This window comes from Oryzias latipes, chromosome 14 (genome assembly GCF_053564925.1).
Source record: "Oryzias latipes strain Hd-rR chromosome 14, Olatipes_Hd-rR_3.1".
Lineage (NCBI taxonomy): Eukaryota > Metazoa > Chordata > Actinopteri > Beloniformes > Adrianichthyidae > Oryzias > Oryzias latipes.
The window spans coordinates 10,621,751-10,765,929 of NC_136250.1; the positions used below are offsets into that span (position 1 = coordinate 10,621,751).

At 38.0% G+C, this 144,179-nt stretch overlaps 2 protein-coding genes and 1 long non-coding RNA gene across 8 annotated transcripts in view; 2 read left to right on the forward strand and 1 right to left on the reverse strand.

Moving 5' to 3' along the window:
- Positions 1-23,514: 23,514 nt before the first annotated feature.
- Positions 23,515-24,127, reverse strand: LOC144983819 (uncharacterized). Its single transcript, XR_013647644.1, has 2 exons — positions 23,784-24,127; positions 23,515-23,704 (listed from the first exon to the last, which is right to left on the reverse strand). It is a non-coding gene; the product is annotated as an uncharacterized LOC144983819 (long non-coding RNA).
- Positions 24,128-37,067: 12,940 nt separating this feature from the next.
- On the forward strand, positions 37,068-99,762 carry rxfp2a (relaxin family peptide receptor 2a). The gene is made up of 20 exons (XM_011483290.4): positions 37,068-37,387; positions 47,324-47,467; positions 58,575-58,661; positions 59,525-59,630; positions 67,547-67,618; positions 69,156-69,227; positions 72,200-72,271; positions 72,906-72,977; positions 76,321-76,395; positions 80,131-80,202; positions 83,295-83,366; positions 85,506-85,580; positions 87,899-87,970; positions 89,041-89,112; positions 89,229-89,458; positions 93,474-93,619; positions 94,266-94,361; positions 96,309-96,477; positions 97,970-98,188; positions 98,299-99,762. The coding sequence occupies exons 1-20, from the start codon at positions 37,303-37,305 to the stop codon at positions 98,562-98,564; spliced, it is 2,274 nt and encodes a 757-aa protein (XP_011481592.1). The 5' UTR covers positions 37,068-37,302; the 3' UTR covers positions 98,565-99,762.
- Positions 99,763-113,665: 13,903 nt separating this feature from the next.
- The window catches only part of fryb (furry homolog b (Drosophila)), a 44,455-nt gene continuing 13,941 nt past the window's right edge, over positions 113,666-144,179 (forward strand). For 3 of the 6 annotated variants that reach the window (XM_078930748.1, XM_023962116.2, XM_023962121.2), the window contains exons 1-38: positions 113,666-114,342; positions 126,265-126,452; positions 127,106-127,159; positions 127,277-127,416; positions 127,693-127,783; positions 127,896-127,975; positions 128,086-128,166; positions 128,900-129,068; positions 129,245-129,337; positions 129,468-129,566; positions 131,943-132,044; positions 132,379-132,482; positions 132,675-132,783; positions 133,234-133,320; positions 133,604-133,775; positions 133,858-133,990; positions 134,110-134,217; positions 134,342-134,468; positions 134,805-134,918; positions 135,047-135,211; positions 135,445-135,531; positions 135,638-135,897; positions 135,982-136,171; positions 136,322-136,446; positions 137,233-137,290; positions 138,653-138,744; positions 138,876-139,048; positions 139,143-139,303; positions 139,405-139,515; positions 140,122-140,276; positions 140,426-140,525; positions 140,609-140,780; positions 141,148-141,398; positions 141,491-141,637; positions 142,569-142,737; positions 142,811-142,925; positions 142,994-143,064; positions 144,078-144,179. The exon at positions 144,078-144,179 is cut by the window's right edge and continues 49 nt beyond it. In XM_078930748.1, coding sequence (XP_078786874.1) covers positions 114,129-114,342; positions 126,265-126,452; positions 127,106-127,159; positions 127,277-127,416; positions 127,693-127,783; positions 127,896-127,975; positions 128,086-128,166; positions 128,900-129,068; positions 129,245-129,337; positions 129,468-129,566; positions 131,943-132,044; positions 132,379-132,482; positions 132,675-132,783; positions 133,234-133,320; positions 133,604-133,775; positions 133,858-133,990; positions 134,110-134,217; positions 134,342-134,468; positions 134,805-134,918; positions 135,047-135,211; positions 135,445-135,531; positions 135,638-135,897; positions 135,982-136,171; positions 136,322-136,446; positions 137,233-137,290; positions 138,653-138,744; positions 138,876-139,048; positions 139,143-139,303; positions 139,405-139,515; positions 140,122-140,276; positions 140,426-140,525; positions 140,609-140,780; positions 141,148-141,398; positions 141,491-141,637; positions 142,569-142,737; positions 142,811-142,925; positions 142,994-143,064; positions 144,078-144,179 — 4,969 coding nt within the window. In that variant the 5' untranslated portion in view covers positions 113,666-114,128. Of the gene's footprint in view, positions 114,343-120,071; positions 120,319-126,264; positions 126,453-127,105; positions 127,160-127,276; positions 127,417-127,692; positions 127,784-127,895; positions 127,976-128,085; positions 128,167-128,899; positions 129,069-129,244; positions 129,338-129,467; positions 129,567-131,942; positions 132,045-132,378; positions 132,483-132,674; positions 132,784-133,233; positions 133,321-133,603; positions 133,776-133,857; positions 133,991-134,109; positions 134,218-134,341; positions 134,469-134,804; positions 134,919-135,046; positions 135,212-135,444; positions 135,532-135,637; positions 135,898-135,981; positions 136,172-136,321; positions 136,447-137,232; positions 137,291-138,652; positions 138,745-138,875; positions 139,049-139,142; positions 139,304-139,404; positions 139,516-140,121; positions 140,277-140,425; positions 140,526-140,608; positions 140,781-141,147; positions 141,399-141,490; positions 141,638-142,568; positions 142,738-142,810; positions 142,926-142,993; positions 143,065-144,077 lie in introns of those variants that run through there. The other 3 variants (XM_078930750.1, XM_023962127.2, XM_078930749.1) reach the window with 2 other exon arrangements.

The window sequence follows — 144,179 nt, forward strand, 5'->3', positions numbered from 1 at the left end:
TATCGAGTAGACACAAAAAAGTACCATGTAAGTACCCAGTAAGTCCCTTAAAAAGTGCCATGTAAATACCCTGTAAGTACCTAGTAGTTACACAATAAGTACCATATAAATACCACTTAAGTACACTGTAAGTACTGTACTGTAAATGAAAGCGTTACCGAGAAATGCTAAAAAATGCAATTTTAAGTTTATTTTTTTTGTATATATCCTCCAACATGAGAAAAAATGCCTCAAGAACCTATTAACAAAACCAAAACTATGATTTTCATCTGAGAGGGTCTTTAAAATTTAACCGTCAGCTGACGTACTGTTCCTTTTACTTGATTTACTTGATGTTTAAAGCTGAAAATGGAAGAAAAAAGCACCAAAACTACAGTATTAAAACCACTATTCTTCATAGTAACACAACACCGGTGAGGTTACCCTGTTCCATGGTCTGATAACACCCCGTCATGGGTTCCAGATTTGAACTTTTTAATTAAAAACTCAAAGCTTTGAAGCTGCGTGCAAATTTGCAATAAAAATTTAAATATGTCACATCACCAGATAGTTTCTCTCTTTCTATTTTCATCCTTGATCCCGCAGCTCAGACCTGAGAAATGAGCTATGCTCTTTTGGAAGTTTGTTTTTTTTTTTTTTAAATTTGTGTTTGAGCCTCCCGTGTGAGAAGATGACGCACATTCAAGCTTGGCTTTTTATGAAGAGAGTTTCCCAGACACACATTTCTTGATCTACTTCTACCAAAACCAAGATGAAATGTTGCCTTTTTATAGTTTTGTTGGCTGGGATGTAAATATGTGCATTTTTTCTGATGTCTGAAGTTGTAAAAAAAAAATTGAAAAAAACTCCAGACTATGAGGAAATGGGCATACAATTCTTGTGTGTTAACAAGGTTGACAGTTTCGTAGCCGTAATATTACCAGTAGAAGCTGACAGTTTTAGATGCAGACAGGTGCTGTCAGAGAAAAACATCCACCCAGAGGAATGCCTTGGTTAATGGCTTACGTCTAGAAGCTTTTGTGACCCACTTTCCAAAAATATATGTGGCGTCTTTGTGGTTTACTTTTCTATGCCCTATTGGAATGATATTTTACAAAGTTGGAATGTACAAATGGGATTTTAGAGTGATTGATGAAAGGTTTAAATCAAGAGTAAACAACCTATAAAGTATCAATAGAAATAATATTCTACATTGTTTTTCTGTTCTACTTGAGCTCAAACAGCACCTGCCATACCCATCGTAGCATCACATCATGTGCCACAGCAGGGCTGTTTTGTAGAAGTCGGGCTTGACTTCACTCCGGCAGAGCCTAAGCGTGGAGACTCGTTATCACATTATCAGAGCAGCACGTCCTGCATTCCTTATTCGTGATCTACCCCCTCCCTGTTCTTCTTGTTTTGCACTGCCTCTGCACTGCAGATGAAATCCCAAATTATCATGCTCATGGAATGCAGAGAAATGCATTTCACATAAGAGTCTGCATTGTTATCAAGATTAATTTTTTGAAGTATTTTTAATTTTTTAATTTTTTGAAACTTTAAAGCAGTCTCAGTTTTGGTTCACACAAACACAGAAAATAGCCTGGTGTAAACCTATACCAACTAGCCTGGCGTCTGCTCATATGGCGGTTTTTCAGCATGTGGAATGAAGGCGATGAAAAGGGATTAAAATCCAAGTCGCCTGCAGCTGTAGCTGCGTGTGCACGAGAAAACACTCATAGAATATCCAAATCACAAGCGAAATAATTCATGTCAGTGAAGCAGCTGTGATGTGGCTGTGTTATCTCCTTTTCTCTGTTTAAACTCAGAACAAAGAAGTTGTGCTGTGTAGCACGGAAACCATGGGAAATGCCTTTCATGAATCAAAACTCAAAAAACCGAGCACGAGTAAGCCAGGGAACAGAAATGAGTCTCCCAGGAGGGAATAATGAGCTCATCCCAAAGCCACATGGCCTCTTCAGATATTCTGGTGGCATTCCCTTTGTCTTTGGGTTCAGCTTTTATCTTGGAAGGCCGCAGTGGTCCGTGTGACCCCAACACAATGATCATGACACACCAAAAGAACTTTTTAAATTGTAAAGTGATCATCCTCAATCCAGACAAACAATCCAGTGATAAACAGAACCGACTGTGTGTCATTTCAGATCGTTTTTTGTGATCTCCTTTCAAATTAAAAGTAATGTATTAAATTTAATCAATTTCTCCTTTTTTCCCACAATAATTTAGCGCCGACAGTCAGTTTTTATTTGTCTCAGCAGCTGTCACTTTTTATATTCAGCATGTCAGATATTTATCTGCATCAAGGCTACAACGTTTTTCATTTTTACACATATTCAAATATGAAAACAGCAAAGGTGAATGTAGTATGAGATATTTGCATTAGACCATGACGTTCCCATTTAATGGAATGTTAACACTTTAATGTATTTATGTGGGAGGCATGGAGTGGCTGGTGCCTCCAAGCCAAATCACGTGATGTAAAATTACTAAACATAAAACTACTAAATCCTGTTTCTTTATGATGTTTGTCAACTCTGCTTTTTCAAATATTTAAGACTTTTTTTATATTTTAGAGCAACACAAGATTTGGTGAGCAATAAATATGCCTCACCTTGTTCTTCAGAGGATTTAAGAATGCAAATAAAAAATATCAAAAGATTATCTTATCTTGCTTGTACAAAGCAAAATAAATAACTGTAGATTCTGTCAGAATAAAAATAAGATAAACTGTAAATCCATAATTTTGTGCAACATTGCAGATAACTTTTCCCCTGATCTTTGGAAAACTTTGCCTTGCAGAAACTCTAGTCAACACCTCTTTCAAGTTTTTTAACGGTTCTGGGTTTGTGCTGTGTTTGCAAAGCACAGGTTTGTGATATTGACCTCAAAAGTTTCTAAGTCAGACACAAAACAAAGTGAATTAAAAGACTCCATTAGGTTTCTTTGGTCCGAAAGTAATTCTCTTTCTTTCTCAATTTGGAGCATCAAAGTTGGCCTCTTCTCTTGATGTTAGATCGACAGGCAGTAAATTACCAATGACCCTTTCACCTTTATGAGCAGCAACCAAGCTGCCGTGTACTTGGAATGAGGCTTAAATGTACTTTCTACTCTTTCTGGAGTTCTATAGTTTGCCAATAAATGTGACTGTTGGTAGTTTGGCTTGGATAGGAAACTTCACATTTTTAATATCTATTTACACATCAAGGCCAACGGTGGCTTCTATAGAGTCCGGTTCATCTGATATGTTGTTTTTTTTACAATTTGTAAAAGTTTTTTTCTCTATAGGAGCCTAAATGTTTGCACAATTTAGAAGAATTACACTAAATATTCTTCACTGAGCAGTTATTAAAATAGGCTGTCAATGATGTGCATTTAAGACGAGCCCTGCTGGACCGTGTTGGATCAAAGAATTTTATTTTACTGGATTGGAATAAGTTTCTTGCATTGTTTAGGTCGTGTTTAGGTCGTGTCTTGTTGTTGAGATTTATCTTGTTATTAATAAACTGGAGTTAAATTAATATAATTTTTTATTCCATTGAATGATGCAACCAATGCACACTTTTACTTGTTGATTTGATGGATAATCAATAAAAAATGAAGGAAACAGCTAATTCTGTCAAAATACTCTATTCGAGCATAAAATGACATATTGACAAATTGTTTACCAATCACTGAGACCAAAGAATTCCAATATTTTGAGAATTAAAATGCTTTTTAAAACCCCTTTGATGAAAAATACAAAAAAATCTATTTTTTATGAGAAATACTATCAATCATAGCACGTCGGATGATTTTTTTAAGTTTTGTTCACAACAATGCTAATTTAAGATGCAAAAGAATTAACATGAGTGTTTAGGAAACAAAACACTTTATTTACCCTCAAATTTATTTACTTTTAACATAGTGTTCTTGTCTTATGAATAAGTAATTATCAATTTTGCATCCCTTCAATACAGCAAGTAGTTGTTTTTAAAAGGTTTTTCCCACCGAAAATATTTTTTAGACTTAGTGGCAGTGGCCATTTTGAAATGAGCAGGAAAAGCCCTTCTACTGCCCCTAGTGGAATTCTGATAAACTACAGGACAGAAAACATGGAGCAAGTTATACACAAAGGGTGTTTAAGAACATTTTTGATCATACTAATGAGATAAAGTTCTAAGAAATGCTTGTATCAAATATGATTAAAAAGACATTTAGTTTGTTTTAATCAATATATTCTTGTTGGGTTGGGCATGATTGGAAATGAAAAAAAGAAAACAAATGGAAGAAAAAACCTTCAAAACATGGAAAGCAACAGTTAGAGGAGGAAACGTTTTGTTTTCACATGTACCCTCACTCAGAACTTCTGTCCTCACATTTATCTGCAGGAATCTTAGGAAGACAGGGATACAAAGTCACCCTGAATCACATCAAAGTGGAGAAAGGAATGTAATCTTTTCCGTTCTGAATGGGTGGTCCTGGCTAAAAGCTTTAATAAAGGAAGCAGGGAAGCCCGACGTTTTAGAAAATGTAACCAGCTCCTGTCATTGCTGCCACTTCGACATCTTTGGTTCATTGCTCAAACTAAGACATCCTTCTGGGGAAAAAAAGACTGCTTTAGTAGTCTTAGATCACTAAATACAACCATGTAGTTGTTTCATTTTATTTATATTTAAGCAAAGCCACCTTCTTAATGGTTTTCCCAATCTGTTATTTTGGAGTTCATCCCACGTTAATAACAGTAATTTATCTTAAAACTTTAAATGTGGTGAGTGTGTGTGTAAGCTGTGTGTTAAGAAGGAGTGGGAGAGATTTTAAATCCTGAGCAATAAATAGCAAGAAGTATTAAGTTGTTTAAAGTGATAAAGTATCCTTACCTCCACATCCCACTCAAGAGTGTCCACCCACTGAAGAGAAATACTCCTTTTTCTTTGTGAGTTGTTGACTGTGAGTGGATGTGGGTACTGAAAGGATGAGCGATTGTGAAACTCCTTAACAAGGACCGTATCAGCAATGACTTTCTGTATTTGTGTTCCTTTTTGGCAGGGAAGTTTCAAAGTGCCTCTCCAACAGTCGTTATCTCCTGTTTCAGCAAAAGGGCAAGGAACACGGCACCCCTGCAACACACACCGAAAACAACTGCAGATAAAGTTGGCGAGTCAAAATGTTGAGCTGAATACTTTTCTATGTCTCATTACAGCTTTTATACTTGTTCACAGGAAAAGTTTGATTTTAAAGTAGTAAATGGACTCCTCCAGCAAGGAAATGAGTCAGTTTTCACGTCTATTACGTTAGCACTCCTGGACTGCATTGACCATGTTGTTTTCGCCTTCCTCCTTCCTTACAGCCCGTCTGAGCAAACCCCCCCCCCCCCCCCCCCCCGCCACATAATCAAAATCTCAAAAAGATTTGTATGCATCTAATACTAGGTCAAATTTAATGTAATTTTTTTAATTAACCATCAAGGTTTTCATCTTCAGAACTCAGTGGATTCATAAATGGTCGTCACAAAACGCTCATATCAAAAGGTTTTCACATCGTGAAATCGATGACATCATAGTCGCCGTGTAACCCTAGTGCTATCCTAGGCACTTTAACATTCGGAGTGGGGTCATCTAGACCCACTAGACAGTACCCTGAACCTTTTTTCTTCAATGATTTGTTATTTTACTGGTGGCCATGGATTACATGAAATCTTTCCATCTTTATCCACCTTTGTCATGGTAGGGAGAACACGTCAATGTGAGGGTGGGGTAATCTAAGATAGCACAAGGGTTAAAAAGAAAAAGCAGTGTGCATGGCATCTGAATTGCTTTTTAAAACCAGGGCACTACATAGTTCTACACTATATAGATTTTTAGTTGTTAGGGAGTAGGTTGGAAATTTGGACTGGCCCCAGTGATCGCCTCAAAACTTCTTGAGTATTTACGGGAAGCTACTTGGTAAAAAATGATGGTATGAATAAAGTTTGTCGATTTTGAACTCAAAGGCCTTAATTTGGTGAGCTTGCAAAAGTGGCTTTTTCCCTGTTGCTCATATATTTTTATTATTTAATACAAAAATCCTTGGCTTAAGTTGAACGAAACAATATAACAAACGACATGAACATATTAGGAATGTGGTCATGGTAAAGAAGAAACCTTTGTTGCCAAGTAAATTGAAAAGCACATTTTTGCAGATTCTTCTAAAAATTACATAAACATGTTCATCACCCCTAGGCGACCCAAAAACGAAACAGTTGTAATGGAGATAAATCCTAAAAAAAGCTGCCGTTTTGAAAAAAGTGTTTTTCCCATGAATTTGTCACGTGCAGCTCTGACCAGGATGGCGGAGAAGAGAGATGTGGGCATGTTAAAGCAGCTCACCCAGTGAGGGCAGGTCAAAAGGGGCTAGCAAGAGCAGGTGGTGGGGTAGCACTTGTGGGCCAAACAACACCGCTCATGGCTTTAATTTTTAATGCTTTCTCTTTTCCCCGGTAGCTACTTTTAATAGCATTGAAGAAAAAACCCAGATTGCAAATTCCTAAACCCCCGCTTGAAGAACAAAACAAAAGTTTTTGTCATGATTTCCTTAGGGTGGCAGACCCAAGTGCTGGAACCCAGAGAACGAGACAGGTAAGTGACAGGTAAGAAGGTTATTTATTATTTTCTCCCAGGAGGTCCGAAGGTCCGAGGTTGATCCAGAGGCGACTGTGGTTGGTGGCGTGGCTGGAGGTACAAACGCGGTCGGCGTGTTGGGATTTCTCCAGCGGTGCTCCGTGAAGCGGGTCCTGAGTTCCACTGACGTCACTCGTGGCAAAGGTTTCCATAACGATCTGGCGATGAACTGGTGGATGAGGTCTCCCTTTAACAGCAGGGTTTGATGAGGTTGAGTGACGACAACTGGTGGTGGTTAGGAGAGGAGCAGCTGGAGGAGGGGAGGGGAACTGATCCGGGCACCGTGACAGTTTTTTCTGCTAAAGATACCCGGCTGATCAAAAACGCTCTTCTGGAAGTAGCATTGACTGCAACAGATCTCAGCTTCATCCAGACAGAATCAGAAAAGACGTATCTTTCTTGCATTTAGTCCTGAGAGTTTTAGCTGACATTTTGTTATTAAAAGTAGTTAAAATTCAGAAAGGAATCAAAAAATATTTCGATTAAGCTGAAAATCCAAACTTGTTCTTTTAAAAGTAGTCAAGTATTGATCCTTTAATAAATCCTGGGATACCATTGTGTCACCTTCCTGGAACCATTGAATTGGGAAGCTGATCAGGTTTGATAATAAGGATTTATTTTTGGATGCGTCTCACAGATTCCCTGGAACTTTCCGCCTGACCAGCCAGGGAAAAGGGAGTATAAATCTGAGCTCTTATAAGCTCAGGTAATCATGTACGATGTTATATAAGCAAAGAAGAACCAGGAGTTCCTGATAAAAAGCCAGGTCTGTTACACACGTGTAATAAATCCTCATCATCTTCTTTGTTCTTCCCCTGTAAGCTGTTATATCACGCTGCATCCTGCTGCACGTGCACACCTTAGGTGGCAGTCATTGACCCCAGTTTACACATATATGGCCATAACCGTAGGTGGTACTCCTCTCAGGGACCACTTATTTATTGCCGGGACTTCTCCGGACCTTATTAAGTCTTATTAAAATCTCTGACTGCAAGTGGTGAGCCAAACCATAAAAGATGCTTTAAATCCTTTCTGAGAAAAACAAACAGCTGCTATCGCGGTGAGCCCAAAGGATGAGTGATTTATTCATCTGTTTATCCATTGTTTGTAACCAATGCATCCTATCCATGACTTCAGAAGGAGCCCGAACTCATCCCAGCACCGATAAGGCAAGAAGTGATGAATAGACAAGGTGAGGTCGATTTGAAAACTCGTCATTTATGTGTGTGTTGTTTCAAAGATAAGATTGTTTATAAAGTATCCCATTAAGGTGTTTCTGTCATAAAAAGGATTGTGGAGGACCTAAAAGTAGGGCAGATGGAGGCTGCAAATGTGGTGATTAAATTTAAAAATGACTAAAAATGGAAAAAACTACCGGTAAATGTAAACACAAGAAGCTCAAATGTTTTCAGGTTTCTGGCTACTAGATAAGAAACCTGTGGTAAAAGAATTGAAAACATCCAAAATCAATAGAAGTTAAAAACCTTCATCAGAACAAAAAAGTTTAAAAAAAAGGGACACGGCTTCTCACATTTGTAGTTTCACAAAGTAGTTTACTACATGGCTGTGCTTTTTAGCCCTTAAACATTTAGCAATGGAAATTTGGTGACAAAAAAATTATTTGACGAACCGAAATAATATATTTAAAAAAAAATCACATGAATGCCCTTTCCAAAAAATTAGAATATCATTTAAAAGTGTAGTCATTTCCATTTTTTCATTCCAAAAATTAAATAGATTATGGATTCAAGGCAGACTGTTTAACGAATTTGAATTGTTCATTTGTTTATTTTTGCATAAATTGGGGTTCCAGCTTATAGAACCCACACTTTTAATCAGATCAATCTGTAGAAAACAGTGGTTTTCCCTGCTTTGAGCCCATCTTGGAGTGTTCATGCTCCAAGTTTTATGTGACTCAAAAATATTTTTACAGCTTGCAAATTGTTTGCATATCCTAAGTAGCCAATGGTGAGTTGAAGCTCAAACTGTACACATTTATTTACCCCCATAACCTCAAATGACCTGTTTGGTCAAATGAGGTTATCAGTATACATTTCTTGGTATATTTTTTAATACTTGTTTTTTTTATATATATTCCAACACATCAAGGATTATCAGGGCAAGATCATTTAAATTTACTGATATTCTTCAGTGATTTAGTGTAATCTCTTGGTGTAAAACTGTCTCTTTCAAAATGACTTTGCAGGTTATTTTAGAGCCGTTTTACTCCTCTCTCCTTCACAAAACTTGCATTACTGAAGGTTTTAGGCAGTTGTTTATAGCCAGGACTCAAGTCTGTGCCAGCTTCTCTTTAAATCAGAGTGATGGAGTGCCTGCCCGCTGGCTTTCTGATGAATGCAAGATACAACCTGCAGGCTACTTGGTAAACACATTCTCACTCTCACCTCCTAAGGCAATTAAGAGTCTCTAATCAAACGATGACAGATGCTTTTGGACTATGGCAGCAGTGTAAACAAACATGGAAACCTCATGCACAGTCACACCACACAGAAATGCACTGGCCAGAATTTGAACCAGAGCATCCATGCAGGGTGATGATAGTGCCAAATCTGTTTTGGAAATAATCTTTCTTACTGCAGAGGGATGGACTCCAAACTGTTTGGAAATGGCCTTATAATCCTTCACAGATTGATGGGAGCAGTTTATTTCACAAATCCTTGGTTTCATGTGGAGTTTCACTTGTGCAGGGGTCCAAATGGAGCAAAGTCATTGCTGCTTCTCTAAGATGCACGGACTACAGCTATGATTTCTAATGCAACTGTTGTTTTTTAATTATTCAATTGTTAAATTGTATCCTATATAATAATTAATAATAATAATTTTAATAATAATTTTCCTTTTTTGATCTCCTTTTAGGGTTCACTTACAGTGGAACTCCACACTCTTACTTGATGATTGACAATGACCTCAAGGTAATGTGGGGAAAAAAGCCCTAAATGCACTTATGCAATTTCTGTAATTTCAGTTTCAGTCAATTTCAGAGAGTGAGTTTTAGACCTCTGACTGACAAGAAGAGGAAAACCCAAATGGATATGCTCCACTGTTGCAGTTTGTTGATTCTTTCCACTATTTTTACCATCCATCTTTTTATCAGGTGACCCATAAAGTGAAAATGTTTCCTTTTCAAACACTTTCTTTGTGCAAACAAGACAAAAAGTCAAATGCATGATTTTATTTTTTGAAACTCCAGGTTGGACTTGCTGAAGTGGGACCAAAGGAAGTGTGACGGCTTGTGTTGCACAGCAGACTGAGCTCACGCAGCACAGCTACAGCTGTTCTGGAAGAAATCATCTGTCATCCAAATGCCACAGAAGAGACAACCCAGTGACCCTCATGACCCCTGACTAGAAGAACTCACATCCCGCCTGATGATTCATCTGGACACTGTAGGAGAACAAGGTCTGGTTCATTAAAACTGACCATTTCTACAAAAGGTGCAGAACCACATCCTGTATGGAGGGAGGGAGGGAGGGAGGGAGGGAGGGGGGACACTTGGTAAAAATGGTCTCACCCCCACTGCATGGTGGGGTGAGAGGCTGCTCTGAATCGCCACACAGACAGCCAGGGAGACTTCTCATTTTATTAGTGAGAAGGAGATGTAGAGCTGCAGGAACTAATCTAATCTAATATTTGTTAATGGGTTTTGAGGCAGATCTTCCCGTTCTTATCGTTTTTTTTGTTATTTTGTGAGATGTTTATTTTTTTATGTTTTTTTAATGTTTATTTCTGTCATCCGTTTATGTGGTTTTGGTGTGAAACCAGAACAGTTGAAATTGGAATTCCCTTTTACATTAGAGCAGTCTCAATATGTCTATAAATATATTGATGTGGAACAGGCCTTTTTTCAGTGTCCTGTCATGTAAAGCAGTAGACTTGGAGTGATATGTGCCTTTTTTTTTTTAAATGATTTCTATAAGATGCCCTTGGGTGCTTTAACATATTGCAGATGTAAAAGCAGATTCACATTTCTTCCCAAAACACTGTGATTTGATGTCGTTTACGTAATTTTTTTTTTCCGTCTTGCTCCAGGAAACTATCAATGGAACTATCTGAAACCATTTGTCTTCCTTTTCATGCCTCACCAAGCAAACACCTTCCTGCATAGCTCGAGAACTACAATGGGGAAAAAAAAAAACACACTTAAAGTGAAACACGGCCAAATCTTGCAGATAATCTTTTGTGTACGTTTCTGGAATGCTGATTTCTTTTTTGAAAATGTCCTCATGTTTGTGCTGTTTCTCTAAATTTCATAATCTCATTCCAGCGGGGAGATTTTTCACTCCCCTCAAAACAGGGAACAACACCGTTGCCCAAACCAAGCGAGTGCTTCTTTACTTGTCATGTGATATCTTGATGTATTTCGGTTTCACACTAATTTCCTCAGATTAAATTAGTCAATATTAGCTGCAATTTTATCCCTTCAAAAAATCCTGTTAACCCCAGATAGTTTATTCTCATAATCCTTCAAGCTCAAAGACAACTCCTAAAGAACCACTCTGATAGAAATGGTGTTTTTAACATAGTATTTTTCTGTTGATTGAGGATTTATATTAAGAAATTTCAAGCCTAAATTTTCTTTTGGGTAATTTCTTTATTTAAATCATGGTGAATTAGAAGCAAACGATGAAATGCTTTTTAAAAAAGCTAGTTGTGACGTAGAAGTTACAGCGGTGGACCACAGGCTCCCTGCTCTGCTTCATTCTGATTCATCAGCTTGTGGACGAATAAACCTATGTACATCCTCGTTTTCCTCGTCCAAAATGTACTGCTGGATAGCTCCAATACTGCTCACCATTTTTGTTGCACCAGTCATGTTAGCTTGGGGGTGTGAGAGGCTGTAAACTAGAGGGATAAGGTATATACAAAGAGACGATGGGTAGTGAGGAAAGGCTCACTCCGCGCTAACAGTCCCACCCACAACTCAGAGATGAAAATATGTTCTAGAAAATGACAAGTTTTTTTGTTTTGGTATGAATAGGTATGATCATAATTAAAAGAACACTTTTACAATAGATCAAAATAATCAAATGTTCAATTACAAATGTTCAATTACAAATGTTTAATATTTTATTTTTAATGAGTTGTTTTAAATTAAAATACTAAATTAGTCAGGAACTAAGAGTGGTGAGCAATTCACTGCCAGATCACTCAAAATTGTTTTTGACAAAGCATCTTGTTATCCTTACTACCATTAGGCTTAAATCAATCTGATTTTAGATAACACAATATAATGAGGTATTAAAAACTGTCAAACAAAAAGAAACAAAAGAATACTATGATAAAGGGTAATATTGTATTAAAAAGAAATTTTATTCAGTGTAGAAACACATGTGTGTTTTGTTTTTGGCAGTTTTGTAATTCAGAGGGATTAAAATGTGTTTAAATTAAGAGGGGACAAACTATATCTATAACAAATGCAACAAAAGCAAAAGAAAAGTGAGGGCTCGTGTTAAACACACGTATTTCCTGCTGTAAATCAGACTTTCAGTCACAACTGTTTCTTTTATTTCATATAGTAGTCCTTCTAATTCAAATCCCTTTTAGTTTATACAGAACACAAAGGTTTTTTTTAAAAAACACAATTAACACCCAGATGGTGGCAAAAGTCCAAAGACAGGGTTGTTGAGGTTAATGAAAGATTGCAAAGATGGATTTATGACTCAGCCTAATTTCCTTGTAATTGTTTCCTTGAGTTTGACATTTGACACTGAGGTTTGTGTGCATGTTTAACCTCTGATTCATTAGCCAGTGAGGGGTGTCCATTTGAATTCCAGGACCTCAACGTGACCTTAGCCTCAAACTTGACCTACTTTAAAAAAACTTGGAAGAATTAGTCCATGTAGATTCTCGTTTATCCAAGTTAATCCTTTATGTGTAAAAAATTCAATAAAAGATAAACCAACTCCAGTTGATTACTTCTTTTTAACCAACAATTTTAATGGGATGAGAAGATAATAGCAGTTGGGTTGTTTTTCAGAATCAAGAATTATAAGGAAAAGAATTTTAAAAAATAGACACCAAGGAGAGAAAAAAGCTGGATGTATTAATCTGTGAAAAAAAAAAAAGTTTAAGAATTCCTTCAGTGTTTGACTTGTGGCTTTCCCTGTGGAGGAATTAGAGTGCATAGGAATTCCTGACCAGGACTAATTCAGTCAAGCAGTTTTCATTCAGAACAGCCCACTTTTGTTTGTTGCCAGGAAAACTAGATTTCAGGCATTAATTCAAGGAGAAACAACCATTGAACATTTGAGTATATATTTATATATAAATTTAATATTTTTAATAGAGAGGGGTTTGATGTGGAATGTCTCAGCTATTGTCTAGTCTTTGAGTTCTAGCAGGCAAAACTTACAGCCCCTTCTCTTGGGATGTGATGAAGATGACCACTAAAGCACTGAGCACCCGTCAACGTTTACTCCTAAAATTAAAAATGATTTTTTATGCAAGACACTTTTTTGGTAAAAAAAATAAATAAATAAAACTGGCAACACTCTTGAGTTTGACTCCATGTTCTTTCACTCCAACATTTTTCTGTTGTATAACTTATTAGCCTGTTTGAATCATAAAAGAGAGAAAATAATTCACAGAATCAAAATCCCAAGACATGTTGTTTTTCAGAACTTTGAATAGAGCATTTCCAAGAATGAAGAAAAAGAAAAAACAAAAATTAATTGGTTGTCACTGCAACAAGTACAGTATAAACAAAATGCTATGTCAGCCGACTCACTGGCGCCATTTGAATGCCAATATATTTAATTCTGCTTTATTTAACCTTTATTTTACCAGGAAGTCCCTTGAGATAAAATCTCTTTTTTGAGAGAGACTTGGCTGCGAGGCATTGGCACATACAAACACACACACACAAAAGAAAAACATAAAATCATCAAATCAAAACAAAGTTCAAATCAGGTCAAGATTAACATGAAGACTCTTTAATTACACACTCAAAATGTATTGTTTTAAAGTAACTCAGGGAAATGTGTTCCTGTTGTCACAGAGAGTTCTGAGCGCTATTCCGTGACATAGGAGCAGCAACGGAAAATTCAGTTTTCCCAAGCTCTGTGTGGATCCTGGGAATGAAGAGGGGAAGCCAGTGTGACTGACTGTTGTATGGATACAACTGTTGCATCCACTTGTTAAAAAAAAAAAACACTGTCAGAAGCAGTCAAAAATAGCAATAAGGACTGGATCAAAGTTTTTCTAATTTATTTGTAATATGAAGCTATATATGTTCACACCACACTTAGCAATGCGTGTTCAAGCATCCACTTCCAAGTCTAATAAAAGCATACATGATTTGGGCTTCTGTGTTCAAAACTCAAGAGATTTGGCGAGATTTCCACCATTTTGACATTTTGCACAAACCCTCTTGAACATTTAGGTGGTGGACATGGACTTGTAAACAATAGAAAAAGAAAAAGAAGGAGAAGCCCCTCCATGCTGGTCCAGTGTGAACACCATGAGCTAAACACACATTCAAGACCCCGCATTTAGTACATACTAAATGGTCTATACTTAGACACAGTGTTTCTACCTCAATTAAGCCCCAAAGTCTGTCACAATCATTTTTACCCTTGCATACATACACACACATTCGCACAAAGATGTTGGCTCTGGCGCCAATCTGTAACCACCAGAGCAATGTGGGATTCAGTGTCTTGCCCAAGGACACTTTGACTCATTGGCGGCCAAGGCGGGAACCAAATCTTAAATCATCCGACATCCAATCAGAAGTCAATCAGACTACCTATTCACCACACCCACCCAACAGTTGTTGTTACACAACAACCTGTCAGTCTGTTGATTTATATTCTCTGTATTTTCTGATTATTTTGTCAATGAAAACTACTCTCAATGCTGCAGTGAACAGCAGCAGGTTACGTTTTTCGCTCAGATTCAATAAAAAATGTCATTATTCTTTTGTTTTCTGCATTGGCTGTATTGCTTATGCGTTGTTTTTATTGTTTTGAAGCAGTTAAGAAACACTTTTTCTGTTTGTCGACTCTAATAATACTAGCACTTTAATCACTTGTTAGAAATTTATACATTTTGCTTAAGGCTGGTGTTTTCCATCATTTTTCATTTATTAATTATCCTCCGTCAGCCATTTTTCTCTTTTAAAGTTTTATAATCTTTTTTTATTCCCTTGACATGTGTTTAATAGTTAATGTGATGTGATCTTAACCTGCCTGTGCCACTTCCCCTTCACCTCTCAGGAGAACAGCTCCTCTGCAGATGACACGATCACTGCAGCCTGCTTCATCTCAAAGAGTAAACACAGACTGAAAACAGGCCTTCATCGTTTGAATGCTGTCTTAGGTCATAATAGAGGGGTACACATCACTGTTGTTGGCATGAACACCAGCTGAAAAGGGCAATTGGTCCTCTGGGATATATCCCTAAATTCCCGATAAGCCAATGTGGGCCGGGCTCCCACAACCTTCCTGACATTTGCGGGGCTCTGTAACACACAACTCACTCTAAAAATTGAAAGTTAACAGCAGACATTCATGTTGTCTTACTCCCTATTAAAATAAATTCTGTGCTTTTGTTTTGACATTCCTGTCAATCTCCCAACTATGTGAAAATGATCCCAGAAATCAGAACGACCCTTTTTTTAACTTAACTGTTTATTCAGAAAGACTGGGAAATACCTTTTACTTTCGTGTTGCTGTAAAAGTCGGGGAGCTAAAATGACAAAACATGCAGCCTCAGGGGAATGAACTTCCCTGACCTCAGACCTCATCATTTCTGCTTCAGGCATCCAAAGTTATTAACTTCAGATGCTTTCTATTATTATTGGTGACCCTGTAATATTGACACTTAAACCAAAACCCACTTCCACAGTCTTGATTTCCCAACCAATTTTTTTTTTTTTTTGTGCTCAACCTATTTCTGGTAACATGATACGAATAGTTAACTCATGTTCCAGGAATAAGTATTTTTCTCCTATCATTTTACAAAAGAAATACTCTAAAAACACAAAACTCCATAAAACTCAAATGTTATTTAATGTATTTTTCAGATTGCTGAGAAGAATTAAGCTGTTTTGAAGAGAATGACTTTAATTTTAGCTTATTAACTCATTAAATAATTCCCACATTTTTCTACTACGGTCAAGAAAACACACTTAAATTAATATTTCCTCTTTAAATGAGGAGTGTAAAAATAAGACATAGTAATGGTAGTTTTCTTGTTGGTTAGTGGAGAAATGAGCTTTTTCAGTGGGAGTTGGGAGGAAGTGAAGACAAAGGTTATTCTTGCAGCTGTCTTGCAGCTGTCTCTCAGTGGACCACTTAGAACAAGTTTTCAGTCGCTGTAGCCATGTTTTTTTTCTGCTTTTCTGTTGGCACAGTGCATCTAAAGGGACCCCCCCCAAAAAAAATCCCTTTCAAAATATCTGAAAACCATCCCTGAAACATCTGACACGTATCTGTTTTTTTCACCTTTCACAGAGTTTGTTTTCAGTTTTTTTTTATTTGGGCTAACGTGTTCATTCAAAAGTTTCTACTGCCAGTAGTAAATATGTCAACGAGCAGCCCTAACAAGTGTAGTTTCATGATTCCTGCTTGGCTCTCTGCATCAATGTAACTTCAGTATTCATGCGAGAGAGCAGTCACATGAAATTACTGTCTCCAAATCCCTGCGAGGTCCAAAGCTGAGTCATATGTTAAAATTCATGCGAGTCCTTCAGGAGGACACAAGCCTAGGTTGAGCCGGCACTTGGGGTAATGATCTTTAATTAATGTTATCAATCTTGGTTATTATAAACATTACAAATGCTGAGGCTGGCACAAAACAGTAATAACCTCTATGCTTTAAAACCAACTTGAAAACCTTTTTGTTTTTCCAGCTTTGACCATTAAATGGCTCCATGATTGAAGACAACAAAAACATGATGAGCTTAAGAAGTAAAATACCAACAGGTTTAAAAAAATCTTTATTGTTCTACAATAAAGTTTTTTATCATTTATCATTTTTACATCATGTTTTTATTCACGATTGCTTATGGCCCAACATTACAGCTACGATATTAATTTAAAGCAGCATCAAATACAACAGTAGAAGAAGAGGAGTGAATACATTTTGCCATCCCGCTACTGTCAGGAGTTGTACCTGTTCCCTTGTGTAAAACATTTTTAAAAATTAAATTTCAGGCTAATTTGGCCCTTATGATGCAGCTGACCTCACAGTAGTACAGTGATGTCATAAACAAAATTATGAGAAATCTTGTTAAAAAGGATAGGAAGCCAATGCAAAAGGAAATGTGTTGCACTGCATGAGGCAAATACTGGTCACACCATAGTCTGACCAGTTTTCTGGGTCCCCATCAATACAAAACCGTATGTTTTTTGACTTTTTTTTGTTTTCAGTCTAAGGCACACCTGTGCAATAATCATGCTGTCTGACTAAAGGCCCGTACACACCGGGACGAATATTCGCCAGGCGTTATTCGCCAGCGTTTTTCGTCACGTTTTTTGTGTTCACACCCAGGCGATTTTCGCTGACGATGAGTGGAGTGAACATGCAATTTCATTCCCTGACATTAGATGGCGCTTAATGTAAAACAGAAATACTCCTGTACACAAGGTGGCGCTGCGCAACTTTACGCTTCTTAAAGTCGCTTTTCACTCAGAAGAAGAGAGCAAGTATTTACGCGCTTGTCAGAATCAAACAAAGAAAACATGAATATTTCAAGCACCAGTTGCTCCAACTGGTGCTTGGTTCGGGGATATTTTAGAATGTCCGTCATTATTGCTTCGCGGCAGTGTAGACGCTACTTGGCGTCTATCTTCTTCGCTGGTATGTGTGCTCAGCAAGGCAGTTTTGTGTTTGAGCGCCCCCAAGTTGTGTTTTACTGTAACTTCAGAAGCTCCAGACACGTGAGCAAAAGCGCCGTTCTCATTGGTCGAGTAGATTTCGACGCGACGCGTCGAAAAAAAAAAACGAACCCGAGGCGTTTTTTTTTTCGACGCTTTAACGCCTGGCGTTTTTTCGCGTCGGTGTGCACACTCTCATTGGTGCCCTTTGTTTAGTCACGAGGCGTTAAACGTCGGCGAAAATCGCCGGCGAAATTCGTCCCGGTGTGAACAGGCCTTAACATCTCGATATGGCACACCTGTGAGGTGGGATGGAGTATCTCAGCAAAGGGGAAGTGATCACTATCGCAGATTTAGACTAATTTCTGAACAATATTTGAGAGAAATGTCTATTTTGTTTTTGTAGAATATGTTTCAGATCTTTGAAGTCATAAAATGGGAGCAAACACTAAAGTGTTGTGTTTATAAATTTGTTTTTTAAAATAAAATAATTTTGTTCAACTTGGCCTTACTGGCTGGGGTCTGTTTTACTGCATCTAATAATAAAAAAAACTGTTTCCTTTGATTTTTTTCTTAATCATTTTGAATATTTTGAAAAAAAGTCACAGCGGGAAAACATAAGAACTATATTTGCATATATTTTATACCTAACTTTAAAAGTTATCAGGAGTGGCTACGCATAAGGTGGTTTTTCAAGAACATTGAGAATGGGGGGGGGGGGGGGCGATTGTCAGAACCCAACACAGACAACATAGAGCTGAATATGGGAAAAACAAACCCACTGCTGTGGACGAGGAAAGAGCCACTCCCTAAATTTAAAAGTAAAACATTACATGGCCATAAAGTCTGACTAGTCTGCAATCACCCATTTATGACTGCATCGATTTATGCATTTATGGCACAAAGTTGCCCAAATGACATGACATTTATTGCCTCAATGAAGGTAAAGTTGTGCACAACTTAGAGTGTCCAACAAAGCGCCAAACCTGTGAGCAGAATTGGGTGTGTTTGCTCTCTATTAACAAGTTTTATGTCTAAGAAGTTTTTGTTTTTAACATTTGTTTGTGTGTTCAAGAAGAACTGGATTGAAACCAACAGATGTCCCTCCTGAAAAGAGGAAAGTTTCATTTCTTTAAAGATGAAGTGCAACAGTTGTTAAGAACACAGAGAAACAGCCAATGGGCTCATTCGCTGCTGATGGTTTGTGTGTTGAGACGTTTATTCATTAATTCAGTCATGCATTAATTTATCTACTAAAACCTCTTATTCCCGTTGAGGGTGATGGGGATTTTGCACACAAAAAACAACCAGCACTATTCAAAGATGTGACAGAAATTATAATAATTTTATTTTCAACTGATGGTAAAATGAGGACAGAAATAATCTATTTCCAGCTTTGACTAATGTTGATTCATGTATCATTTTTCAACTGCAGCGAAAAGAACTTTTTATTTTTATCTATAATTAAGACAAAATTCATTTTCTCCCCTGTACTATAGTGCTTCAGTCTGTCTGCATTTGTTCTCATTTACATAAAACTCCTTTTTAAATGTGTGTCAGTGCAAATGCCAAAGGCAGAAAGGCTGCTTCCAGCTGTGCAAAGTCGAGAACTGCCACACAAAAATGACACTTTTTGTGAAGCAGCCTTGGAAGCAAAACAAGATGTCTTGATTCATTGTGGAGAATGAATTGGTCCAACAGTTTGTTTTCAAATTAGCAGAAGAATTCACTTGATCTATTGATGTTTTGTGCTTCTGAGCCAAGTGATGCCTTTTGTGAGCCTGATGCCGACTCGTTACTTTTGTTTGCATGAGTGTGGATGATTTGGGATGGGAAATTATGCAGAAAAACCTTTAAAGTTGTGAAAGAAAATAATTAATAAAAAGGGGATTTTATTTGTGGTCACAGAAGCTAAACAAAAATATTAAAGAATGACAGTACAATTCAAATGCACTTTAACCTAATTTCATAAATGGGTTTTAAAACTGAACTGGGTTATCACAAATTAAAACCCCAGACAACAAATAGTGGTTGTTTTTCATGTTCTGGAAGTAGTTTAAATTAAAATATAGCAAAAGAAAATAGAGCCAGTGGAATGACTTTACACCATTATAAAGAAGGGACAATCTGAAAACTCTTAGAGAAGCAAATCAAGTTATAAAAAAGACTTTAAAGCCCTTTCAAAACAAGTTTGATGATAATGTTCTGTTTTTTAGCATGAGAGTCAGAGAATGGTGCTGAAAAATGATCATTTTATTTGAATTTTATACTGTTGCAACAACATCACACTAAAGTCAGAATAGGTAATTGTTGGAAAAAAACGTACATCTGGGAGTGTACAGCTCAAATTAACCATGATAAACTGTCATTTTCAATGTTTTTGTAGAAGAAAATGACAGGACACCATTGAAAATGACAGGAGACATCCTCATTTGTCTAACATAAAACATAAACATCTGACAGAGGTTCATAAAACTGTCTAAAAAGAAACCACAAAGTTCCTAAAACAAAGAAGCTATAGCTTCAAAACCTCCATCTCCCTTGGAGAAAAGTGGAAACTGGCTGATAATTTGAGCTTTCTTTGCAAGTATCAAAAGGTCCTGTAGTGATCTTCCTTTTTCTTCAGCCAGGTAGTATAGTGTGTCCTCATACGGTTTTTAAAAAAATGAATTAAACTTTGAGCTGCAAACGTTACAACCTGTACACATGAGCAATTATTTGTCTGAAGTTAAATTTTGTTGTTTCCAATCAAATTTATATTTCCATGGTTTTCCTTGTTTGATGTCGCTTTTAGATAAATAATATTAAGAGGTGCTGATGACATTAAAGATTTACTCAGACAAAAATGGTGTTTTTGATGTTTTTAGCTTGTTTTTGTAGCATTTTTCTCATGGTGGAGGAAATATATAAAGACAATTAGGATTAAAATTGCTTACCTCAGTATATCTTTATTCAAATCCTGAAAGCCAAAGCCATTGGAAAAGCTTGTAGATGTTACATTGGACCAACAACGGCAAACCACAAGCTCCCTGCTCTGCTCCATACTGATGCATCCACTTGGAGACGACAAGATCCATCTTTGTGTTCCTCGTCTAAACTTGCATCTGGCTGGATAGCTTCAATATTGCTTGCCATTTTTGTTGCATTGGTAATGTTAGCTTGGGGTTGAGAGGGGCTGTAAGCTGGCAGGAGAGATGTTAACAAAGAGATGATGGGAAATGGGTCAACAGTCCCGCTCACATCTTAGAGGTGAATTTCTAATGACCTACTGCCGCTCTGCAGAAACTATGCCCTGAGGAAACAACACAGTTTTTTTATTTTTTGTTTTGGCTAAAAACAGCATAATCGTAATTAAAAGACCGCTGAGAACGCTTTGAAAATGGATCAAAAGATTATCGGAGTGGGGCTTTGATGCCACTATACCCCCAAGCTCATTTTAGACAGTGCAGTTCTTAATTTACCTGAGTGTATTCGACTAAACATGTTTGATTTGACATATTAATATTTTTCATTGATCGTGTTGTTTCCACCCAAGTCTTTTGTGTTAATCTCTTTCATGAGAGGATTTCATTAAAGTGGGATTATTGAAAACTTTTTCAGTAAAGTTTGCCATTTGTTTCATTTTGTCCCCATTTTCTTGAAACTCTTTAGACTTTGTAAACAGATCAATGACGCCAGCACACAAAGAGACACCTTTTCCTTTGTTTCATTTATTTCATCATTTAATTAAAAAAAAAAAATCCAGATCAATGATGTTAGTGATCAAAGTCACAACAAAAAGCAGAGCTCTGACTAAGTTTGTTGAAGGTTTACCTGCTGGGTTTTAAAGCAGACCTAATTAGTTTACAATTGAATTACATTAGCGAAAGCAACAACTTGTGTACGGTACTATTTATAAGTAAAGAGAGAAAGTGGGTCCTAAGTTCAGGAACAAACTGAGTCTTTTTGTGCAGCTGCAGACAACTTCATTAAAGCAGAAGTGAAATGTTGGCTTCATTTCAGCAGAGTGAAACATAACTTCAGAAGGCTGCTACTGTCTTTTTAATGGAGAGTATTTCCTTGGACAAAAACCCTACATAAACCCTACAGAACATCTGTGAGTTAATGTTTTGTTGAAGGCTAAATCTTCTCCCACAAGTGAGGAAAAATCTTCTTTTAAATGGTACAACTGAGCGAAGTAGCATCCAAAAACCATTTGGAAAGATGTTCGTCTTTTATTTCCCAGAGATCCCTCATCATAAGGTACAATTCTTTCTCCAGGCTGCTCCGAGATGCTAAAGAAGTGAGCGGAAAGAAAAGGAGCAACAGTTGCTTCACTGTGTCATGCGACAAAGAACATTGTGGGGAATTTGTCCCCGCCGTTTTTCCTGCCTCCCAGAATCTCACACTCAGAGAGATGTCAGAAGTTCATTTAGTAAAAACAAAAAGGACTAAAAGAATGTTGTTTTTCCCTAAGACATGACATGTAATCTTTTTGGGCAAAAAGTTAACCCAATATGATTTTGGGACATCGAAGTTTTCACAATAAAATCCAGAAAAGCAACAGCATGGCCACAGAATTCCGACCTTGACCCATCTAAATGTAAAGACCCTTCTGATTAATTTTTGATCTATTTTTAAAGAATTCCCAGTGGTATTTTAATTATGATTATGCCGTTACAGCAAAAAAAAAACAACTTTGGCATTTTCTAGAAGAGTTTTTACAGAGTGGCAGTAGTTCATAGACCTGAACTATTCAATTTATAGCTGGACCCCAAACGTACATGGATCTATTTATCTGCAAGTGGATGCATCAGAGTGGATCAGGACGTCTGTGGCCCATTGAACTTAATCACAAATACGTTGTTTTTCAAACGCTATTTTTTCGTCTACTCATGATTTACAACAATTTAAAAAGAGACTCAGAATTGCAATTTTAAGGTTTTCTTTCTTTTTGTCCTCCATTATATCAAAAAAAATGCCACAAGAACATGTTAAAAACACCAAAAACGCTATTTTTATCAGAGTGCATGTTTAACCTTTGTGCTATCTTAGATGACCCCACCCTTACATTGACGTGTTCTCCCTACCATGACAAAGGTGGATAAAGGTGGAAAGATTTCATGTTATCCATAGACACCAGTGAAGATCACAAATCACTGAAGAAAGAAGGTTCACCGCACTGTCTAGTGGGTCTAGATGACCCAACTCCCAATGTTAAAGTGCCAAGGATAACGCAAAGGTTACAGTTCCAAACTTCAGCCATCCACCTTTAAGTCTTGAACTTTGAATTGTTTTTCTTTTCCTTCTTGATTTTCATTTGCAGGTGGAGAATCTCTCCTTTTCTCCCTCCACAGTCTTATTTCCCTGGGACTTTCCTTTGTTTACTTACACATCAAAAGACCGGCTGTAATTTAGGTAACTCAGTCGATAATCAGATTCACCGTCACCCTGTGAGCTTAAAGGAGAACAATTTGCAGCGGTATTTGACTAAACAGTGTAATGTATTCTGCAAATAGCTTCTTCTGATTATTTTCCTTTGCTCCACAGATTGCAGTTATCTTTGAGACACCTCATATGCCTTGTTAAAATCCAGAGATTCATGTTTTGCCCTGAAAAGGTCCTCACATTTTCAATAGACTTTCACTGTTTTTACGCCTTTGTCATACTTCTATTACAATATCGGGGGATGTGAGGGGGTAAAAGATATTTTGAAAGGGCGGCAAAACACCAGAGTGGATTGGCATCACAGATGAAAGGATTAAAAATCCGTATTTCACACAGTTTTATTATTGTTATTGTTTTTATTTTATGGGAGCCGGTTTGGCTCGTGCTGGATTATGGCACCTTCCATCTGTGAAACCTGGGTTCAAATCCAGGTTGCTCCCTATTTCCTTCTCTACTTCTGTGCCAGTCCCAAGCCCAGATAAATGGAGAGGGTTGCGTCAGGAAGGGCATCCGGCGTAAAACATTGCCAAAATGACCATGCGGATCATCCTGTCATGATTCTTCAGGCTAAGCGAACCCAGATGCTGGAACCCAGAGTAAAGACAGGTCAGTGGCAGGTGAGTAATGGTTTATTGCTTCTCCGTGAAAGGCTGAGGTTAAGTCCCGACGAGGTCTGAATGTGAAGATGGCTTGTGGCGTGGCTGGAGGTGCTAACGCGGTCGGTGTAAGGCGAGGAGTCTTCCGGCTCACAGGAACGGCTTAGCAGATGATCCACGCTGGCGTCACTCGTAAAGTGGTTTCCTGAGGCAGGAGAACAGGAATTAGGTTCGGAACGTGAGCAAGCAAAGCAAGTCAGAGCATAGCAAGACCAGCGAGTCACCGTTAGGGTTAACGATCTGGCGTCGGCTTGAGGTGTTGGAGCTCCTTAAGAGCAGGAGAGATGATGAGAAGAGTGACAGCAGCTGGTGGCAATCAGGAGCAGAGTGAAACAGAACTGGAGGGGGAGGAGTCTGACAGAGGCACCATGACACATCCACAATAAGGTTGTTTCACTGTGGCGACCCCTGATGGGAAAAACCGTAAGAGAAAGAAGGAGATTGTTTTTATTTTATCTAAAAATGCTACTTTTGTTATTTTTGCTATGCTTAAATAAGCTTGTATTGATGATTTCTTAATCTTTGTCAATAATTATACTATTATTGACTCAAAAATTGGGGAGGCAAGTGTGGGCAAAGTTTTTTGCTAGGGCGGGCAGCTGCACCCCTTGTTCCCTTAGTAGCCCCAACCCTGCTACAATGTATCTGATCTACATGATGAATACATTTTAGCACAACAGATCAAAAATACATTTGTGGAAGTCTTTTTGTTTTGTTTATCTTTTTATGTTGTGTGATCAACACAGAGCAATGAGGTAAAGATCCTAAAACATCACTGTATTTTGCTGTCTTCATGGAGTAAATCAACACTTTAAGCATTTGATGACATTAATAAATAAATATCTCAGATATGATACAAAACAGGACTCAAAAAGTAATCCAGAAGAAGGTCTTTGTGAATAATGACATTTAAGCAAATTGTTTTGATAAAATTCTTCTCCAGACAAGTTGCTTTAAGTAAAATGCTTCTGAGTAACAATTAGAATAGAACAGAATAACCCCCATCCTGAAAAAACTGCTCATCCTCCACAGCTCCTCTGTTGCAAGGTGTTCCACGTTCAGGTTCGGTGCTTGGTTCACTCCTGTTCATCCTCTACCTCATTCCCCTCTGCAACATTATCCACCAGCATGATCTGAAATTTCACTGTCACGCTGATGACATACATGACGTACAACTGTACATCTCCACCAAATCCATCAGCTCCAAAACTCACTACACTCACCCGCTGTCTGAGGAAAAACATGGCTTAAACACAACTTTATCAAAATCTAATGTGACAAGACAGACAGACTTAATTGGCCCCAAAACCATTGAAGAAATACATTCCAAATTTTCAGTTAAACTTCAACAACACCACACTTTTTCCGTCACAAGTCACCCGTAACCTTGGGATTCTCTTTGACACCAATCTCTCATTTGAACAACATGTCTACCAAATAACCCGGTCTGATGGTTTCCACCTGAAAAACATTGCCTGTCTCCACTCATCCCTCTCTTTTCTGCTGCTTTGTGCCTTTATTACGTCTCGGTTAGATTACTGCTACAGCATAGTTTATGGTACATCCTCCATAATAATAAATAAGCTGTAATACATTCAGAGCTCTGCTGTCCGTCTGCTCACACACCCCTGGTCCCGTGAACACATCACCCCCGTCCTCCAGAACCTCCAGTGTCTCCCCATCCCTCAGCGTATCAAATTTAAAGTTCTCCTCATTCCTTTCAAGCCCCTCATAACCTGGCCCCAACCTACCTCACCGATCTGCTCAGGCATCACACTCCATCCTGCTCTCTGCGCTCCTCCGATGCAAACCTTTTGTCCCTCCCCTGTCGGACCAAGCCTTCTCCATGGCTGCCCCGACCCTCTGGAACACTCTGCCTCAACATCACAGAGACTGCTGTGATCTTCCAATGTTTAAAAAACTCATCTTTTTAAAATTGCTTTTACTCTTTAATCTGTTCTTTTTGTGTTTATATTTTTATTGAATTAGCTCTTGGTTTTCTTGACTGTTTGTTGTTCACGTGTTGTGAGTGCAACACAATGAAAAGGGGCCATCGTGTCAAGGTGCAATAAAGAACAAATAACAGCAAAATAAAATACAAGCAATAAAAAAGCAGTATAAATATGTATATACTGTAAATAAATACATATAATATAGAAATGTCACAGCGAATGTCCAATGTTCCCCCTGAATATTCCATACACTAATCTGCTGTTTTGTTAGAAAACTAATTATTAAAGTTTCTATTTTAACCATCAAAGGACAAACTAGGCTACATTGCTTATTCTTTAGTTTCCACAGACCCTTTCAAGACAAGGCCAGAGCCTGAGTTGTCATTTGCAGTTCGCCAGCAGCTCAATCAATAGGAACCTGTAGCTAGAAGAGGAGTCTAATTATTTTTAATTACTATTCTGTTTATTCACTCATCTTCATTTCAATTTGTTTGGTTTTAATTTCTAATCTATTAAAACAATCAGACTGGCTTGTTAGAATAAAATAAAATGGGTAAAGAGTGGCTTCATAAATCAAAAGGGTGACATCAGCACTTCATCTCCCAAATTGTTTTGTGCGTTTTCCTCTTTGACTGCCTCTGTCCAATCCCATATGTAATCTGTGTATGTGTATAAACTAATTATCTATCACAATGATGTCTGCAGAATAAGTGTGCTTGGTGTTTTATCAGGTTTCAAAATGTCATGTGGTGTAATTCATTTTTTTTGTTTCTTTTTTAAAGCAGCTGAATTATATCTGGTGAGAAAACATCTTTTTCTGTCATTCTTGTTTGTTTGAGGTTATTGCTTATAGGAAATTGTGCTTACTTGTACAACAGTTCGTATCACTATGAAAATGAAAACTCATTGTTTGTCATTTTGTGTGGTTGGGGTAGTCTTATTTGAATCCTGAAACATGTCAGCTTTCTTTTGTCAAGTTTGCTTCTTTCCATTTCTTTCCATAAAAAAAAAATCTATTTTATACATAACCCTGAATTTGTAAAATAAAATATCTTCTGTAGTTTTTGTGTTTATGTCCACTTTTTATTTTTATTATTTAATTCATTATGGAAGTTTGAAAAGACTTTACCTTAGTGGTGCAGTCTTAAGAATGTATGTGGGTTTAATCGCCCCAAAGTTAGGGTTTGGATCATGGGTCCCCAAACAGCAGGGTTTAAGGATGTCGTCTAGAATTGGTTTTTAAAGTTGAAGACGTTTCATCTCTTACCCAAAAGGCTTTGTCAATTCTGAAATAAATGGTAAAAGAGCTGGTTTATATGCGCTCATGGGGGAGGAGTCAGACCTGAAACTGGATGGGATTGTTTCCGTAGAATACATTGGTTTCGGGTTGTTAGGAGTCCTTTGTCCTCAGCTGGAGTTGGGAGACAGTGGCTACCCTCCCCAACCTGGTCATCTCTTTCAGCTGTTCAGCTGGCCTAGGTGAAACTGGTCGGTTTGTTTGGGTTTCAGAACACTGCTGTAAATGCCGTTTCAGGTCTGACTTCTCCCCCATGAACACATATAAACCAGCTCTTTCAACAGTTATTTCAGAATTGACAAAGCCTTTTGGATAAGAGATGAAATGTCTTCAACTTTAAAAATCAAGTCTAGATGACAAACTTTATACCTACCACTATGATGGAATTAACCTGGATGAATGAGAGTCTTCATAGACACAGCATGTTTGAATTGAAATGTGAGGCAAGCTAAAAAAGGTTGTTACTCAACCTCACTTTGCCCCAGTCATAGAACTTGAACATGATACCGCCCCCATAAAAACACAGAAAATGACAAAAAAGTTTGGTATGGGAAACATTGATTCAGAATGCAGGGTATTTAACATAGGATCAGAGAGAACAAACAGTGGTACCAGGCTAGCCTCCTGAAAACCACCAAAACTCTATTATAAGGAAAGAACACAAAAACCTTAAGAGACTGCTCATATGAGATTCTGCTCTTACAACTGAAGTTGAACATTTACCCAAGATTAAGCATGGACAACAGAAGCTTTATTTCTGTAAACAACCCACAGAGATTTATTTGGTTATTATTGATTTTCTAAAATACTCTTTCTTTAAATTTCCTGACTTTTTATGTAAAGAACCCAGAGAGGGTTATTTGTTTTTTACTGATTTCATAAAGAGTCTTATTATGTATTTGCTGAGTATTATAATTTATGTATTTATTTAGTGAAGAACCCAGAGAGGATTATTTGATATCAGATAGGTTTATTAATATTTGGTTATGTGTGGTTTTCAGTTTACATTTAGGCACCCCTGCGATCCTCACACTTTCTCTTTTTCAAACTGACGCTGGCACCAATCAGAGAATGGAAACGTCAAGTGTCCCTCGCTGGAAAAAGTTTGGGGACCCCTGGTTTAGATAATCCAATTTTAACTAGTAGTTTTTTTTCTCCAAATCACGTGAGTGAGTTGAAATATGAATGTTACAAAAGGGTAACTAGAAAAGTGATGTAAAATAGGGGTGACTGGTTTTGTTTTCTTACAGAAAATTTACTTAAAATTAATTTAACACACTTCCTTTTTTCTAAACTCTTTCCACAGTGGAAATAGAGATATAATTTTTTAAAAAAGCGCTTTAGGATTATAGCAAAGCCAAATTCAGTGCCATATTAAGGGGTGCAAGAATCCTCCTTATGAGACTAAAGCAGACAATGAAATCCAAATTTTCTCAGGAGAATTATTGTAATAGTGTGCAAACTCACAAACTCTGAAAATCTCAAACATCGTCATGAAAACAAGTTAAAACCAAACTCGTCCTTGCAAATTAAGTTGGGTTCTTAAGAAACCCAAGTAGTTTACTGACTTTTTTGTATGTGGTTCCTTTGCTGAGTATCTCCTGACATGATAAAGGGCTTTACAGTGTTGATGTCCTCCTGCCCACTGAAATGATTGACCGCAGTGTCTGGATCCAATCTGGAAATGTTTCTGTGAGGAATCGGTCAAAGGATCCAAAGCCTGAAACACAACAGGTAATGTGTTAAAGGGTTTTATTTTTAAACGGATGCCTGAGCCGGCACATGGACACAGCCTTCCTCATGAGAAATACATGTAAACTCTTGATCTCAGGGTTGTGGGTGAACAGCAGCTGTCACTGGAAGATGAATCCAACCCAGAGAGCAGATGAGTGCATGAAGGATGACTGAGTTTCCCTTAATATATCTTGTTTATTAGTTTGTGAAGCTATGAGTTAACCCATGGAGTCAATGAGAGTAAACTGCTCAACAAACACAGGTTAAATCCTAAACTTTTTTCTTGGATTACAGACATGTCTAATTTCCAGGAAATAAGAGCAGAGAGGAGCAAGACAAATTAGGGTAGAGGATTCCAAATAAAGACAACACAAGTGCTCTGGCACCATAAAACTGACTCTCAATTGATTTTTCCAATCTAAGCAGGGGAAGGGAAAAAAGGAAAGTTAAAAGTAAAGTCATAGATGAGACTTTTATGATCAAAGGCAATCATTTCCAAGAGATTCAACTGGATGAAAAATCTTTTTCAAGCTGCCTCTTCTAACTGAAGGAGGACAATTATTGACTCCTAGTGTGTTTTGCTCACTGACTCAGCATTATCTATTAAAGTAAAGTCAATAGAAAATGTCGTTTTCATGACTTGCAAGTTTTCTGCACAAAGAAGTCATACAGAACTGGACTATGAACACAGAACAGGGACAGTTTTACTTTAAATATTGACAGTTTTTGCATCCTTTAAAGACCCACTAAAAATAAAAAAATGTGTTTTTGATGTTTTTAACATGTTCTTATAGCATATTTCTCATGATGGAGAAAGCATATTCGAAAAATTCAGCTTAAAATCGCAGTTCTGAATATTTTTTATTCTAATCATTGTGAATCAGGAGTAGACTTAAACTGCTGTCGGAATTAACTTCTAACTGTGACGTAGAGGCTCTTAAGGCAGTCCACATGCTCCCTGCTTTACTTCAATCTGATGCATCAACTTGCGGACAAATAGATTCATGGACGTCTTTGTTTTTCTTGTCTGAGCTGGCATCTGGCTCAAAATTGTATGGCTAGACAGCTCCAATATCGCTCACCATATTTGTTGCTCCTGTAATTTTAGGTTAGGGTTGGAAACGGCTGTAAGCTAGCTGGAGAGCATGTAAACATAGACTTGAGAGGAAGCTCTGTCCTGCCCACAACTCAGAGGCATAATTCTAATCAACTCTGCAAAAACTATATCCTAGAAAGCAAAACAGGTTCTTTTGATTTTTTGCTGAAAACTGCATAATCATCATTAAAGGACCACTGGGAACACGTTTGAAATGGATCAAAAGAGGATTGGAATGGAACATTTTAGTATTTGACTTGCCTGCAGGAGAAAGACTGCTGTGATGATGTTTGTGCTACAAGTGTCGCAGCGGTCCCCCTGTCCTGCTCTCTTGTGATTTACACCTGCTGCTTCTGATGTTTAACTCTCTTTTATTTAACTTTTGTAGTACCGTGAGTAGGAACAGTCAGGAGGAGATGGAAAGAATACGGAGAAATGAGAGAAAACTGGGGGTTGCACGGGGATGAGGTGGTTAGCGCTGTTGCTGATCCTGGCTGGGATCTTGAGCTTGCATTCTCTGTTCGTGCATGCGTGGGTCTTTGCGGGGATTCCGGCTTCCTCCCACAGTTAAAAAACATGCTTCATAGGTTAATTGGTGAGTTTAAATTGCCTCTAGGTGTGCATGTAATAATTTGTGTGTGAGTGTGTGACCTGCAACAAACTGGCGACCATAGACTGTAAAAACAATGGACAGCTCAACCCCTCCCTTCCCATGTTCCCAAATACAAAGTACCGGCTGGTTTCATTTAATTTGTCAGAATAACCATTCTTGCTCTTATACCTTCTTCTTAAAATCTTCTTTCTACTCCTTTTTTTTTAAATATACATATTTTTTTATCGCACGTTATTCAAGTTATTGACTGACTAATCAGATGTCTCAAAAGCATGTGGGTCTGACGTCAAATGTCTGAGGTGTTTGATTGAAAGATTTTGGGTAGCCAATGGCAGCAGACTTCACCCATGTAAACAACAAAGATTTTTCCGTGTCTCTCAGGCTCAATGCAGGTGTAATAGGAGTGAAATACTATAAAAACAAGAATAATGGTTAAGAAATGCAAAATTAACTTTGGAGGTTCAAATTTTCAAATGGTTCTCTCTCAACATGTCATGGTGCCTCTGTCAGATATCCTCCCCCTCCCCTCTCTGCTCTGCTCCTGACTCCACCAGCTGTGGCCACTCACTTCATCAAGCCTCTACTTAAGGAGACCCAGCTCCAGCATTCATCGGCAGTTCGTTACCCCTTATGGTGACTGCGCCTGGTCTAGTCTGCTTTACGTCAAGCTTATTCTTGTTTTGTATCCTGGCTAATGTTATTCTCCTGCTTCAGGATTCTTTACCACGAGTGTCACCTGTGTGGAAGTCATCTCGAGTAGTTCCTGTGGAAGTACCTGTCAACCCTGACTGCACTACTACCTCCAGACACGCCAAGAGCCTCACTCAAGCCCGGACCTTCTTCACGCCAAGACTACAACCCACATCTGAAAATAAATTCATACTTACCTTCCAACTCACCTGTATGTTCCTTCCGGGTTCCAGCATCTGGGTCTGCCACGCCTACGAACTATGATACAACAGCTTGTACGATTCTCCTCAGCCGCGTTATTGACTGTAAAAACGAAAAGAGGCCCAGCAGGACAGGGTTCTGCAGGCACAGACCTCCGGGGTCGCATGAAGCTGTGACGCGGAACCGTTCGAGACCTGGTGGAAAATAAGATGATCTAATCCTGGAAAACTAAACAAAAAGCGGTATATCTTTTTCTCCCCCCCCCTTCTTTTTTATTTTTTATGAATAAACACACCGTCCCAGTGTTATTTTTCCTCAGGTTTACCAAAGGTAAACTCCGACCGTCCTGGAAAGCAGCGAGGAGGAGGACCTGAACAGCCTGACGCGCTACATCGACGAGAAGTACGAGCACTTGGTCATGGGGAAAACCCCTCAGTGAGGCAAGTCAGCCGCCCCCAGCTAGCGGAGCCGTCCCGAAGAATCACCGGGAGATTCTCCACCGAAGAATCACCGGGAGATTCTCCACCGAAGACGGAGTTTGAATCTAACGCGTGGGATATGCTTCTTAGCATTGATTGCTAAGCTATCCCGCTTCGACAGTCGTCTTTCCCTCCTGGAGGTTCTTCATCGGGAATTTCAAGAAATAAAGGACTCTCTGGAATTTTCCCAAAAGCTGGTGGAAACCCTGACCGTGGAGATCTCAGCGCTGAGAGAGTCGGTAATTTCTCTTTCTGATGGAATGAGCTGACTCCCTGAGGAAAATAAGAAGATCCATTCTGGATCTTCAATCAAGATCCATGAAAGATAACCTGGTGGCCATTGGAAAACCAGAAACGGCAGAAGAGAACGCCGAGGAAAAAAATAAAAACTTTATTCAAACCCAGCTAAATCTTCGAGAGGAAAAAGTTAAATCCATAAACTTTCACCGTGTGCATCATATGGGAGCAGCGAGACCTGGGCCAGACCCATCGTGGCCAAGTTTGTCCTTCACAAGGAGAAGGAAGAGGTGAGGTGCCGTGGCAGGGAGCTCCGGGGAACCGACTTCAGAATGGATGATCAGTTCCCCAAAGAAATCTTGGAGCGTTGAAGGATCCTGTTCCCCATCAGAAGGAAATTTCTGAGTGAAGGGGCCCGCGCTGTCATCTCTGTGGACCGGTTTTATGTGAACGGACAGCTCCACCGCGACCCAAACGTCACTCACTGGCTCTACTAAATCAGATATGTATCCACACTCTTTACACTCTCTGCACAGGTGTTAGTTTATGCTTATGTTTGACACACTGGGCATGACTTACGGGGCATAAAGGTTTTCCACTTTAGGCAATATCACCGCCAGTCTTTTCAGCAGTTGCAAACCTGTTTCTAATAGGTTTGTTCTGTTTTTACCCTCCCTGTTTTCTTAATTATCTCCTCTCCACTCCTTTCCCTTTTTTAATTTTTTCACATAATTTTCCCTTCCCCTCACCTAAGCTGCCACATAACTCACACTACAATAGTACTGATCTGCACAACACACTTAGACACTCAACATGTCCAGCATTACATCACATGCACTGTACAGCATACATAAAGCCGCATAGCAACATCAAGCACACCATTATGTGTACATATATACTCATTTTTGCATTAATCAATAACAAACAGTATCAACATTCACCTTCACAGCAGCATGTCCACCCTAAGGTTAGTTACTTGGAACGTGCACGGAGCTGGAACCAGAGAGAAGAGACTGAAAATAATGAGCAAATTAAAAGATCTCCAAACTGATTTTGCGTTTCTTTAAGAAACTCATATGTCTGGTTCAGCAGTGAATTTTCTCACCACAGCAGATTTTCAAAACGTATATTCAGCTTGTAATAATTCTAGACAGAGAGGAGTAGCAATTCTGATAAATAAGGAAGTTAAATTCACCGTAGCCAACAAAGTCATAGATCCAGAAGGAAGATTTATAATAGTCACTCTTTCCACTCAAAACATGCAGCTATGTTTAGCCAATGTGCACGCCCAAATGTAGATGACCCTAAATTCTTTCATTCCTTCTTCTCTGCGCTGTCTGAGCATAGACAAATCGCTAATTATTGGAGGTGTGTGTTTAGATCCAGAAATGGATAAGCTAAATAACACAGGAAATTGTAGAGCCTGGCAGTCCACAAACACAGTTAAACAGTACATGGAGGATTTTGGTCTTTGTGATATTTGGCGTTCATTCCACCCCACAAAGAGAGCTTATACCTTTTTTTCCACAGTTCATCCTCATACTCCAGGCTAGATTATTTCTTGGTTTACAGCTCCTTGTTTAGCATAGCTACGGAAGCACAGATCCACCCCATTACTATCAGTGACCACGCACCAGTTTCCCTGACTCTAAAAAACAGAACATTATCGTCTTCATTTAGGAGCTGGAGGTTCAATAAATCGTTGCTAAGAGACCCTAACTTTATCGACTTTTTTGCTAAAGAATGGTCCTAATATTTACAAAATAAAGACCACCCAGGTATTTCCTCATGCCTTTTATGGGAAGCCGGGAAAGCAGTCATGAGATGCAAAATAATCGCCTTCTCATCCCACAAAAAAAGAAAAGAAAACTCTAAACTAGTGGATTTAGAGCAAAAAATCAGACTGTTAAGGCCCGTACACACCGGGACGAATTTCGCGCGCGATTTTCGCCGACGTTTAATGCCTCATGACTAAACAAAGGGCACCAATGAGAGTGTGCACACCGACGCGAAAAACGCCACGCGTGGCCCCCATGGCTGCCGCCTGGTACGGCAAAGCGCTCCTGTCCTGTGGCCTGGGGGCCGGACGCCGGGTTCGTCTATGCCTCTGGGCGCCGGGGGGGGCCCTGTAGGGTGCCCTTCTCTGCGCCTGGCTGTGTGGGTGAGCAGTCCCCCCCCTTCCCCCTCCCGGGCTGCTTGGGTCCAGACGCTGGGGGCTCTCCTGGCCTGGGGATCCCCCCCCCCCTCTCTCCTGGTCTGGCTGGGGAGGATATGGTTACTCTTATGATCACACAGTTCACTTCGGCAGCATGCATGTAGCTCCACACCCACATGCACACTGCCACACTGCTCCCTGTCTGCTTCATCCCCCTCCTAACCCACAGTGTATTGATGGACAGATGTCTTCCGCTCATCTTCCTGTCAGAATTTCACCTTTGGATGTAATATTTGTCTTTCTAGCAGAATTGTTACAGCTTAAAATAAGTTATTCAAATCAGTCCTTGTATACCCCACTTTCTCACCTCTCTTCCCTTTACTCTCTTCCACCCCACCCCTCTCACATTCTTCCCCTCTCCCTCCCCACACACACTAAATGTAACTAATAAATAAAAAATAATACAACAAAAAGGGGTTTATACAAATTTACACTCTGGTTTCTCGAAGGTATGTAACCTCTTTTTGTGATAGTAAAACCTGTCCAACACAAATGGCCTTCAGTTCTAATCTGTTTGCTCAGCTGTTGGACAGAACAAGTAAAAAAAAAAAAAAAATTAAGGAAAAGCTACGTACAGTCTGTGTTTCTATTACACAAATGCACAAATGTTTATAAATTGATAAAATCTTATTTTGCTGTTTCTATTAAATCAAATTTAAATGATGCCTGTGCGAAAAAACACAAACCAACTCATGCGATAAATCATTCAAAAACAAACCTTGATTTACAGCAGATACATTCAAATATCTGTCTGTGTATATCTCATTACAATGGATGGAAGACACAGATCGGATTTATTTAATTTAAAAAGCTCTATAAAAGCATTGGTAATCACGCCTCCATGTCTGGGTTCATGAGATCATTCAGTCTCTTGCTGCAAAAACAGCTTTCTGCCGCTACTTCCGTGTCTCTGTGACCCACAACAGTTCAAGAGGAGAAAAACTTTTTATAATTGACTTGATGAAAATAAGAATAATATCATAAGATTTAGGAGGCCCGAGCAGGCTGCTTTACCAGCACGCAGCAGGGCTCTGTCTGCAGCCAGCCAGCTGAAGTTATGGCAGGGGAAACACACCTTGGCACAACATGGGGATCGGAGTGACTTCAGACTGGCAACCTGTCCAACAGTAGCCGAGATAGGCTCCGGCAACTCCAGCAGGTTGAGAAAATTGATACAAACTGCCTATCTGTGCATCCAATGCAGTTTTGCGAAATATGCCCAATTGAATACGCCTCAAAAACCACCTCCTCCCAGCACAAAATCTTTTATTAGATCAATGCAAGTTTTTTTTCTAAATTGATATATTTAAATTAGGCAGATTTATTATTGCAAATCCAATTTGCTCAATTTCCTAGTAAATGGTAATGCAGCATTCATGAGGTGGGGACTCACAATAAGCTCACTCCTGTTTGGCAACAGTAGTTTCCATAGATACGATGACTCAGAGCAACACAGACCAATCACCGTTGACTGGTTTCAACATGGTGGCGTCCGTATCAGGAAGCAATAGTGAGGGATTTTGCCTCATTTCGCGAGAATCGGAGGTAATAAATTTTCTATGGGTGACGTCACACCTCTGTTCTTCCATTTTTTTTACAGTCTATGCTGGCAACTTGTTCAGGGTGTACCCCGCCAACCACAAGCTGGGTTGGCTCCAGCATTAGTGACCCAAAAAGGGATTCAGGGGGTTATGAAAATGGATAGATGAATGGAGAGAAAACTGGCATTACTACGGAAAATGAATTTTAATTCCAAAGAACAGACAGACTAAACTAATTCCCTGACCTCTGACCTCTACCTCTGTTCAGATTATTGCAGAATATGTTTTGGAATAAGTTATACACCCAAGATAACTGACAAATCAAAACAAGTTTGTGTTGATATTAAATTCCCTGCAGAATACAAACCCCTTTTGGCCATGTGATTTTATTTACAGCTTAGAACAATTATAACACTTCTAATGTATACCGGCTGTCATGATTTCTAGGGCGAGGCGAACCCAGATGCTGGAACCCAGAATGAGGACAGGTAAGTGGTAGGTAAGAATGAATTTATTATTTTCTTTCCAGAGGTGTTGTGGCTTTGGCGAAACGAGGTCCGGAACAGGCAGTGGCTTGTGGCGTGGCTGGAGGGTTTAGCGCAGCTAGCGTCGGCCGAGAGGTCTTCAGGTTCTTCCGAGATGATAGGTAGGAGGTCCACACTGACGTCACACGTGGGTAGGTTTCCTGAGGTAGGAAAATAAGGTTAGAGCCAGAACTTGAGCAAGACGAGAATGGCAAGAGCATGACACGACCAGGCATGGTCACCATAAGGGGCAACGAACTGGCGTTGAATGATGGAGCTGGGTCTCCTTTTGAGCTGCAGAGGGTGATGAGATGAGTGACGACAGCTGGTGGAAGTTAGGAGAGGAGCAGCTGCTGGAGGTGGAGGAGTCTACCAGAGGCACCATGACACCGGCATGCCATTATTATTAGTGTATTTATTTTTAAATTAATCTTAACAAAATAACAATCCACCATCATTTTGACTTGGTAAAAAAATTTTTATTTGTTAATTTATTTATTTATTTGTTAATTTATTTATTTATATATTGTGGTAAAAAAAAGACACAAAACTTGCAGCCATTCACGTTTTCAGCATGACCTGTTATCAATCGCCATCTTAAATAAAGACAAAAATAATAAATAAAAGCCCCTTTTCAGATCGCAGACTGTCTCCCGCCTTGTCCTCCCCGTCTATTGAGATGTCAATGTGTGCATAAAAACACTTCAGATGAATAAGAATAAGCCGGTGGCTGCTTTTATGAATCATGTCATTCTGTTTTCTGAACAAACAAAACCTGAAATAGAAGTAAAAATCCCCAGAACCCTCAGGTGTTCTGCAAGAACAGATGTAAATCCCAGAGAGGCGTTTCAAACTCACATTCCGTTTGAAACCTTAAGAAGAACAAGGGGAAGAAAAAAGGAAGGGATGGGAAGGGAGGAGGTCCAGAGAGAGAAGGAGAGCAGGAGAGTGAGAGAAATCATGCGCCGCAGCGCTTCGTTTTCTTCCACTTTGGTTTCGCGCTCGGCTGGATGTCACTGCCTTTACGCGCGGAGCTCCTCTTCCTCTGAATTACTCTTCTACCTTCTTTCTGTCGTGGTGGTAATACCGGCTTCATTGGGACAAACCTGGATTAGTGGACCGACAGATTTCGGATTCTGACCGAGGCGGCGCAGTCCGAGGAAAATGACTGGGGACAAACTTCACAGAGTCAGAATGGACGTCCCTGCCATCATTTTGCTCATCCACCTGACACAAACTCACATCAAAGGTAAAGACATCTGCACGTTTTGGGTGGCGCATTTAAACTCTACAACATCGTACTTTTTGTAAATTAAGCCCAAAATCAGCCTGTCACATTCTGAGTGTTGTTAGGAACGATTCACAGGGCGCAGGGAGTGCGCTTGTCAGCCAAGCATAGACGCAAACATGAAGTGGGTAAACCCATGGGTCCTCACGTTTCAAGAAGCTCTTTTGCTGACCTCAGTTAGCCAGGAATCTTGTCTCTGTCAGGCAGCGCCTTTGCACAGATTGAAGTTGAGAGGGCATAAAATGAGATTGTCATTCCTGTCTGATCACAGTTTTGAACTGGTAATGAATGTGACAGGCTTAGTTAAGAAAGGCTTCTGATATTGACTTTACATCATGGTCTTATGCCCCTTGGCCAAACTGATCCATTTGTGCAGAAACGTCTGAGAGCTGCTGAGTAAATGAGAATTCTGTCTATAAAGGGTCTTCTCATTCCTGTCATTGAGTAAAGTCCAGTGTGACTCATCAGCTCTTTACTATAACACACCTCCACCGCAGTCAAAGTCACATTTATTGATAATGCCGCACTGAAGACAGCAAGGGACAATTTTAAAATCCATTCTGAAATTTAAGAGTTCTCCTATTGTTTCACATTTTTATTGCTTCCTGTAGAAATGTCTGAATTTTCCATAATGATGCTAATACAGTTAAGTTAAGATGACCAAAAGACTTGACAAAAAGATTCAGTAATGGCAAACTGCAATAAAAAAACTCTGGTGGCATCTATTTAAAAATATACATATGTATATATAATTTTTTATTAATAAAGTCTCAGGGATTTTTAGAGACTAATCAGCATCAGTTGCAGAGCTAAAAAACACACACATACACAATCTATAAATGAAAACACACTTGAAATTAGTCGATATTTGTAATGTTTGCCTGAAAACAGATGAAAAACATGTGATAATGACTCTGATTTATTTATATTTTTTAAGTTTTATGATTGAAGAAAAAAGCCGAATTTGGCTTCAGGACTCAATAGGTCACAAGCCCTGACAAAAAACAAGACAATTGACTAAACAGTCACTAAACTGTTGGAGGATGATGGAGTGCTCCAGCATAGACCCTCAAAGATGGGCCCAATATTTCACAAAGGAACCCTTTTTTACTGACAGGCACTAACCTGACTTTTCTAAATGAGACTCAGAGGTCAGTGTCAGGCCGTGAAATTAGAGTGGACCCCACAAATGCTCAGGAATGGTGCAACAGAATTTCATTTCAAAGAAGCTACAGGAACCACATACAAAGATGTCCAATATTCCTAAGCGTCCTGGACAGGTAACTCTACTAAGAGTCTCCAGATGGATGACTGTTGGAACAGAAAAACTCTAAAGGTATTAACCTTTGCAAGATTGTCTTTGTAACTAAATAAAAAAAAAGTCTAAAATATTTTAGAGTTGACAGAAAATTGAGTCTTAAACACAATGTGTTTCTCCCTGCAGGCAACAGGATGTTTTTCTGCACAGTATTGCTAATGAAAAGGAACAGAAAATGATTTCAAACAAAGAAAATATCAGCAGCAGCTGTTTGCACAGTCAGTTTTCCACACAATTAATTTATTTTTTTATTTGCGAGTCACTTTGATGTTTTAATATACAGTTTAACTTCACAATAGAATAAACAAAGACAAACATTGACTTTGTCTGTGTGTTAAAGTGTGTTAAAGGCCATCAAAAACCCAATGTCTAATCTGTGGAATGCTTTTTCCTCATGTCTCAGAGTGGTTGCATCATTCTGCAGCTTCAAGCTGTGCAAATGTGTTTTTTTGTTTTTCTTTTTCTTTTTTATGAGTCTGATTATTATGTGTTGAAATAAAACCTGTAAGGATTTCTTCTGTTTGGATCAGTCACACTGTTTGTTATCTCAGACCGTCAGAGGCGTCGTTTCATTCAGGCAGCTCTGTTGGCATTCCCTTTTTTTTGCCCTCATTTGGGTTTTTATTTTCAGTTGATTGTGTTCGGAGGAACGACTGTTTTCTTTTCTTTTCGGTTAATTTTTCTGTTCTGCGTGTTAACACTGCTCATAATTAAAAACACACCTGTAGAGATGCCGCCAGTGTTATTCATAAGATAACTCAGTGAAGGAGGTGAGTTTCAGATTTAGGAGCGTTCAAAACTTTGTTGTACAAACAGTGTTGCCAGTCAATCAAACTGACCGAAGCACATTGCAAATGCATCAAGGCAGATTGTTTTGGAGGCTCGTATGAAGACTGAGACTTCTATGAATTTCAATAAGACGCCTTCTCTCATCCATCTGCCATGTTTGTAGATGAAAGAACACTTTCCTAAATCAGTTTTATGCATGTTGCAGCTCTCAAACCTAACAAACCAGGGTCTCTTCCGCTGTTGTGCACGTCAAAGTAGAGCGAACAAGACAAAGGAAAACATGATGAACAATCTGTCGTTGAGGAAAAACTTTTTGAAGGTGATCTAGAAATCACAGGAAAGCTGGAGGTTTTCCAGAATTTCTGAGGGGCGCGCACAGAGAAAAGGCCCCGGTTAGAATCCTGGCTTTTCTGTGTGCATGTTTTCCTCGTGCATGTGTGGGTTGGCTTCAGGCATGTTGGTTCCTCCCACAGTCTAAAAAACATGTGTCATACATTAATTGGCATCTCTAATTTGCTTCTAGGTGTGCATGTGAGTGTGTGGCCCTGCAACAGAATGGCCCCCTGTCCAGGGTATCCCCCTCCTTCTCCCAACCTTTTCTAGGATAAGCTCCAGCAGCCCAATGACCCCAAGTGACGATAAATGGATAGATTTAATATGAGTGCACCAGCTCATAAAGTTCCACTTTAACTGCTCAGGAGTAACCTTTTGAAATGTCACATGAACTTAGGTTTGGCTCATTACAGCAAATTATTTAAGTAGAGCCACATTCACAAGGCTCAGAGATTCTATTTCTTCTATTTAGCTGGTTTATTTTGAAAGCTTGGTTAAGGTTTGAGCCCTAAATATCCAAACACTGACACAAAATACTTTATTCTAGCTTGTTGAAGCGTTTCAGTTCAGTTAATAATAATAATTACTTAACAATAATGATTGATGCTTTATTTATCCCACAATAGGGAAATTCTTCTTCACATTTTGACCCAACCCCTGGGGGGAGCGGTGAGCTGCAGACTAGCTGCGCTCAGGGGAGCGACAGCTGGCTGGGGAGGGCAGGGATCAATCCACCAACCCTTCGGTTGTTAGAGGACCTGTTCCACCGCCTGAGCTAAACTGCTGCAATTTAGAATAATTTGACTTCCTACAGTTTTTTGCTTCACTTGTTTACTGACCTGGCGGTACTTCTTAAATCTCAGATCAGTGAACCACAACACACTATCCCGCCATCAGGCTTTCTCTGTTTATTTTTGGCCTGGAGTTATCGCTAACATCAAGCACATTTTGTCTTCTTCTTATCAGAAATATCACATTCTTGTTCTCAGGTTGTGCTTGAAACTCTTGTCTCCTTCTTTTAAAAGCAAATTTGCTGATTCTGTTGATTACTCATCAGACGGTGCAACCTAGCAACCTCGCTCCTGGTTGGATTGTTCACACCTCATGTCCCCCACTCGGCTTGTTTGATTCTCAGATCTCAGTACTTTTATCCATCTCCGTTCTCCAGAGTCAGGGGAAAAGGATGATAAATCTTTCTGCCCATCTGTGTTGAATCATCATTTTGTATGGTTTCTGAAGGATTTATTGTTTTGACTTCCTGAAGTCAAACACTTCTTATAGACATTAAAAAAAAATTAGAGCAATTTGAATGCAGTTTGAATGCAGAAATACTCAGAAATGCAAGTTTAAGCTTAATTTTCTTCATATTCGTCCTCCATCATCAGAAAAATGCTTCAAGAACATGTTGAAAAACACAGAAAACACTATTTTCATCAGAGTACGGCTACGTTCAAACTGCAGGGCTTAATGCTCAATTCCGATTTTTATTTTTATCTGATTTTTTTGCAAGGCTGCTCACATTTCCAATTAAATGCGAATTTTTGTGATCCCCTGTGTGACCGTGAAATGACCCAGAAGTGACCCGCATGCGCAGAAGAGTACTCACCACTGAACGACGTCACTCCTTGGTTGCGGAAGTAGCTAACATTAACAATGGATGTCAACAACAGTGTTTTTGCATTACTGTATTAAATTTATTTTCACAAAGGAGCCAGCACAATTACAATCTTCTCATTTTAAGAAGGCATTGGAGCCGGGATCGTCTGTAACCACTGTTGTGGAACGGGGTTGTGAATGTGTTGAGGTTGCGCGCACGCGTGTGTGTGTGTAAGAGACAGGAGAGAGCGCGTGCAGGTAGAGTATGGGGGGGGGGGGGCAGTGTGGGCGCGCATTCATGTCGTGTGTTATGGAGGAAGGAGAATGGTAATAAAAGAAGGCTCCCCCCAGAATAAATGCTATTGACTCTTTATTAACCCGTTCTGGAGAATCCTGGAGAAGCTGAGGGTCCGAACGGAGAAGTGAACCCCGGAGGAGGATCCGCCTTGGGTCCCCCGCGCTCCTGACCACGGTCGGAAAGGCAGAAAAAAAAAGAAGGTTTAACACCACGCTCGGCCATTTCGCTGGAAAAAACGCCCGGTTGCGATACGAGCCCTCGAGTTTGGCCTGAATAGAGCTGTCACTCAAAATATGAATCAAATCGGTGACCTCGCTTTCCTTCCACTGACTGGTCTCAGCAGCATCGTCCGCCATGGTTGATGTTTCTCGTTCCCGCCTACTTTAACGCATGATGATGACTTTTGTAGCGCATCAATGACGTACGGGTCGGATTCATGTGGCCTGGCCATTCAGACGGAGGTCACATTTCAAAAGATCGGATACGTATCGGATTCAGGACCACATACCCAGGTGGCCTGGGTCGCATTTGAAAAGATCAGATCTGTCTCGTTCAGACTGTCACGAAAAGATCAGATACAGGTCGCATAGGGGGAAAAAAATTAGAATTGGGTCGTTTCAGCCTGCAGTGTAAACGTAGCCTTAGAGTAATAAAAATCCTCTCATCATGATCTTGTAAAAACATCAGACTTCAAGTGTTTTCTCGTCCCCACAGCTGTAAAAATGAGTTCCAGCTCAAACGTGACAGTTTTCCCCCCTTCTGTCTCTCTTTAACCACAGTTCAGAAACGTAGAAAACAAAGCAGCATGCAGCAGCTATTACAAACAAAGACCCACTTTTTTTTTTTTTTTTTTTTTGGTGCCCAGAAGACAAACAAAAACATTTAGCAGCCAAAGAGGACACATCACAGCGTTTAAGCAGCCGACAGAGCCGGACATTTTTCTCATTAGCAAGTGGAGATCAAAAACAAACAGGAAAGAATAGGGGATGTTAGAAATACAAACACTGCTAAACGATCAGGTTTTACTGGGTGTCATATGAGGCTGTGGTTTCTGTGTGTTCTCCAGCTGGAGACCAATGTTGAGTTTGAAAATGACATGCAGGTCTAGGCACTTCGGGTTATTGGCTGTCTCACGCACCTCTGTGGGTCGGGGGTTGAGCCGGTTCTCGGCCAGATCTCCTTAAAGTTTGGGAAAGCTGTGGTGATTCCACACTCTGGAAACTGGCAAGTGAAGGCCTCTCTGAGCAGGCTTGCATCTGTAAAGCAGCGGGGAAAAGGTCGTAATTTTTGTACATTCTCCTTTGATTGAACTTTTTGGATGACTGCATTCATTGAACGGCTTGGGCCTGCTTTAATGGCTCATTTGAAGAGGTGTTTTTACAAAGACGTAAAGAACACTTCTATTTTCAGATCCTACTTACGACTTTTTTCGGTACCAGTAAATAGCCTTGGCAACCTGAATCAAAACACACACCAGACTCCTTTTTTCTGAAGCCATTCTGCTGAATCATAACCTGGGGAATGAAACATAAAAGTAACTTACAACTGTTGTACCCACTGTTGTCTTAACTTTGGTATCCTTCGTGTTCCTCAATTACTTAAATATGTCTGTGAGTTATATTACAGAAGAATAAACATTATAGGTGTTCTGGTTTTTGGAGGTAAACATATAAAATAAGCGCTGAGCAGATCAAGTGAAGCAGGCTTCTAACTTAGTGGCTGTAGTTCACATAAAAAATGTGATGAAAAGCTGAAGAAAAGATGTTGTCTTAAGGTCACACGTAGTGAAGCTTGTAGTTGTGCTTGTCTGTCTTCACTATTGGTGAGGAACGGTAGAAGTCTTAGGGACTACAGCTAAAGAAGTTGGAGGTTTCTGGGGTCAGTAGTACATAATGTAAAAAGTGGGTGTTATTCAGTTGGTGAAGACAAGAGAGAGGCAGGACAAAAAGGAATGGAGGGAAAGGTTTAGATTTAGAAGATGTTAAGTTCAAAAAGCCTTTCGCCTTATTTTTGGCAATGCTCCGATTTAAAAATAATGATGGATTAGATTTATCTGCGCTTTTCCAGACGATCAAAGCACTTACAGTGTGTCCATTATTCACTCACTCCTCATTCATATTTGGTGATGGTGAGCTATTGATGTAGCCACAGCTGCCCTGCGGCGGACTGACAGTGCCGTGGTAAGTGTCCCTCTGTCCATCACCAGGACATTCAGACACATTCACACACCAGTGGAGCCACACTGGAGGCAGGGATGGTGAAGTGTCTTGCCCAAAGACCGAGTGACAGTTGACTGGGGATCGAGCCGCCAACCCTTTGATCCTTGGACGATCTCCTCAACCGCCTGTGCCACTGCCCTGAGTTAATGTCAGAGAATATTTTCACAGACTGGCCTGCATGAGGCTAAAGTAGTCCGATTTTATTTTCCTTTTTCTTTTAGCTTCAAGTTTCAAGTTTTAGCAACCAAATTTGCTAAAAAAAAACAAAAAAAAAAACCTGTATCCTAAACCTGTGTCCACCGTTTGAACAACTTTATTAGCAGCACCTTTGCAACATTAGACAGTTGGTTGCTGAATATTATGCATTATTATTATGGTGTGTGGGAACAACTGTTACAGTAAATCCTTAATTGGAGTAAATTCTGCTAGTTTTTGTCTCTGAAAATCCAGCTTTCTTTTAATTTGAAGTCAGAAGCTCTTCTTTTGTTTCCTCGCTGGCTCTTCTCTGCAAACATAAACATCCAAATATGTTTGTGTTTTTGTTTGCTAAGTTAGGGATTTTAGTGTAGAAGCCTGCGCAGCCACTGTAATAAAGTAGCGGCTGGATTTTCGATGCGTGACGGAGAGACTTGAAATGCATCTAGAATGAGTCAGATGAATCTGGTAGTCTCTCAAAATTAAGCTTCCTTCAGAATCGTATTATATAAATAAAGAAATTTTTTTTCTTTCTTTCTGCAGCCCGGTACCAACAGTCCCACAGACCGAGTCTGCAGCAACAGGGCATTTTGAAAAGACAGGAGGCTGAGCTGGATTTGTAGAGGTTTCTGGGAGTCACAGAGAATGGATCCTGTGGGATGGTTTTTTTTAGATGGAGCAATTGAAGGCAGATTAAGGTTTGAACATGTTCAGAAGAGGGATAGTAGATTTATCTGTAAATGGAGGATGAGGTTGGAGCTGCCTAATGGAAGACCAAAGAGCAGATATATGGATGTGGTGAAAGAGTTCTATTCTGTGTGAAGAAAGCATAAAGAGGATGCGGTCCTAGGTTCCTGTAAGCCTCAAGAAATTTACTCCAACTCTGCACATCTTAAACATAATGCCATTTTTAATTCAAAATTTCACTATATGATTTATCTTGTACTTTTAGTTAAATCTCTCATTGCTGAACAGTCGTTTCTCACGGAGAGCTTTGAGTATCGCAGATCACTTTCATCCTTCTGCTCCTTTGCGCACTAAACCTTCTCAAGCAAAATTGGTTTAATAGGTAGCTCAGGGAAAACTTTTAAAGTCCTTTTTTTAAATTGTCTTGTTGGAAAATGAGTTTCCATTTTAAACATTAAAATATTTACTTTCTAACCCTCTTGATAACCTTGAGAATGTTTCACTCTTTACTCCTCAAAGAACTTCACGTTTAATAGAATTTGCTTGAGGCCACATGATGATGAAAGTTTTCTCTTGACACTATCCTTTGGAGTGGAATAGAATTGATTGCTTTTCTTTCCTTTTCTGATCTGTTCTTGTTGCAAATACCCAGAAAAATGATTCTTCATGGAAATGATGAACTAAGTAACAAGTTAAGTTTATAGGACTGATTGAAATGTCTGCATGAAGCAAAAGTCATTTAGGATGCACTTGATCCTGCATTTACATTTTTTCAGTTTATATAAATGTCTTATTTTGCTGTTGTGCCTCAAAAGGGATTTTAGAAGCAAAGACCAACATTTGTTTTATGTTTGTTATCTTATTTAGACCATAACTACTCATATATAATATGATCTTGCCTAAATTTGCATTTAAAGAAGAAAGAAATAGGAAACAAATGAATTGGTTAGTTCAAAAGGGGTCCAAGTCCAAAATTTTTCAAAATAGAGATATTATATGTTCTATGGTCTTCAAGGGAAAAGCTATCTGATTATGTGCAAAAAAGTCCCAAGTCTGTTTTAATGTATTGACTATGCTTGACATTTAAAACGCATTAAGTGCAAAATTCCTGGACTTGGGCCTCTCTTGCATGGGTTTAACTTTATCCCAGAGATGGGAGCACTAGTTATCCAATATGGCAGCGCCCCTGTTTAATTCAAGAAGGGCCCAAGTGCAGAGACTTTAGTTTGCTAGTCCTATGAAATGATAAAAGTGAGGTGCTTCATATTATAGCATTTGTAAGCTATGAACTGGTGCTAAATCTGGGTAAAGTATTAATCATTTGGTGTAGCCTCCCTTTAAGCTGTGCAATTAAAATAATTTCCTGGAAAAACAAACTTCTTGGACTTGGGCCCCTTTTGAACTAACTGAGTCAATTGAGAATTACAGCATGCTGGAATAGCAAATAATAAAGGAAAAGTTGTGAATGGGCACATCTGCATGCAAATACATGTGGGTTTTTTTCTACTTTTGAATATTTAATATTTGGATTTTTAAACTTAAAGTTTGGAAGATTTATAGTTGTGAGTTCTATCTTTTTTTGTTTTAAACAATTAAAAATTTAGAAAATATGACTTTATTTTTAGTCCCTTGGTGGCCCAAATAACATATTGTATCTGAATTTAAAATGATTTCGAAATTCTTTTTTCTTTTCTAATTATTATTTTTGAACTTTTTTAAAAGTTAGCCCTGAAGCTTTCTCCAGGGTGCAACCACATAACGTTTTGTGCAGAATATAACTTCTTCCTGTCTTTGCACTGGCAGAAGATAAGATAATATGAGTTATTTCTTGGCAAGGAGACAGAGCAAGTCTGAGACAGTTTTACAATACAGTGCTTTATGCATATTAAAATAAAATATATCGTCAGCTTTAACAGAAACCATCCAAAATTCTACAAGGCACGCTCTCATTAGAGAGCTGACCTTTTTCAGAGAGGTCATGTCTCCAAACTAAAGTGTGTCTCCTGTAAGGCAGATATAAGCTTCTTTGTTGAGCTGACTCCATATATTTTTTTCTTCATTGAAAAGAGTTTTAATCAAAATAATAGCATATTGAATAAAAAGCAAATAAGCATCTTCAATTGAAAAGAGTGACCTCCAAAGAGGATCCGTCTTTGGGTTTGGCTGCAAAAACTCAGCTTCCAGGGTTTTACATTTGCTTTTGGTGTCAAACAAACGACAGCATCACATGCCTCCTCGCTGTGGGTGGGACAGTCACACTGCAGCACTTTGCTTTGTTGCTGCAGCCATTTTTGGGGGGGGGGACAGTGGGAACTCGTGTAGAAGCTGTCAACATATTTGCACAATCGCACTCTCGAGGACGATAAACAAAAAGAAGGGTCAAAAGAAAAATGATTGCAGCACAACTGCAGAAGGATAAGTGCAATCCATCCTGACCGTGGTTTTCCATCCTTTTCTTTCAGTGTCTGAGGCCAGCAAGGGGGGAGAAGAAGCTCCATGTCCACTGGGTCATTTCCCGTGTGGGAATATGAGCGTGTGTCTGCCTCAGGCTCTGCACTGCAACGGACACAACGACTGTCCCAACAAAGCTGACGAGTTACTCTGCGGTAAGCTTTAAAAACCTGAAGAGGAGCAAGTTTCAATGGAGCAAAATGCACCTTGAGCATGGAGATTAGGTTATTAATGAGAATAAAATCACCATACATTAATATTTTATCGGAAAAAAAATTTTTTTGAAGCAGTTATTCTCCACTTTTCTTGTCTAACTTACCCTCATTCAAAAATACATTTTTTACCTTCCAAATTTTTAAGTCCACTACCTTCAGAGTAAGGCTAAATTTTACAATAACAAAAAAAAAATCATCTTTGAAAATCCAATTCTGAGCTTTACACAGAATTGGTGGAAGTTGTGCTTTTCAGAAAGTCGGAATTAGAGTAATTCTTTATCATGGTTCACCTTTTGCAGTCTTGCTGTTTTGCAGATTTTCTTCAGTGCAATTTTTAATAGCGCAACAGTGTTCTACGTCCTGATTGGCTGTAGACTTTGTCAATCAATGTCCCCTGTACAGAATGCATTCAGGTTGCCATATTTACATAAATATTGCGATTGCAAGCAGATCAATGCTGCGACCCAGGTAGGATAAAGATGGAAGTTCCTGAAGAAAACAGTACATTTAAAGGCACCGGGGCAGATTTGTTTGTTTTCAACAACTTTACCAGTATGATTGATTGCTAATGAGGAATTGGCAAACAACAAAGTCTCAAATGTGGTGTGTCATTCCAGAATAAACACGTAGCTTTTGCCAAAAAAACATCCTGATCCAGATGAGGAAAAAACGTTGATTGTTGACAAAAATCTATTGGAGAAACAGATTAACTGCTAGTTAATTACAACATATCTGCTAGTTTTGTGGCCTCTATGGAAATAGTTCTTATTGGAACCCATTAAATGACAAAGGATCAAAAAAAAGTGAACATCCCTTCAGGAACTTTGAAATGATCCCATTCAATAGAAACACCCAAAGGGTGTTGCGGCTTCCTGTGTTTTCATTTCTGTGGGAAACTGGTTCAAATAGCTATTTAAGTGGTAAAGGTTGCTGATCCCTGGTTTAAACAAAAGAAAAAGTGTGAAAATATTCATGTCTATGTGAGAAGTGTGTATAAAGTGTGCAGTAAGGGGTTTTACAGCCTTAAAACACATTTAGAATCCTAATTTGCTCATTTTCACCAATCACAGGTTATTTTTAGAACGTGACCCCCACAATAAACAAGGGAACGCTGTATTCTATGTTCCTATAGTGAGACAGGTTGAAAGCTAAAATTTCTAAGTGATGCATACAACCTTCTGCTGATGTTGGACTCTAGCTTCAAAAAGGAAAACATCATTTTTCATCTGGACTGGCTTCTTACCTCAACCACAGCTGTTGAGGTGCCAAAGGACCCCATTGACTCCGTGGCATCTATTTAAACAAGTAGAAAAATTTATTCTATTCGTTTTGATTAAACCAAAGAGGTTATTTCAAAGTAGAATAATTTCAAAAGGATTAGGTGTTACAAGTTCTTGACTTTTATTTGATCTAAACTTAATGAAATCTTTTCAAATCTTTGAAGCTTTTCTCCCGTTGGGGTGTAACTTTTTGAGACAGATACCAGTCATGAAGGTGTAAAGTGGAGGGATTAATTCCCTTGGGCTTTGATTATTATTAGTGAGAAGCATCAAAGAAACAAGTTCTTGTGCAGCATTTTATGACTTGTGCCTTGAGCCACTCAACCAAGTCTGTAAGCTGATTAAGTTTAAAGTCTTAGAAAAGATTATATGCTTCAAAATAAGAAAAAAAAATCTAATCTCTTAATGACAGATTTGGGCCTGAATAAATCCTTGTTATACCCTGGTGTTGTTGAGCAGTTGTTTGCAGCACAGTTTCAAGGATTAGACTGATTTAGGATTAAATGGCTAATTTGGTTAAGTGGGATTTTATGTTGCATTTGAGACCATATCTGTATCACGGGGGTACTTAAGATGATGTAATAATCATCACGGTCAAACTTTCACTTTTACCTGTTAGCTGTGAGGAGTTTTTCTTTGTTTAATACCCATGCTGACCTTTGGTCAGCAGGGCAGCATATGGCTGACACGTGATGGTTCATATAAAAATGTGCATATAAAAAAAGAAAAGAAAAATGTGTAAAAGCTCCTTTTCAAGTTAGTTTGTTCAGAGCAGCATCTATTTGGCAGCTAGGCAGTTTGATTGACATATGGGGTGGTTTGGATTTTACTCTAGCTATTCATTTTCCTTCAACACTTCTGCACAGATTCAAAAGAACTGGAAGAAATTCCTAAGGAGAGTGGAGAAAGAGGTGATAGGCTTCAATACCACTTAGAAAATATTTGTTTTGCCACAAAAACCAGGTTTATAGCAGATTTTGAGACTATTTTAAGTCTAGAAAGGATTTAAGTCACAGCCAGAAAACTAGGTTGATTTAGAGAGCAAAACGTTTGGAGCAAATGTTTTTATCCATCTGCAGCAGATGAGCTCTTCAACATTTGCTGACCTTTTCCTGAGGTGAGTGTTTTCCAGAGCAACATGGCAAATAGAGCATATTAAAGTCATCTTATTCAATTAGACTGAAAACATTTCCTCATTATGAAGGCTTTCCATGGAGTCAGAGAGAAAAGGTTTGAACAATCAGGTCAATCGGCAATTTTTTAGACTGTCTGAGTCAGCAAGAGCTCAGCCTGAAAATAGGCTGATGGACTGAATCATAGACGTGCATTAAATTGAAAAGGTTGGTCACTTTAGCCTCTAGTGACCGATTTTGATGTAGCTGCTGGACAAAAATGACCCCCCCATTTGTTTTTTTAATTGGTGCAAACTAAATTAAAGCAGAGGAAGGAAGGACAAATATCATAACACAAACATGAAATTGCACATCATTCCGCCTTGTATAGGGGACCTTTTTGATACTTTCATTTAGAAGTAAGTCTCTTTTATAATTAGGTCGTTTTTTTCTTAGTGCTAACATTTCTTTCAAGCATTTAGCTATTATGATGAGTAAAAACAATTTTCTTTTTTATGTTGTTTTGCTCCTTTCAGTATTTTTTATGAGGGTATTGAGTTTTCTCTAACATCGGCTTCACTTAAACGCTCAAATTAACAGCCTTTAGTTTAAATGGTGGCACATTTCAAATTTCACAAAAGATTTACTGTACCTTCCTTAGTCCACAACAGATTAAAAACTTCCATGCCTTCAAAACTGTCTTTATAGGTACAAAATAACTAACTGCAGGAAGCAAACATGAATATTTGTGCGCAAACAAGAATTCCATTGTGGTTGTTTTGTATTTGCTGTTACACCTGTTAATGTATTTTAATTCAAAATCTATGTTTTACAAAGTTAGAAACTCAGATTTTTAAGGCTTAAATTGTTTGGCTATTAAATAATAAGATATCCTATATTTTAATTCTAAATATTGAGATAATTATTGTTTGTTTTGGATAGTGCATAGTAGGTAAATTATAGTTTGAATTGATTCTATTTTGTAAGGAAAGGATTTGATTTGTAACCCCACATTTAAATTGTGATTCTTAAAAGAAACAATAGGAAAAAAAAAATCAATGAAACAATAATAAAATCATTTGAAACAAAGTAAGGATGAACCAAAAGAAGACATCAAAAGTTTTCAAAGGCCTAAAGACACAGTCGAGCTGTACAGATGGTGCTGCTCAGCAAACAAAGACATCGGAAAACAACAAAGTTTTATGTTTGTACTCAAACGTTAGCAAAGTCAGGACATATTAGATGTTACCGAGAAGCTGGTCCATCTGTGCGCAGTACAATAAAACCAGCTTCACTCTTGCTCTGGTCTGATTCTTACCCTGTAGCTCACTTTATAGGTTATCCCTGTAAATGATTAATAAAAAATTAAAAGCTTCACTTCTTATTTTTTGTTAGATTTTCCTATATATGTAGATGGTTTCTCTTTCTCTTGTCAAAAATGTATGTATATGTATATATTGCTATTAACATTGTAGTTATGACCTACGATAGTAGAAAACCAGACTTTTTTAGCTGTATTTTTGTAAAGTAAAATTCTATCTGTTCTGAACAGAGTTGAAATGGATTAGACACCGCTGAGCATTGAATAAAAGCTAATTTTCTGTGATTGGATGTGAGATTTGTCTGGACTGGATGACACGATGATCCCTGCTTTCCCTCTGAATCACTGACAGTTCTGCTCCGTTCTGCAGCGCAGGCTGGCACATTCAGGCCTCATCCGTCTTTTCCGCTGCTCCTTTTCTTCTGCATCGCAGAATTACATCTTCTTTGATGATAGCACATACTAAAAAATGACCATTTGGTCTGTCAACTTCCAAATGACGGGCTTTAATTCTTGAAAAACACTGCCTGTCCTGCTTTGTTTTCTCCCCATCACAGAGGATAGCTCAACTCATGTTGTTTTGGGGCTGAAATGTTGTCAATATTTTTAAGCCAATGACATCACCAACCTTCTCAGTTTTCCATAAGTTTCAGCATTGAGATAGTACACTATAGCAAATCTTTTTATGAAATGTTTGAATTGTAGGACAGTGGCTGTAGCTTGGAAAATATTTTTGATGTTACTCTATAAAAAAGCATTTTCTCAGTGTTTCTTGGTGACACAAATTGATGTATTTTAGTTCAAACCCTCAAAAACATGTAATTCACAGTAGGGGGAAATAATTGGTACTTTCACAAGCCTAGATCGCTGTTGAATTCAATTTCCCTTTGTCTGAGGACCCCCGCCATGTCATCAAACAATATTTCTCAGGTAATACACTGTAGGAGCAACACAGCCCCCGCACCACAGGAGCACTCAGAACGGATATAACATCTGTGTGGAAAAGAAGAGATGTGTTAATAATTCTAAGAAGAACAAATGCTTTGTAAGGGTGCTGGTTAAAACTTTTATTAGATAGTCATTAAACCAGTTGAACCAGTTTTGTGCTCTGTCTGAACAAAAAACACCAGAAAAGGGCCAAAGTCATGAGCTTGGGTTAATGTTTTGTGATTTAACGTGAAAAAAAAGAATTTTATTTTTTTAGAGACAGACCTTGTTGTCTGAAAAACTGGCTTTTAAGCTGAGGAGCTGCTTTCAGTGCAGCAGCTGTTATCTCAAAAACTGCACCAGAAAATTTACTAAGATGTATTCATCAGCAGAAATAAAATATACTTTACAGTTCCACACTTATTATATTTTAATTTACTATAAAAGTGTTCCCAGTGGTCTTTTAATCATGATTGTACCATGGTCCGGGTGAATACTCGATTCTGATTGGCTGCTGGGTGTGGATTAAAAAGTGATGTACCACAGGATAACCGCACAGTGAAAAAAGAAGTTCCGGTAACCTAGTTAAATGTTTTGTATCACTCCGCCAGCTTCTTTAAAACAACCTTTTGCTTCATAATTAGGACAAAAACAAGCGGTAAGATTTGAACTTTCTCTCTGAACTGATGCTTTATTCAACCCATCGGAAAGATCAGCATATATACATCGCTTTTTATCACCGAGTCTTGACTGCAGCGGTGGTGCGGCGTGACGCGGACTATTTGTTACGTAAGAAATAGTCTGCTTTTTGTGAAAAAAGCGATCCAAATTGGAAATAAACAAGAATTAAGGACTAAAACGGGTTACTGTCTATTTCTTTTGTAAGTGACCATGGTATGAGCGGGTTAATGGCCTTCGAAGTATGCATTATCACTTTTTAACGCACTTCGCCGAAGCTTCAGGCTTCCACTACGTGCGTTAAAAAGTGATAATGCATACTTCGAAAGCCATTAACCCCTACTTATACCATTTTATAGACAAAATAAAAAAAACTCTCATCTTCTAGGACATAGTTTCTACAGGATGGCAGTTGTTCATCAGAACTTCGCTTTTGATTTGTGGGTGGAGAGTGAGTCTGTCCTTATTTCCCATCATCTCTTTTTTTCTCGCTAGCTTACAGTCCCTCACAAACCTCAGGCTGCATCCAAATTCTTCTGCTACTACTCCAGTGTCCATAATTTTGAAGGGGAAACCCTCGCAGCGGAGGGCTCTGTATCCCTCCACCGTGAGTGTAATGCGGATCGTGCTGTGCCGCGGAGGAGAAATGCATTTCTTGACGTGGGTGTGCTCTAAAGCCCCAAAGTTTACATGTAAAAGAAAGTAAAGACTCTTTGTTTTAGCAAGAATTTTAAACGTTATAATACTGATGTTGTTGAATTCATTTTCCGAGCGCTGGCAGCTACTCTCTAATGTGGATGACCAGTGACTTTTGATGACACAATTTAGTGGTAATGACGTCTGAATTAGACGACACTTTTTTCCATAACTCCCTGTTTGGAGGGCTAAATGTAGAGGTAGGGAGAAGCTGCAGGGGAAACATTTGGATAAGGCTTATCATTACCGGTAGGGTTGTGCCGATGGACGATATCATCGTCCATCGTGATGGGTGACTGACATCCCGATGGAGAGACCACCATCGTGATGCCACGCCCCCGCCACGTTGCGCGTCGACACCATAAGCCGCGGTTACATGTGCAAAATATCTTGATGGGATCAATGGTCGGATTAGAATCCAACCGTGTACATGGTTCCAGAAAAATGTTTTTAGAATATAAAAACGTTCACTAAGGTCACACTTTCCGTCGGAATAAATCATTCGCACATGCGCAGTAGGGTTTGAAAAACGGAAGGATCATCATTTGAATTTTAATCCGTGTGGTCAGTGCTTTTTCTGAACGAAGCCAGGATTAGCAGTATGCTAACACGGGCTAACAACATTAGCTTTGGGTGGTGCTGCTTGCTGGCTGCACGTAAACATGTAAGAATAACATCAGCCTTTATTTAGTCGGGACACGACTGGAAACACAAATCCGCGTGATTGTTTGAATGTTTTCTAAGGACTGAGCGACATTTCTGCTTTGAAGCTCAAACCGCTGTGTGTGCTGACGATCCGAGCTGTGCACAGACACACACTTTTAGACCCGGTTCTGAGTTCGGTTGCTTGTACCCCTAGAGCTGCGGGACGGATCGCAGTCTTAAATCTCCCATACATACCGCTCATGTACCCCCCCCCCCCCCCCCTTCCCATCAAACACAAAGCTGTAAGTCCGCACTCCCCCGGAAGTGCGGGAGCGGACTACTTCTCTTCTATTTTGTTTGTTACTTTTTTTGTTAAAGTCACTTCCCTCAGTTTATACTGGATCATCGCGGATTGGGAAATAAAATGAAAAAAGCAAAAAAACGAATAGCAGTTATATAAGAACGAAAAATGTAAAAATACCCCCCCCCCCCCCCCCGACGATGTCATCGTCCATCCCGATGGTTGACAGCAAACATCGTCAACGGCCAATTTAAGGGACATCGCCCAACCCTAATTACCGGTGCAACAAAAAATGGCGATCAATATCAGAGCTATCAAGCTGTGCTGATTCACAATGATTTGCATAAAGAAATACTCAGAAAAGGCAATTTTAAGCTAAATTTACTTTATAAATTTCCGCCATCATGAGAAAAATGCCACAAGAACATGTTAAAAACACCAAAAATACAATTTTCATTGGAATGGATCCTTAATTAAGTCCCATTTATGGTGCAATGTTTTTCAAGTTTTTCAAAGGTGGAAAAGTAATGGAACAATAAAAAGCATGATTTTTGCCTCAGTGAAACTTCAAAGGCAACTCTTAAAAGAGCGCCTGAGTAAGTAGGTCCTAAAACTTGACTGGGCTCTTTAAATTTTATCTGGATTTATGGGTCAAATTCCTGGAGCAAAATCGAAAACCCTTCTAGAAGAGCTATCTCATCAGTTCAAGTTTGAAAAACTCTCATTAAAATGAATTTTTACTACATTTTCAACAAGGAACTTAAAAAAACAACCTTTTCATCCATGCTTTAGTGCAGAAGAAGAAAGTATTTTGTGCTGACAACAAGGTAACCCGTGCACATGAGAATAACAACAGTCAATTTAAGGGTTGTGCTATCGGAACGCACCAGAACACTCCTCCACTTCTCACCTCGGCTAGACAACAAATCACCTGCCTCTAGTAAACAATGTTTCAATGCTTATTGAGCCTCTGGTTTCCCTTGTGGTGGTAGATCTACACAGAAGCAGAAAGCAAGACAAAGGAGAAGGAGAAGCCAGAGGTGTGTGTTAGTTCACAAAACTGCATGACGCAGCTTTGTATCGCACTCCTGAATCCGCAGGACCATGTGAGAACATAATTAGTGTGTCTTGGCACCTTTAAGGTGCTCTACAGTTTCTTGAACAACATGCACATGGATTGGAGCTTGCACACACACTTTAGTAATTGTTGTGAACTGTAGGAGAGTAGTGATTAAATCACAGCAGGTCCTTCAACACATTTAAAATATTATGTGTTTCTCTTGACTGTTTTCTAACTCTTTTCTTTTTTTAAAGCTTTAAAGTTCTTGACAGCTGTACATTTGTGGCATGGCGCTGAATGGTTTTATAGAAACGTTCCTTGGAAGGCGGAGCTGGAACATTTCATATTGGGGTGGCGGGTGGGGGGTTAGTGCTTGTTTTTTATTGTTTTTAATATAAAATAACAATTGAATTGGCTTAAGATTTCATAGAAAACTATTGTTTGTGTTATTTTTGCCATACTTAAAGATGCTTGCCTTGATAAATTCTTAACCTTTGTCATAATTATATTAATATTTACTCAAAAATTGGTGGGCGGTGGAGGGACAAAGCTTTTTGCAGGGGGGCAGTTTCCCCTCTTGCCTCCCTGTAGCTTTGCCCCTGCTTGGAAGACATATTTTTTAGAACCTTCCATTTTTTCTTTGCAGCTAAATACCCCTTTCTGCTCCACAATCATGCCTTTATAATTGTGCCAAACATGGTTTTAAAATATATATAAGGACAGCCACTAAAACTGAAACTCCATTTCTAAGCTTTTTTTTTGTTTTAGATCAATTTCTGACAAATTTACTCTTTTCTTAACATTTCTCTCATCCATAAGGTCATTTTTAGACATTGACAGTGCTTTATGCAGCACTGCCTCTGGGAGGCTTGAATCACAGCCGAGCAGCCTCACCTTTGACACCCAAATTCTTTGATTTGGGTCACACTCAGCAGAGGTGAAAATATGCAAATGCTTCCCAGTCTTTCTGTCTGGAATGGCTGTGAAGCAAAATTCTAATGGAGAAGACAGGTTAGAATTTAATATAATTAATTATTAGGACTAAGATTTGACAAAAATTGACCTAAAAATGACAAAAGAGAGGAGGTAAGATGATCTTTCAATGAGCAACTGTGATATAGTGATGGGTAAAATAGAAAAAGATAAGAAAATCAGAAAAATAAGCCAAAAAATAATATTTTTCCATAGATTCTGTCTGGAACTTAGTTTTTAATCAACTTATCACCCATTTTTCAAATACAGAGGATTTGTTTGAATCTTTCACTTCAAATTGTTACAGTCAGGATGTCATGTGTTCATGTGGTTGGTGAAATGTGACAATCCTGGTTAATTTGCTGTTTTTTTCTATGTGTGGCCCCATGACCGACTGCTTAAGACCTGCCAGAAGTGACAAGCGATAAAAATCCTAATTTCTCTGTAGCCAAACCAACATTTTCCCCGTATTGTGTTTTCGCAAAAAAGTCTCAATACCTACCAGTAGTTCAACAGTGACAGCCTGCTGCGGGCCTGCTCACCCAGGTTGAATCTTGACATTCAAGAGGAATTGTGGGATCCCTCCTCAGCTTGCTTAACACCACATTTTGAACAGAACTTTTCCAGCAGCATTGACACGTGAAACCCCACACTTTTCCACAAACAGGAAAACTATCTCCTTTTTGCAGGAGCGACTGCTTTAACTGAATAAAAACATTCAGTGAGCAATTGAAACATCTTCCAAGTTTCCAGTTTTTGAGCCTTTATTGGCAGGATGGTTCTCTGATATGGTCTCTTCAGAAAGAAAAGGTTTTGTATTTTAAACCAGTTTTGACAATAACTTTAAAGTTTCTAAATCACTGTTTTTTGTGCTAAAAGAAGAGATTTTTGTTGAACACCTGCAGGAACTGTCTGCTCAGTTTGGATTATCCTCACTATGGAATGACAAGTGTGCTAACACCATCCTTTTTTTTAACTAGTCACTGTTTTTAACCCTCATAAAAGAACTGCAAAGGACTTTTATTGGAAAAACATAAGATATAACATACAATGTAAAATATGTAATGCACGTTCAGAGAAAACATAAATACTTCTCAACAGGTTTGTGCAGAGAACGGCTGAAAAATTCAAATCTTACAAATCTGCAACTATCACGGAGGTCTAATAGTTACCTCCTAAGAAAAAGGAACCGTTGACAAGAGTCCTTGAATGACTGTCAGGCCCAGACTGAAATCAAACCAGGAAATACCTACTATTGCATTTCTTCCAAAGAACACTGGAGGCAGATAGGAGCAATTTTCCATTAACGACAACAAAAAAAAATCCAACTTTTTTACCTGAAACCCTATTTATTATTTATCATGTAGCTTTTTTTATGTTTATTGCTTTACTTATTATTCATGACATTACTAAAGAAGGTCAATTTTATCCTATTTATTTTTGTATCAGAGCTCAAATGTACTCATTTTTAGTAGTTTTTTTTTACTTTTTAGAGAATGGTGGATCTATTGCTGAACTTTATTCTACTTTTCCCCCACCAATTTCCATTTTTAGAAAGTTGTTGGATTAAGTGGGGGGGAAACACTCATGTTGCCAAAAAGAAGCACTACAGCGAGGAAACGTATGCAGATGTGTAGGGAAGGAGGTCACATCACAGCTGGCTCCAAGACAAACATCAATTCTGAGGAGTCCCAATTGCTAAGTTTTTTTTTTCTTCAATTTTAAGTTTAGATCACTTGCAGTTGAAAACCATAAAAGATTCAGCAAAAAATGAAAAAAAAAGTCAATTTCTGCTAGATGTCTGCAATGACTGACTTATAGTCACTCAGTGAAAATAAACAGGATCTGCTTTCTATGTTTTATTCGGTTGGAGTTCAATGCGGACACTGTAACGCTTTCATTTCAACCAAATTTCATAGAAGTACCAATAGAAACACTGCTTTCATGAGAATTACCTTTTTACTGGGCTAAGTCAAATTTTTTTAAGGTTAGATGAGCAACAACAGAGGGTTTTTTCGGCCTGGAATAACTGTAATTTCCTTATTTCTCTTCCAGGTGACAACATTGGACTTGCAGACTTAATCAGTGAAAAACTAAGAAACAGACCTGTTGTCTCTGAACCAGTCACCCAGAATGAATGTTGTAAGTATTTGCTTTTATTGTTTAGTTTTCTTACCTGAAACGGAGGGTCAGAAAAGCAATTATAAAAAGGTTAATTGTCCTCACAACTGTCATGCAATGCAGATGAGTTCAGGGACGTGGCTCATCTTCAAATCCCCGTCTCCTGATAATGACACACGCCATGAGGATTTAGGATTAATTTCCTTAATTGTTGTTGAAGTTAACAAGGTTTATTAACACGGACTTTGAATAGACTGTAATATGTTTTTGTTCTTTCTTTTCTATGGAATATTTTCTTTAGAATAACATTGCTTCAATGAAGGACCACCATTTTTTGATAGAACTACTCTGCTCCAATCATCTTTTAAGTAATTTTAGTGTTCCCAGTGGTCTTTTTATCATGATTATGTCGTTTTTGGTAAATCAAAAAATCTGTGTTGTTTTTTCGGACATAATTCCCCTTGTGCAGAGAGCTCTCTGTTTACACACTTTCCTACAAACTGAAAGCCCCTCACTCCCCCAATCTCACATTACTGGTGGAAGAAAGACGGCAACCAATATTGGAGCTATCCAGACGTATAGTTTGGAGACAGATGCCAGCTCAGATGAGGAAAATGAGGACGTACATGGATCTAGTCGTCCATCTTTTCCCTTATACACAGTGTTTTTAATAAAGTAATACTCACAAATGCAATTTTAATCTTAATTATCCTATAATATGTCCTTCATCAGAGAAAATGCCACAAAAACATGTTAAAAACACAAAAAACAAGATTTTTTTTTATCAGGATTGGTTCTTTAAATGAAAAAAAAACATCTTTATGAATTCTTCTGTATGCCACTGTAATTTGATTCTCTTTACAATGTGTGCATGTGTGTGTCAGTCCTACAGGAGTATCCAGAGAGATGTGACTGCACCCAGACAGACGTTGAATGTGTGAAGGTCGGCCTTCAGGAAGTGCCTGTGCTCTCCCCCAACGTTACGTGGCTGTAAGTGACTTCTGCTGTTACCGCTGTGTGAATCGGCTTACACGGTCACATGGCTTTCTTTTTAAGGAACCTGACTGGTGGGTGGATCTTTTTTAAGCGTTAACATTGAAGGAGCAACAGAATTTCTCTCAAGATGAAATCCCTCCACCTCCTTCAGTGAATGACAACCATTTTTATTTACTTGAATATATATTTATCTTTACAACACCATGTGAAAGAATTCCATTCTAAATAGTACAATCTCATCTGAAGCTCTTTCTCTGACTGTAGTGACCACTGTGGTAGATTTTTATTTGTCCTCCATCGTTTCAGGTCCCCTAAGACAATTATATTTAGGTGACATTTCGGTTCACTGAAAAATGTCCTTCTTTTTTCTTTTTTGTCATCTCAAGTGTAAAATAGACTTGCAGGCAAACGTGTATCACACACACAGCTGCAAGACAACAGAGACCTGGGCTTAACCAGAAAATCCCTCACCCCAAAAAGTGACTTCATCACCTTTTTCAGGCCTGATGCTGGTAGGCAGTAGTCTTCATAAAGATGAAGGGCTCAACCCACCAGGACCACACTGTTGAGCTTGTTGAATTCTACAAGGGTTTATTTTTGGATTATACCTGTGCAACAAAAAATAAAAAACGGAGCTCATTCACGGCCAGGAGAACCACATTAAGCATTTTAATTAGTACTCTTATGCTCTTATGCTACGTTCATACCGCCCTCAGCAACGGGTGTTTAAGGGACCACATCCAATGAAAAGACCATGGAAATGCACTTAAATGCTCGTTTCTGGCTTTTGCTTTTAAAGCTCTCTTAGTCTTGAATAGCCACAAAAGTTTTTACAACCGTTTTTGAGCTCCACCTATAATTGAACACATGCTGAACTTTGACCAATCAGGGACTCAGATTTGGTAGTGACATATGGATGGTGTCCCATTTAATTCACATGAATGCAAACAGTTTGAAAATGAATAGGGGAGGAGAAATTAATAATTGTTAGCTTTAGTTAAAGGCTCTTACCTGTTTACATAAATCTGAGTGGAAGCACTGCACAGTGGTGAATTGTTTAGCGGTAATTTCTCCAGGCAGCTCATCTTCAGTCCAGAAACAATGAGATGTGAATATTAAAACCTGTCCTTGTGTGCATGTGAAGTTCGTTTCTGTAATGTGCGGTGCAACCTGTGTAGGGCCTGTTCTGTTTTTGTTTGCCCTCTTACCCTGTTTGGGGAGTAATTGCATGGATGGATAATCAGATTAGCTTACAAGTACAACAGTCTAATAAAATAGCAAATTTGTTAAAAAGCTGGAATGTCATGCATCTTTATTTTAGACATCACAATTTGTTGTAGACCATATTGACAAAAAAGTGTTGTTTTTTGTTTTTGTTTTTAAATCCATAAAAGCTTCTATCTACTACCTGGTAACTGCTCGACCTTCATGAATGCTGCAGAACTTGGATCCCCCATAGTCGGAAGAAATTTGTGCAAGTGTCAAATTGTTTTCAGCAACCCTAAAACAGCAGATACCATATAGAGCACTCATAATGTAATCCAATTTTGTTCAGGGTCTATGTCTTTTTCTGGATTTGTGACAAAAGCGACTTTTGGTGGCAAAATCAATATCAGGGAAGCACATATTAGGACAAAGCTTAAGTGAAGATGTATTTTGCAAATTTAAAAACTATTAATTCTCGTATTTTCCATTAAAAAGTGAGATGAAATTGGGTTCTGGTAAACCCCAAACCCTTCATCAAACTAAAACTGAGACAAACAACTAAAGTACTGTGTGGAAAATTCAACCTCTCACAATTTTCCACAGCTTGATCAATTGCTTTAACGCCCATAACCCAACACTTCCGTTTTCTGTACAGCTTATTTTAACTTTGGCGCCATTATGAAGGAAATGACATAGTTCAGCATTTCATTTTTTAATAATGGTTGAACTTTCACCAGACTGCTGCAGCACCCATTGCTTTTCTTCTTTAGAGAAGACAAACCCTGTTTTTTAATGTATAACGAACTAAAGACAGAAGAAGTAATTATTAAAAAGCCCAATTGTTGGGTGCAAGAATTGTCTTAACCTAAAATAAAGAGCAGAAACCATCCACACTAAGAGGGCCTATGGAGAGTTTTAGCTGTGGTATTTAATTAGAGCAATTACTTAGAAATAAAATTGGTGGTGTGCTTGAATCTTTAAAAAAACACATATTTATCTATCTGTTGCACATTCATATGGGTAAATTAGAGAATTGGCCACAGTTGGGTTTAATGTGTAAACAGTTAAGCCAATTATTCCTTCACATTTTGAAATCTGACTTTAGCATTTCAAATTGTCAAAAGATTTCTAAGAACCAAGATTATTCAATCATTTAAGCCTCAACCTCATGAGGGCTACTGTCATTTGGTGCTGCTTCTACTATGCTGTAAGTACAAGAAATACATCACTATTATAAATATATAAATAAATAAAATGAAAAATAAGGTCAGGAGAAACCTGAGGCAGATCAAACCAGTACAGTTACTGGAGGATCAGTGTTGGAAACCATAAACCTATCAGACTTCTGTGGCCAAATTAGGACAACAGAATTCCTCTGAGGTAGAACAAAGAGGAGATAGTAATAGTACACTTGCATGTTGTTTCCAAAGTAATCAGTTGTGTGCTGTTTAATGGCTTTTACAAAGTGCCTGTGTGTGAAATTCTCTACACTCCAGGGAAGAGGTTGAGCAGATCAAAATGTTAGGAAAACACCTGCAGACATGGAATTTTTAGTAAAGATGAGCCAAGAACAATTCAAGTAAAAGAGGCTGAACTAATAAGACAAGCAGAGAGTGTCTGTTCAATCACCATTTCAGCAGATATGTTTGCAGCTGAATGTACTGTGGTCCAGTGACCCGCACAAGCCATCTTCACAGAATTAAAGCATTCCACGTATTTAACCAGACCCCCCAGGATGAAATAGAAATGCCAGGTTGAGCCTGAAAGACAGTTTTCCAAAGTTTTTCAAGACCAAACCCTTAAAGAGCCACTCAATGAAAATTGTGTTTTTAACAGAGGACATATATAAGGAAGGTTTAAGGTTAAAATTACAGTTCTAAGTCTTTATTCAAATGATTTTTAAAAAATAGCTGTTTTGAATAAGAATTTATTTGTTATGAAGTAAATACTCTGGCCAAAAGCTCCCTGCTCTGCTCCACTGCACGTCTTTGTTTTCCTCGTCCAAGCTGACATCTGGCTCCAAACTGTACGACTGGATAGCTCCAACGTTGCTTGCAATTTTTGTTGCACTGGTAATGTTAGGTTGGAGGTATGAGGAGAAGATGTTAGCTGGTGGGAGTGTAAGCAGATGGGTGATGGAAAAAGGTGGGCGAAGTTGTTCTGTGCCAACAGTAAGAGTCAGTCAACTACTCAGAGGCAAATTTCTAAAGAACTACTGCAGCTCTTCAGAAACTATGTCTTGCGATATGCGATATTAGTGATCAATATTGCGATAACGATAAATTTGCGGTAAATAAACAAATAGAAAAATAAACAAAAACATCATTCCCATTTCGTTGCAACAGTTTAAAAATTATACTCCAAATGACCCTCATCGACATGGGGGACAAACGTCAGGGTGGCTAACCCTGGTCCTGAAGAGCCTCAACCCTGTCTGTTTTCCAATTCTCCCTAGACTGCTCGATAATGATAACCAAAATCAGGTGTGTTCAGTCAATCAGGATGTGAAATCACTTGAGTCAGCCAATCAACAGCGAGCTGGTTAAGGAGAGCTGGAAAACAGGCATGGTTGAGGCTCTTCAGGACCAGGGTTAACATAATAGGCCTCCATCTGATTGGTCAACAATGGGAAGGCGTCCATCTGATTGGTCAAAGCATAAAGGGATTTATTTGATTCGTTAAATGCTTCAAGCTGCTAGAAGATTGTTTTAACACATTTTGGGTTTGCGATTTATTGCGATATTCGCCGTCTTTTGCGATATGCATATTGCAGAGCTGGATATTGCGATAACGATAAATTTATGTATATTGTGCAGGCCTAATCCACGCCATACTGATGCAAAAACTCGACAAAGAATTGGTACAGTTCAACAAAATATTTGAAAAGTTAGAGATGGATGAAGTAGTACGACGGAGTTTTGGGACCAGTTTATAAAAAACAAAAATTTTAATTACAACTTTTATCTCGTAAATTTATGAGATAAAACTCGTAAATTTATATCTCATAAATTTACGAGTTGAAATCTACTAAATTTACGAGAAAAAAGTCATGGATTAAAGAGGAAACACCAAAGTTTGCTGTTCCTCGGAGCCTAGCTAGAAGATGAAATGTGTGGAGCCTTTTATGAAGCTTTATTCCCGGATCTGTTTAAAAAACAAAGAGATTCTAAACCTTTTGGCGACTTCAAATCAGATTATTTTCAGTGGAGCCGGCTTTCTGGGGTTCGGTGTCGGTAAAGCAGAGTTTCATCTGCAAAATAAGGAGCTTAGAGACACGTTTGGGTGTAAAGGATCGCTGCAGCCTTAATTGTCCTTTTCATTCACATAACCTGAAGTTGATTTGTCAACTTACATCATCAACCTGTCATCAGAACATCAATGCGGAAGTAAACAGTGTTACATACGCCCCCTCCTCCAGATGAAACGTCCCGTTTCTACATAAAACAATAAAGAGGAATAAAAATATAATAGCATTAGAACGTTGAAAATGCCAAAAAGTGCTCCTCCTCAGACGTAGAGATCTGGTCTTTGGCGGACAAAAAGGATTGAAGTGGACAGCTGCAGGGATACCAACGGCTTCATTGGGCTGCAGAGATCCTGGAAACCACCCATAAATAAATAAAACATTAATAAATTGTAAATCAAACAAATGAGCTTTGGAACGTTATCAATAAACATTCAGCTCACTTGATCAACTAAGTTTAGTGGGTCTGCTTTGCTGCTGCGCGGCGTTCACCTGCTGCTGCTCTGTTACATGCTCACTATGACTTTAATCTCGTAAATTTACAAGTTTTTTTTCATAAATTTACGAATTAAAATCTCGTAATTTTACAAGTTTTTTTTTTTTTTTTTTTGGTGGCCCTAAAACTCCGTCGTAGTTTTAAGATAGTTCTAGAGAAGAAGAAAAAAATGTGAGAAGGTGTTTCTGAACTGAAGTTGTTTAGACACCAACATTAACAAGTAACTACAGGTTTTTACAGTTTCCTCTTATCTGATATCATAATGCTCCATCTGTCTCTGAGTCTTTCTCCCTCCAGCATGTCTGTGTTTGGAACAATTTTCTAAAAACCCTGACAAAGGGCCTTCATGCCGATGGACCCAAATACATTTGGGAGACTCCACGTCAAAATAGCACAAACAAACAAGTGTTGGAAGCAAACAAATCTAGGCTTGATGAAAGAGAGGAAGGCTGGTGGGCATTTTCAGATCATGCGCGATGCCTCATGCCTCATGCCAACGGAGCCAAAGAGAACTATAATAGGGTTGTGCGGAGTTGATTTTTTGCTAACAAGGATTAATAATTGCTCACATCTCTCTGCTAAAGCAAGGGGACATGCTGAAAGTGAGTGGCATTGGCTGCGCTTTCATGCTTTGATGGCTTTGTCATCATAGCTTGAATGTTGTTTACATGTCTGTGTTGTTTAGTTGACAAGGAAGTCAAAATTGCAACTGACTGGAAAAACGTAATTAACCGACAGCTGTCAAGACATTTTGTGAAGCTTAGGCGAGTATTTCTGTTCATTTCATGCACACAAAATAGCTGTAAAAATTCTTCCAACCTTATAAATGTCTTTATGTTAGGATAGGAAAAACACAGTTGGATTTCTTCTTAAAAAGATTTGATCGATTATTATCCATAATTTAAAATGGACACATAAAGGTTCAACTGGATTCTTTTTATTGGTGAGGGGCTCAATCAAGATTTTCTAATTGTCTTAGTCTCAAAGATGGGTTACAGTTGAAAAGAAAAAAAAAGACAGAATCAAATGAAGAAACACTTTCCAGAGCAAATGCACCAGAAGATCCAGTGAGAATCAAACGAGGAATTATCCAAATCCAGATATAAACTGTCATGACAAGGACTTAGTTTTCTTTGTGTTCCTATTGTCTAAAAAATGATGATTCAAGATCAGAGAAATACCAGCTGTGCAGAAAAAAAAGTACCTCAACAGGAACAGCATGACTTCTTTCTCATACTGATACAGAAGATAAAAGCAGTCTGTCTTTTATTTCTTACACAGATTTACACACACACCTACACAAACACACACACACACACACACACACACACACATACATATATATATATATATATATATATATATATATATAGTACATTTGCTTCAAAAATGACTTGAAATGGTTTTACTTGCTTTTTATTTAAAAAAAAGTAAGTGCCTGTTTCTTTCAAAACAGTGCATTTTATAATCTGCAGCAATTTTATGGTCTGGTTAATCCAAAAAAATGAATGTATTTTGAATTTTGGAGCAATAAATATTGAGGGTTATCATTTTCTGAAAATAATGTAAATTTATTCTTTTATTATTTTTGTAGCATTTTTACTATTTCTGACCTTCTTTTAAATTTGTTTTTTTATCTGTTTTTTTTCCTTCGTGGTTTCTCCAAAGAGAAACTATTTATGGTGTGAAAGCTGTAGATTTGTTCCAATTCTCATCTACCCCCACCAGTTTTTATCATTTCAATAGCTGCTGCTAACAGACGTAGGCTCTCCTTAATCTGTTTGTCTGTGCACAATTCTTCAGAGATTGAATTCATTTTGTTTCTTGGGGAAAAAAGTCTTTCATTTCAGCTTCATTTAGACACATTTTAGCTCTTTTGTGGGTGTCTTTGTGTCTGCTTTGTGATGGATGACGAATGTTTTTCCGTTTGTTTAGTAGAACGTTTATAAAATTATTAAAGTTCTATGTTTTAATATGGTATTTATAAATGCAGACCATGAGTGTATGTGATCTTAGCTTCACAAAAACCTGTTAAAGAAGCACAGTTTTTTATTCAATCCTAATATTTTTAGGGGTTAGAGAGCTTTAGGTTTTTTTGATGAAACATGTCTACCATGTTTGAAATCCATGAAGGTCTGATGGGGATTTGTTTTCATTTCTTTAACATGTCAAGGAAATCATTTCAAAAGTGTTAAACACCATGCAATCAGTTATTTATTATCCACTTTCCAAGTTTCAAGTGGATTTTCACACTTGTGATTTAAATAGACCAACAGTGGAGCTTGCATTAATACAAATAATAATTCAATTTCAATTTTATTTATATAGCCCAAATATTACAACAAAAGTCGCTTCAGTGGGCTTCGGTAATTGTATAATAAACATGAAATCATAATGAACATGAAGCTAAACGAAACTAAACAGACGAAGCTAAATTGGGCATCCCTGCCCTTTGACCCTCCTTCTCGGTAAGGAAAAACTCCCAAAAAAACAGATTCCGAAAAAAATGAAGGAGGGATCTTCTCCCAGGACGGACAGGCAAAGTACCGTCTTATGTTGTTATGTTTAGAAAAAAAATGAAAAACATTTTTGGCCTCAACATTTAAAATAATTGTTTTAATGTAAAAGGAATTTTTGGATATGATGACTATCAAATGTTTTGAATGTTTAGATTTAGATTATTTTTTTTATTTAAAGACCAATTCCATTCTGAACAGTTGATTTTCTTTTTTTAACCTCTTGACCCCTATTGCTGGAAATATATGCATCAATCCACTTTTGCTGCAAACGTACCATTTATTTAACATCTACTTGAAAGTAAAAACATGAGTGAATTGTTCATATCTGTAGGTGGAATTAAAGTCAGGTGTCAAGGGGTTAACCTGTAGCCTATATATTTTTTTAAATCCTGTACAAGCAAAATACTCAATTATATTTTCTGACTGATATCTTCATTTGTTTCAGGTCTCTTAAGAACAATAAAATCCAAAGACTGCCTGATTTTGTTTTTTCGGAGTACAACGCCCTCGAGAGATTGTAAGTATTGTCGTTCTTCTGTACTGGTAGGGGGGATATTTTATTCTGCAACACATATCCAAGACATTAAAACCAATTACTCATGTGAAATTCTGGGGTGACTTTTGCAAAGCACCACTTACAGTTATGTGCTCCAAAGCCCCCAACAAATCAATAGCCAAAATACAAACCGCCCTAGGTGCAAATGTTGATATTTTGAGTTTTTACATTAAATGGGGAGAACAATGCTAAATCCACATATTAAGTGAATCTGCAAGACAAATTCTGCCCTTTTTATGACAGAAAGGTCACAAGACAAAAACCTCTTATCAGAATTGCCTGAATATTTCAAACCCGATTTTCTAGCTTCCTGAAAAAGGATTTTTTTTAATTAGAAGGTTTTGTATTTTGGCCATCAAAATGTGTTCCAAATATGAATGTTAACCCTGAACATCAATACTTTCTTTTCTCCTCTTCTTTTTAAAATCCAATTCAAACAAGCATGACTAACCTTTCCTTGTATTGGAACTTGTTAGCAAACCAGTCAGATGAGGACAGATTGGCTAATATTGTATCTGCTGGGGAAAGAAAAACTTGTGTGTGGTATCTAGTTTGTTCATAAAACTCTTCCACATTAAACCTTTAGTCACAATAAAGTTACCGGTACTTTCGAATTAGAAATTTTCTGTGTGGCCTGTGAAATGTTTTAGATTTTGCAGATCCCAAATAAAAATTTATGTTCTTAATCGTGGCTGCCATTGTGAGTGACCCTAAATCTACTATCAAACCTTCAAAATAAGAGACCTCTAGCAACACTATATATGTTCAAAATAAAAACTACTACGGAGTACTTCCCACAAACTCCCTTAACACCTCTCTAAGTCCTGTTCAATCAATTAAAGAGAGCAACAGGAGCGCTGTTCTCCCCAGCTGGCTGGTAATCAGATTTTACAGGATGATGGTGGGACTTTCATAATCGCTGGTTAGAAATTGTTTAGCATATGTCTGCATTTCCCCAATTAGTCATAGAAAACGTGGCATTTGTACCAGACGTGTAAGAAGCAGGAATTGTCCTCGAGACTCTGGATCTCTTTGTTCATTGTGCTCCATTTTTATAGTGGAAACAACAGTTAAGACACATCACACGGCTGAAAATGCCATCAGTGCTTTTGCTCTAATGTCATTGGCACAACTCGTAAACACTTCCTGCTTTAAGACTCCAAAAATAAAGCCATCCGTTCTTTATCATTAAAATAAATCTTTTAATAAGTACCCAAAAAAACACGATTTTCTACTTGGTAAGTCAGTGGAAAACTGCTTTGTACTTGTAGTTTAAAATTTCATGTCAAAAAAAGAGGTGTACTGTTCCAAGGGATTTCCTCTCATTCCTACTGTGGTGTAAAAAAGAGGAAGGAAAAATTTCATGGCACTGTGACAGAAGTGCTATAATCATTTTCGGCATTCTGCTCTTGTCAAGGATAAATTGCCACAAGGGATCACTAACTTTAGGCCTGCAGTTTTGCAAGTAGGAACAACACTGTTGTTTTTCCATTCACAGATTTCTTCAAAACAACAGCCTCCAGTTTGTGTCTAAGCATGCATTCAGTGGCCTGCACAGTCTGAAGAAGCTGTAAGTATTTTTATACATTTAATAATACGAAACCTCATTGATTTTCCTTGTCTTTTATGTGGAGCGGGAGTTTTTTTTCATATGGACACGTAAGAGTTGTGAGCAGTAAACCTTAAGCTGCATTCTTCTGGGTTTTCAGTTCAACCTCTTTATTTTCAAATTAAAGTAGAGAACACAATAATAAAGATGTTAAATCTTAGGGTGTATTTAGACTGAACATATTGGGTTCGCTTTAAGTGAACCACAGTTTGTTTTCCCCGATAATCCGGAACTCATTTTCAGTCTGAATACACCCAAGCAGACCTGGAACCGCTCTCTGACCCATCTTTCGAGGTGGTCTCGGTTCGTTTCCAATCGGACTGAGCTTCGGTTCGCTCTGAGATTCTGAATGAAACAACAGAGAAGCTGTGGGAAAATGCTAAAGGTTTGTTGTGCTATCAAACTGAAAAAACAGACCAACAACTTATTTGTTAGAAAGTTTATTTTAACATATCTGAAAAACGCTTCGTACGTGCTTTTCTGTGTCTCTTTATGCACCATGCTAAAACGATAGTAGTTTCTTTAACAGAATTCTATTAAAACAATGCCATGACACCTCAATGATGAGACACAGCAACTCATTGAAATGTGGTCAGATGAATGCAGGCTCATTAAAACAAATTTTGACGCCACACACTTTGCTTCTTACACTGTTTTCCCGACAGTCTATATGTCATAAACACTTATCAGCCTAGCTTCGTACCTGACGTCTCCTCAGCACTGCAGTTGCTAGCATCCTCTGAGTTAAAGCACACACGGCACGTCTCCTTGACAGTAACCGCCTTGCAGCACGCCTCTGCCGTACCAAAGTAACACGTGAAAAGTGTTCACCACAATCAAAACTATTGAAATATAAAGTTTCAATAAGTTAACTGTCCTTATAAGAATAGTAAAGTGCAGCACGTCCATCCTTCTCTTGCTGTTTGGACCCGTCCTCATAGTTCCTGACCGGTGCGTTGTCTTAATTCACCCTATTACAATGTTTTATTGTTTATTGCCTTTATCATTATGTTTACTTTTTCATTCTCATTTTTATTTTCAGTTTTATTTCCGGTGCTTCCTCAGTTGGATCCTCTCCCTCTGGGTCGGCTGCTGTTCAGCCGCTGCAGCTCTAGATGGGGACCTGCACCCCCGCTTAAATGTGGTGGGGCGGTCCCCGCCTGTGATGCTGCATTTAGCTGGTTGTGCGGCTGTTCACAGAGAGGGAGGTTCCAATTATTAGCGTTTCCAACATCTTGTTTTCGTGCTCAGCCTATTTCTTATTTCATTATTTCTCATTGGCTGTGTGTAGGTACGGGGAGGGGGGCCCTATTATTTATTTATTTATTTATTATTATTTTAATTTTCCTGCTTGTTTTTATATTATTTTGTTTTGCTTTAATGTAAAGCACTTTGTGTGGTGCTTTTATATGAAAGATGCTTTATAAAAAAGTTTGAGTGATTGATTGATTGACTGAAGAGATCTTTAGTCAGGTGGTTTTGTTTATCATGCTTGATGGCAGTCTGAATACGGACCAAATGCAAGATTTGGGACTCGATTCTGAAAAAAATTAAGCAGACTCGATCGGGGAAAAAAGGATTTTCTCAGTCTGAATACACTATAAACTCTAGCTCCAAAAAGTGCTTTTTGGCCTAGATTTGGCAGTCCCTTAAAGTCCCACTCCGATCATCTTTTAATCTATTAAAAAAGGCGTTCCCTGTGGCCAGGTGTTTAGCCTATAACTATGCCGTTCTTCGCCAAATAGAAAAACCTGTAACGTTTCTCAAGCACAGTTTCTGCAGAGTGGCAGTAGTTCATTAGAAATATGCCTCTGAGTTGTGGCACAGAGAAGGCATTCTCACACTTCCCGTCATCTATCTGTTGACAGACGCTGCTGCAAGCTTACAGCCCATCACACACCCAGCCTAACAATACAGGAGCAACAAAAATGGCGAGCAATATTGGAGCAACCCAGCCGAACAGTTTAAAGCCAAAGACCAGCTCAGACGAAGAAAAGAAAGACGTACAATTGGATGCATCAGAGTGAAGAGGAGCAGAGAGCTTGTTGCCCGCCCAGCTTATTTTCTACGTCACTAATTAGCTTCAAACATCCTTTTTTTGTTGCTCCTGTTGCTCCTAAAGACATACGTGGAAATGCTATTTTAACCTAATTTTCTTTAGATTTCTCCTCTATCATCAGAAAAAAGCCATAAGAACGTGCTGAAAAAAACTAAAACACAATTTTCCTCGGAGTGGGTCTTTAAGAATCCTAACACATCAGAGTTAGAACTAATAATTCCAATTTTCTTCAGGGATTTTCTTTTTAAGTAAATTTTAGGATGAATATGTGCCTGAACAGTGTTGTAGATTTATTTATGTTTAATTAACCGGGGAAATAATAAAGTTAAAGGCTTATTTAATTAGTTTTTTGTTCTAGTGCCTGTCTAGGACTTCCACTGAACTTTGACTATTTCCTGCTTCACGTCAAAGCTGAGTGTAAACACATAATCTGGTCACTTGTACACCAAAAAATCTAAGTTTGTGGTATTTTTATTTTTAGACAAAGCAAGACGTGAATGTTTGATTCAGATGAACACACAGAGGTATGGAAAAAGATTCTCTGCATATTTTAAGAGTGAAGATCTTGTTTTTCTCAAACCCCCTTTTTATTGTCTGAATGTCAGATTTACTGGAGCAAGCAGGAACTGTTTGGTTCAGTGTGTTTTGCAGGAGGATGGGCTAAAAGCGTTTTTGTTTGGCCTTGTCTCTGAAAGGTTTATTGAAGGACTGCAAGTGGAAATTTTGTCTAAGTCTGTGTTTGCTGCTTTTATTGTCAACCGTCTGCTCTGTGAGATGTCTTTATTTTTCTCTGAGAAGGAAATAAAATGAACGAAATACGAGGACTGAACGCTTGCGATAACTCTTCTCTCTGTTTATTACTTTTGTCCGATAGGTTTCTCAGTGAGAACTTAATATCTTCGCTTAGCCCCGGTGTATTCAGGGATCTGAATCAGCTGGAGTGGCTGTGAGTACCACAAACAAAGTTGTGCACGACAGAAACACACACTCGCATATAGACGCATGCAGACAAACTGACTTCAAGGAACTAAGGGGGTTAATGCACGTATCCATGTGTGGTGGGAGAATCGCATTCATACTGGAAGTGGCTCATATGCAGTTGTGTGATGTATTATTCATCAAGTTTCAAAGTTTGGGAAACCAAAGCTATTTTTAAGAACACATCTGTAGTTCCCTCTTCCGGCATGTGTTAAAAAGCTCTTAAGAGCAACAACCTCCGACAGTATTAAACAGGAAAAACATAGAAGCGCTGAAATGTGAGTGCCAACTCCTAAATTATATACAGCTGTGCAGATGGAGTTGGATTTATGTATTTATTTATTTATTTTAAGAAAATGTAATATGAAGAAAAGTTTCCTAAAAAGTAAAAAAAAAAAAAAGGCCACAAATCTATTGGTTTGCATTAATTAATACTTGTTTTCTAATGTCTTTGCATAAAATCTGCTAAATTCATTCACTTCTGTTGTCCATTTATGAATTTACTTTTTACTCAAATACAAGATTTGATATTCCTATATCTGTATTCTATACAGCAATACCCATCACTGTATACTGAATAAATGTCTCTTTTCATGTGCTAGAATGTTGGATCATAATCCTTTGGGTGGCTTGTCCCCGGACACCTTTATTGGACTCCATTCTCTAATGTACCTGTAAGTTGTTAATTACTTCCTTTTTATTTTGCTACTAATGATTTATAGTTTTGGTTTTTAAGTAAAGCTAACTGTAAATATAGCTCAGCTTTTAAATACTGGGAAAAAAATGTGAAAACTTATTCCATAGATTTAAAAAAATATTTTTAACCCAGCAACGCACTGGAATAAAAGGGGAACATTTTACCCAATTTGATAAAAATTGCTGCATTTTTAACATTTTCCATAGCTGGAGTATAGGCAGATAAAAGCTAAGTGAAAAGCTAGTTTTCACAGGTTAACATTTGTCAGTCATCTTAATTTTGACCCTTTTAACTGTTCCATTAACCATGAAAAATCTTTTTTTTTTACTTTTACCAAAAGTTAAAAACAGAAGAAACATTAATGCTGTACTTTTTTGACTTATGAGTGAGTTTGACCGGTTTTGGTTTTAGTTTATCCTCAAACTATCAAAACTAAGTTTAATGCCACAAACATGAAAAAAATTAGGAATCTGGTTCTGTTCTCCTCAGATTAAAGAAAGTATAACATATAATATTAATAAAAGCAAACTAGATTTATAAAACTGTGTGATAGAATATGCAGAAAAGAGGATCCCCGCAGGCTGTGGTGTCAAGATCAAACATTAAATAAGGTTAAAGATATATAAAAAAAAAAGGATGTAATAAAAAAAGTCTCTGAGGTTGAAATCATTAAAACCTGCCACATCCTTTTCTAATCCTAGAGATACAGCAAATGTGAGGTGATTGTACATTAAAGTGGAACTGAGCTGGTAATTGGACTTTGATAGGAGTTAACTTTTCCGGTCAAGCGCCCTCAGATGACGTTTTGTTGAAAATTGGAACCATGTAATTAAAATAAGTGCTTATGCCACCCCAGTTTCAAAGACAACAAGGCTTTATCTTAGATTGGTTCAAGTTCAGGTCAAGGATTACTGAAGGGTGGATTTTTCTGTTACTCCCTGTTAACATTGAGGCATTAATGTCTTTCAGAGAAAATGAGGCACTCCAAAAAACTATACAGACGTTAGGTGCATCCACTTCTGAGGCCAGACTATCACACAAACTATGCAGATTGACTGCGACAGAATCTTTCTTTACTCTTGCTCCAATGCTTCTCCCCAGTTGAAGAAAATCAGCTTTTTGTGTAATTTTTAAACAGTCTGGCAAGGTCATTCAAGTGGAATTACATTGAGTTTGATCAAAGTGTTAAATTATAATTTTGTCCTATTCTTCTTAGTTTCCTGCCAGCAGCACTCGTTTGTCCTTTCAATCATCAGACCTTGCTGTTGCACTCTGTTCAGTCAGATACTGTTTTTCCCAGGGTTAGTTTATTATCGAATACTGTTATCTGCTTTGAACTGATGAGTCGCCCAAATGTCCCTCCTAAATTCTACTTTCAGCTGGAAATATTACTCTATTACTGTGTTTTTCCAACTATGCGTGGCGTTTCAAAGAGTCGCTTAACTTTCCAACCATTGCTGAGATCAGTCTCACCTCTAAGTGCCAGCAGGAACTTGAATCCCCTTTCAAAAGAAGCCATGAAAAACCTGCTATTTATTGAAAAAAAGAAGTTGACAGAACTTCAACTCTGCACCTCATTTCTTAATCGAAAAGTCTGCCTGAAGTGTCGAGGGCTTTTAAAGGATGTCTGCTTATTTGCTCCAAAGAAAAGCTAAAAGGGAACCACTGAGTTGATTTTAGTGCCGCCCATTGAGCTGTTTAGCGCAGGTGTTCCATTAGATCGGTTATAAAACTGTCCGCAAAAGCCATAAATATGTTTGTAAGCAAACAATACGATGTCAGTAAGTGATTACATTGTCCAGCATCTATAATTTACGATTATATATTTTAAATGTTGCAAATCAAAGATGCATGTCTGAGCAGAAGCAAATGCAAAAGCAAAAATAAATTTGATTTGATGAAACTGATTTATCACAAAAAGTTTTGAAAGGATTTTCAAATTAAAAGTCTGTGCAAAATACATATATTTAGAATTAATAAAAAAAACACACGTGGTGTATATACTGCAATAGTTAGTGGTCAACATGTCTCTGGATTAGATATGTACCCACAACAACTCGTAAGTCATCCCCCAGAAATATGGCAGCTTTTATTAAAGTGTGATCAGACTTTACAACATATGTGATTCGCTTGTAAATTGTGATGTGATGATGCTTGGTGTAAACAAATAACATAAACAAAATTCCTGGCTATAGCATGAATGATAGAAAAAACCTGGTTAAAGATGTAAATGTTTAAGAATGTGTTTTAAAAATTGTGAATGGTTTGTGGGGGACTCCAGAGTTGTTCTATCAATCAATTTGAAAAAAAAAAAAAAAAAAACAGAGGAAAAAGCAAGAAAAACAACAGCAAAATAAAAACAAAAATAAACATAATTTGAAAAGACCTCACAGAACTAACAAGGTACAAGATGTGACCAAATGCAGTTGAAACAGTGAAATTACTGAGGGGTGTGATGAACTAATAGGACGCAGCTGTGGTGACTGCAGGGTTTAAAGCAGGTGTTTGGAAGATCGGGAGCAGAGCTTCAAATCAAGTTTCTATTGTATTTAAATACGATTAACTCTCTCAGCAATGCAAACATTTAATTTTTCGTTTGCCTGCAAGAAAAAAAATACTGAATTTTGTTTGCAGAAACAAAGACAATGGCAATCAGTAAAGCTGAAAAATGTGTGGCCTGTTAGAAAAGTCTCACACGTCACTGTTCTCAAGATTTATTCATCTTTTCATATATTTAGGATTTTTTTTTCTTTGCTATTTGTGCATTTACTTTGTCACACAGTGGTTTACAAGTCCACACACATGTAGGATTTCAATGAGTTCATTATTTGGCTGTAAATGATACTGGTTTATGTCATTAATTCTACAGCATAGTCACATTTTGTCGATATTATGAAAATCTTTGTTCAGTGTTAAAGGTAAAACTGGAAAGACACTTGATAACTTATTAAAATAATCTTAATTATTATGTTTTGTAGATCAATATTAGAATATACTAGGGAATCAATTAAGAGTGAGCAAGAAACTAAAGTTAGATTTTAATTAAATTAATGAGAATACATTATTTATTTGATTTAGGCTTCAAATTTGCATTACAAAAAATACATGTTCTGCATCAGTGCAGGTCCAAGTTTCCAAGTGCTATTAAGCACATCCATGAGAGTTTCAATGGACAATTCTATGATCTGTGTCTTTTTTTTAAGCTTAGTATTTCTGCTGTTGCTTCTGCTCAAGCTGAACTTGTAAACTTGTTGGCATCTTTATGCTTTTCTAAGTTTCATCTGTATGTCTGCTATTAAATGTCCTTTGACTCCCCTCAGATCCATGGTGCACACTTCCCTGCAGCAGCTCCCTCATCCTAGCTTCTGTCAGCACATGCCAGCCTTGGATTATCTGTAAGTACATGCAATTTGTGTCAAAGCAAATAAACATGTTTGCCTTTTATGTTTTGTGAAAATAAAAACCACTTAAAAAACATAGGAGAGGTAGCCAAACATGGAAAATGGTTCTGCAGGGATTAGATTTCGAGTTCTGGTTCACCTGAGGAGAGTCTCCAGCCTGTGTCATCATTACCGGTGAGATCAGCTCGCTATTTTTAGATTCTGAGGAGCAGAGCCCACCTAAAAGATGACTTTCACACTTATAATGACCTCTTGCCTTCTAAAGCTTTGCGGTTTTTTGTCTGTTCAGTACTCACAACTTCATAAAATCCTGTCCTTTTAGCCAAACACCCAACATGAGTTACATTTTTAATTGTTTGTAATTAGTCTTTTCTTGAATAAATTTAAATGAATTTAAAAGAGGAAGTTTTAGGGTGTAAACATGTTTGCACCACTGAAATAAAACAGATAGGAAGTTTAATTATTTCTGATTTTTTTAAAGATAATTTTAAATGTAATTTATGTAAAATAAGATCCAGTGTAAGTTCGGTGAGCATGTTTGCAAAAAAAGGTGGAATTCCTATGAGAAAACAGAAAAGAAAGGAGGTGGAGATGTGGAAACATAATGTCGCACAAGATGTTAAAGGTTTAACCCCCTATGGGTCATAGGGCATAGTACAATCACCCATTCCCCCCTTTTAGAACTAAAGGGTGCTGAAAACATCTTAAAGGACCACAGGACAAACTCAAAGATTTGGATGTTTTTGACAATTTAAGGAGCATATTTTCAAGATAATTTGACTGCATTTTAACATTTTCCTAATCATGTAGTGAGATCCCATTACAAAAACTCAACTTGTGTAATCATAAGTCAAGAATACATTAAAGACTCACCCAGATCTTCTTTTGTGAAGTCTTTTCTAGTGGTCTTTTAATTATAATTATGCAAGTTTTTAGCCAAATTTAAAAAAAAAACCTGTGTTGTTTTCTAGGACATAGTTTCTGCTGAACTGCAGTTATTTATTCGAAATTGACCACTGAGTTGTGGACAGGACTGTTGGCGTGGAGTGAGCCAGTGATGTGCGGTGAGGTTGATGGCTGGTGAGGCACTGACTCCTCTGGAGTCAGATTTACAATGAAAGAACTGAATATTTCACCATTCATCCAACATCAGCTAACAGCTTATAAAATACACACAAGAAAATATTTGTCCTACAGAGAATATTTCTTATAGACATGGATAGAACGCTCTTCTTGTGTATAAATTATTAATATGTAGTGTAAACAAATTAAAGTATACAGATGTGTTCAACACACATTTTATTTTGACCCTCAGTAAGTATTTCTGGTATTTTTCCAACTTCCAATTCTAGTGCTTTAATCAGTTATCAAATGTTGTCTGTGAAAATTATCATAAAAATAAAAAAATAAATTATTTAACTTACATTTTTTCCCACTTACTCCCATGTCATTTTTAAAAAACAAACATTGAAAAACATGTTTGGCCTTACTTTTTGAGTCCATGTTTTGATCCTTCTCCACAAAAATCTCTATGATCTGTTTCAAAGTCTTCCTTATTTTCCTTTAGTTTATTTGAGTTTCTCCCTCTCAATGTGGACGTCTCCTCTTTCTGTTCTGTTTCTACGGCAGCAGTGTAGCTACAAAGCAGCTGTCACCTCACGTCTGCGCCCTGCTGGCGAGGCATTCCTCACCTAAAGCCTTTTCTGCAGGCCTGTAGCAGGGCTTCCACCGCACGTCTCTGTTCCTGCTGTCAGACATGAGGCACAGCGCTTCAGAGCCTCACCCGGAGTTTCCACTCCGTCTGTGATCGTGCAACACTCGAATTCAGCCATTTTAACCTCAGAAACTGTGGAAAACGTGTTGAGTTGACTGAAAATGTATATCTAACACAGAACAGCGGAAATAATATTCACTTAATTTACCTTTTTCTATTTTATCACGATTATGACAGGTAAGGCTGTGCCTCACTTGCCTCACGTCATTGGAGTGAGCCCACCTTTCCTTCCCGACATCCATCTGTTTACACTCCATCCTGCTGGCTTACAGCCCCTCACACCCACAACCTAACATTACCGCTGCAACAACAATAGTGAGCAACATCAGTTTTGAGTCAGATGTCCGCTCAGACGAGGAAAACAAAGACGTCCACGGATCTATTTGTCTGCAAGTGGATGCATCAGAGTAGAGCAGAGCAGGGAGCTTGTAGCCTGTCAAGCGTATTTTCAAAGTCACAAATGTTTTTCGAGCAACTTTTTTTTTGGGGGGGGGGGGTCCTGATTCACAATGACTTGAATAAAGAAATACTCTGAAATGCAATTTTAAGCTAAATTTTCTTTACATGTATCCTTCATCATGAGAAAAATGCCACAAGAACATGTTAAAAACACCAAAACACATTTGTCATTGGAGTGGGTTTTCGAAGAAAAACAATCACACATCCAAACCAAACAGACCAGACAGTCATAAGACTTTTGTCAGCCTGACACAGACAATGTCACATGTGTTCTTGTGGTTTCATGTGTAATTAAAGCAAATTTGTTCTACTTTCAATCTGAAAAGCAGTTTTATCAGAAAAAAGATTAATGATCGTTCAAGAAGACTCACTTTAACAGAGCCTACATTTCCCCTGTTAACACTCAAATCTTATTTCTATTTTTACGAATGTTACACGGCTCACAGTATTTTTGTTGAGGTTTTTTAGGAATTTTCCGTTTTTTTTATTTTTATTTCAAGGTCTTGGCTTGTTTCTGCACTTAACCTCTTGACACCTATGGATACAAATTTGCATTAAACCACTTTGGCTCCAAAATTACCTTAATTTAGCATCTACACGAAGGCAAAAACCTAAGTAAATGTTCTTAAAGCTAAAATTAACTCAGGCATCGAGCGATTAACTGATATTGGAAACAAGTCTCCCAAACCACAGCTGCTCATTTCTTTGCAAAGCCGATCAATAATGCTCAGCACATTCTCTAAACCTGCTCAGATGTGCAGAAAACCTCCAAATAGTGGGTCAGTTTCCTTTTTTTTTTTTTGGCTCATAAATATAAACTAATAAAGCTGGGATGAGTTTGTTTTTCCATATTTTGTAGGATATTTGTTTACACGGAAGGGGTTTGGTTTCATACACACAAAATCCCCAAAAGTATTTCTGTGTCCACAGGAGCGGCGTCTTCCCTCAAGGACGAGTGTCTCATCAACGTAGTATTCTGTGAGCTTATGAACAATTTGAAACTCTAATTAATGGTGTGCAGGTGGACTGATCCAAAATACGAGCCAAACAGAGCAAAGAATTTACTAATAAAGGAACAAAATTACAAACAGACCAAAACACTCACGGACTGAAACACTATGGGCCACACTGTCATAAAAGCTTTTATTTCGGCTCATAGCTTTGTCCTGTTAAGTGGGCGTGTTAATGTCTTTGCACAAAGTGAATTTAACTACCAAATATCCAATTTTTGGTCAACTTTAAAAAAATATATCTAATTTTAATTGGAGCAGATTTGGTGTTGTTTGTTCCTCTTGAATGTGTCAGGGTCTAAAGGGTTAAGTATCAGGGTATATTATGGTTTTTCTAGCACTTAGCTTCTAGCAAATTTAAATGTTTTAAGGATTTACAGCAAATGATCTACTAATCTGGTTCAAGGTAATCTGGTTCAGATCAATAGGACAAATTGTGTGTCAATGTCTCAGTACGCCTTTTTCTTTTTCTTTTTGGGCTGCCAGGGATCTGGAGGGAAATCACATTGAGACTCTTAACTATTCCATCCTAAAGACATGCAGCAAACTCGAAGTTTTGTGAGTATGCTCTTTTAAATAATGATTTATGCTAATATGAATTTACTTTCCTTCTGTTTCCTTACGTTCCCGCTGTAATTTTCTTTCCTTTACTCATGCGGTCACGTGTAACAAACAACTGTCCTATTTTCTTATACTTGTAGATGTATTTGCCCCTGAAATTCACCAGAGTGTTTTCCATGTCAAAACCACAGCCTGTGGAGCTCTGCTGCGAACGTTTTTGAAAAATAACAGACATCTTCATCCTAAGGGGCCTGTTAGAGAAACTCAAGCCCCAGAGCAACAATGACGGCGGATAATCAGACATAATCTGTCAAACTGGAGTGAAATCGTATTCAGAAGCAGAAAAGTGGATCATAAAACAGGGAGATTAGGATATTTTATTTTGATCTCACAGAGAAAGATTCATATTTCTATTGAATATGTGCTTCAATGGGGCTACATGTAAGAAAGATTCCTCCTTTTACAGATAGTAGATTAATTAATGGATAACATGAATATATTTGGGGTCAGATGTAAGAAATTTTAAGAAAATGAGCCTGCAAAAAGGTTTGTTTTATAGAATAGAATAAAATAGAATAGAACTTAATGGTAACACTTTATATTAAGATTGTAGTATGTTGAAATGTAGCATGGCTCCTGTAGGTTTATTGCCATCGGTCGTCAAAAATTACTGGCTTCTGCAACTTTCCAGTGGACTTAGAAGCAAGGCAACAGTGGTTGAAGGCAGTTGGCATTGAATCCAGCGAACTGTCTCCTGGTGAAGGGATTTGCAATGAATGTTTCACTCAGGATAGTTTGCTAATACTTTATTCTTATTAGCTATGATGCTAGCCTCGTCAGACACTGGTCCCTATGTTGTTGTTTTATTTTTTTAATTTGTCTGAATTAAATTATTATATATCTTTTACAGAACGATTTGTGTATGTTTAGTCTGTTTTAATGTTATAAAGTACTTTTTTACAAGCTTTATGCTTTGTGGTTGTTTGTGGTAAAAACCATTGTTACTTTAGTTGAGGTGCTGCAAAACAATTAATAAACTGTTAACAAAGTTCATTAATACATTTGTTAAGCTTATAAGCAGTTTAGTAATATGGACTTTGAAGACAATGGTCTGACTTTAGATGCTAATGAATCTTATTAACACTTTCAGGTATTTGCAAGACATCTATAATGCTAATAAACATCTTACTAGCATCTGACACATTAATAAAGCCTATTAATTTGTTAAGTTAGTTAATAAAACTTATTAAGCTTATTAACACTTAGTCTTGTGTGAGACATCTATAATGCTAATAAATGTCTTACTAGAACCCCAAACAATAATAATACTTCTTAATTTGTTAACAAAGGTTGTTAATAAATCTTATTAAGCTTATTAACACGGACACATCTGTTAGGCATCTATAATGCCTAACAGATGTGTCATTAGCATCTTAAAACATCCCAATAATCACGCGTGTAATTATGTTATCTAAGTAATTTAATTAACCTTATTAGACTTATTGTACTAATAAATGTCTTACTAACACCCTAAAAATTCTATTATGATGCTTGTTAATGCGTTAACAAAGCTTGTTAAGGAATCCTAATATAAAGTGTTACCAACTTCATTGATCCCTTAAAAAGGAGAAAATTACCAAATAACATTTTAAAAACAGAAAGTAGATCATAAATAACACTAAAAATCACTTGGAAAAAAAACAACTTATTCCATTTTCTTTGAATTTTTACTCAGATAGGTGCAAAATACTGTGACCCATAGCTTCTCAGCTGCTGTTTGAAAGGCCTCACGTTGAGTTTTGATCGGCGGTTTCTGGTGGTTTCAAATTTAGACACACAAAACCATGATGTCACTCACATCTGGTAGCCTGCTGTCATGTCGTGGTTACTTCATGCCTTTACGATCCAAACGACCTGTGTTAAAATATTTCATCCCTTTTACAGCAGTTCCAAAGAGAGGAATAAATTACAGAGACGCAGTTTTTATTGAACGCAGCCATATACATGTTTTATGACACTGTTAAGCTGTTTAACTCTGGGCTCTGTGTGGCTTTACTCAGCTTTGGGGGCTACACATAGCCAAAAAATTTTGGGCACTTATTATTTGGCTCCGGGTGAGTTTTTCAATGGTTTCTACTTGGAGTTCCCTTAGACTGTAAATTCCAAAAGAAGCTGTTTTTAATTTGACATTATTGATTCAAATTATAGGATCACCCATCTTTGAATTCTCAAGGCCTCGACTGCTATTCTCCAATGAAAATTTGTAGTAAAGATTTTCTAGTTTATTCAAAGCTACTGATAAAGTCACCATACATCAATAAACGTCAGTATATTAGAACCAAAATTGTGGAGGCAAATACAACCTCCTCTAAAAAAAGAAAAGAAAAACCCATAGAGGCCCAAAAAGTACTGACTAGCTAAATAAAAAACATTTAGGCCTAAACATAAACATTATTTTAAAAAAGCTGATTTACCTGGGGAAAATCTCATTTCCCTGATCCTGCTTTCTGATCATGAAAATCAAAGTTTTCAGTTTAGATATTAAATAAATAGGCTTGGTCACTTGAGAAAAGTGGCTGCAACTACCAGATAATGCCTAAACTTGCAATTGCCGCTTAAACCTGTTTGATCACCAACTTTCAAAACTAAAGCAGTTAATTAAATGTAAATATTCACCTGATCCCTGTTTTGTTTTTTTGTAGCTTTTCGGGGGATTAGGGAAATCTGGTTTCCTGCAGGTAGATCTCTGCCAGGGAAATCCACTATTGCATTTATGCAGAACCTGCTCAACACTCAACACTCATCCCCAACTCTCAACTCAAACCAGTTAACAGGTTTCTTTGTAGCCAAGGTCACCTCAGAAACCGGGTAATAGTTACAACTGCCAGTATGGGTGGATATTTGCTGTCTGTGGGCCAAAAATAGATGAACTTGTATACAGGTGACCCACATGAAATTTTGAGATCTTAAAGTGATGGCTGTTGACGGGAGGTTTATTGTTGTCCAGACTGAATCTTATCACATGACACAAAGAACTGACAGTTTGCAACATTTTACACAATGTCTGGTAACACTTTTGTCTTGAACAGATTACTGATGGACAACAAGATTAGAAGAGTTCCTGAAAACACATTTCAGTCTTTGTGGAAGCTGGCTGAACTGTAAGTTACTGAGTCTCTGTCTTTCTGGCATCATCACCCTTCTCTTATTAGATGAGATGTCCTTGGTCTAATTAATAGTATGTCTTGTCTTAGTGTCTTTTCCAGGAAACAAGTTTCTGTGAAAGAATTGCAAATCAGAATCACAGTTTGCTGGTCAAAGACGTGGACCAGCAATAATGTGCTTTTAACATATTTGTCCAAATTCTACTTCATAGTAGGTTTAGGGGCTTTCATCTGGACCTACTTTTTTTAAGTTGAAGACGTTTCACCTCTTATCCAAAAGGTTTTGTCAATTCTGCCTTTTGGATAAGAGGTGAAACGTCTTCAACTTTAAAAAACTAAGTCCAGATGACAAACTTTAAACCTACTACTATGATGGAATCAACCTGGATGAATGAGAGTCTTCATTGACAATTTCTACTTGTTTTATTTTATATGAGATACAACAGCTTAGGATCGAATATCAAATATATATCCCTGATGTAGATTGATTTGAGAAATATTTCAGAAATACTTCACAAACAGAATATTTTTTACTTGAAACAACCAAAACATTTGGTGCAACTGTAAAAAGACTAAAAATCAGTCTTTTACTATTGAAAATGTTCATGTTTAGAATGTATTTTCTTTAAAAAATAAGCAAATAAATAAACCAAGTCAAATTCATCTCAATAAAAGGTTGCCTTTTTAGTAATCGCGTCTTATATCACATAATTTAATTTTATTTTACCCCTTGATGCCCATTGCTGCAACTAAACCACTCCTGCTCTAAACCTACCTGCATTAAACATCTACTCGAATTAAAAAACATGTTTTATTACTGGAAACAAATTCAAGTGTATAGGTGTTAATTAGAAATTCGATAAAAATATAAGATTTAGAGGTTTTTTTTCCTTGGAATGGGAAAAACTGCATGAACTTTGACAATATATTCAAAGGTTTGTCTGCCTAGATGCACAATTTTATGCGTAAATGTTAAACATAAACAGGTTTGACATCAAGATGCGGAGATACTTTGACACTTAATAAATGGAAAAAATGACCAAACATGCATTAAAGGAAAAAAAAAGCCCAGTATAAAAAAACTCTAATGATAAAGAGAGACATATTTTTTAGACAATTTACCAGATTTTAAAGAAATAAGTGGTAAACTAAGTAAAGAGGATTGCAGACTTCCTTTCTTAATGGAAAAGTCTTCCTTTCATTCTTCACTGTCAATCTCCTTGTGTAGCTAAGTAATGAAGATGTAGAAAATCTTCGATGATCAACACCAGGTGATACCACAAGTCCAAAACATCAGATTAATCATTTTGCAACGACAGAAAAGATGTTTTTTTTAACTGACACAATACACACCCTCAGCACTTCTGCTCAGGAAAACTGTTGCTTATTAACAAGTTTTTATTTAATACAGGAGAAAAGGTTTTCCAGCAGTAATACATCACCGAGAAGCAGAGTTGTCCCAAAGAAATGAACTCCCTGACACACTTTTCTATACATTTTTCCTGACTTTGATACAATTTGCTGCATTAACTGGCTAACTAATGCTTTTTACTTCATGGGGTGAAAGCTCGAACCCCTTCTTAGTATATATGCCAGCAATTTGCAACATTTGGTGTCATTTTTTTTTGTTTGTCTCACAGTTTTGTCAATTTTCTGGACTTTATTTATTCAGAAAGACATATAATGAAACTACTTAAAAACGCAAATTGTTGTAGATGTTTTTTATATGTATTTTTTATAATATGTTTGGTTTTACAAATGTGTGCCTGACTGGATCACTTTGAGATTGCATTTGTCTTCTTTCCCTACGGAGATTAATAAAGTTGATTTTGATCTTAATCTTAAATCTTAATTGGAGAAATATGTATTGAGTTTTTATAGAAAAATGTTTTTATAGAAAAGCATTTACAGTACATTTTGTATAGTTAGAAATACTGTTTAAGAAGGGATTTTAATAAAATGTGTAACCAGGAACCAGAGTTAAATAATTTTGGCAGCAACAAACAGACCTTGACTTATTTTTACATGAAATGTGTTCATAAACTCCTTTGGACAGATTTAGTTTTTATCACTGTTTCAGTTTATTTTGCAGTTGCCTCTTTTAATTTGTCAAATTCTCTCTTTTGTCTTTTTTAGTAACCTTTCCAGCAACAGAATAAAGGAGCTACCAAAGAATACATTTAAGAACCTCTCCAAGTCCCTCTTAAAACTGTGAGTAACTGATTTGTACTTTGGCAAAGCCCTAAGGGGTGCTTCAAAAGTGTGTATTAGGGAGAAATAGTGGGCACTAAGAAGTTCTCTAGCTTCTAGGTTCTGCAGGATTTAGAGCATTAAGCTGCTTAGTTTAGACAATTTTCTAAAATACAATGGACAAATGCTTTTATAATTTTATTTTTGGGTTTATAAAATATCCACATGCCAACATTTTAAATTATATCACACTGGAATGGGAGGATGAGCACAAATACCTCATTGATCTACCTTCAATATTTCTTTATTTTCCTTATATTCTGCTTTATTTTGATTTGTTTTTTTGCATTTATTTCACACAAATAATGCACAATAGTTTTAAACACTGTCACTACAAACATACCATCAGCAGGTAAGGCAGATCAATGTGCTCAGCCATCTATGGGAAATAAAAATCCTTGCTTTTTTTAAAGAGGTAAAGTCAAAGTCCTCCCTTGATCTGTTCACTGCAATATAAGAGGAACAAGGAAAATAACAACCAGGACTCTACGAGAGCAGAACTGAGGGGAATAGTGTGTGAAATGTTTTTCCAACGTTTTATTTGCCACTTTTACAAGATTCCGATGTTTTAAAATGTTTGACAAGAACTAAATATATATACATATATATTGTTTTTTTATTATTATTAACTCTGCACAATGAGCACCTTTCAGTGCTAAACCATTCTTGGAAAACAGGTTGTGTTTCTCTTAAAGCGTTCCAGATACTTGTGAAATGAAACTCATTTACAAGACAAACGGTTGCAAATTAAGTCATAAAACTGCCAAATCACTCACTCAAATATAAATTTAATGAGCTGCAAACAATAATTCACTTCTAGATAACAAATTGAGGTGAGGAAGAAATATTTCATTACTGGTGTATAGCTAAGGGACTCTGAGAGACTTTACATCAGGCTGGTGATGATTTTTTTAAATGTTCTCATCCGGAATCACAACCGATTTCTGTTTCAAAGCTTTTCAAGTTTGACCACACATTTTTTCATGTGCCAGTGTGGTACGTCATGCACGGGGTCAAACAGCAAATGATGGATAAGAATGTCACTGGGTTTTAGCACATGTGCCATTCTTTGTTTTAGCACTCGTTAAAATTTTACAAGACTAAAGTCTGTCTACTCAGCCTGGAAAGCTCTTCAATCTAAAGTTACTTCCCAATTTTGTTACTTATTTTTTATTGATGCTTCACAATAAATGCAGTGAAAAAGATGCGTATCAGGTTTATTTTGTTTCTGTCTCGCTCATCCTAATGAAAGCCCTTGTGTCAAACTCTTCTGTTTTAGTCTTAGGTCTTCAGGGCACATCTCTGACATCGGCTTTCACTGAAGAGTCGATGTCACGGAAAGGCACGGAATAAAGGAAGAAACAAAAGATCCATAAAAAGAAATGCTTCTTCCATCCTGTCTTCCAACTGTTTTTCCATTTCAGTTGGGTCATCTTTACAGCTGCAGCCACAGCGAAAGCTTAAACTGTACTGACATACATGGTCAGGAGTTTGCAAGTTTATGGCTGCATAAATTACTCTGCAAGATTTAATCTCCGAACCTACTGACTCTTTTTGTAAATATTAACAGTCATTGTTGACAGCAAAAGCAGAGTGTTCTCTGGCAAAGTTTGTTAGTAAATCTGTGACATGATGTTTAATTGATAGATAATTTTTAAACCCATAAAAGGTTTCCTGTTTAAAGTCTTCTTTTACAAAATGAAAAAAATAATAATTCTGTCTTTTAAATAGGCTATAATCCCAAACTTGTTGTCATTGTTTTATTTTTTTAAATCCATAATGATCAAACACAATAATATTTAATGCAACCGAGACTATATTAACAAAAGTATTTGCTCACCCATCCAAATGTGCGAAACAGTGAAAGCTGATTGGCTGTGGCGACCCCTGAAGGGAAATGCCGAAAGGTGAACAACACTGAAAAGATGGAAAGTTTTTTTTAAAAAGCAGGGACATTAAAATCATGGTGACGGTCACCAGTGAAATGACTTAAAGTGTATATGTGCCATGATCCAGCTTGAATATTTGCCAAGAATTTTAAACTGTCAGCTTTCAGTAAAGTTTGCTGTGTTTTACTTTAATTAATAAACATGTTAATCATATTTGTATACAAGATCAGAACCTTGGATATTTTAACATTTTAATTTTCTCCTGCGTGAAAAGTTGAGTTTTGAACATATTACAAGAATGATTTTACTGGGCACTACCTTTAAAACTTCTGTTTGTGCCACAAGAAGCCTCTTTTGAGGGCATTGTCTTGTTTTTGTTTGTTGTTGCAGGAATATATCCTACAACACCCTTCTTCGGATTCACCCAGCCCACTTCAGCCACCTGACACACCTTCAGTCCCTGTAAGTACACACCCTCCCCTGCCTATTTTTCAGAGTTTTCAGTGACATTAAGAAATCAATTGGAAATAACTGATCAGCATTAAAAAATATCTTAAAATACTGATTTATAGTTATTTATGACTCAGGGTACTTCTGCAAGAAACACAATACATTTTAACATACTACATTTCACTTTTCTTCTACTATGTTTTCCAAATGAAAAACTTTAACCCTTGTGCTATCTTAGATGACCCCACCCTTACATTGACGTTTTCTCCCTATCATGACAAAGGTGGATAAAGGTGGAAAGATTTCATGTAATCCATGGACACCAGTGAAGATCACAAATCATTGAAGAAAAAAGGTTCAGAGCACTGTCTAGTGGGTCTAGATGACCCAACTCCCAATGTTAAAGTGCCTAGGATAGCACAAGAGTTAATTGTAGACAACAATATTAATTCAGTGAGACAGTAAGCTTTCTTTACTTTCATCACAGTAATGAAAGGATGTGAGTCATAGCTTTGATGAAGCATAAATAATAAAAAATTAAACAGGGCAGCTGCATCATCTCTCCTGTTTGTTTGTTTTTAACAGCCCCCCCCCATACACACACACACACACAGCTAAAAAGCTTTAAGCTGACGGTCGTCAAGTTGAAGTTTTACACTGATTTGAAGATCCATGCTGTGGCGCAGACTGAGCTCTCGAGTGATGATTAGTTTTCCGGTAATGTAAAGGTCAGATCAATTCCAGAAAGGTTTAAGTGATTTTGCTCTAGATGAGAAGACCTATGGGACTTTTAATTTTACAAACACATCTCATTTCACAACTTTGTCATTATTAATAAAAACATGTTAAATATATGAATTAAAAACAAGTATTGGTGCTTAACAGCAATTATTATGATTTCAGTAAAAAGAAGTATACATTTAATGTGTTTTTTATTATTTAAATTATCGTTTTTAAATCCATAAAGCTAGTTAATTCAAAATAAAACCTAAATCTAATCATTTTTCAATGACTTTACTTGCCAAGCTGCTTACATGTGTTATAAATATGACATTTTCAATAATTTATGGTTTTGTTTACAGAGCAGTGGAAGGAATTGAGATCCCAGATATTCAGACGAAGATGTTTCTTCCAATGAGGAACTTGTCTCACATGTATGAATGATTGTGATACTTTTCACTACCTTGACCTTTGCAATTTGTTGATGTTAGTCCTTATTTGACTTGTTCTTCCTTGTATTTTGTTTCCTGGTACTTTCTTGTTTTTGCAGCTACTTCAAAGTGTTCCAGTACTGCTCTTATGCTCCTCATGTCAGATCCTGCAAACCCAACACTGACGGCATCTCGTCATTTGAGGACCTGCTGGCTAACATGGTGCTTCGTGTGTCCGTCTGGGTCATGGCTTTTATTACATGCTTTGGCAATCTGCTTGTCATTGGCATGAGATCACTGATTCGTGCAGAAAACAACCTGCATGCTGTCTGCATCAAAGTCCTTTGCTGTGAGTACACAACCCTTTATACTGTTGCAAAAATGGAAACTATTGTAAAATGTACTTGCATTTGCTTGTAGATGCCGGCATTAAAAGAAATAATGTAGAAAAGTTAAAGCTGTTCTAAAGTCAAGAGTAATTGACTTTATCCCTTCAAGCTAACGAAGGAGCAATGACCCATAAAAGACAATGCAAGTATTTTTGCACAGAATTATGAAATATTGAAATGTTTTTATGTTTGAGTATATTGAAGTCCTCCAGAACACAACATGCACTTGTCTGGCATCCTGCAGGTGAAATTACTATTTTTCCACATTAAAACAAGAAAAGAAAAACAAACTCCCAGAATGCTTTGATCAGGTCCGGTAGAAAAGGCTTGCGAACTTTTGGTCTGGACATTATGAGCACTAATCCAATTTAAAATAATTATTCCATTAGGCAATAAAAGGTTGCATGCCAGCAGTGAGCAGTTCATTAAGAGCGGTTGATTTCCTTCTCTGGGACAAATTTGGAAGAGTAAAACTCCACTAATAACATCCAGCTTAAGCATCAGTCGTAGTCATTTCCACTAACAAGACAAGTCATGTGGACTGAAAAACAATATGAAACTTTTTACAAATCATTTCCAAGTTATTACTTCTTTATTTTGAATCGTTCTGTTGTGTTGAGTAAGTCAGAGTTAGACCAAAAGACACTTTTCATTAAGTCTTAATACCAGCTTCCAGAAAGAAAGGAGTGGAAAATTTTTTACAGCTGCTACCAGATTCCAATAAAGATAACACAACGTTTTCTTAAAAAATAAATAAAAAAAAAGACTTGTTTTTTTTTTTGCATTGTTCAATGCTTGGAGAGAAGTAGAGTTTTTTTATGGAACAGTTAAGATTAAACATAAATCCTTAATAACTCAATTGGATGGGGTTAAACAAGATCACTTATGTTTATATAGCTGGAAGCTAACATCATTTTTATTACTTGAACCCAATGAAAAGTCCAAATGAAATGCGCAGCAGAAGCAATGTGGTAAAAACTGAAGTGAGTTCAAGGATTTGATGTATTGAATAAATGTGATTAAGTTTAGCTTAACGTTTTTTGTTTAAAACTGATTGATAAAATAGAACTCCAGTCTACTCCACTGTGAGTATGTGGTTCTTTCTGTGGTTATTTCATTTAAATTCATGTGACCTTGTGAAAAAATGTCTGTTTTTAAAAGAAAAATACTCAAATCTGAACAATTTTATCTTCATGTGCAGTTCATAAATAAAAAAAAAGCATATTATTCACATGTATTTTTTGTTTTTAAGCCTTATTTTCCACACAATATTTACACCAGTGTATATTTAAGGACATTTTAATTAACAAATTCCCACCAGGGTGCAAAACAGAGTTCATCAAAGTTTAACACCGACCTCTATTCCCCCTTTTTTTACAGCGTGGAGAAAAGCAATGGCCATCACCATTACAGAGTCATTCAGCAGATCATTTCATCCTAATTGACTTTATCACACGTATATACACCCACATGCCCATAGAGGCCTGGAGGCAACTGGGGTTAAGTGTCTTTCTGGAGGCACAATGACAGTTCATGGCTGGTGAATTTAACTCTGCGTCTTTAGTTGCAGCCGTCTCTCTGCTGCGACACCCTGGTGTCACCACTTAAGCCTCAAACCCATCTAGAAAAATGGAAATAGTGAGCTTCTGATGATCTTTACTGTATGTCCCATCTCAGTGCGCTAAGAACCTCGACTTACATTTACAGGCTGCCCATAGGTCTCTTGTTTGGTCCTCATACAGATTTAACATATGCATACACACACAGCCACACAGAAAGCCCATTTGTTACTTTATTAGGGTTACATTTAATTGGCCTTGAAGTCACAAACACCATAGTTGTGAAAACAATTTATCTTTTTGCCACTTCACATGGAAGAGCCAATTATTGCAAACAGCTCCTTACTAAATCCTTAAGTGCACTTTCTGTTAGAAAAACCCTCGGGATTACATTTTCCTTTCATGACTTCATTATACACACTCGAAACATTTCTCTCTCCTTGTTTTACACAGTCTCCAAGCATTCTTAGAAACGAAAACTTTTTTTTTTTTTTTTATGAAAAATAATCCATCATCGTAGCCTAAAATGTCATATTTATTTGTTAAAATGCTCAGCCATAATGCTTTGAACCCAACATTTTAAGGATGCATCGTAGTGTATTTGAGCCAGTCATTGTATCAGTTAACGCTTTAAAAATGACTGTCACAACATTATTTATTACAGTCATTAATGGGGCAGTCAAAATTCCCAAAGATTCTGTGACCGCCTTAACGATATGCCGGTATAATGTCCAGTACTAAACTGGTCCTCTACGGAGACCTCAAGTGTTTTTAATGTGTTTTTAATGTTTAAACATGCTCAAAATAGTTTTTAAGGCCTAAAGCCTTCATATTAAACTATAAAACATACCCATTGTGAATAGGAAAGTTCAACAAATGAATCATATGGAAAGTTTTCTGCACAAGAACACTTTGAAAAATCCTTATTTTACATTTTTGCTTTGCGATGAACCATGAATGTCTTTCTGGGGACAAACAAAACACTTCTTTAAGAATTCATGAAAACTCTTGCTCTGTTTTGCATTTGCATTACGTTTGTCCTTTTCAGATATAATCCTCAGTTATTATGTGAATCTGTCAACCGGCCGACTTTGTATTTGCTCTTGAAGTTTTAGGTAATGTCATAGCCCACCTCCTGCTTGCTTCAATTATCCATACATACATTTGAAAACACTGGCAAAGACACATTTCCTTCACCTCCCCTGTTCTGCCACTGATGCTAAGACGCACATAGAAGGCAAGATATTCCTTAATGAAAGAGAGACAATTGGGACATTTTTCACTCATCTTCTATTCTGTTTTATCCCCTTTGGGGTCACGGGGCTGCTGGAGCCTATCCCCACCACTTGCGGGCGAAGGCAGGGGACATCCTGGACTGTTCGCCAGTCTGTCGCAGGATCACAGTCACACACCCATTCACTCTCACACTCACATTCACACACCTATCAACAATGCCATAAGCCATTTTGGGACATTGTTACTTTTTAGATTACTGCTCTATTGCTTACTGTGATGAACTTCCATCCATCCATCCATCCATCCATCCATCATCTTGCAGCTGCTGAATCCCTTTCAGGGTCACAGGGCTGCTGGAGCCAACCCAGTAACTATTGGATGAAGGCCAATAGGTCCCCAGCCTCACAGAAAGAACCAGCTGGAATTAGAACCAGGCCCTTGCGCTAACCACTACACCACCGTGCAGCCCATAAGCTTACATATATAGAAAATTTGTCAACGATTACAAAATTATTGCTGCTAGATTTTAAAACAAAATGAAAACATTAATTATGAAATTATCTAGACATCAGACATAACAAATTGAGTAAATGTGCAGCCTGTGCAAATTAGTCAGTACTAACTAAAAAAAAAAAACACTGAAAGAAAATAACTTTAATATGATACATTTTTTTCACATTTGAGAAATTGTAAACGATTTATTCAAATTTAAAAATAGGTTGTCATATGTATTTATGTCCGCTTGACCAAAAAGCCCTTTAGTTTCGGGGCTTGTTGGCTCACATGTGTTTTTTATTAAGAGTTTGATCTTTTTACAAACTTGTACTTGAAATGCAGCTCAAATAAAACCTCAGTTTGAAATCCTATCTGACCTTCAGCCTTAATCCATCCTCTTCATAAAAAAATAAAATATAAAAAACATCTAAAAATGAGATTCAACATCTACATGGAACTTTAAAAAAAGAATGGGATTTTCAGAAAATAATTACTTGAATTCAGGAGCATCAAAACTGTCATGTCTGCTGTTTAAAAATGCCATAAAAGTCTTCTAATTGATCTTTTTATGTACTGTAACTAGATTTATCATATTTTGGCTGCATATATTACCACCAGCTGATGAGATAATGCATGTATTAACTCACATCTGTGTTAAAGGTGTCATTTGTGTTTAATTGTGCAGGTGCGGACTGCCTCATGGGTGTCTACCTGTTTTTCGTCGGGGTGTTTGATGTAAAATTCCGCGGGCAGTACAACAGAAATGCCCTGCAGTGGATGGAAAGCGTGGAGTGTCGCACTATTGGATTCCTCGCCATGCTTTCATCTGAGGTTCGGAGTACAAATCCTCATTGTGCAACCATTTGGAGAAATGCTGATACAAATATTTAAATATTTTAGAAGCTGTGGACTGTCCTACTAACTCACTAGTTTTATTTGTCTGGGTTTCTAAAATCATTACATCCTGTTGTGTTTACTCTGGCTCCTCATTAAATCTACATGCTCTGCACACTGCAGGAAACTTGAGCATCTGCTTTTGACTTTTTTCTTTAACCTGTTGGCCTCGTAGAGAACACAGATTTCAAAAATGGTGTAAATGAGCCATTAGAATGACAATGCATGTATAACACCTATAAGTTTGTTTGTTTTTTTGAAACCTTGGGTTTGTCATTTGACACTTGTCATTTTTGTTTTAATTTCACTTTCCATAATTTGTTTTTAATGATTAATCCTTAAAGTGAACTTTGCTTGTTGGAAGGTTTGCACAGAACGTGTCCTGTTGATTTATTTCAACATCGGTTCTAGCTTTTGTCAATTTTTCTGAAGTCGATTTTACCGTAGTTCATTTCTGTACAAATATCGTATGTAAAAAAAACAAAACAAAACATTTATCTAATTAAATCTTAATGTTAGTCACTGTCATTCTTTAATTCCATAATACAGCAAATTTTAACCATAATATCATTTTTCCCTTTAGGTGTCTGTTCTCCTCCTGACTTACCTGACTCTAGAGAAATTTCTGGTCATTGTCTTTCCGTTCAGCAACCTACGCCCAGGCAAACTTCAGACAGTAGTGAGTTATTACATCCATGTCTAAGAGTGTGTGAAGATTCTTGCGCTTTTATTCTTTTAAATCAACTTCTTCCACCTAAGTCGTCCAGGTTTAGGATAAAAAAAACAAGAGGTGTTACATCCCTCAGGAAATGTTGAAGTGAAATGCAGGCACACCTCTAAAATAAATCAACACAGTTTATCTCCACTGAATGTTTTGCAAGTGTTAACACCCGACAGCTGGTAATGACATGGCAGTTTGGGATAGCGAGACACAGCCTCCCTCAGCATCTCGTTCAATCACAGACTCTGGCTGCGTTTTTGGTGGAGCGTGCCAGCAGCGAGCACTGAACTTTCATTGCACATTTTATTTTTGGGATTGTGAGAAAAGTGCTAATTAAAAAACAAATCCACCCGTCTGTTTTAATGTTTTTCTTCATTTTGTGCCTTCGTTTAATCACTTCACTCTGGGTTCTAAATATTTTGAAGGTGAAATAACATTCAGAACATGTTTGCAGAGAAGAAAGGTAACAATAGTATGGAGGTTGGTACGAGTTAATAGAAGATGGAAGCTTTTCCACAATATCTTTGAGTATTTGCTTGTTTTTAATGTTGACAATAGGCTTTGTTAAACTAATACCTCAAAATGCTTTACTGCTTGGTTTCATTCTATCTCAAAATTATAACGAAAAGTAATTTTGATGATGCAAACGTTTTAAGATCAATACCAATTTTTTTGACTGAATGCAAAAAAAAGAAGTATTATTGTAGAAAGTCCAATTATGCTAAAATACTGTAATTAAACCAATCATAAGTAAGAATCTGTTTTTTACTTTATTTTATTTTTGCAAAATGTACCCAACTGATGCCTACTGATGCACTTGAACTTAAAAATGACCTTAACTTAGCATCAACATGAAAGTAAAAGCATTTCAATGAGGAGAGATCTTAGGAATGCCAATAATAAAGATTTATTTGTGATACAAAAATGTGCATGAAATAGTCCTTAGTCTTTTGACGGTTGGGCTATGGGTCGATGACGTCTTCATTCAGATGGGATAAGCTCTGACCATAGATGGATAAACCCCAGGACCTAGACGCTGATGGGGGTTGAGCCCGGTCCATGGCATAGTATTGATCCAGGTGGAGAATCCAGCAAAACCCTCTAGAATGTAGAGATAACGTCCATGAATTTAAAAGCAGAACTATGACTGTGATTGGCTTCAGAAAAAAACCCAGGAATTTTGCTATTGGTTTAGAGTGAAGGCTTAATTGATAAGCGGGGTGTAGAGTTTGTGATACAAGAACCCCGCCTACCCGGAAGTGAGGTGGATCCTCCTTATTGAAATTGCACCAAAGCTTCAAGAGGCTAAAATTTATTTTCATAGCTGGAAATACATTCAGGTGTCGAGGGGTTAATGTTTATCCAGAAGCACTTGGAGTTTTCACAGCACTGTTTGGAATATAAACTTTTTTTTTCTATTGTAAGCGTTAGTTTTTTATGAAACATCAATATTTTAAACACAATTTATGCATAGAAGTAGATGCTTAACAATGTTCATCAAATACACTTGTCTAAGCACTTCATGGTTATTTTTGCAAAATACTACCTGCATTTACTGCTTCTTGATGTCATGTTTATTCACTTTTTCCAATTTATTATTAATTTAGAATAAGGACTTTGCCAGTCTCACATCTCCCTAAAAATGAAGGCTCTGCAGAAAAACTGCCACCTGCTGCTTGTTCTCTCCCAGGAAAATAAAGCGGAACACTGTAACAAGAAACGAATCTGATCTTAATGTTCCTTCCGAGTCTGGTTTTCTGGATAAAACTTCACAGAAAACGTGAAAATTCATTTGGTAAAATAGATTTGTCCTCAATGCTTAATCGTTTTTACCTGCTGGTGATTTTGTAAGGATGGTAAATCTTGACACCGTTTTTGTTTTATTTCCTTTTGATTCGCTGTAAGGTGATCCTGTCTTCCATATGGCTGATGGGATTCATTATAGCAGCTGTGCCTCTTATGAACGAGGAGATCTTTGGGAACTACTATGGACGCAATGGGGTTTGCTTTCCTCTACACTCTGACAGACAAGAAAAGCCAACAGCCAAAGGCTATTCCACAGGAATTTTTCTGGGTATCTTTGTTTTTACCTCTATAATATACTTTTACTTAGTATATCAGCAGCTCAACATTTACCTTCTAAGCACTTTTGATGCCGCTCATGAGCTTTAAAACATAAATAAATAGAATAGGTTGTTGCTGAAAATAATTGACTTTCCTGGTTAAATACAAAAAAACATGAAATCCTCAAATCTTCACCACCGTCTTTGAAGCAAACCTTTACATCAAATTACAAATTACACATTTATTATAAAAAGCGTTTTTTTGTGTGTGTCATAGTACTTAATCATGATTTTCTGAGGTCGACATATTAGGGCATAATGGAAATGTTCTTTTTTTGTTTTTTTTATTATCTTTACCTAATTCTAATATTTCCTGAGTTCAAGCCTTTCCAAAAAAACACAATGGACTATAATGCATTCTGTTCTAAGAGGCAACACAGAACTAAAATGAATGGCATTAAGTTCATAGTGTCCAACTGAGTTCATGATTCTTTTATTATCAGACACGGGTTATGTTTGAACATACCTGACATGTTCCGACAGAGGCGTTCTGTCTTCGTCAGAGTCGCCTCGGTGACAATCAACCGTTTTTATGCATGTCATGCATAACCACCAGATGACGACTCTGACGAACACGGAACGCGTCCGTCGAAACGTGTCAGGTATGTTTAAACATAATCCGTGTCTGAAAACAAAAGAACCAAGAATTCAGAACTCAAATGAAACAAAACATGTCATTTTGGCCACTCTGGTTTTTCCATATTTCCATTCCCATATACATTTGACCTTCATTTCCCAACTTTGTGTGCAGCTTAAATTTTGAGAAAATTGGTAATATAAGTTATTTTCATTATTATTTTTAAACAGTAGTCAGGGCTTACAAAAAAAATTAGTATGGTTAATACGTTTTTGTTTTTATTTTTTTAAATATTAATAAACCAAGTTCTATAAGTTTCAGTCAAGATCCCACTCCATTTTACTCTGATAAATTATTTTTTTTATATAAAGTTTTTAATAAAGGATAGACAAAATGACTATAGGATTTCTTTTTTTTAAAGGTTTTTTTCTATTTGTAAGGCAGCATCTCATTTTCTGCAACCAAAAGAAACTAGTTACTGTGCGTTACTAGAAAATCTATAAACTCATTTTTGGGTTATTAATGTTCCATCAGGATACAGTAGAATTAAATTTAAAGGTTTTTTCTGTAACAATGACTCTGTCGTGACCCTGTCCTAATTTCAATGAAAGGCAAAGCAGATTCTTTCAATAAGCTCAGCATATTCAAATGTTCAGTTAAAAGTGGTCATTTATGCTACTAACATTTGTTTGACATTTTTTTTTTTTTTTTTACAAAGACCAAGCTCAGGGGTTTTGCAAAAAAAAAAAAAAGAAACTCCTCTTTTGTTGTATAAAATACTAATTTAGATGTCATTCAGAATCAATTGCTGAATTTAAATTCTCAAATGTCTCACAAATGTCTGAAGTGTTTGTGTTTTTCTTTAGGGTTAAACCTGGTGGCCTTTTTGGTGATAACCATGTCCTACTCCAGCATGTTCTACAACATTTACAAAACCGGCATCAACGCCACAGACTTGCGGAGCAGACTACACAAAGATGTTGCTGTGGCCAACAGGTTTTTCTTCATCGTGTTCTCTGATGCCCTCTGCTGGATTCCTATATTTTTGGTGAAAGTTCTCTCACTGTTGGAGGTGGAGATACCTGGTAAAAAGAAACTTGATTTGAAAATGATCAGATAAATGATTGTAAATAAGCTTTATTTTCACAAATAGTGTAATATAATAGTATTGTAAACTTTATTTTTTTTCCATCAGGAACCATCTCCAGCTGGGTTGTGATCTTTGTCCTTCCAATCAACAGTGCCTTAAATCCCATCTTATACACACTAACAACAAGTTTCTTCAGAGAACAGGTGGAGGTTTTGTTATGCCGGTGGCAGAGGAGACATACACTGAAAAAAGACCGTAAAAGCCTCACCTCCTCCACCATTTTTATGGAAACGTCGAGGCCGCCTTGCTGCCAGCCGCCATCCTACCTTCAGCGGGTGTCGCTGATCGGCGGAGATCCGCGATACGCCTAGTAATAAAGCACTTTTTCGGATGGTGTTGCTTTGTACTCTATGGGTAACGGGCCTGACTCCTGATGCCTTCAAAGGCTCTCACTCGACAGCAGCACTGTTTTAAGGGACCGGCTTTTATGAGGAAAAATGTGACAGTCACGGTAGAGTTTCATCATGCTCCCCCCCCCCCCCCCCCCCCCAAGTCAAATGCACCTGCAGCACCTTTGACCTTTGTGGTCACCTCAAGAAATGAAGCATGTGGTTAAGGTGCCGGTTCAAAATGGAATCTGTGCACTTCACAGCTGCCTGTGTTCTTGCATGAACACATGGCCACGTTTTCTCGTTTTTAGGACAAAGAAACCTTGGAATTGAACTCTACAGAGATAAAACTGATAACGCAAGACTGAATAATTGTGTCAAATGAAAAACTTCTTAAAATGCTGTTAAAGAACCTGAGCAGTACTGTTCCAAAGGTAGGTACTTGATCTCTGGAGCGTGGACGTGAAAGATGAGCACCCTAAAATCTTTTTTATGTCACAGACACTGTTTTTATGGTGAGACTAAAGACGACAAAGAGATGCTCAAAAAAACAAAAAAAAAAAATCATGGGGTCAAACAGTTTAAGATGTAGCACCACTGCTTGGTTCATGGAATGCTGGACTTATATAAACGAAAATGAAAATCAGCTTTGTAACTTTGCTTTTGTTTACTGCACAGGAAAACCAAACTTGGCAAAATTAATGTTTTTTATCCTTGTTTTTAACAATTTAACCATAAAGACTTTTTAAAATTCAATGTCTAATAAATATTTAAAAAGAAAATTATTTAAGCAATGCATAAAAGGAAAATCCAAGATTTGTTTTTTTCAACCATGCTTCCATTTCTATTTATCATTTTTTTCATACTTCATTGCTCTGAAACTATATAATTACTTTTTTTACTTTTTCAATGCACAAATGTGTTGTTTATGTGTACTGCAAAGAGATCATTTTGATAAAGAGTCCTGAGAAATGGTTATTGAAATCTAGCAAATGTATCTTCTGTTTCATTTCATCCTTATATACTGTGGTGTTACCCTTGCCTTTGGGCTTCACACCCAACAGGCTTTGCAGTTGCTATGGGCGTGGTCTGATTCTGTGTTTATATATAAGATGATTTGCCCGCCTTATTTTCTGTTGGCATTTGAGTGAATAAAGAAAGCTTCACATTCAAAAGTCAAGACTTGTCTTCTCATCATTGCCACAGTACAAGTGTTTTGAGTTGCTCTGTGGTCAGTGTAGTTTCTATTTTCTGTGCATTTGTGGCGTTGATAAATTCCTCTGTTGTGATTTGTTCAAAGTTAAACTAATAACAGAATCAGCTTTATTGGCCAAGTACAGTGCATGTACAAGGAATTTGGCTTTGGTGTCTTGTGCTCTCGTGCAAACTAGAAAGATATAAAAAAAAATGTAAAGGAGTAAGACAAGAGAGGATAAATAATAAATAGAAAGTACTATGAGGTAGATGTTGGAATATTTAAACATAACTAAATAAAAATGCAACAGTAGTTCCGGTGTGACAGTTTCTGTGTTTTTTTTCCGTGTTGTTGAGTGGTCTGCAGTCAGGAGTTCATTAGAGTGACAGCTCGGGGGAAGCAGCTGTCCTTGTGGCGAGTGGTTTTGGTGCGCACAGTCCTAAAGCGCGGCCCTGACAGGAGAAGGCTGAAGCCTGAAAAGGCAATGCTGCAGCATTTTGATCCTATCAATGAATGCTTTAATTGACCAGATCTCTTCATTAGGAGAAAAATTTTAACTGGGATAAAGAATTTCAAGCATGGGATCTTTTCTGCATTGCACACATTTGTGAAGAAGAGCCCTGGCACCACTTGCTGCTTTTTAGCTGCCTTTAATTTTTGTATTTATTCTTTTTTTTTTAGTATCTTCTTTGAACATTCAATTACGCAAAAAAAAATGTGTAAAATTCAAAGAAGAAAAAAAAATTCTACAAATGCTTTATTTGTAAAGCAGTTATGTAAAAAAGAAAGGCAGAAGAGATACTTTTACTTCCTTTATGTCCAGTTTACATGTTTGTATGTTTTTTCTTTTGTTACAAATATCAGTACAAAGCCTTCCTTTCTCAGTGCGTGTTCAATGCACTGTGCTCCCCCCCCCCCCCCCCCCCCCACACACACACATGCTTACAAATATTGTGTTCATCAGCTCATGTGTGTGTGTAGGTATCTATATATATATATGTGTGTCCTTTATTCATTCACTCCTCATTCATACTTGGTGATGGTAAGCAACGGTTGTAGCCACAGCTGCCCTGGGGAAGACTGACAGAGGCGTGGTTGCCAGTTCGCGTCCACGGCCCCTTTGACCATCACCGGGATCATTCATACACATGCACACACCAGTGGAGCCACACTGGAGGCAAGGAGGGTGAGTGGGGATCGAACCGCCTGAGCCACCGCCTGAGCCACCGCCTGAGCCACACACACACATATATATATGTATATATATATATATATATATATATATATATATATGTATATGTGTATATATATATATATATAACGCCCCTCTCACCCTCCGCGGGTGGTTTCTCCTCCAAGCTCAGGTCCTCTACCAGAGGTCTGGGAGCTTGAGGGTCCTGCGCAGTATCTTAGCTGTTCCTAGCACTGCGCTTTTCTGGACTGAGAGGTCTGAGGTCTTTCCAGGTATCTGTTGTAGCCACTCCTCCAGCTTGGGGGTTACTGCCCCGAGTGCTCCAATTACCACAGGCACCACTGTCACCTTCACTTTCCATGCTTTCTCCAGTTCTTCTCTGAGTCCCTGGTATTTCTCCAGTTTCTCATGTTCCCTCTTCCTGATGTTCCCATCGCTTGGCACTGCCAAATCCACCACAACGGCTTTCTTCTGTTCTTTATCCACCACTACAATGTCTGGTTGGTTTGCCATTACCATCCTATCAGTCTGGATCTGGAAGTCCCACAGGATCTTTGTCCTCTCATTCTCTACCACCTTCGGAGGTGTTTCCCATTTTGACCTTGGGGTTTCCAGTTCATATTCTGCACACATGTTCCTGTATATTATTCCAGCCACTTGATTGTGGCGCTCCATGTGTGCTTTACCTGCCAGCATCTTACACCCTGCAGTTATGTGCTGGATTGTTTCAGGGGCCTCTTTGCACAGCCTACACCTTGGGTCTTGTCTGGTGTGGTAGATCTGAGCCTCTATCGCTCTGGTGCTCAGGGCTTGTTCCTGGGCTGCCAGGATGAGTGCTTCAGTGCTGTCCTGTAGGCCAGCCCTTTCTAGCCATTGGTAGGACTTCTTGATATCAGCCACTTCAGTTATGGTCCGGTGGTACATCCCATGCAGGGGTTTGTCCTCCCATGAGGATCTGTCCTCCAGCACTGTATTCTCTGCTCTCCATTGCCTGAGACATTCACTGAGCACACTGTCATTTGGGGCCTTTAGCTTGATGTACTCATGCATCTTGGATGTTTCATCCTGGATAGTGGCTTCTACACTCACTAGTCCTCGGCCTCCTTCCTTGCGGCTAGCATACAGTCTCAGTGTGCTGGATTTGGGATGGAACCCTCCATGCATGGTGAGGAGCTTTCGTGTTTTAACATCCGTGGTCTGTATCTCTTCCTTTGGCCATTTTATTATTCCTGCAGGGTATCTGATAAATATATATGTGTATATATATATATATATATATATATATATATATATATATATATATATATATATATATATATATATATATATATATATATATATATATATATATATATATATATATATATATATATATATATATATATATATATATATATATATATATGTGTGTGTGTGTGTGTGTGTGTGTGTGTGTGATCAATATGTGAATTTTGTCTCCTGATATGTTCTATGATATATATATGGAATTATTACTGTGTTGGAGGATTTCTAAAAACCTTTACACAAGTTACATTAGGCCTCTTTATTTGTGTTTAGTGTTACTGTTTGATAATTAAGTAATTAGAAAATAATTATGGACCTGGTGCAGGCCATCCATGTGACAAGTATTTGATTGGAGTGTCATTGATTATATTAAGTTAAAATATATATATTAGCTAGAAGTGGGGAAATGTTTTTTTTAATTGAAATTTTTCTACTATTCACTGAAAACATCTATTTGTATGTGGTGGTGGTTTGTGTAAAGACTTTAAAATTATCGATATTCACAAAGAATTAGAAAAATACTCTTCTATCTTTTTAGTGGGATTTTAGTTTAGGAAAAATAACATAATTACTGCGCTTCCATTTTCTCCTTGGTGCCGTTTTCCTGTAATTTGGAGACACCTGCAGCGCTCAGCTCGGCATCCTTCCTGTGTAGATGTCCTGCCCTTGAACAAAGGTGCGCCCTTAGTGACACGTTGATTGACACCTCTGTCAACTAATAGGAAACGGCTATACCCTCAGTTTCCAGCTTTCCGGCTAGTGATTGGTTGCTATGGGCGGGGCCTACAATCGTGAGCTGTGGTGCTGTCAGCCGGGGCGGCACAAATCCTGGAGGAAAGAGACGGGGAGGGTTGATGGAAACAAGCCCCAGAATCACATACACAAAGGACTGCTGCCAGAAAATGAACCCGTAGGCGCCAAGGTTGACGAAGAAAAGGTATAGTTTAATTTAGTCCCGCATTGGTGGGGTTTCTATTGGTGTTCCATGATCCTTTTGTGTACCACCAAGAGCCGTCGATAGCTGAAACTGAATGGCAATGGGTTCGAATCTTGTTCAAGCTACATTATTTGGGCTGTTGTTATATTTTTTAATGGTCAAAAAAACACAGAAATCAATTTGCACACATTTTTCCTCATTTCCTTGCCGTTGTACGACACAACATTGGGGGGCTTTTGTGCGGCAGACTAGCAAAACAACGCTATCGGTGACCGTTGGTTGTAAAAACACATTTCATGATGGCGGATAAAACGCTACACGGGACTTTCACAATGAAGCTCAAATAAAAAATACGTCTGTTAAGAAATTATAAAAATCAACATTACTACCATTTATTAAAAATACCCAATTCCTGCCTAAATAACCTTCACATTGGTGCCACTTTTTCACCTTTGTTAGCTCCATTATAAAGATGACTTGGTAAGGACTTTATGTTTACATTCCTTCCAATGGATTAAAGACAACACTTCTGTTGACCAAACATCATGCATATATATTACTGGTATGTTATGTAATGTTGCTAGTTTTTCTTATGATGTGTCAGTTTAGTTTCCAAGTGGCTTTATATATTTAGGAAATAAAATACAAATTACTAATCAGAATTAAATGATTCTTACTTAAGTTACCTACTTGTTTGAGGCTTAACATCAATCTTCATTTTTAATTTCTTTGTGTGTCTAATTGTTTGACCCAAGCAGGTGTCTAGTAGGGTTGGGCGATGTCCCTTAAATTGGCAGTTGACGATGTTTGCAGTAAACCATCGTGATGGACGATGATATCGTCAGGGTGGTGGTGGTGGGGGGGGGGTGGTATTTTTAATTTTTCGTTATCCTATAATTATTATTCGTTATTTTACTTCATTACTTCATTTATTTTATTTCCCAACTAATGACTCATCCGCGATGATCCAGTATAAACTGAGGGAAGTGAATTTAACAAACAAAAACAAAAAAATAACAAACAAAATAGAAAAGAAGTAGTCCGCTTAGTCAAGTTGACCGGTGGGCCGAGCGACCGTGTCTCTGAGCAGAGCAGTCGGACTTTGTGTTTGAGGGGAAGGGAGGATGCTTTGTTACGTGTGCGCTATGTGTGGGAGACTTCGGACTGCCTTCCGTCCCGCAGCTCTAGATGAACGAGCTTCCGAACTCAGGAGAACCGGGTCTCCCGGTAAAAGTGTGTGTCCGGGCAGAGCTCGGACCGTCAGCTCACACAGCGGTGTGTGAGCTTAAAGAAAAAAAGAAAAAAAAAGCACTGACCACACGTATTAAAATTAAAATGATGAGCGAACAGGCGCTTCATAATAACCGTAACATTAATAAAAGCACGTTTAGAGGATCATCTAGGACAGGCGTGTCAAACTCTTTTTGACTGAGGGCCACATCAGCATAGTGGTTGTTCTCAAAGGGCCAGAAATAACTTATACATGTAACTAAATGTAATGAAAAATAAATGTAACTACTCATTATCCTTTAAATAACTCTTAAACAAATATTTATTATAACTTTTTAAAGTGACAATTACAGTTGCATAGAAAACATGTGTTTGCTTGTCACTCTAGGATAAATCTTTTAAAATTTTGTCCACTTATTAAAACCCACATAACTCTATTAATGAAGGATCAAACTGTCCAAGTGAATAAAGAAAAATAACCTAAAAATGAGCTAGAAAGAACATGTATTACACTTGTAACATTTTGTCTGCATAAAGACATAAGACCTGCAAACATTGAATAATTACAGCAACTACACATAAATAATATGTAATCAACTAAAGAAAATTTTTATTTTAAGAAATTAAAAACATTTTTGCTCTCGCGGGCCAAATAAAATAACATGGCGGGCCGCATTTGGCCCCCGGGCCTTGAGTTTGACACATGTGATCTAGGATATTACGGAGCTGCCAGATATCTTTGTATGTAGCCTCTCCGCGGAACTCATTTCCTCTTCTGGTATTTCAAACACTACTGCACATGTGCGAATGATTTACTCCGACCGAAAGTGTGACCCAGGTGAACGTTTGTTCTAATCGGAAAAAGGTTTTCTGGGCCCATGTACACGCTTGAATTCTGATCTGATCAAGATATTTTGCACATGTAACTGCGGCTTATGGTGTCGACTCGCAGCGTGAGGTCAGTCAGCCATCCGCACAACCCTAGTGTCTATATCCAGTTGACCCAACTGTTCTCTGTGACATCTTCATTTAACAGACAAGGAAGTGTGTTTCAGTCATCCATCGGTTATTTATCAGGTTATTTATCAGAGTTTTAGGATAGGTTTGTCTTTGACATATGTTTGCTCCATTTTTAAGTACAAATATTGCCATTTTTTATTTAGCCTATTCCTCTAAATGTGTGGGACATGCCCAAAAAATGAAACAAAAACAAAATATATATACATAATTCTTTTTCTGATCCTTTTCGAATTTTGCTGTGTTTGCTTATCTATTTATTTATGTTTATTCATTCATCCATCTTTTTCCGTTTGTCCCTTTTGGGTTCATGGGGCTGCTGGAGCCTATCCTGACCACTTATGCGTGAAGGCAGGGTACACCCTGGACAGGTTGCCAGTCTGTCACAGGGTCACACATATCACACACCCATGTACACTCATGGACAATTTGGAGTGACCAATTAACCTATGAAGCATGTTTTTGGATGGTTGGAGGAAGCTGGAGTCCCTGGAGAAAACCCATGCATGTATTGGGAGAACATGCAAACTCCACACAGAAAGGTTGTTCTGTTTTCAGGTCCCCCAGCCGGGGACTTTAACCAGTGGCTGTCTTGCTGTGAGGCAGGACCGCTAACCACTGCCCCACCGTGCAGCCCCATTTATATTTATTTTTATTTATACCCATATTTGGCACCTGACAAACAACCAGCTCCTCAGTCCCACCAGTTTTCAAGTCTTGTACAGCAGAAGTAGAGTTACATCAAATATTATAAATAAGCTATTTTCAATTAATTTAGATCTTAGAGTAGTGTAGACACAAAGGATATCTACATTATACCTACAATTATACCAAAGAGCCACAACTTTGTCTGTATTCCAGTTCTTTTTTCTCAGTTTGCTTCTTTTTAGCTGACTAAGGTGATTCCACATCCTGATTGACTGAACACACCTGGTTTAGGTAGTCTGCTTCAAGACAAACGCTTTGTCCGAACTCCAACCCTTATCCCTAACTAATGCAAAACTATACAGTGTGGGACTATGTAGTGCCCTGGATTTTAAAAGCAATTCGGAAACCATGCTCACTACTTTTTTTTTTACAGCGAAAATGAAGTCATCGATTTCACAATCTGAGTTCTGAAGATGAAAACGTTGATGGTTTATTAAAAAAATACATATAAATCAATTTTTGGGCAAAAATTGTTCAGACCCAATGCATTGTGGTCAATTTTCGCCGATCTAGTGAGCAATGATGCACAGTGGTTTTTTGCAGAGCCTTCTGGGAAATTTCTAGGGCACTCAATTTTGGAATTGTTGATTCGGACAGCACTGCAATATAGCAAACGCACTATATAGTGCACTATGTAGTGAGAAGGGAAGGAATTCGGACACAGCCAGAGTTGTTTCCCGAGGACCATGATGGTCAGCTCTGTCAAAACAGCTTTATTTGAGTCCTTATAGGAAACATTTGTCTGATTCATTCTACCTTAAAAAACAACGACACATCTGTAAAGCAAACCTGACTGTGCTTTATTTTGTGGCATTTCCTGGTGTTAAAGAGACATGCGTCTGTAATTGGTGACCCCTCCATAGTTAAAAGCGTGGAAGTCAGCTTCATTGCCAGGTTTTTTCTGCAAGCATTGTTTCATCAGAAGTGATTCTGTAGTTAATTTAAAAATAAAAATATAATCAATGTAAACAAGTGTATATAACTTATATGCCCCTTTAACAAACATTGCAATGCCCAAAAGAGCCCTGTGTGTGTATATTGAGCTTATAGAAGCTGTGTGCAAATACAATGACATTTGGATTTCTTAAAGAATCAGTTTGATGAACACACTCAACTGCAGCCTGTTCTTGCACAGAAATTATATAAACTAATAAAATGAGAGGTTTGATTTTCTTAAACACATTTTCAGTTATTAGTGTTTGCATCCCCTAAAGTTTGATCTGCAAGGCTGTATACATATTAAAAGAGATTTTCTTTTCACAACTATAGCTTGCACATATAAATTTTTAAGCATTGCTTAGATTCCCAAATCAAAATTCGAATGAATAGTACCACTAGGGGGTTGATGCCATCACTGGGCTCAAGGTGGCAGCAAAGTGTTCAACCTTTTTGGCAGACTATAACTCCAAAAATAAACAGCAATTAGTAAGAGACTGTATTTAACGGCTTCAAACCTACCTCAGCTGGTCATCACAGTTGCAAGTTTGTGTCAAAGTGTTTTTTTTTGTTTTTGTGTTTATTCTTTAATAAATGGTTAAATAAAAATGACAAGTTAAATCAAAAAATGTATAATTTAAATTAGTCATATTTTTGAAAACTTATAGAACTTTTTCCCATGCTTTTTATGATGTTTTTCTATATAATTTTAAGTAAATAAGACAGATGAATAAAGCAAAGTCCACTGTACGAATAATTTGGCATATGTCCCAGTAGCATGGCAGTCACGCATTTTACTTTTGTGATAACACTGAAGGTTGTGTTATTTTGTCATAATGAATAATGTTTGTGTCTTAAATGATAATTCTAAGTAGTTGTAATTAAAGACAGACTTTTATGTTGTGTTTTACTTATTTATTTTTTATCCAATTTAGAAAAAATGACCAAAGTGAGAAAAGCATCCTCCCTGATAATGAAACAAACAAAACGTTCCAAACATTTCTTGCAGTTGAAGCGAAAACATCAGATGAAAAAAAACAAAGTAGGCATTAAAGCATGAATGACTAAGTCTTTCCTGAGGCAGGGAAAACCACTGTTGAGATGCTGCTGCTGCTGTTTACCCAGCATACCAGGCTGAAAGTAAGGCTGGGACCCTGTGGTTTGAGTGTGAGAGTGTTTGTTTGGTTATTCTTGTTCTTCCCTAATTGAGCAAAGCATGTCTGCAAACAGCGAGTGAAGGGTGGCCCTCAGCTTATAACTCACATGTTGGAGCTATAACTGCTTCACTATGAATACATGGATGCTGGAGAAAGAAATTCAATGTGCTTTTTTAAATAAATGGCTATTCATTTTGAACTCATACTTTGTTCAAATACAGTGAGGATTCTCCTTTTTTTTCAGAAGAGTGAAAAGTGATTTAAAAGGTCAGGATGGGTTATCCAGTTTGTCTGAGAGCGGCAGTGCTTGACCTGTCAGTCAGAACCATTGACTGTATATATGAGAACTGGACTGACTGAGTGTGACATCACCCAGAGAGAATGGTTTACTTTCAGCACCAACAAAATAAAGTCAATTCAGTCACCCTATGTTCGCAATGCGTACGCGGTACGCCCCCATGTTGGAGCCAGACAACGTCAACAAGCAGTGATTGGTCTAAATCAGTTTGAATTTTATGGTAACTACTCTTGCCAATCAGAAGTAAGCTTGTTGGAAGTTCCCATCCACCCACACAAACAAACAAATGCACTCTTCGATCAAACATTTTGAACATTGGACATTGGGGTCAGCAGGTGCAACATACTTTTATTGAGGCATCTGTTTGGTCAGTTTTATAACTTGAAAAAAATCAATATTGACAAAAACATGTTAAACAGGGATCAGAGCAAGAATGGTTATTCTGACAAAATGAATGTCTCATCTCTGTTTTCTTCCCTATAGAAGTCTATGGGATTTTAGCTTCTTGGACTCAGCAGGTACTTCCTGTTTGGAATGCGAAGGGGGAGGGGTCATTCAGTCCAGTTTTCTTATACAGTCAATTGTCAAAGCAGCACCGACTCATTGCATTAAGAAGACAAAATCTTAAGAAAATAAAATCTGCAGCTCCTCATCCACAGCTGTGGATCAAACCAAACAGTAGCAAAAAAAAATTAAGCAAATTTTAAATGTGAATTCCAGATGGAGAAAAAAAGGCTAAATTTATATTCTCAACATTTTCAGTTATTGTTATATTTCTATCATGTAATTGATGGTGTGAACGGTTTTGTGGCTCTGTCTGGCAAATTGTCCAGATTGTACCTCTCCTTTGACCAAGAGTAGCTAGGATAGGCTCCAGCAACCCGCGTCCCCAAAGAGGATTTAGTAAGCTCAATGAATGAATGGATAAATCATATAGTTGTGTCAACTTTTTTTTTCTTTTTTTATATAATCCTTAAAAGTTTGTATTCTTAGTGAACTTCTGCAGAATGTGGCTGTTGTCAAACTTGGTAAACCTTTAAGCAGTCTTGTTTCTCTTTCATATTTATCCAGAGTTACCACTTTCTTTTTGCTTTTACCGAGTTGCTAAACAAGACTGCTGCAGGATTAAAATTCATACTTTTAGGTTGAAAGGGCAACAGGTAAGGGTTCCTTCAATTTTAGATGTAGGAATCAAACGGCATAATCAGAACATTGTTTTATAGGTAATAATGACAAACTGCCCCCCTCCGTTGGTACAAGATAGAAGATAACCTGTTTGGATACCATGTGGTTGATTTTGTTGGACAGAAGTTGACAGTTCAGGAAGTGCCAGATCTTCCTGTGGGTACAAACAAGTCTGTCTCAATACTTGGCTTCCAATAAGGGAAATAATGCCTCTCTTACTTTGGAAATGATAATCCCTCTTGCTTGTTTACCACTCATAACTATTTCTTTGCTGACACATAATGATGAAACACATCACAAGAAAATGTAAACATCTGAACTTATTTCCTTGTAAAAAAAATAAAAATAACAAAAACGAAACAAAATTGAATGATAAACCTGGGAAGGGGCAGCTGTGTGGCAAAGGTAGAGCTGTCGACCTCTGAACTCCTACCCTGCCCATCCAGGTGTTGAAGTGTTCTTGGGCAAGACACTGAACCCCAAATTGCTCCTGGTGGTTATAGGTTGGGGCCAGTGTTCAGCAGCGGAGCTGGCCTCAGTGTGTGAATGTGTGTGTGCATGAGTGAATGGGACTTTGACTGGTGCTTTGGGTCTTCTAAGAAGGTATTTAAGCGCTAGACAAGTATACACCATTCTCCGTTTACCCGATACACGCTTGCAAGGATCAGCTTCAGCTAATGCCCCTGAGCCATTTAGCTTTCAATATCATTATTCTGTTGCCAACTGTCATTCAAGAAAATGAAGGGGCAAAGTTATTACTCTAATAAACATTAATTGTTTTTACAGATTTGAAGAATAAAAAAAGGAAAGTGTAAACAAATGTGCTTAGAGCTCATGCTAGTGGGCCATTGACCTACCGACCATGTAACTCACACTTTGTGAGGCCATAGAAAGGTAACAATAAAGAAAAAGCAAACAGTTGAGTCTGATTTTGATTTTGAGTTTTTCCACTGCAAAAACAGGCTCCTAAAATGGGTCAAAAATTCTCAACCCGCTGGTAGATTTTCTTTAAATAAGCAAAAGATAAAAATGCGCTGATAGGGTGAGAAAATTGGTCTTACCAATAATTCATAGTTTAAGAAAAAATATATAGTCACTAAGACATGTTTTCATAAACCTAAAGTCTTTTTACTTATTTAAGATTAAGTTTTGCAGTGTTTAAACACTGCTGAATTAAGAACTGATGCAGGACTTGCAAAACCAGCACAACAGCTCCTGATTAACTGTTTTTATCAGAGGGGGGGGGGGGGTAACAAAACAAAAAAAAACCTCGGTCTCTTTTCAGTAGGCAGGCTTCCAAACAGAAAGTTAGAAAGTTGTATAACTAACTGGGTGAGGCAGACCTGTCATGTTAGAGTTAAAGCTACATTACCAGCACTGCAAGTTCAGACAGTTCAGTCAAAGATTTGTTCAGGATTTCTCTAGTAGACTAATCCACTGAAAAATATGTTGTTCTCAGAACAAGTAAAACATATAGAATACAAGACATTTTTAACTTGTTATATCTAAAAAAATACCAATGGAACAATTAATAAGAATCAAAATAATGTATTGTCATTATAAAATGTAGATTGTAACGTGATTTGAACAGCTCAGGAAAAACAGAAGACTTCAAAACAAGAGGCAGTCACAGTTTGCAAGTATGTGCACGGATGCAAATGTGCAACTTTATAAATAAAAGCATGAGAGGTAAATGTATAAAAATAAAGAGTAATTATACACTTTTTCACTCCAAATATATCCTTTTTATCAGTCCATCTATGCTTTTTTTTCTAGACGATAAGCATCTTGGAGTAAGTCTAGACACACACATTTCAAGATGTTTGTCCTACAAAATCTATGTAAATATATTTACTTAGAATTACTTCTGTCCTGCAGTTGTTGAACATGTTTGTACCTTGTTGTGAGTGAAATATAATCCCTAAATCAAACAAGTCTGTTTCTTGAAACAGAAGTACTCACCATTCACACAAAAAAAACCTTCTGATAAAAAAAAACATGTAAACCAAAAAAAAGAAAAAGTTCTATTTAAGACACTGCTTAACAAAAAAGAATTTCAAGATAAACTGAAATCAAGATATTCAAGATTTATTGTCTTTAAACAAGTCCACGCAGCTAAAAAGTTACTAGTTTTGTCAAGTTTAATTGTGTATTTAAGATAGAAACCAGACACAAATGCTTGGTGAGATTTTGGGTTCTGCAGTATGGATTCAGCGTGAGACTCTGTATTTGTACAGACCATGCTAGTTCTTTCATGTAGGGTTTTTTTTGGATGGTGCCAGTCTGAAATACATTATTGGAATGTGATCCTCGTGTAGGTGCCACAAAAACGATTCCATGATATATCTGGGGTTGTCTGCCAGCAGATTTGCAAACTGCAATAAACATGTTGTTTTTAGGTCTGTGCTGGGTCATCGTAATTTGAATAAGTGACTTCTGTACAACCTCTGCAGAATTGTTGTCCCTCTGTGTGTCAGGAACCCTTAAGTCCTTTCACTCAATTTTTTGAGTTTTAGACCTCTGAAACTAACAGTTAGGTGGGAAATCTTAACTGCTTGTCACCATGGAGTCCTCATTGCTGTATCTAATTGGAACGCAAAAGGATTTTTTTCTGGAGTTGAAAAATCACATGCTTGCCCGTTTAGAAAACACTTGTTGCAATAGCATCACGTGCATCACCATGCATTAAGGCAGTTGAAATGCTTTCATCAAGGATGTGTTTTTAAACTTGCAAATGAGCTGCAGGCACCCTGTGGAACTGACACCATGACAATGGTGGCACAAACTGCCAGAAGTTCCCACATGTTAAGAGTCTCCTGAGATTTGCAACATACCCTACTAATGCAGAGAACAAAGGCAAAGACAGAAGCTGAAGTGCTGGATCATGGAATAAAGACGACTCTGTAATTAATAAAACATTGTGTAGATGTTGTTTAGTTCATCAAAGAATTTACTTTCCAAAAGTTAGCCACAAAAGTGCATTGTTAGAAGAAGTTGTGGTTTTGTTTGGTTGAGCAGCTCTAGTTTTCAAGTTGGCATAAAACCTGTTCCCAAAATAATTAAAAGAATGCTATTCATCCCTCCCATCGATAATGATTTTTACCTCTTTTAGCCATCTGATTAGGTACCAACTCCTCCTTTGCCTGTCTGTGCAGATTTTTCATCCGTCCAGGTTGATTCCATGGACGTGGTAGGAAAAAGGCAGACAGCTGGACTTGGTTTATCTTTTATCAGAGAAGACATTTCTCCAATGGGAAATCCTCTTGGAGATGAAATGAAATGTCTTTTAATGAGAAAAAACAAACCAAGTAGAGTTGAATGCTTTTTTACCCACTCCTTACATTCATCACTATTGTCAACTTCTCTGTTGCTTTCATCTACATGTTTAGACGTCACACAAGCGTTGCTTCACATTTATCTAATAATCTTCTAAACAAGACAAAAAGCTAACCTCGCCAAAAATATTTCTACTGAGCTCAGTATATTTCCTGTTTGTGATGAGCTTTGTTTTCCACTCTGAATGGGTGTGTCTGCCCTCTGAAATGCTAGACCACTAGCATGTTGAGGTTACTGTAACTGGCTAAACAGCCTGAACCAGTGAGTGCAGGCTCTGTCATTCTTGCTCACACCCACATGCCTTGTTCTGGCTCCATAAACCATGGAGACGGCTGCCATTCATACTTTGCCCCAGCGCAAGAAGCTAAGAATGAAACCAGTAACAAAAGCTGATATATTCCCCACAGGAATATTTCTTTAAAACTCCCAAACTTCTGTAATGATAGGGGGGGAAGAACCTGCGGCATAAAAGAAAGGGGGGAAAAATAGTTAGAGGAAGTGAGGTTAGAACCACCCAAACTTCCCAAACCACCCAATCAAGATGAGCTCCTGGAATTGGATCCCTCCCTTGCTCACCACCTGAGAGGGAAGATACACAGCTGTGCCTCAGAGACTCAACAGACGCAGAACAGAGAGAAGGAACCAGAGAGCAGGAAGAAAAAAGAAATAGAAACCTTTTCATAGAAATAAAATCGCCCTTAAACTCAAGAAGTCTCAGATGCATTTTTTTTTATTATTCTAAACAAGAGTGAGAAAACCTGTATGCTCCGGGGAGCTGTGTATCTGTAACAACAAGACCATGAGCTCATCGTCTCTGGATTGAATGAACTACACAAAAAGAAAACAAACTCTGAAGAAACTGGACACTGAGATGTGGACCAAAAGGAGATGAAGACCCTAAAGAATTCTAGGACCAAACTTTTTTTTATTTAAAAACGTTCTAACCTAAAACTGCTCAAACTCTGCGACCAGTGTTTTTTTTTGTTTTCCTGAGTCTATTTTCTGAACCACGTGAACATAGTCTAACCCGGAGTGGAACCCACTCATGCGTTCTTTGGGCACATAGATGAGATGTCTCTAGAAGATGTAGGGACCAACGCCAGCCTTGGGGCTAAAACCCGTGCTACGGATGGGAGCCTTGAGGTGGAGAGCATGAACATTGACCAAGATGGGATCTTTATGGACAAGATCGCTTTTCTGTCTCCGGAAATGTTTGACGCCAGTGCCTTCAAAGGAAGGTTTTCAAAGATCCACAGGTCAAAAAAGAGGAAAGGGCTCCTTGATGGTAGGTGATGATAAACCATTGGGTTTTTGATTTTGTTTTTCATTGTATACCGTTGGTGTGATTATAAAACAAGCTTCTATTAGCGTTATGAAATGAAAATTGTGTAATCTCAGATGTTTTTAGGAAAAAATGAAAGGCTTAACACAATTTTAAAATAGGGAAACCCCAACTCAACAACTGGATGTGGGTGTGCAGGTTACCCATGCAGCCAGGGCACTGATCTTTTTCTGCATATTTAGTCTTTTCCTTATGTCTCAGTATTTGTTATATTACAGTACAGTTTGAAGCCTCTGAAAAGTTTGACTCTCTGTTTCAGTATGGCTAAATAAATGTAAATTTCCAGATTTCCTAAAAAGAAATGTATGCTTGGAAGTATCTGCTACTGTTGGATTTCCTTTTATTTAGAACCTTTGGTGGGATTTGTTTGGTTTCTAGACGATGTGCTGTGATGATTTTAGTCTGTATTCTGAATATTACAAAAGAAAAAAAATATTTACAGTAAGGAAAAACATTAGACATTTGTTTAAACTCTTGTGAAATATAAGCAAGTTTATCTATATCATTGATTTAGTGACATTTTTTGCATCGATAAACAGCGGCTATTAGATGACAGAGATATTGTTGTCAAAAGAACATTTTTATTTTGCTAATTTTTTAACATTCCAGTGTAATAATTATACTTGTCGCAATATTTTTTTTTATCCTGGTTCCTCCCTGCTTATAATGCTCTCTAAAAGAAAAAAAGTATACTTCTGAAAAAATAGATTTATCTATTTGTTTTGTTGTTGTCATAGTCACGGTAAAGAAGCCAGTAGGACTTTCTCTGTTTTTTATTTACCTTTAAATCTGTTCCAGACCAACTCCAATGAAAATCGTGTTTTTAACATGTAGCATTTTTCTCATGATCGAGGACAAAGAAAGAAAATTAACATCAAAACTGCATTTCTAAGTATTGCTTCATTCAAATGTTGATGGATTTGGAGCAAAAATAAAAACGCTGTTTGAAAAAGTTCTGTTTTGATGCAGTAACTGATACAGGCAGGCCACATTCTCCTTACTGTGCTCCATTCTGATGCATCTACTTGCAGCATAATAGATACGTTAACGTCTTCATTTTCCTCATCTGAGCTGATTCAAAACTGTACAGCTGGATAGCTCTGACATTGCTGGCCATTTTTGTTTTACTGCTAATGTTAGCTTGGGCTAGTGAGGGACTGTAAGCTAGCGGGAAAGAGTCTTAACAAAGTAGCAGAGTGCTACTTTGTTAAGTGTTACTTTGTCCTGCCCACAACTCACAGGCGAACATCTGATGAGCTCCTCCCATGATGCAGAAAATATGTCTTTAAAAACGACAGATTATTTTGATTGTTGGCTAAAAACTGCATAATCAGAATTAAAGACAGCTGGGAAAGATTTTATAAATAGATAAAAAATATAGTTGGAGTGTTGCTTTAAAAGGCAGAAGTGATTGACTTTATTAGAGGAAAAATAGTAAGTTAGTCTGGGAATTTTATCCTATGACAAAGTCAGTCATGGTAATTTTAAAAAAGGTTGCTCATAAATGTGTGAAAAAACTTTAGTATTGAAACCTTGCCTATATATCCATTTGATCAAGTTTAATCTACACAGTGTAGTATAGATTACATTTCAATCTTTTGAGTGACTTAGTCATCTTTTTATTAAGTACAAGACCCTGAAGAACACAGTGAAAATCAGAAGAGCAGACTTGGAGTGTAGCAAAGTTCCACCTATACAAACAAATCTTTCAGAAGGAATAGCAATGGCTTCCTGAATGAAAGAACTCAAAGTTTATTCAAAGGTCACATTTTTGTCACAAGAAATGTAATATTTGTAGGCTTGTCTGTTGTGACCCGCACAACTTTAGTGTTGATGTTAGGCAGAAAATTCAGTGATGTTTAGCTTTTAACCTTTTCACACTAGTGTTCTTCAAAGAGGTTTTGGTCCTGTTAGATCAGCCCAGCTGTGTTGAGGAGACACTACTGTGTAATCTTTGAACCTCAAACAGGTCTCCTTCTGGGGTTTTGTGTACCTCTTTGTTTAAGCACTGCTTTCATGTGTGCGTCTAAGCTTCAAAGCAACACTTCCAAAGTTAACAGATGAGTTATAGGCATCAGATAAATTGATTAAAACACATTTAATTAAGTTATTTTACTAATTAATTTTCTTGATAGAAATGAAAGTAAGTGTTCTTACAATTACTTCTCCAGTATAAGTGAATCACATTTTGTCTAACATTTGAAAAAGTGTGTAGAGATTATCTATGGCTAGATATTAGGCAACATTGTGCTTTTTACTTCCTCGTTAACAAATCTAGAGAGCCACAAGAACATCTAATGGTGTGGAAAACCTGGTAGTTGACTTTGACCCTCAAATATATAGCCTTGTTCCTCTGAATGCATTGGTAGAGCTGTAGGAGTTCATGTGTGTTGGCCTGCATGCGTGAAGGAGTCACATTCCAGCAGCTGGCATGCCCAGGCCTCTGCTCAGAATCTGTGGAATGCCACAAACTTTCACGGGGGGGACTCTCCCCCCCTTAGGTTCAGGGTATTTCCTGAGGATGTACAGTTTGTGTAGCTGATACTGGGCCACTTTTCCAGTTGTTTGTTGTGGATTTGAATCTATATTTATCCTCAAAATACATGATGCACTGTGATGCTTTTCATATCAATAATATGAATTCTTGCCAAAAAAATGTAGGTAACAATGATATAAGCATATATTGTTCACGCATGAATGTTTCTAGTGGTGCATTGCAAGATGTTATTGTTGTGATAGTTTTCAGACCATGTAAAAGTGCTTTGCCTTTGGTGTTTTGCCCTTGACTTTTCGCAGAGTAAGCACAAGTTGTAGACAAGACTAGGCTTGCGGAGCTTCTCTGGTACACAGTGTTGTCTCTCCTTTGAGAGTACGCTTTAATTGTCTGTTAATGTGAACCAGGCCATCCTGCGCTTCATAGCTCTCCTGTGAGCTGCAGGATGATATTGTATTTTATCCATGCTCTCCTCTTCCCTCCCAGCTTTCTCATCCTGTGGCACTTCCACATCTATATTACCCTAATTATCTTACCCATTCTTCCACTAATTCTCACCTACAGCCAAAGCATCTTCATCCTACCTTTCTGCTAAGACCAGCATTTGAGGGCAAAAAGTGGAAAGATAAACTTGCCTGGTGTTTGTGTCTGTGCCGATCTGCAGAGCTTAGCTGAAGCAATAGGGTGGGAGGATAGGATCATCTGCAAGCTATTTAGTGTTGACTAAGCAAGCTACCAGGAGTGAGGAGAAAATTTAAGATAGCAAATTAAACACAGAAAGATAGTTTTGCTACTTCTATTTCTTCATTATCTAAACATCCAGATCAATAATAAGGAGTTTAAATACAAAGACAACCAAACGAATAGGTGATGCTGCAGCTTTCTGGTGTAACATTTCAGCTAAATCCTATTTTCTAATTGGTCAAACAGTTGCTATGTCAGTGTTTGCCATAGAATTTAAAATATATTCATTCGGGTCGAGTAAGTAGGAAATTACCGTGCATACCCTAAAGTGCTCCACTTTAAATATTTTAATTGCTTTCTACTTTATGAATCAATACATGAGCGGCATGCACCACTACTCTTCTAGTCAACCTTTCCTCATGCAGTCAGACGGGCTTTACATCTCCTGACGCTTCTCTCATCCTTCTGATTGTTCTGGTTGTAGCAGCCCTCCAGCTTTAAGATATGCAGAAGAATGACTGATGCTGGTGGGCCAATGTTCCAATGACATGTTTAAATAAGAAGAAGCTATTTTATTTAAAAACGTATCCAACTCAGTTTGTGGCGTAGACTTTTATTTTAAAGTTAAATGCCTAAAATTGCAGTTAAATGCCATTTTTCTGGTGATGGAGGACATGTAGAAAGAAAATTAAGATTAGTTTCTGGGTATTTCCTTGAGAGGGAGCCGGTTTAGCTCGTGCTGGTTTGCGGCACCTTCCGTCCGTGAAACCAGGGTTCAAATCTGGGCTGCTCCCTGTTCCCTTCTCTACTTCTGTGCCGGTCCCAAGCCCGGTTGCTTTGAGAAGGTTGCGTCAGGAAGGGCATCCGGCGTAAAACATTGCCAAGTTTACCATGCGACTTGTTCGCTGTGGCAACCCCTGATGGGTAAAAGCCAAAAGAGAAAGGAAGTTTCTGGGTATTTCCTTATTCAAGTTAGGGCTGGGCAATTAATCAATTAATTCGAGTATGTTTTTAGAAGATTTATTTTTGGGATGATCGAGATTTCATTTTGCCAGCTTTCTTCTCTCTAGCACTTTTGTTGTTCGGGGTAAAGTCAGTCCACTGGTCTCTCATGAAGGGCAGAAATGAAAAAAGCAACAAGCAGAGGAGCTTCTCCTGCGAGGCTAAAAAAAAAAAAAAAACACTAGCGCGCGCTGATGAGTCAAAGGTTGTGACTTCAAACTTGGAGCATCAACCCACATGCAGCAAAATCTGTTTCATGACTGTTGTTACCAAAAATGCTCTGCCGAGTGTGTGCTGGTACATCTCTTTGTGTATGAGATGCTCAAGCTAGCGGTAGCTCACAAAACATCTGCTGCATTGATCTCCAAACATTTGAACAGCTTGTATTTAGGTTCCCTTGTGTTAAAGCCAATCCCCAAAGGAGATGTTAAATAGTTAAATAGTTCTAAAATAAAATAGTTCTTGTTAAATATATTTCATCATTTGTCATTTTTGTAAAAAACAAACAAACAAATAAATAAGTAAAAGCAGGGAGAAGAAAATTGATTAAAATCGAAAATCGAATTTGGAAAGAAAAAATCTGAGATTTGATTTTTTTTGGCCATATCGCCTAATTCATATAGTTGTGCATTAGTTTAAAAATGCTTGTAGTTGTTACAGTCGGAAGACCACAAGGTCCCTGCTCTGCTCCATTCCGATGCATCCACTTGCAGACAAATAGATACATGTACTTCCTTGTTTTCCTTGACTGAGCTGGTGTCTGGCTCCAGACTGTACGCCTGGATATTGCTCGCCAAAGCTGGGTATTGTTACACCACTGATGTTAGCTTGGAGTTGTGAGGGGCTGTAGGCTAGTGGGAGAGCACGTAAACAGAGGGATTATAGAAAATGAGCGCAGACTTACTCCGCACCAATAGTCTCGCCCACCACTAAGAGGCAAATCTCTAATGACAGGTTATTTGATTTAGGGCATAATCATGATATAATGACCACTGGGAACACATTTAAAATAGACCAGAGAATGATTGGAGTGAGACTTTAAGGCAAAAATCCTGTTTTTCACTTTCTATTGGCTCCAACAGTTAGCCTAACTCGCCTTCTCTTGATCTTCATTGGTTGTGTTTTTGTATCGTTGAAAGCTACTGTTGTTTAACTGTTATACCTTTCACAACCCTACTTACTGTCTGTGCATTGATAATTACAATCTATAGCTTTCCTAACAGGCCTACTTGCAGACCCTCCAATTCAGAACCATCTGCAGTAGTTTGTTGTCCTCTCACTCATCCTCTTTCTCTCTAACTCACTCTCTTTTTCCTCAAAGATGATTGGATGCTCGGGACTCCCAGCATCTGCCCTGGGAGAGCAAAACAGAAAGGAGGGGTAGATGAGGGGGGTTGTTAGCCAACAAGATAGCAGCACAGTTCAGGCGAGGTAGGGTGTTCTCTCTCTCTGACACACACATTTAAACTTGCGAAAAAGGACACACGCTGCTGCTCGCTCTCAGCAGCAGGCAGCTGCAACATCCGCATCGCCTGCTCCCCCACTCTCTTTCTTGAAGCGCTCTCCTCCTCCTTCTCCTCCTCGCTTCCACCCTCCTCAGCGTCTCATCCCGCTGTCCTGTACCGACTCTGCTGTCTGTCACCGTGGCGACATGGCCTCTGCAGCCATGGCAACCAGCCAGCAGGATTCAGGCTTCTTTGACATCAGCATCAAGTCTCTGCTCAAGTCTTTAGGAGGCTGTGAGTACAACTAGGAGATGGTGGTCGTTGCTAGATTTTGAACAAGTGCGTGACACACCGGTGGAAGACTTGTTAGCCATCAGTGAATCTTCCTGTTTACGCGCTTGACTTACTGCATGTGTGTGTTTGGAGCTCGGGAGAGGGGAGCTGAACAGGCTCAACATAACATGATCCACACTGTCAATAAATGGTGATATTACATAATGGATTTATGGAAGGGAAGTGGTTGAGTGGGAGATAACTGCAACAGACTGAGTCTGAGTCCTCTGCAATTTTCTGTGCAGGAATGTGTGTGAATCTATCTCCATACGTCTCTAAACTAAATCTCCTTGAAATCATTCCTTGTGCCATACATTTTTCCATTTAGCTGAGCCCAATGTTAGTGGGGTTTTGTTTGTTTTCCTTCCGAACATTTAGTTCTGTTTACATCCCAAGAGACTCAACTTTTCTTAATCCGGACTAGTCGTTGTTTACAACGTGGGACTTGTCTTGGAGTCTGAATGAAAGCAGCGTTTTCAGTGCAGCTTCTATCTGTACAAGCTGTACTCACCTTCACAGCAGAGCAGGTTACAGTACAGTTACCCAAAAGGCACTCTGTCTTCAGGACTCATCAGTGGGCAGTCTGTTGTTTTTCTTCCCCTCATCTGTGAGCTCTGTTCTCTTCCTGGTGATTAGCTTTCATACAAACATTATATTTGGTATAGTTTGAAGCATTTTTTTAGACTCACTTTTCTATATTTCTGTGAGGTGAAGTTTCTGTTAGGAACACACACAATTTCCAGTTTATATGTTAGCAATCTTTATAGAGGAGTAAAGGAACTCCTTTAAGGCTAACATGATAGGGGATTCCTTATATTAGTCCTACATTCTTTTAAACATAGCATCAGTTTTTGCTATGCAGGTTTCTATACTGCAGGGTCTTTAAAAGCATCTGAAATCCAAGAGAAGGGGTTTGTGTTTCAAGTGCACATTACCTATCGATCGAAACCTCTGGAAAATTTGCTGTTCTCATCAAGTTTAATTTGTTTTATGTTACATAACAAGCATCTAAAATGAACGTTTATTGCAGTTGTTTCACGCACCACTTAACATTGTCTAGTAACTTTAATTCAATGTATTTTTGAGCCGTAACCAGCATTATTGAATAACTTTATTGTATAGTTGCAAACTGGCAACAAAATCAACTTTTAATATGATCTAACTGCTTGGAACACTATCAGGGTTAGGAAGCCTGGCTCCACTATCACTTTTTTATATTTATGAATTAGTGTTTATAAATTATTTTCATATGTTGTCATCTTGTGTTGCTATGCTGATGTAGAAGGAGGAGATAATAAGATAAAAGGAGGTAATAAGATATTTATGTTCTTTTTGACTGCTATTGTTCAAAGCTAGTTTTATTTTGAAAAATCTTGTATGTATAGTTAAGCCAGCATAGAAAAGGTAGAACTAACTATCAACTGTATGCAGAACACTTTTTTTCATATCATACCTCAGAAGTTTTACAATTTAAGAAATGTTGTATTAGAAAAACATACAAGCTGGATAGCCTTCAAACTAAATGTTTCCTCTTGCGTGTTGTGTGCCATTGTGTAGTTCTGTGATATCATGTGATATCTATGCAACTCTTACTGCAATTTTTTTTTTTTATCGCTTTATCATCCTATTGATTTTTTTATTGGATAAATGACATTTCCTGCTGTAGTTAAACATAAATCCAATAGAAATGAAAGCAGCAAAACAACACATTGGATTTAAAATCTCCAATTTCTCAAATGGTTACAGAAACAAAAGATTTCCTATTTAACGATAAAACTTTTTTGTTAAGCTTGCAATTTTGAGGCATTTCCTCCCCTCATCTGGCACTATCTTTTTCCTGGTATCACTCCCCCAAAAAATGACTTGATTTACATTAAACGAACGTACTAAGATATTTGGAAGAAGCTTTATTACAGACTCGAGGTCCATTTGCCACAATATGCACAAAATATAAAAGACGTTAGGATAAAAATAAAACACGCAAACAAGTATAAGAATGATGACATAAAAAGTATTCTAAAAAAAATGTCATAAAAGAATAAAAATCAATGTTATAGGAATATAAAAACAATGACATAAAAATATAAGAACAGTAAAATAACCAAGTATCATAAACTTAATAAACAACTAAAACTGCAGACTTTTAAAAAAAACCGTAAAAGTTTAAAAAAGGCGACCATACCAAAACCTCCAAATAGGGGATTGGTATCTAAAAGTGCTGGACTTTACATTGGTGAGAGTTAAAATGATTTAGTTTTCATATTTGTGGAATCATTTCTTATAATGGTGATTCATAGAAATGCCTGCAAAAATTCCAGAAAGCTCTGTGTAAAGCGTTTCTTAAATTCTCCCATCACGTTCTCCCTGCCCATTTAAAAACCTTTAAAATGCAATTTATAAAAAATAACATAAGATTTATAAAATCTGAAGGTGAACCCAAATTTGCATTTACTAAGTAAAATTTCAAATGTAAAAGTTTTAGTTTCCCAACACTTACATTTGATTGTGTTCACCTCCATGTGTGTTTTTGTATGTGTTTGCCTGTGTGTGTTCTTGTATATGAGTAGGGGTCAGTGGGAGTGGCAGGTACGTAAGACAGTGACCGCCAGCGCTCTATATATAGCGTCTCCCTCCTCCCTCAAACTCTCTCCCCAAAGCGGCGTTGAAATTCCAACACAGCTTTGCCGGTCGGACAAAAACTAGGAGGTGTAAGTGGCTCGTCTCCCACATGCAACGTAAAGATGGCCACAGAACCGCTTCCACAGATGCACCTCTTTTCACTTCTACTTTTTTGTGGGCTTCAGGGCTTCCAAGGTCAGAGGAGCGACTGTACATAGAAGGCACAGCAGCTCAGGAGGCGGAGCTGAAGCTAATGTAGAAACTGATAGGTGGCCTATAGGCTCATATAGCTGCCTGGCATGGAACCCTCACTCTTCTGCTGGAGCAAGACAGTGGAGTTCTCTTCAGTTCCAGTTGTCAAACTTTTCTGGCAACAGAAAAAGTAGACGATGACGCTCCTTTCTTCTTTGTACGGACGCTCCAACCCAATGCTCCAGGGTGTGAAGCATCAAGCTGTCTTCACGTGGGCCATTCAAGTCCACAAAACTCGTGCTTTTTTCTTAAAATGAACGTGGATCTAAATACACTGCTGTTATATGAAGAACTTTTTTTTTTTCTCATGACATGTCTGTCATTCTCTCAAAAATGGAGCTTCTCTCTATAACTGAAGTTAACCAGCTATGGTCCAAAGCTAGGTATGATCCAGCTAACTGTGATCCTTCCACGGTTGAACAAATGGATCACAAAGAGAGACGTCCTGCTTTAAGAAGCTTGTTTTATACATTCATAGAACTCAGTTTTTACAACCTGTAAGGTTTCATCCCTTCTTCACTTCACCGTCACTCAGCTGCTATTCTTTTCTCGTTTTATAAACCTCTACTTTTTGCCGTGCACTATGGAAGTACCAAGTAAGTGGAGCAGGGCTAGTGTCATCAGTTTCATCAAGGGCCTTGGTAAGCTTACAGAGGTGTGTGCTGCACGTCTTTGCATTTTTTTTGCTTCGTTTTCATCCAGATTGATTGCTGTGAGCAAGGTGAGGAGGCCGGTGTTCTTTTGGAACTAAAATTCTCTGTTGAGTTCAGGTCGTGCGAACGTGAAAGCCGCATAGGGCAGAACTTTATTTTTTTTAATTCATCTTGTGTAAGCAGAAAATGACTTGTCATTGTCAGCATGTTGAGAGATTCAAACTTGTTGCTTTGCATCACATAGCGCTTCACAAACTTTCATTTGACTAATAAAAGTTTTCAGACCGACTATATTCAACATGTGTTTGCCATATTAAAAAAGGGAAGAAGAAGAGAAAACCGAAAAACCAGGAGAGTATAAACGTTACATTGTTCTGGATTATTTTGATGTATACCTGGATGACAGATATCCATTTGCATAACCAAAGTTGATAGCAGATGCTATGTGCATGTTTTAGGGGGCTGTTACACAAGGTTGACTAACACTGTGAATACCCAGCAAAAACCTGCAGCTATTTGAAGGTTGCACAACTACTCAGAATGTAGCTTGTGGAAGGAAAAACAGAGAAAATTAAAAAAAACTCAAGTAAAGAGATTAGAATTACTGCTGTTATTGGCTCAGTTTTCACCTGATAGCTGTAAGAATTTTTCTAAGATATATATCTTGGATTAATAGACACTCACCTGCTCCTTCTATATCTTTTTTTAAATTCATAAGTAATTACCCATATTTTTTTAACTATAAGTTTCTCCGGAGTATAACTCTCGACTGCCAAAAATTGCATGATTAAAAATAAAAAAGTTGCATTGGAATATACTTGACACTTTTGGAAAAAAATGTATTTGACAAAATACAGGAACAAGAACAAACATGTCATCTTGAAAGGCAAATCTTTATAACGGAATAGATAACAATAATGAACTGAATATTTGAACCGTCACATATTGATGATATTCAGCTTTCTGAAACATAGGATGAATCTAGTATATTAATACAACATATAAACAAATAAGATAAGCATACCATAAAGAATATGCTAACAAGTCAACTAAACTCTTTGTATCACTTCGAATCCATAAATCTATTGAATTCTTCATCCTCTTTGTTGCTTTGGAATCATTCTGACAAGCCTGGCATAAGACTGAGCGGCGCTTCTTCTGCTTTTGTTGCTGTCAGTAGCAACTATTAATTCACACACCTACAGTTATTGCAGTTATTGCTATTTTTTTTAAAATCACAAATAAGTCCCACCTGAGTATAATCCAACGTTCACAACAGGCATGTGTCGCGATTTTAAGAATGCCCTGAACACGGCTTCTTGAACACAATTTTATCGTATGGTGTTCACACTGGCCTGTTGCTACACGATACTAGCACATGTAACTACAGCTGGAAGAGGCTTTGTGCAGAGTGTTTAAGCGGTGGAAATTTCATGAACCATCCTCCAGATGTCTTCTTTCACAGCTCTATTCAATATATAAAAGACTTGGTGTCATATAATTCTTGCTGGGCACAAACCGTAATCATTGAGTTCTTCTCCATTATCAATTTTCGAAGCAGTTGGCACTTCCATGAATTACATAAGAACGCTGCCTGTTCACTACTACCAAATCCAAGTACCTGACTGGTCAAACTTCAAACTTTTGTACATGGAGCCCAAAAACAGACTTAAAAACTTGGATAGCATTACGTGTCCGTGAGAGTTTTGGACGTGGAAACCTAAAACCTAAAGCATAAACAAGCGTCTACATAGACTTTTCATCAGAACTGGTCATTGGAATGTGCGTTGCACCGGTTGGTGGGAACGTTTCATTCATTACCCCCAGGTCACACAATGAAAAAAAGACATAACTTATATTTTAAACAACACAGTATGACATTTTATTTGATTTGCTAATTTTGCTTTGATGTGTTAGGAACGCACATTTTTTGCTTTACTTTGATTTGTTTTTTTTTGCTTCTTATCAAAATATGTCACTATCATTGTTTTTTTAATTGTTTTTTTTTATCTTAATATGAAACGATTCAATTTCACAAAAATATTGTGTTTCATAGCCACTCTCTTTCTTTGTGGATCCACAACAAAAAATTCCACTTTCTGTTTCTTAGTATTTACAGTTGTAAACTCACAAACTTTTAAAATAAACGTGGATTATTTCAGCACAAAATACAAAAACAAGTTAGAAATGACAAAGATTGTTGATTAAAATCTACTGCTTCATATCCCTAAATATCTCTTATAACTTGCTTGCCAATAGTATCGTGCCATAACATAGATGTTTACACATCTCAAACTCCCTCAGTTGAACTGAATCCGTCAGTAATATTAAACAAGCACTAAAACAAGGTGATTAAAACGTGACTTTTCTTCCTGCTCATCAGCTTCTCCTGTGAAGCCGCCCGCCCCGCCGACCAGTGGAACGCCAGGAGAAAGAAAGGGTTCTGTCGATATGGCGCCTGTCAACGTAGATCCCGAAAGCAAGCCGGGCGAGTTTGTCCTCAAAAGCTTGTTCGCCAACTTCACCTTGCTTTCCGAGCGCAAGATTCGAATCATCATGGCTGAGCCACTGGTGAGCGACTTGACATGGAGTTCATGTGCTGTTTTCTTGCCTTTCATAATCCATTTTTCTCAGGTTACACAGTAAATGAGCTGAATTGCGATCTTTTACTGAATCACTGACAACAAGGTGCATAACCAGCTGGGTTGAAATCTCATACAAAAATGAATAATTTTTGTTTTATTACTTGGAATTTGATTTTAATAAATTATTAGTGCAAAAAGTGGAATTCATTTATTTATCTAAAAAAGCTTTTTTTTTATTCATGTGAACCATCAGATATATGACGGGGCTTTTTTTTAAAAGCATTTTGATGTCTTTAAATTATTATTTGTCTTAGTCAAAGGATATGATCCATTTTCTTGCAGGTTTTTGTTTATATTCAAACTTTTTTATGAACAATTTAAGTAGACTTGACATAAGTTACAGTATAATTATGTTGTATTTCAATCAAATTTAATTATTTACCATGAATATAAATTATTTATGGGAGTGACATGTTTTTGTACAAGACATTTTCAGATTGATGTAGGAACATTTTATGTTTTTAATAATAAAGAGGTTAATGATGGCTTCCTTATGAGTTTTTGTCGTTTGAATTTAGTAATAAATATGCTTACATGTCTATTTTACCAGTTTCTCCTTTTGTGCTGTCCATCCCACAGGAAAAGCCACTAAACAAATCGCTGCAGAGAGGAGAAGACTCACAGTTTGATCAAGTGTGTGAGCCTCACTTACACGCCTTACTGCCTCTTTTCCTTTCCCTAACACACCCGTCAGCTGATTTTATGAGACAGACTAAACTCTCACCTCTTTTGTTCTTTGCTTCCCTGCAGCTGATCAGCAGTATGAGCTCTCTTGCAGAGTACTGCCTACCATCCATTCTGAAGACTCTGTTCGACTGGTACAAGAGGCAGAACGGCCTGGAGGACGAGTCCCACGAATACAGACCGAGAGCCAACACAAAGTCAAAAAAGTAAGAGGATTAAAAGTGAAAAACAAAAGGTAAAGAGTAAAGTGAAGAGAGTATGCCAAGCCTCGTTGCATGCTGTGACCTGAGCAGCATCTTTTCAGGAATGCCCTCCCATTATCTGAGCCTGATGTCATTGTTGCCCGTTTAGCTTTTTGTTTAAACGTTGTAGAAAAGGGAAGGGATGCAAAAAGGTAGAAGAATCGTGCATTTTACCGTGAATGTAGGATTTAGAAATAAATAAGCTGCTCCATTGTCAAAGTACAATGTGCTTGTCTTCAGTGACGAACAACAAAAGGACTACTTACTGGAGCGGCGAGACCTGGCAATCGACTTTATTTTTTCTTTGGTGCTTATAGAAGTTTTAAAACAGGTGAGGCTCTTTTTACAGATTTCAAATTTGTATACGATGAACTATAGTATTTGCAGAGTTTCGTTGCCATACATCTAACAAAGAGCCCTGTTCTTTCTTTTTATCAAAACAGATCCCTCTTCATCCTCTCTTAGATGGACTAATTCAAGAGGTTGTAAACCTGGCCTTCAAGCACTTCAAATACAAGGAGGGGTAAGATGGTTTACTTCTAAAGGCACTAGCAAATCCACATTTTCTTTTTTTTTTCTTAATGATTAGTGTGTGTGTTTATGTTGATATTAAAATATCTATGTGCGTTTTAGGTATCTGGGCCCAAACACTGGCAACATGCACATCGTGGCTGACCTGTATGCTGAAGTAGTGGGAGTTGTTGCACAGTCAAGGTACTGTGGACTCTATTAAAGTCACTTTCACCCCTTTGTTTTGAGATTTTCTCTCACAACTTTCATCTAAATAGTTTTGCAACTGTGCAGAGGATAAATCTGTCATCACACTTGCTACGTGTGATCCTACTGGCCCATTTCTCAATGGCAACAAATGCACACCTCTACTACTGGCTAATGTAGTGTGTAAATAAGTTTAGTTAATCTTTATTTGTTTAAATCCCAATGCCTCTTAGTAGGGATGATGAAATAATAGTTTTTCCTGCAAGACATAAACACACGTTCCTTGTTCTGCACTAGGCATTAGCGGTTTGCCGGGCAGCTTGGCTAAAAATAAATAAATAAAAAAGCTAACTGACACTATCTTCTCGTTTGATTTGTATATCTGAGTTTACCCTAAAACACACTCAGTGCTCGACACAAAACAGATAACTCGTCTTCTTACTTAACCACATTGGCAACCCCTGAGAAACATGCAAAAGTATGTGGGGGGGGGGGGGGGGGGAGAGAAGAAGCACATGCTCTTTTCCCTCTGCATCACCCCTCCAGATGCCTTTCTAAAAATAGAACAGGAGAACGCTGTTGGTAAAATGTATCTGGTCGGGGCGTGTATTTACACAAGTCCTCAGTAAAGTGCAACCACCCTTGTATGCATGCAGAAACATCAACAAAAAAAAGACAAAGATAAGCCAAATCTGGAAGAAAGCACTCTCTTTATGCTGCTCTGTTTCAGGTTCCCTGCAGTGAGGAAGAAGTTCATCTCTGAGCTCAAAGAGCTGAGGCAGAAGGAGCAGAGTCCCTATGTCATCCAGTCCACCATCAGCCTCATCATGGGACTCAAATTTTTCCGCATAAAAATGTACCCGGTAGAGGACTTTGAAGCCTCCTTCCAGTTTATGCAGGTACACAGTGATCAAAGGCTAACACTCCATTATAACGTACTCCGTCCATTCATTCCCTGGCAACTGAAAGTTAATAAAAGCTGCCAGACGGCAATCTAAAGTCAAATTAATTGCTATTTTTTGTATGTTCCTTTCAAGAAAACCTGTATGATATAATATTTCTCTTTGGTTTGCAGGAGTGTGCTCAGTATTTCTTGGAAGTCAAGGACAAAGACATTAAGCACTCTTTAGCCGGACTCTTTGTGGAAATCCTTGTTCCTGTAGCAGCTGTAAGTGTTTTTTTTTTCTCAGAGCAAAGCCATCACACACACTCGTATTGCTGCACTTGGTTTGTTCAATAGATGTGAAATACGTCAGTAGAAAAAAGCAATTTGTACTGACTAGCCATCTTTTCCCTAGACTGTGAAGAACGAAGTAAACGTTCCATGTTTAAGGAATTTTGTGGAGAGTTTGTATGATACCACTCTGGACCTCTCCTCCAGGAAGAAGCACTCTCTAGTAAGTCTTTCTGATCATTTGTGTTTCATTCCATAAAGGATTGACGAAAGTCTGTGTGGAGGAGTAGCATCAATGTGGACCAACTGATGCTATAGGCACAACTGTCCCCGTGTAGTCTGTGGGGGAAAAATTGGCATATTTGTACAAGGCACATAGGAGGTCAATCTGTGAGCTTGTATAGCGAAAATGTTCATGCACATTTTTTTATTGGCATGATGCATTTGTCGTAGCAAACACTTAAACAACATGTAAGGGTGAAGTAGGTGAGACGCAGGCACATTGTATGAATCTCTGCATTTTTCAACTCGAAATTTGCACAAAGGGCCCGTTAGAGTTTTCCAAGTGGTAAGTGTGTGCTCCTTGCGCCTAGCCTTAGAAATGAGGAAAGTAGTCAGAGGGTTGTTTTTTCTCAACATCCTACGGTCACTTAGTTGCACACCCTGTTTGGTCAATAAGGAGCCGGTCCACACACCATACTAATGATTGGAATGTGGCCTAAGGGCACCTTGGAACAGCATCACTTGTACGTCTTAAGTGTGTTAAACCTATATTATACTTAAAAATACTTAACGATACAATTACCATATGCACAACAATGGTATGTTAGATTTTCATGATGCCCCTTATGGTAGCTGCATGAGCGTCAAGGGTATTGTAAGACACACTCCCTTCTAGATTCGGTCTTTCCTATCCACGACCCTCCACAGGCCCAAACAACCCAAAAACCCACAGCATCCATACGGGTCAATCCCCATAAAACTAAGGATTAAGCATCGGTTTACCACAGTACTGAGGCGGGCCGAACAGTCCATACATTAGACAGAATCCTTTTCTAAAAAAATAAAGATCTTTTGAGCATGTTTTATTGGAGTAAGCTCTGAGTTATGATTTAGCTTATCTCTAATACTTTTGTTTTTACCCCTTTCCTTGAAAGAATGAATAAAGCTTTATTTATATAGCACTTCACAACACTTTCAGGGTACCAAAGTGCTTCACGATAAAAGGAAGACAGAAGAAATTACTTGACATCTTTTGGTTGAAAGCCGGTGAATGTGTTGAAGGAGTAGTAGTTGTAGTCGTCTGTAGTTCTAATGATGGCAGCTTTTTGAGCTTGCATGCATTTAGCTGTCCAAAAGCTAGCTTGAATTCCCTTGAGAGCTTTCAGTGAAGTCCACGTTTCCGAGCTGACTTTTCTAGTCTGAGAATCCACCACTGAGATACTTAGCCTATAAAAAGAAACCTCCTCTTTAAATGAAGCGTAAAAGGATGTGAATTCTGTTTTACCTGCAAAAGTCCTTGTCAGAATTTGATTGCCATGTCCTGCTGGCATTCTTTCATTATTTTTTTAGGAGTTTTGATACCCTGAGTAGAACATAGTGTCATCAGTTGTCGTTGAGGTAAAGCCTGACATATTTTCTGAGACACGCTTACATTTTGAAACTATTTCTCATGTGAGTAACATAATCATCTTGTAGACACGTACGCCAGCAGACAAAGTTGCATTTCTACTCGATGAAGTGGCATGTGTGCTTTGCGGATGAGTTTCTTTTCTTGCCTGAGTCCCAAAGGCTGCAAATGTCAACCGATGGTATGCACTTTTCCTTTGATAGATTCTCCAAATATTCAGATGAACTCATACATCCCTATCTCAAAGCATCTCTTTGCTTGCAATTTTGTTTTTCACTTTTACCAGACAAATAGCGTTTCGCACACTAGCAAAAATGCGCCATGTCAGACGCAGAAGAATGCACAGGCACGATAGGAATGGCTGCAATGTGGTGCATTTCTGTCATTAGTATTGTTGGTCATTCTTGAGCACTTGAGTGAAAGGGTAGTTATTACCAGTGTCGTAACCATTTACAGGCAAAGGGGGCTGTTCCCAAAGAGGTGCTTTTAAAATCATTCCCTATAATCACCCTCCTGCCCCCCCTCCCTCTCTCTAACATCCCTCTCTCTTTTTCCCTCCTTTCCTTTTCCATCCGGTCCAACACAAAATATTTTCAAATACTATTAAAATAAATAAAGTTTGGTCTCGATTACAAAAGGGGTTTATTCAGATATACCTCTGGTTTGTCGGAAGATTCATAACCCCTGTTGTTAAAGTAAAATATGTCCAACACAAGAGGCCCTCAGTTCTCATCTGTCTGCCCAGCTGTTGAACAGGAAAAGTAAAAAAAAAAAAAAATCATTCACAATAACAACTGACCTAACCTTACACAGTAGAAAAAAACTGATTTTTATTGCATTTTAGAGTGAATACAGCAGATTTTTATTTTCTTTTTTACTTTAAGCTTTTTATTTCCTTTAGGAAACTGGTCATATTAAATCTGTTATAGTTTGAAAGATTAATGCCATCTTCTGATGTCTCCACTCCAGGCTCTTTACCCCCTGGTGACATGTCTACTGTGTGTCAGTCAGAAACAGTTCTTCCTCAGTCGTTGGCACGTTTTCCTCAACAACTGCCTCTCAAACCTGAAGGTTAGTTTTCTTACTGTCTCATGCAAACTGTACAATCCACTGGTTGGTTTGCAGTCAGATCTCTGCCCTTCAGAGATGCTCTCACAGCAAGTGACTATGTATATTTAACAAAAAGGAAAGTACTATCATGACACTGTAAAGTAACTTCAGGAAGTGTTTTGAGTTAAAGTCTTGGTGATTGATGACACTCATTAACAACACCCTTGGGTTGTTTTGCTACCTTGTGTCTGACATTTCCTTCTCTTTTTGGCTAAAGTTCATTAAAAAAAAAATTGGTCAAAGTGCCATAAATAAAAAATAAAAAAAGTTGTGTTCTGCATTTGTGTTATCGCAGAACAAAGACCCAAAAATGGCTCGTGTGGCTCTTGAATCGCTCTACCGCCTGCTTTGGGTCTACATGATCCGAATAAAGTGTGAAAGTAACACTGGAACGCAGAGGTAAGTCAAACTCAGTTTCCTCTCTGCTAGGCAGCATTTTTTGGATGTAATATTAAATTTTGAAAAAATTTTAGGATATAAAAAACACTGGTAACTTTATTGTAGTTCCTGATTTGAATTAATACTCTTCAAAAGATTTAAATGTGATCAAAACCTTTAAATTGATTCCATCTGCTTTTCTTTTACTTTCAGTCGACTGACATCCATCACATCCACTTTATTTCCCAAAGGCAGTCGTAGTGTCGTACCCAGAGACATGCCCCTCAATATTTTTGTCAAGATCATCCAGTTTATTGCTCAGGTAAACGTGGACAAGTACAAAGGATTTACAAGAAGGCACTTTTTATGCTGAAAAATCAAATGACCAATGTGAACATAATTATTGGCAAAATCCAAGTTTAAAACGTATTGTGGCTGTCCTTCAGCTAATGTTCCATGATTGCTCTTAAAAGTTGCACTGCAAAAACAGGCCCCCTAGAAATAAGTAAAAGGCTTTTATGTTCGAGAAATTTTCTTTAAATAAGCAAAAAAAAAAATTTGCCAACTAGGTAAGAAAAATAGTTTTACCAAGAAATCCTATTTTTTTTTTAAGCGAGTCCCTAAGACATGTTTTCACATGTTTTCTTAAACTAAAACTATTTTCCTGTTGAAATACTTTGTTGCAAGACATTTTTCCTTGAAACTAGAGCCTTTTTTACTTAACTTTCACTTTTTGCTGTGTAAGTCACCGGTCATTTTGATTTTCTTTCAGGAGAGGCTGGATTTTGCAATGAAAGAGATCATATTCGACCTGCTAAGCGTTGGGAAGCCGGTCAAAGCCTTCAGTCTAAACCCTGAGGTACTAAATCATTCTCACACTGATCCAGCAGAGTATTTCTAACATTGTTTTGTATCTAGCTGAACAACAGTATCTTCTATGTAACTTTTGCATAAAATGAACCACAGGAGTAGAATATTGGGCTTTAAAGTGACAACACATTGCTCGATTCATAAGTATTTATTTCACACAAATCTTTGAAGCATGATAGGACCAGCTGAGCCCAGCTGTAATGGACATGAAGCCTACTTTTTTTTTAAATATAGTTACACACAAATAAAGATTTGCTTCTTTTATCTTCCAGCGTATTAACATCGGTCTACGTGCATTCCTGGTGATAGCAGATGCTCTGCAACAAAAAGATGGGGAACCTCCAATGCCCAACACTGGTGCCACTCTGCCTTCTGGGAACTCTTTAAAGAAGAAGAAAACGTACCTCAGCAAGACGCTTACTGAAGAGGAAGCCAAACTAATAGGTCTTTGCAAACGTCCACACAGCTGTAAACAACAGACAGAAGTGGGTGAATCTCATCATCATTTCTTACTTGTCCTCCACAGGCATGTCCTTGTACTACTCACAGGTGCGTAAGTCTCTGGACAACATCCTCAGGCACTTAGATAAGGAAGTGGGTCGCTGCATGATGCTAACCAGCGTCCAGATGCTCAACAAAGAGCCAGAAGACATGATTACGTATGTAGCCTCAGTAAAGTCCTTAAATTCAACTAAGACTTTAAAATTTGCCTTTTGAACATTTTTGTTGTTTAGAAATGTGTTGAAGTCTCCCAAATCCTTTTGTTTGTTTTTTTCAGTGGAGAAAGGAAGCCCAAAATCGACCTTTTCAGAACATGCGTAGCTGCAATTCCTCGCATCCTTCCTGACAGTATGTCCAAACAGGAGCTCATTGACTTACTGTCACGGTGAGTGCCACATCAATCCTGTTTGGTCTTCAAAAGGGGAAGAAAGACTTTCTCTTCCTGTCCTATTTTTTTTTCTTCTATTTTTTTGTCTGGAATTCTCAATAAGGACATATTTATTCCTCAGCCTCACCGTACACATGGACGACGAGCTCCGCCTTATTTCCCAGAACTCCCTGCAAAGCCTGCTGCTTGATTTCTCAGACTGGAGGGAAGACGTTCTGTTTGGCTATACACATTTTCTCTTACGAGAGGTACAATAGAATGAGATTCAGACTAATCACACCACACAACCTTGCATTATAGCACTCATTACATTACATGAAAATTATTCTGGTTAATGCATATTTAATAGTATGATATAAAAATAAAAATGTTTATAGTGCCCACAACCATATTTCTAAAGCTGAGAAATTAAAAATAAGAGGTTAACTTGGACCAGAACCCACAATGCACTGCATGATTGCTGATTATTTTTATTATTGTGTGCATAAAATCCTCCATAACAAAGAGATTTAAAGTAAAGTATTTGAAAAACGTACTCTGTTACCTCTTTTTAAACTTTGAACATCTGTATCAAACTTCTCCAGGTCCAAGATACCCATCAGGGCCTGCAGGATGCATCTGTGAAGCTTCTGCTCCAGCTGCTCACACAGTGGAGGTTAGCTCTGCAACTGCAGGGGAAAACGCGAGGTGGAGTTGAGGTTAGCACCGCTGCAATGATTTCCTCACTAAAGCCAATGAGTTTCAGCTCTGCTAAACTGCAGGTTTGCAGTTCACACTGTGAAATTTCCCCTCTAACATTCTCCCCTTTTGTGTTCTTGCTTATCAGGCCAGTCCCAGACTGCCAGACCGGAGCCCTCACTGGTCAGTTCTTCATGCAGTCGAGGGTCTGGCTCTGCTGCTCCTCTGCTCATGTCAGATCAGCACGAGGAAGCTCGCTGTCAGCGTGTTAAGGGAGATACGCCTCCTCTTTGCAGCACTGGGGCATGCTGAGGTACATCACTTCTGTCTGAAATTCTTACTCTAAAGAAGGGATTTTCCGTCTGTTTCAATGCAATATTTACAAGCAAAAGAGATAAATATTGAGTGCCAGTTAGAAAGTGAGAAGGCTGAGAACAAAACTGGATGAAAGGACAGCTGTCTGATTAGGGACGGAAGGTTTAAATTCCTCCACATTGTGTAACACGTTATAAAAATAGCTGATTCTAAAAATGTCACTCCCTGCAGGATGATGACAAACCAATGATAGAGGTCATGGACCAGCTGAGCCCAGCTGTAATGGACAGTATTATTCATGTGGCTGTCTCTGATTCTGTAAGTGCTTGAAAAAAAAGAATAAACCAAAATTATAAACAAGTTTATAGATTATTGACTTTGTTGTACAAAAATCTCTAAACACCCTCTTTTTTCACTTTCTCAGTCCACATTACCACTCAACCACCATGTTGACCTCCAATGGTTGGTGGATTGGACCGCCCGGCTGGTGAACAGCTCCTATGATGTGAAGAGTCCCAGCCACGTTTGGATTTTCGCTCAGTGTGTGAAGGACCCATGGGTGCTCTGCCTGCACATCTTCTTGCGGCAGGAGCACCTACCCAAACACTGTCCCATTGCTCTGAGTTACGCTTGGCCTTACGTCTTCACGCGACTACAGCTGCTGCTGCCGCTTGTAGACCCTAAGTATGAAAAGAAACAACATCTAACGTTCGGTCCAATTCATTATCTTTGGTAATCAAACGTCCTTGTAACTTTTTTTTTTTCTAGCAGTCCAGTTAATGCAAAGAAGACCAGCACAGCAGGCTCCAGCGACAGCTACATCTCCTTGTGGCGTAATTATCTGATTCTCTGTCTTGGTGTGGCTAAGCCAAGCATCATGTCACCTGGCCACCTCAGGGCCTCTACACCTGAGATCACGGCCACCACACCTGACGGCAGTGTCACCTATGACAACAAGGTATGTTTGAATGCCTAGAAATAAACCAAGGAACTTCATAACACAAAATTATAACTAATGCGATGCTAAATGTGGGCATTTGAGTCATCAGTTTTTATCAGTTTCCAGTCTTATCAAGTCAAATAACAATGCTTTCTTTTTCTTTTGTAGGTGATAGGCACCCCTTCTGTGGCCTGGCTATTAAAACAGTTGGTTCCACTGATGAGAACGGAGAGTCTGGATATCACAGAGTCTCTGGTTTTGGGGTTTGGATGCACAAATGCTTTGGTCTTCAGGTATTTGAACATAAAAATGCACTACTTGTTTTCTATAGTAGAACATTTTAAATTGGGGAAGGTCAAGATCCTTTGGTCTGTGTGTTCTCTGAGTTTTATCTAATAAAAAATGTACTGGCTTTTATTTCGGCAGGAAAATGCAGTTGGAAATTTTTAATTCTAGCAAATATGAATGCTAATCTAGGCTCAAAGAATTGCAATTGTTTTGTTGGAATGGCTCCCATGTCACAGAGAAAAAAAATCCTACTCTGATGTAGAAAAAGAAAGAGAAGTATTGCATTTTTTCAAAGAACAGAGGCTTCATTGTGAGAAGAAGTTATTTCATTTTGAAGGAGACAGTATTTTTATCCCATCACCTTTCTAAATAGTGCATTGTTAGCAAAGAGATTAAGGTCTGCCCAGGCTAAATTCACCTCACGTCACTCACACAATTGAAGTTTCTATGTGTGATATTTAAGATGCATTAACAAAGTGCATCTGTTAGATTAAAAACGAGACATTGTTCATTCTGTACAAGGAAATCACAATTAATGATCTTTTTAGGAGATTTGTTGTAATAATAATAATAGTTAAATAATTGATACTTTATTCATCCCACAATGGGGAAATTCTTCTCCACATTTTGACCCATTCCCTGGGGGGAGCGGTGAGCTGCAGACTAGCCGCGCTTGGGGGGAGCAGGGATCAATCCGCCAACCCTTTGATTGTTGGACCACCTGCTCTACCGCCTGAGCTAAACTGCCACCCTGTGAGATAAGAGGCTCACTTCTGCCATCTGATTTACAGGGAACTGGTTGAAGAACTCCATCCACTAATGAAGGAAGCACTGGAACGCCGACCTGAGGTAACATGAGGTCTAAAATGCTTTTACATGTCAGATAACATCCCGATATGCTGATATGATAAATAGTCATATATATGTAAAGGAAGTTCAGTAAGATTTCTTAAAAAACAAAACAAAGATGGAGCCATTCTACACAATTCAGACAGGTTTTACAGTTTGAAAAGACGTTTTCTATATGTAGTTTTCTGCTACTTTCTATTATGCTCTGACATTTGAACAAAAAAGAATTTAAAATAAAGTTTATGCCATATGTTGGCCGTCTACTATACTATTATCTTCAGGGAAACTTTGTAATTTTTTATCCTAATCTTGATCAAATGGTTTTGTTTTTAAACTTTTGTGATTTTAGAGGGTAAAATTATAGTCTTGTTCAAACCACATAATAAATGAAGATAAATAGAGCACTAAACATTGCAGCTGTCAAGTGCTGTAAATGTAATACTGATCCATTATTCATCCCCATAGGTATAACAAGCAACTCGACCAATAGCCCTAGAGAATAGTCGTGTAACATTTAGACCTGTTGCCAGCCTTGCAAAGGAGTACATTTTCCATCAGTCCATCCAGAGGTTAAAGACATGCACAAACCCTTGAGTGCTTTATTTTGAAAACCTCCAAGATTTTGAAACCATATGTTCAGGCGGAGACTTCAGAATCACTAGAATAAAGTAAAGATATGGTTCTGTTAGAAATGTTGTCGGAAGCTTTCTAGTAAAAACATTTCATCAGATGAAAGTTATTGAACTATAGGAATCATGAGACAAGGTTATATGATTTCTTTAGATCCAATTGACGAGACCAAACTGGTTATGGTTGAACTTATTTTAGAACCCAACTTCTGGTAAAAAAACAAACAAAAAAAAACAACTCTTTAGTTACTGTAATCGTTATGTAGAGTGTTTAGGTGGTAAGAATCTAGGCCTGCTAGGTCAGCATGAACACAGTGTTTCTGTGTGTGATTAATCATTCTTCCCATGCTCAAAATGTTATTGTAAAGCCTTAAGAAAGCTGTGCAAATGTCAAAGTTCTGAATCAATATGAAAAAGGGCATGTCACAATTCTTCCACAACACTGCTTAAATTAATCCCACTTCAATCCCTCCTGAATCTCTTCTCCATTGTTTATTAGTGCGAAAGGTTGTTTTTTTTCACTCATTGGCAGTTTATGTAATGGTGCTGCAAACAAGCTTTGCTTTTAAGCCTGTATTAAGTCTCTAAGACACGCGGTATGAGGACCTTTCAGTTATGTTTTGATTCTTGAGAGTTATCAAAATCACTTATAGAACTGACTTGAATATTAAATGTTGAAAGCTGCTGACGACAGCCCACAATTACCCCCCGAACAACCCGTTTCTTCTTTCAGAACAAGAAGCGCAGAGAGAGGAGAGATCTCCTCAGACTGCAGCTGCTGAGGATATTTGAACTGTTGGCTAATGCAGGAGTCATCAGTGACAGGTAATTCTCATGTTTGCAGCTGAGTATTCAAACAGTTCTTATAGGCCTGGATGTTTTCCAATTCTCACTTCCATGATAAATATAAGCCCTAATTTGCATCTCTCTTCAACTCCCCCCCCCCTTTTTCACAGCACGAACGGCGCTCTGGAGCGTGACTCCCTGGCAATGGGTGCTTTGTTCCTCGAATATGTGGATCTGACCAGGATGCTTCTGGAAGCGGAAAATGAGAAGGAGCTGGATGTACTCAAAGACATCAGAGCTCATTTCAGTGGGATGATTGCTAATCTCATTCAGTGTGTTCCTGGTAAATCTTTGAATTTCTTAATTCTATACTTTGTTCAAATTCAGGGCAGATTTTTATGGCAGTTTTTAAAATGACTGTGCTTCCATCTTTACAGTCCAGAACAGGCGCTTCCTTTTCCCTCAGCAGTCTCTGAGGCACCACCTCTTCATCCTTTTCAGCCAGTGGGCTGGACCCTTCAGTGTTATGTTCACACCCCTTGACCGTTACAGTGACCGCAACCACCAAATCACTCGCTATCAATACTGCGCTCTCAAAGTAAGCCATACTCATGATCACATATCAACCTGCAAAAGGAGGAAAATGACTGTCATTCCATTTAAAAAATACCTTAGTGTGAACTCAGTGTTTTCTTCCAGGCCATGTCTGCGGTTCTGTGCTGTGGTCCAGTTTTTGACAATGTTGGTCTGTCTACTGATGGCTATCTCTATAAATGGCTGGACAACATCTTGGCCTGTCACGACCTGCGGGTAGGCTCACTCTGGGACCTTTTCTTCCCTTAAAAACCCACTCTGATGGAAATTCTGACATTTTTCTAATTATGGGGGACATACATAAAGAAAATTAAACCTAAAATTGCATGTCTGAGTATTTCTTTATTCAAATCGTGGTGAATCAGGAGCAGACGAAACATAGAAAAAACGCTGGACGGGCCACCAGCTCCCTGCTCTGCTGTATTCTGAAAGATCCACTTGCAGACAAATAGATCCATGTGGGTCTTCATCTGGATAGCTCCAATATCCCTCGCCTTTTTTGTTGCAGCAGTAATGTTAGGTTGTGGATGTAAGGGGCTGTAAACTAGCAAGAGAGCATGTAAACAGAGTGCTCTCAGCAACAAGGAGGGTTAGGCGGGTTGGGGAAACAGTTCCTTCCACAACTGAGAAGCAAATCTCTGATGAACTACTGCTGAACATAACAAAAGATGATCGAAGTGGGTCTTTAACAGAAAATATGTAGCTGTTTTGTCTGATCACTACAATTAGAATATTTGATTTCAGTGTTACACCTCAAAACCTAATCTTTAAAATTTCTATGAGCGAAACTGTACTTTCTAATGATCCTATATATTCACTTAGGTTCACCGTTTGGGCTGTGAAGTGGTCATCCTGCTTTTAGAATTGAATCCAGACCAAATCAATCTGTTCAACTGGGCTGTGGATCGCTGCTTCACTGGATCCTACCAACTGGCATCCGGCTGCTTCAAGGCCATTGCCACCGTCTGCTGTAACAGGTCAGTTAGCACTCTGTATATATTTGCTAAATTGTTTTTTTTTTTTTTTTTTTTTTGGGGGGGGGGGGGGGGGGTAGTATTTCATGTTAACTTGACTTTTAACAATAACGGTAACATATGAAATTTATAACTCTCCTTCTTTCTGACAGGAATTACCCATGTGACCTGGTGACGTTGCTCAATCTCGTGCTGTTCAAGGCTTCAGACTCCAGCAGGGAAATATATGAAATCTCCATGCAGCTGATGCAGGTAGGGGCAGTGTTCTGGTTTAGATTAATTTATCGACTGCATAAAAGAAGGTGAAGTTACAGCCTATATGTCTGTGCCTTCAGGTGCTGGAGTCTAAACTGTCTGTGTACTCTAAGAGGATGGTGGAGCAGAAGCCTGGAAATATTTTATATGGAACACACGGTCCTCTGCCTCCTCTGTACAGTGTCAATCTGTCTCAGCTCTCCATCCAGCTTGCTAGCATGTACCCAGAGCTCACACTGCCTCTTTTCTCAGGTAAATTATTGCAATATTTACTCTACTTTACATATTGCGTACAATTTGTGTAAAACTCTGTTGCCATTAATTACTTTGAAGGCCAAACTAAAGCATTAATAAGAGAAAACTTTATTGCAAAGGGTGGAAAACTGGATCAGAATAGGTGGACAAAAACGTGCAAACTGAGCTAAGATTTTTAAAAAGTTAGAACAGGTAAAAAGATACAAAAGCGTCATTTTTGATTTACCTTTAGAACTCCAGTGGTCTCCCTGCAGCAGTTACCTCCGGGGTGCCTCATGTCTTTATACTCCCAAAAGAACATTTCGCTCTGTCAAAGCGCTAACTGTACTTCATATATCATCATGACATGTCTCTGTTCCTGCAGAGGTGAGTCAGCGTTTTCCAACCACCCACACCAATGGCAGACAGATTATGTTGTCATACCTGCTACCGTGGCTCAGTAATATTGAGCTAGTAGACAATGGGCTCCTTCCTCCTGCATCGAGCCCCTGCACACCTGAGGAGGAAACCCGCAGTCAGGCACAGGGAATGTGTCCCAGTCTGAGAGGTAATGGCTGGGGCTCCTTGCAGGCAACCTCGCTGGTGCTCAACAACCTCATGTTTATGACTGCTAAGGTAGGAGGTGGTTAGGGTTTAGATTTGTGAAATCTATCATCAGAAAATTCTCTGTTTTAACAAAAATGGATTGTATTATTTTCTGTTATTAGTATGGTGATGAGGTTCCAGGTCCAGAGATCGAGAACGCCTGGAACGCTCTGGTGTCCAATGACAGTTGGAGCAACAACTTGAGAATCACTCTGCAGTTCCTTATAAGCCTATGTGGAGTCAGCAGTGACACCACATTGTTACCTTACGTAAGTCCAAGTTCATGTTAAAAAAACATTACACTGAAACTAGAGATGTTGTGATCCGATCCAGTGATCAATAATCAGGCCCAGAAACCACATAGTTTCAGACTCGATCATAATTGGATTTTTATTTTATTCTTATTACAATCATTTCTAAATATTTCAAGCTTATTATACAGATCAAAACTCTACTAGAAGTCTTTAGATCATGAATGAATCAAAACATTTTCTTGCCGTAAACGCAGCAGAAGTCACCACCAGTTTAAGTGGGAGGCGCTCAGAAACTGTTCAGTAAATATAGCGAGCTGTTCGTAGGTTCTGACTTCTGGGCTCAATAACTCTTTATATAAAAATGTTTCAAACTGACAGTAAGTGTTTCTAGAATTTTGTCTTGACTCAAACAAAAACCTACAAAGCCCTTCAAAAGAAATAAGATCAGGATTTTGCTTCTCTTTAATGAGAATTGCTCTCTCCGTGCTGCCAACAGAGAGACTGCAAAGAATTCTCTACAAAGTGCCAGTCTGGGAAAAAAATATTAAATTAATAATAATAATACAAAAATATATATACACAGTATATATTTATTTATTTATTTTTATTAATTTAATAACTTTTTCCTAAAACTACACTCACCAGACATTTGACTAATTATTACCTATTTTTACTAGTTACTAGTTGATATTTTTGCTTCATTGTTTTAGCTTCTTCACAGAAATGCTCTGATTAAGTATTAAATGATAAAAGAAATTTATTAGGATGAAAATATGTGATCTGTGTATTACGTTTTTCATTTTTGTATAAAAAATATCAGATTAGGATTCGGTACCAGCAGTTACTCAAAATCCAATGACTCTTAATCGGATCAAGGCCAAATATCCTGATTGGAACATCCCTAACATCCCTAACTTTATTAATTATGCAGCACTTTGATTTTTAGATCAAGAAGGTGGTGATCTACATGTGTCGCAACAACACCATCCAAACCATGGAGGAGCTCCTGTTTGAGCTTCAGCAAACTGACCCTGTCAACCCAGTGGTTTTGCACTGTGACAACCCCCCTTTCTATCGCTTTGCTGCAAGCAACAAAGCTCCCACCTCCCAAACTGGTGAGCATCCATTTTTCTCTTCGCTATGTGAGATTGCACAGCAGTTCTAATCTCCTAAAGACTTTGTTTGCAGGAACAACGTCCAGCAGTAACACAGTGGTGGCTGGTCAAGAGATGCTTCCAGACACAGATGAGAACAAACTCGCCAGAGAAAAGGAAGAGCGGTTAGCATCAATACACTTGTATAGGTCGGCGCATATACAGAAAGAGCTGAAGGTTGTATTTGACTTGTGTGATGGTTTCTTTATACCAGCAGGGCCAGGGCTCACAACAGACTGGAATCCCGTTACAGCAACAGCTCCGGAGGCTCCTACGAGGATGAAAAGAGTACGTTTTCATATTTCAAAAAGGAAAATCCTCTGGATTTGCAGAATGAGTGAAGTTTTTGCCTTTAATCTAAATAAGCCAGTTTGATTGGTTGGTAATGAATACAGCATTGTCACTTTAAGTCATTTTAAGCACAACAAAGTATCACTACTCGGAATCACCTTTCTTGGTTGAAAAGCTGCTGGTGAGACATTTCAGTCATTATTCTCTGACAAGCAGGATTGTGCAAGTTACCTAAAGGGCTCATTTACAGCACAAGTAATAAATCTCATGACAGGATCTCGTAATTGCAAGAGAAACTTATCTTTATTACTCAGGGAGTTTCCCTCTGCTCTTGTAAGACCCCGGAGCTCAGCACAGCATGACTCATGCTAAAAGCAAAGACGTGTTAGGAACAAAGGCAGACCTAGAGCTGCAGTCCTCAAACGCTCTCTATAGGCAGTTCATGGAAACCAAGTGGAGGGTTTTCTGACACTAAGGATTAAATGTGGACTGATTCTGACAGCAAGGAGCTGTGTCTGAGTAAAAAAAAAAAAAGGTAAAGGCCAGCTCTGTAGTCAGTCCACATCCTCTTTCACTGAGTAATGAGTTATTTTCCAAAGCCAGACTTTAGAACCAGGGTGGTGACGGGTGTGTGATTAATCATAGCCAATCTTTTGTCAAATAGCTAATGCTCTATTACTGTCATTTTACATAATTTCAGAACTGTTTATGTAATAACGAGCAGTGCAGTAGTTGGGGGAACAACTTTTTTAATAAAATAAAGGTTATATTTTGACAGACATTTGGTAACAGACTAATATACTCTGTAAAAATGTTACAACAATAGTCGTCTCAATGCGCTTTATACCGGTAATTAAATAAGAACATGAAATCAGTCATAAAATTCAATAGGTAGTTAACAGACTGAGCTAAACCGGGTGTGGGTAAACGTTGTATCTCGTGTATAATTTTACTGACTTTTCATTTACTGAATTTTTGTTTTCTGGTTGTGTTTTTTTTGCCTTCTTTAGCTGATCCGTTGCCCCCGTATGCCGGTTGGCTGCTGTGTGTCTTGGAGAACAACCGCCCTCAGCCGTTGCCCATGCCTGTTAACGGAGGCTGCTGGGCTCCTC

Bases quoted from the DNA above. Each gene is read 5' to 3' on its own strand.
- rxfp2a (XM_011483290.4), top strand. From the start codon at position 37,303: ATGACTGGGGACAAACTTCACAGAGTCAGAATGGACGTCCCTGCCATC. The intron at 47,468-58,574 runs GTAAGCTTTAAA...TTTCTCTTCCAG, and splicing joins AGCTGACGAGTTACTCTGCG to GTGACAACATTGGACTTGCA. The intron at 67,619-69,155 runs GTAAGTATTGTC...TTCCATTCACAG, and splicing joins TACAACGCCCTCGAGAGATT to ATTTCTTCAAAACAACAGCC.